Raw genomic sequence first — 144,179 nt, 5'->3', positions numbered from 1 at the left:
GGCCGAAGCCTCCCACCAGCCAGACCTGGACAAATTAAGAAAATCTCAATCTGCCCAGCCGGGGATCGAACCCAGGACCTCCGTCTTGTAAATCCACCGCGCATACCACTGCGCCACGGAGGCCGTCAAACATTAAAATATTTTTTGGTTTCATACTAATAGTTTAATTATTTGATTTGATGATTGAATTATTAATTATAGTAAATTGAGTATACCTATTCATGATTTGGTTTCAGAAGGTTTGACGGCCTCTGTGGCGCAGTGGTATGCGCGGTGGATTTACAAGACCTGGCCCAAACCAAGATCCTGGGTTCAATCCCCGACTGGGCCGATTGAGTTTTTCTTAATTGGACCAGGTCTGGCTGGTGGGAGGCTTCGGCCGTGACTAGTTACCACCCTACCGACAAAGACGTACCGCCAAGCGATTTAGCGTTCCGTTATGATGTCGTGTAGAAACCGAAAGGGGTGTGGATTTTCATCCTCCTCCTAACAAGTTAGCCCGCTTCCATCTTAGATTGCATCATCACTTACCATCAGGTGAGATTGTAGTCAAGGGCTAACTTGTAAAGAATAAAAAAAAAGATAAGCACTCAAGTTTGATTTAGTATTTATAGGATAACAGGCAAAAAGGTGAGTAAACAGTAACAAAACCCTTGTTTTGGAAAAGATAAAACCGGAGATACACCGAATCATAAATAACTAAAGACAACAAAAAGCTTTGATAGTATTAACAGATGAAGGTAAACACAATCGGACGTACGGATACGAAGCGAGAATGCTTACGATGCCAGGTTTTTGCGGAAACCAGTAATAAATCAGACAGACCGACATTGGTCAGCGTTTGTTGAAGTAGAAATTTATCGGATAAGACAGTTTTGTGTGGTCCGGCAATTTTAAAAATAATCTATGAAAGCTTATTTTAGCGGACTCAGAAGTAATTACAAAAATTAGAAAACTAATGTCGAACAAAGGTTATGATACTGTTACCAAAATAAGAATGGCAGAGAATGACCTTGTGTGAAGTCACGCACTTGTGAACGTTGTGTGTAGGGTTAAAAGATCATTTGACTGTTAACAACACTCCCCTTTTCTATCCAAGTCACTCTCCCCGCCTATCCCAAGTAACCCATAAATAATTACACAACAAGAGATGTGGACGGCTCGAACGCCACGAGCACACTGAAGCCGTCCGTAACGCAAGTCGTTGCAACGCGGCGATAACACTTATTAAAGTGATTTTTATTAGGTTTAATAAGTACATTAGAAACAACCCCAAGCGTAAATGGATATAAAGTAAGATTTTACCTATTTGGGAAAATCTAACAAAAATAATTCTGCCCATTTGGTGCAATGAATAGTATTTAGTGCAGTGACCCTATTTTTTTATTTTTTTATTCTTATATTTCTCTTCCTTATTTTATTTTTTTTATTTATATATTTCTCTACAAGTTGGCAACAATCTCATCTGATGGTAAGTGATGATGCAGTCTAAGATGGAAGCGGGCTATCTTGTCAGGAGGAGGATGAAAATCCACACCCCTCTTCGGTTTCTACACGACATCGTACCGGAACGCTAAATCGCTTGGCGGTACGTCTTTGTCGGTAGGGTGGTAATTAGCCACGGCCGAAGCCTCCCACCAGCCAGAACTGGACCAATTAAGAAAATCTCAATTGATCCAGCCGGGGATTGAACCCAGGACCTCCGTCTTGTAAATCCACCGTGCATACCACTGCGCCTCGGAGGCTGTCACAATAAATATTGCATCTAAGGACGTGGGTTTGGAAATAACTATAATAGTTCTGTGATAAACATGAATATTTCCCAATATCTGAGTAATTTTTATTTAACATTACCATATATTTTGTATATAAATGTAAAATCATTAATTATCGTAGTACCTACTCATAACACAAGCTATTGTCTTAATAATCACTACCTTTTGGTTGTATGTAATGAAAGTTTTCGCTATAATTATAATTAAAACTATTAGGTATATTACTTTATAATTAGATATTTTTTTATTTCTAAATCCTACAAATTCAGTATTCTTATTCGATATACCTAGATAAATAGCCCTTATGTTAATCCAGAGGAAAATCTATCTGCAAAGGAAAATCCATCCGGTCATTCTTTATTAATATACTAATCCGATAGATACATAAACCAAGATAGTAGATATATATGTAAGCAATTTCAGGAAGCCCCTTATGAAATATAAACCGGTCCTAAGCCTATTTATACATCCATGGCCTCATCACAGAAGGTGAAAGTTGCAGCTATCCCTCGGGATAAACAAAAAGGGTTGGGTTTTTGCGGCCCCGCGTTATTAATGTAATAAGTGACACTTTGTTTTATGCGAATACCCACTTTACTAGTTTGTTTTCGCCAACGCCTATCGGCCTCTGAAAGACGGGTCATGAATTTTGCAAAGCCTCTAACCTTCATGCAGATATAAAGCAATTTTAAAAGTAGTTACTCGTAGATAATACTGTCAACCCTTTTTACTAAAGTACCATATTGAGTCAGTGTTACCCTTCCTTAGATATAATATTATATTATGTTTATTTATCAAAAACCCTTAAAAACATCTATATTAATATCACTAAATAAAACTTGCAACTCTCACACTCTAGAAACCTTTAAATTAAAAGCTGTTCACCCTATTTCAATAGCTCTGGCCGTGTTTCTATGAAAATGAAATTCGACTTTGAATTTTCAAACACTAATATAATTATGGTGAACATTTAAGCCAAAAACATTAAGTTACGAGGATTCCAAACGCGCCTAGGTCCGAAGAGCCCACAACAAACTCTAGGGTATTTTGTTCATAACCGTTATCCTATAGTATCATTGATTAAGTATCGATGAAATAAAAATTGCAATTATAAATCACGGTGTAGTAACAAATGTAGAAATATAACATGCCAATCTTGAACCAAAAATGTTTACATTTGAAAAAATCGATGAAAATTGCCATTTTCTTTATAAAAACATCAAAAGTCATGTTATTAGGTAGCGGAAAGCACGCTTGGATATAATAAGAAATAGCTGCAATCGAACGCGACTAGTCGACGACATCCGATATCACAACTCTCCGGACATTCAGGAATTTCCAATAATACAACCTGCCAAAATACAATTCTATCTAACAGAACCGACAAACAAAGAAACGCAACTGTATATCATTGGAATAAGACACAAATTGCAATGGTTAAATGTCTTATGGGTGAAAAAGTTAAGTTTGTCAAGTTTGGTACGATATAAAGGTAAATTCGAAAGAGTTTTCTCGTACAGAACGCCTGTTTTGTTAAAAGGTTGAGTTGAGAGTGAAACGTTGTTGCTCCGATAAACGATACTATTCTGGGAATAGATGAGAGAATTTAGGAATCAATTTAAACGAAACGAACCGTTTTTTCTTTGGAAAAAGCTTAAATGGAATTTCTAATATACGATAGTTTTTGGTTAGTTACGTTAATACGACAGCATCGACGTCTATCAAATTGTTAAAGGTACGTACCAGCGGCGAAGAGTCCATACACGCCGATTCCCGCCGGGTTACTTTATAAATCCATATATACACATCTATTATCGTAATTAATAAATATATGTATGAGAAACCAGAGTTTGTATCAAGTGGTATGAATTTCTTTTTCTTTGGGACGGCTTGCCTTCGACAAAATTCCATCCTTCGCCACTGGTACGTACGTATATATACTAATATTATAAAGCTGAAGAGTTTGTTTATTTGGTTGAACGCGATAATCTCAGGAACTACTGGTCCGATTTGAAAAATTATTTCAGTGTTAGATAGCCCATTTATCGGGGAAGGCTAAAGGCTATATATATTATCCCCGTATTCCTACGGGAACGAGAACCACGCGGTTGAAACCGCGCGGCGTCAGCTAGTTGTATATACAATGCAATGTTATAATAGAATTTTAGAATGTACAGAGTACTATACAGTTTACCGTAGGTATACTATCCTACTAATATTATAAACGCGAAAGTTTGTATGAATGTTTGTTACTCTTTAACGCCGCAACTACTGAACCGATTTGGCTGAAATTTGGAATGGAAATAGATTTTACTCTGGATTAACACATAGGCTACTTTTAATCCCGGAAAATCCTTGGTTCCTGAGGGATTTGAGAAAAACTAAATTTCACGCGGACGAAGTTACGGGCGTCCGCTAGTACTCAATATACTGTCCTTTACTGTGAATGGTGAATATACTCGTATATTCGTTACCACCACCATGTATCACAGATACCAGTAGCCTCGCTCCTGTCATGGAAATATATAAGCAACGGCGATATTGTCATGCTGACGCGGAATTCCGCTCTCCGATAGTTGTATAAAACAAGCAGAAATTCCACCTATATTTTTGCATTTTTTGAGCTTTAAATTGATAAAACACGTAAAGAAAATTCACTATTTTCATGGATATTATAATTAACAACCTATTTTAACAGTGCCAAGCTTCTCTTCATATAGAAGAGGGGATATGGAGGTTAGCCCACCACGCTCCTTCATAACGGTTGGTGGATTTAGGGAGATTATGTTTTACTCTTTAAAGATCATAATCAATGTTAATGGTAATTATCGGGACCGTTGTTTATCGATGAGTATACTCTCCAAGTCCGAGGGTGCAAAAGCACCAACCAACTTACTTGACTTTGCTAAAACTTAGAAGAAAGAAAAGCGCAAAATATCATACATCGACTCGAACCCAGGACCACATGATTCGAAGGCCAATAAGCTAACCACTACACCAACGAGGCGGTTAGGAAGCATTAACGGAGATTAGGTAATAAATGCTTTTCCCTGTCATGTACAAAGTTTTAGTAGATCAAGCTACGAAGGGTTGATTGCAGAAAGAAGCGCCATTAACCTACTTTCTGTGTATTTTTAGCAACGTCAGCGCCACAGTTTGCGCTGCCAGTTCGTTGATCTTTAGCCAAACAACTATAGTCGCGAAATTGTATAATATCAGATTACATGAGCTTTTGTTGCCTTAATAATGTAGAGAACTTTCGTTGCCTAAATATATACCTAACAAAATGTAAGCACCTAAGTGCGTTTTACGAGTATGAATTGATTGTTTTCAAAATTAATTTATTTCAAATAGGCTTAGTTTACAAGCACTTTTGAAATGTAAAGTTTGACTAATTTGCCAAATAAGCTACAGTTTGACTAATTAAACTATATTATAAAGAGGTGATATTTGATTTTAGTTTGTTTATGTATTTGTTACGAAGCGCCGTAACTGCTAGCTACATTAATAGCTCTAGTACTAGTCTGCTAGTATCGCATGTACGAGCTGCATTGTTAGATCAGACTATAAGGTAATCCTGTCCTATCTATACTATCACACTTAGTAGGCTCAGAATACAGAAAAACACCAGAAGCCACGTTTAGATGTCATTATATAGCGCGCAGTGTGTCCAAAAATTGTAGCAATATCCCGCACTCTTCGCACTTCCCACCCGCGTAATGTTGCTAGTACATGCTGTTAGATTACACGCTGTTAGATTTTTCCCTATTTTGTGGTAAAAGTTTATAATGTTAGAAGGAAAACAATAAAAAAACCAGTGGGACCGGTTTTCTAGTGATTGCTAAGATTTATTTATTAATATAATTATTATTTATCTATACCTTATCTGCAAAATTTAATGACAACCGCTTATTAATGTTACTGCCCAAATTTAAAAAATGGGCGCAATTTTGATTTTATTTAGGTATTATAGGACCGATTTTTTTAAATAGATATTTTAGTATCGCTTATTAATCGTAAAATAAAATATGCAGTAGAAATTTAATAATTAAGTGTCATATTACTATTTCACATGTCGGTAATCTGGTCAAAGCTGAAAAAGAAAAAGTACCTATAAAAATACTTGGACCTCACGAGATTACAGCCAGATTGTAAAATGTTGACACTACTATTATTGTTTCAATAGTCCTTTCAGACAATGGTCTTATAGCGAAACGCTTTAACCAACATCTTAAGTAGTATTCGCTTAACAGCTGGTTATAGGGTCGGATACAGAAAGCAGTGACTCTTGAGACGGCGCGTATTGCGAGGAGGTTGGACACGATGGAATCCTGACCACTGGTTGCTTGGGCACTCTGATGTCCCGCAGCGGGAGATTTTTTTTTTATAAATTTTTAATAGTATTTTGTTGTTTTTTAACATTTAAAAAAAATTCAAGACAAGGACAAATAAATAATAGATATAATATGACATTAATTATAATACTTATCAACTAACAAACTAAAGAAATACATATTTACAATAATAATTTTGTATATTTCATATAATTATATAAAATTATTACTATAAATATGTATTTCAATCGCGTGCAATACATATTTATATTATTAAATTATTAAATCGCATCTCTTAAAATTCAAGTATAAATAAGGCCATATAATTGGTTTAATATCTTATAAGATTTAAACATATATAATAAATATATTTGTTTTAAACATAAAAATATTTTTTTTAATGCTCTTGCTCAAACAAACAAGTAGGTACACAAACAAACAAAAGACCAAACAAGCACTCGAAAACAAACAAATGTGCAAACAAACACACAAACAGATGAGAACGAACGTACTTATTATAATATAGCACGCCATTCTTATTTGTAAAATTTTTAAGCTTTAAGATTATTTTACACTTTCTTTATCTGCGCTGATTACCGCAATTTTATTTCAACTTACTTGTCGGAACCTATGCCTACCTATTTAGTTGATTAATATTTTACTTAAATAATAAATCCTTGAATAGAAATTAAAAGTAGGGAAAATCAAAACCCTTACATTGGCAACACTTACAAAATCATCGGCATCGGTTTCTATGACAACTAAATTTACGTAAAAATTATTCATTATTATATCATAAGAATATTTATTTGTGCTACTTAACCGTGAAATGTGATCCTATCCAGTTTCTTTTTTTTACCAACGGCATTTTTACACGAAGGAATAGCACAAGACCGCTTAATTTAATTAAATTTGTCACCTGTATAGCACGTCAAACAACACGACAAACACAGAGTGAGTAATCGCTTGGTTGTGTACTAACCCATAAAATGAGTAGTTTAAATGGCTTCACTTCTTTGCGCTATCACCCCTTCTGGTGTTTTTCTGTATTCTGAGTTAGTAGGCTTCTTGGGTATGTTATAATCATTATCAGTCGATTTTAATGACTAGACCTCCCGCCATAAATAGTTGTGAGCTTCTACCCACCATATGATTCTCCAAAGGTTGGCGGGCAATCAGGCATAAGATGAATGTTTGACTGATTTGACGATCACTATGTTAATGATTTTGAGCCGGTCCGAGACCTCAACATATGAGCACTACCAATCAACATACCGAGCACCACCACCAACCAATAATACCACCAACTTCCCAACTTCACACTGACATTTTAAGGAAGAAAGAAATATTCAATATTTCATATGCCGTTCCAGAATTAGAATCGGAGGGCCTTCGAATACACACAGGCAAACCGACGAGACAATTGACGAACTGCTTTCCCAATTATCATGGATTTTTCGTAGAAATTTGGTTCGACAGAGTCTGGGATCATATCATACAATACAAAAGTTACAAAAAATGTCTTACAAAATAAGAGAAATTCAAGCTTTATTTTTACTTTATTATCGTCGTCGTCGTTATCAACCCATATTCGGCTCACTGCTGAGCTCGAGTATCCTCTCATGAGATGAGAGGGGTTAGGCCAATAGTTCACCACGCTTGCCCAATGAGGATTGGCAGACTTTACACACGATGTTTTTCATTTGCCATTTGAGACACGTTATACTCACACAATAATTATGTTGTTTATTTTACTATCCGCTAATGATTGTTCTTTTGTTTATGTTTTTGTTTGTTATTTAGTTTTTGACGGCCTCCGTGGCGCAGTGGTATGAGCGGTGGATTTACAAGACGGAGGTCTGGGTTCGATCCCCGGCTGGGCATATTGAGATTATTTTAATTTGTCCAGGTCTGGCTGGTGGGAGGCTTCGGCCGTTGCTAGTTACCACCCTACCGGCAAAGACGTACCGCCAAGCGATTTAGCGTTCCGGTACGATGCCGTGTAGAAACCGAAAGGTGTGTGGATTTTCATCTTCCTCCTAACTATCTAAGATGGAAGCGGGCTAACTTGCCCGCTTCCATCTTAGATTGCATCATCACTTACCATCAGGTGAGATTGTGATCAAGGGCTAACTTGTAAAGAATAAAAAAAAATCAACATGCCGGGCAACACCACCAACCAATAATACCACCAACTTCCCTACTTCAGACTGAGATTTTATGGAAGAAAGAATATAATAATAATAACCAGTGCAAAGTAAAACCAAGTGCGGTTTGTGTTGCATCATGGTTAGGCTTAATTTAATTATGTATTTTGTAGAATAATAAATAAATAAAATAACAGTGAAGTTATTAAGACATAGCTCCTGCATAGGTATAGACATGCAAAGGTCTAGGGGTCGTTTTAATCAGCCAAAATTGTCGGCGGCGTGCGGAACCCGTCAGAAGTTAATTGCGTAAGACTGAACCCATCCATCAATCAGACTCCGTAAGCCGAGCAGAGACTAATTTGCTCGTTTGTTTTACCGCTAAACCCCGTGCGGCTTAGCCTGATAGATGTTTGATTAGACGTACCCTTTGTGTGCCACAATATTGGGATTTCGTTGTTCCTCTTTATATCAACCGTGGGGATTTAGGATGGCTTAGTAGTGACAGTATAAACTTATTATAAGTTAGTACTTATTAAGTATTATTTAAAGAAATTAAATATAATTTGTTTTAAGACAAATTATATTGCATGCGGTGCAGGAAAAACATCATGAGGAAACTTGCACACCAGAGAATTTTCTTAATTCGAAAAACTCAAAACTCTCTAAATAAACATAATTTAATGATTAAGTATTATTCTCTTTTTTTTTTAACTCTAAAATAACGAAATTATCTATACTAATATTATAAAGCTGAAGTTGCTGTTTGATTGAACGCGCTAATCTCAAGAACTACTGGTCTGATTTGAAAAATTCCTTCAGTGTTAGTTAGCCCATTTATCGAGGAAGGCTATAGGCTATGTATTATCCCCGTATTCCTACGGGAACGGAAACCACGCGGGTAAAATCGCACGGCGTCAGCTAGTCGTTAGCTAAAGTTATTTACTTTTAAACAGTATTTGAGGGTCACCCTATCGCCGTACTAGGTAATAGGTAACAACAAAATCAGCTGGTAGGTTAGCGAGCGCCCGCGCCGAGGGCCGTTGACCTTTGAACGTTTATTTTATTTTCATTTGATACCTATCTATAATAGGACTCAAAAGTGATTACAAATATAAGAAAAGTAATGTCGAACAAAGGTTATGATTCACAACACTTGTCAGGACAACTTAATTAACAAATCAAACTGTAACCAAAATAAGACCCTAGAATGGCAGAGAGAGTGAAGTCACGCACTTGTGAACGATGTGTGTAAGGTACCTTTGACTGTTAACAAACACTCCCCTTTTCCACTCAAGTCACTCTCCCCGCTTATCCCGAGTAACCCATAAAGAATTACACAACAAAAGATGTGGACGGCTCGAACGCCTCGAAGGCTCGAACACACTGAAGCCAACACGAGATCGAGCGACGTCATATCCGTCACAGACTACTATTTCCAACACTAAACGGCGATAACATATCTATCTATTATTTTTTTATTATTAAAGGACGTCACTTTTGAGCTGAATACAGATTTTTAATTCATACGTGAATTTAGGTGTATGTATAGGCTTATACGTGGCTCGATCAATATCATCCAGTTACACATTCTAAATAAAATATTGTTTGAACTTTAACAATTTACCGATGATTTTTTTACGTCCGGACATTAAAAAGTTTGGGAGTAAAAATAACTAATGCGTCATTACTTTTTCAGAATGAGATCGAACTCAGATATCGATAAAAATACCGTTAAAAATACTGCTTTCTAAAAAGTTGTCCCTTTAAAAAAGTCCAGAGAAAAAAGAAGTATAAAAAGTAATAAAAAGTTTTCGGCAAGCTTCCGTTGGGTGGAAAGTAATAAAACAGTTACAGCTGAATCTTGGGGGCGGTCTTATAACTTCTCGAGTATTTGTTGTTGGAAAGAAACTCTTTCCCTTTTACGGCGGATGAATGGCCGAGAAAACAGTGGACTGTAAATCTTTTGGGGATTAAGATGTTTACACTCCGCTACTAAATTGCTATGTGCACTTCCTGGTAAGTATTTTCAGTGCACGGTAAAAAGAAAACGCGTCTATTTTAATCATGTTAACGGTTAGTTTCCTTATATCTCTATCTAGTACGTGCGAATGATGGTTCGTAGCTTACAAGTAGGTACTGGGTGAATTGTTTTTTTTTCTCTCATTTATTTATTACTTCTTTTTTTTTAAATTTTTAACAATATAAGTATAAAATACAAAACATTATTAAAAATTTATAAAAAAAAATTCACCCTCCCGCTGCGGGACATTTGAGTGTCCAAGCAACCGGTGGTCAGGGCTCCAGAGTGAGGAACCTCCTCACAATACGCGCCGTCTCAAGAATCACCTTTTTCGCCTTTTGTATCGGACTCTTAATCCAACAGTTAAGCGAAAGCTTCTTAAGGTATTGGTCGAAGCTTTTCGATATAAGACCATTGACTGAAACAACTATCGGAACAATAATAGTTGACTCAACATTCCACATGGCGGTAATCTCGTGAGCAAGGTCCAAGTATTTTGATACTTTTTCCTTTTCGGCTTTAAGCAGATTATCGTCATGTGGAACAGTAATATCAACAATTATTGCACGACGCACTGACCGATCGACTAGCACTATATCAGGTCTATTGGCTACAATATACCTGTCAGTGATAATCGTTCGGTCCCAGTAGAGCAATGCACTGCTATTTTCAAGAACTGACGCTGGGTCGTACCTATAGTAAGGCATCTCAAAATCGATAAGGCCATATTGTAGAGCAAGCTGTTGGTGGATTATCTTGGCTACTTGATTATGTCTGTGCAAGTATTCGCCGTTAGCAAGGTGAGACACAATATGCCTGAGAGACTCCCCAGGACGATGACACGCTTGACAGATGTCTAGAGTGCCATCTTTCATAATGTGTTTCCGGTAGTTTCTCGTCTTTATAACTTCGTCCATAATTGCCTGGGTGAATTGTTATTTATAATATCCTAAAAATATATATTTTTTTTTCTTGTACAACTCTTGACTACAATCTCACCTGATGGTAAGTGATGATGCAATTTAAGATGGAAGCGGACTAACTTGTTAGGTGGAGGGTGAAAATCCACACCCCTTTTGGCTTCTACACGACATAGTACAAGAACGCTAAATCGCTTGGCGGTACGTCTTTGTCGGTAGGGTGGTAACTAGCTACGGCCAAAGCCTCCCACAAGCCAAAACTATAACTGTATATAACTGTTGAAGTTATTAATTACTTTAAAAAAATATTTTAAAAATGTAAAAGTAATAAATTACATTGAATCTAACAGGTCCTAGCATACAATTTTCAATGAAACTGTGCCCATACTAAGGACAAGGAAATCTCATGTTTTATGGGCATAAGGTCGTGGTAATATTCCAATAAATGCCTATAATTCAAATAAACGGGACAAGTCCGACTCGCCCACTATGTGTTCCGTACTAATTAGTGGGTTCTTATTAACAGGTCAAAGGAAAGTACCCTAATTTTGATTCCCTTGAGAGTCTCAACATGTAAGTTTTTTGTACTTAGACTAAAGTTAGTTTGATTTTCACTAACCTGCGTGACAATACGGATTTTTTTTAATTATTTATTATTTTACAAGTTATTCTCACCTGATGGTAAGTGATGATGCAATCTAAGATGGAAGCGGGCTAACTCGTTAGAAGGAAAATAACAGTTTACACCCCTTTCGGTTTCTATACACGACATCGTACCGGAACGCTAAATCGCTTGGCGGTACGTCATGGTGGCTGGGTGGTAACTAGCCACGGTCGAAGCCTTCTATCAGCCAGACCTGAACCAATTAAGGACCCAGGATCTCCGTCTTGTAAATCCACCGCGCATACCACTGCACCACGGAGACCGTCAAATAAAGTTTATGTTACTGCTTATGATGTAGCTTTCCACTAGGGATTTTTAAATGATTATGTGGTTTAGGCGTGAACGCGTAACAAACGAACAAACTCACACTCGCATTAATGATATTAGTTGGGATCAAAATTAATCAGAGTACGTTGCTATTATTTACGTTAGGGGCACAGAATAGTGAATGGTTAGGGGTAAGAATGGTATTGAGGAAAATAATATAAAGAATGTAGCCGTCTGTATTCACTCGTAATTATAATAATTTCCAAAAGTTTCCTTTTCCATTTGCAGTGCGCTCACGAACCACTCTATGAAACTTGACGAAGGCTTTTGGGGGAAACTTCCCTAGCAACGGGAATGTTCCGTACATACAAATGACCGTAAATTGCGGTGGTGTTATATGGAAAAATATTCAGAATCACTCACACGAGATTGTATATGAATGGGCCAAAGTATAAATACACATTTATGAATACTCATAGTATATATAACAACAAATAAATTAGAAAGCTCTGTTTATGTAGGTAATTTGTTACGGATATCAATCTTTAAATTTTAGGTAAAAATGTTTTGTAATGAAAATTCAAAGACCCTTATGAATATTGTAATAAGGCATAGTTTCGTGAGGATAAAGCAAAAAAAAAATAGTGACTGGACGTAAATACGAACTGCTATTTATATGACCCCATTTCCTTAGATCGGGTTACATCTATTTGAATAATATCATATTTCCGCATACCTACTAAACATATTAATATCTCACGAAATGTTAACACCAACGATAAAGCTAAAAAGTAGAGCGGCTATTAGTATAAAAAAAAATTAAAAAATAGATCATTACCAAAGAAGCTGACTGTTCTTGATTAATAGAAAACCGGTTACCAAATTTCTATTATAGACAGAGATTTAACGTAGTTCTGTAACACTGAACTAATTCTTTCTTTTTTTTTCTTTAATTAACAATAACAAGAACAGTGTTTGAGCTTAAATGACGTATAATAAAATAAATTTTGATTATTTCACTGTCCAGGTCACTTTCCTATTAGTTCTGCTTAGTATATTTTTTTTCCATTATATTCCTTTTATTCCGCTAAGAAATCTTCTCGTTGCCAATACGCAAAAGCGTAGTGACCTTACAATTAAAGTTAAAGTTAAATTGATGTCCGCTCCGTTATCCTTAAAATTTCCGTTTGCAGATTATCCACCAAAACAATTGTCAATTGGAAATTAAACGACCTAAAAACCATAACAATTCTTCAGGGGTTCTGCCAAACTACGATTATATCGTTGTCTTTTCTATTAACAACATAACGTTTCAATCTCTTTGGTCAAATACATTTCCCTGACCGTGCAGACTGGTTTTTCTCGGCCAATATAAATCATTGTAAGCGGTTTCTGTGCTCGAACATATTTACACCTTTTTGCCGTTCCTTGAGAAATGGGAGCGTGGATGTAACGCTTCGTCGGCCAAAAGAAATGGTGGAACTTATAATAAATATACGTCACATTTGTTATATTGATATAACAAAACTACGCACTTATTTATACTTAGTCGACTCGCCTTTTACAGAATCGAGTAGTGGTGTGTCAAAAGATTTTCCTAACGAGTATTCAAAGCTACTTACCTATGATAATGAGTTTTTTAGTAATATCCAAAAGTTAATTAAAATGTAAGTAGATAAGTAAAGATATCTATTGGTATAGGGATTGTAGGGGGTTCTGTGTGAATCTACTTAACCGTTTTTGAAAATTTTTTTACCACTAGAGAGCCACGTTATTTGTGATTGTCATAAGCTATATTTTATCTCAGTTTCCTCACGGGAACGGGAACTACGTGATTGAAACCGCAGGGCTTCGGCTAGTTGTAAATAAATCGATTCAAAACTAAAATAGAACAAAACATTTAGGAAGAAACGCACTGTAATTTTATTATTTCAGACATGCTTTGATGGACCGCGTGCGATGCGATTCTCTCTGAAATCATGTTTTAATAATTAATTGAACACCATTATAAAGTATTTTATTAAGTAAATTTTTTTTTTTTTTAGTTTAAAAAAGCCTGACTATTTCTTCAGTGTTGTTTTCAGAATCATCGATATATCGTTAGATGGGCCCCTCCATACTAAAGAACGCACAATTTTATGTCATTACCCAAAGACGTGCACGCACATCTAATCTTAGTGCGTAGCAAGCGCATGCTGTGTGCTGTGTGAGTAGACGTGGACTTGAAAAAATATTTACTGTTTTTTTTTTTAATTTTAATCCCTTAATTATGCCTTTGTGTTCGTTTTGGAAGTGCAAAAACACAAGCCACAACATGAATAAAGAGAAATGTGTTACGAGTGATGACGTACTCAATGTGTGAAACCAATGACAATTCTGCGACGCTTTGAGGCCCATCTAACGATCTACGATCGATGTTCAGAATAGTATTCAGAGTACAACCTAACAAAATAATTCCAAAATGTAACAAAAAATAACAAAGAAATATACGCAGTTGACAAAATGCGGAAAACACGGCCTTTATAATTCAATCCACGAAAAGAAAAATATTTTGCAGCATTCCATGAAACAATTTAATTTGCGGTGATGCACGCCGCATGCATAAATCACTCTGCGCCGTTGCGTTGTGGTATAAAAGTGTAGGGTATACTTTTTTATTAATGCTAGGTGATACCTACCCTCAGTTTTGGCATTGTGTTCATTATCAACCCATATTCGGATCACTGCTGAGCTCGAGTCTCTCAGAATGAGAGGGGTTAGGCCAATAGTCCACCACGCTGGCCCAATGCGGATTGGCAGACTTCACACACGCAGAGAATTAAGAAAATTCTCTGGTTTGCAGATATCCTCACGATGTTTATGATGTCCTTCACCGCATTTTCACGTGCCACTTATTAGAAAGTTCCTAATAATTATTTGGTTATGTACTTAAAATTAACTTATTTTTAATCAAGTATAGTAGGTAACGGTAACTCTAAATAAATGTTTACCTATCTTACAGCTTTTGTCAGCTGTTACAGGTTGTTTTAACTAAATATCTAGGTACATTGTACCTATTTATTTTTAGTGTTAAATACAAAACAGACTTACGAGAAGGTACATACCTTTATACAAATTGATATGTCTAAGTATCTGCGAACCATGAGAAAGACATCTTAGCAATTCATAGACTGTGTGGCAGAGAGAAACACTGGACTTGTGACCAACGGGTCACTGATTTCCATTTATTATCCCGAAGAAAATGCCTTGAAAAAATCGTCGTATATTTAGACTCAGTATACTTATACTGTGACTTAGACGACCGAGACTCTGGGCTGCTGTTGTTACAATGATATAAATTCTAGTTAAGAAATGACGAACTTTCAGCTTTTACAAAATGACGAACTAATTAATGAATTTGGCGAATGAACGAACGAATAAATGAATGAATATGACGAATGAATGAATGTTACGGTCATGACAAACTCTCGCTTAGTACAAATTAAATATTTTCGTTTATTAGACGTCTAGACAGGTGTACGTGCTCTTACATAAATCAAGGACACCCTTCAAGTTAAATAACGCAGAGGCAACTATGAGTAAACTTTGTCCATCGCTCGTCGATTTATCTCGACATTTTCCTTAGCTATGTTTCCTTAACATATTTTTACGACAAATAAACCTTGGCTGAGTTTGTTGTGGTCTCTTCTTGGACCAAGGCACGTTTGGAACCCTCGTAACTTTAATTTTAAGTTTATGACTATTATTACCACCATAAGATTCAATTATACCTATTATTATATAATCCTGACATTTCAAAAGTGCTTGTAAACTAAGCCTAATTGAAATAAATGATTTTGATTTGATTTGACACCCTACTACGTCCAGTGGTTACATGGATTCGCATTACGAAGTCCTAGATTCGAGTCCTGAGTTGGGGTTTAAATTACTTGAGCTTTTCTAACTTTTCAATTCACTGCCTGGAGTTGGGAAGTTGGTTGTGTAGCACCTGTAAGAAAACCAGTAGGTTCAAGTCTTTACCGATAACATCTGATAATAAACTCGCATTAGAGTAGCTTGGTGGGTGTAAACTCTATAGGGGATATAGAGTTTTTTACAAGAGATCTTTACAAGTTAGCCATTGACTACAATCTCACCTGAGTTTACACCCACCAAGCTGGAACCGAAAAGGGTGTGGGTTTTCATCCTCCTCTTAACAAGTTAGCCCGCTTCCATCTTAGATTTCATCATCACTTACCATCATGTGAGATTGTAATCAAGGGCTAACTTGTAAAGAATAGAAATTGACTTTTAGTCTTTCATCCGAATTTACAAACTAATTTAGAGCCTCAATAGCTCAACGGTAAGCGGTTGAACTCATCACCGAGGGGTGGTGGTTCGATCCCCGCCCCGTTGGTCTATTGTTGTACCCACTCCTAATACAGTCTTTCCCACTAGTTGGAGGGGAATGGGAATATTGGTCATATTTGGGCAAATATTCTTTTATTCTCTACAAGTTAGCCCTTGACTACAATCTCACCTGATGGTAAGTGATGATACAATCTAAGATGGAACCGGGCTGACTTGTTAGGAGTAGGATGAAATCTACACTCCTTTGGAAAAACCATCCATGGAAAACCTCAATTGGCCCAGCTGGGGATCGAACTCAGGACGTCCGTCTTGTAAATCCACCGCGCACACCACAGCGCCACGGAGGCCGTCAAAAAAAAATCAAACCTTACAATGCATGTGGCCGAAATAGAATAGCGTAAAATTGATAGTACGATATTAAAACTGTGTTTAAAAGGGCACTTTATTTTTATCGGCGTGGCACAAATTTTGAAATTACCCGTGGGCGTTTATTAATAGCATCAAAGTATTATGGTGTGAAAGAATCTACGAAATTTCCGTATACCTAACAGTCGCCATAAATTAAAGCTTTTCTGACGTTTGTAGCCATGATCCACGTTCGCGTTTACTTTGAATTTGTATACTTAACTACAAAGATTTTGTAATATAGACATGTTATTATCGCGTCAAAGCTGAGGCAAAAGCGGCTAATTGTCTTAATTTAATTGAGTCGCATAGTATTCAACGAAAGTTATTTATACAAATAATAAGTACCTAAATATTGCATACTATGTCGAGTTGTGTGTTCAGAACCTGTTAAAACTGTATACACATAAATATATAACGCAATTAAATATAGCTAAATTCGGATCACTTTATGCGGTGATTTTGTAGGCAAATAACACATCTATAGTATGATATATCGTTGCTTAACTAACGTAATCCATGTACGAGTAGTATGTCATCCCAGGAGAATATAATAAAAATTTTAATAAAAAAAATGCAACCACTAAGCCGGTGATGTATTAATTCAAGCCATGTGAGAATATCTTATAGATTTAGATTTTGCAGACAGTGTTGTTTCATGTGGTCCTGTCAGAAATGGCTTAAATTAAGACAACACCGGCTAAGCACCGCCTTCATACTGATCAGCAGGTAGAACATATTTTATTTTTCACTTTTTAGTTTAGTGGGTACGTTTTTAGGTTTTGAAGTCGGTTGTATTTTTTTTATTAAAATTTTTATTATTTTTCCATTTTTAGTGTAAAATTTCATCTCAAACGAATACATCAGACCCCTAATGACAGTCACAACCCATCTTGGTACAAAATTCTCAGCAATACAAATTAATCAAGCCCAAGCACAAGGTAGCTACCGTAAACCGTTAAGGGGTTCCCTTAATTGACCTTGGACTTCATCATCAGACCCCTAATAACAGACACAACTCATCTAGGTAGAAAGTTCTCAGCAATACGAATTAATCAAGGCCAAACACAAGGTAGTTACTGTAAACTGTTAAGGAGTTCCCTTAATTGTCCTTGGTCTTCATCACCAAACCCCTAAATGACAGTCACAACCTATCTATATGGAAAGTTCTCATTAATACAAATTAATCAAGCCCAAACACAAGGTAACTGCTGTAAATCGCTGAGGAGTTCCCTCGTCTGTTTTATGGCTCCATCATCAGATCAATTTTAAACCTTCATGAAATTGTAGTGCTTAAAAGTACTAAATGGAAAAGTATACGAACACACTAGACACCCATATAATTTTCGAAAGTTCCCCTCAATTTCTCCAGAATCCCATCATCAGATCTTGACATGATGGCAATGGGACCAAATGGGGACTATACCGTTTCAAACAAAAAAATAATTTTTGAAATCGGTTTAGGCGTCTTTGAGTAATCGGTGTACATACATAAAAAAAAAAAACCGACCGAATTGAGAACCTCCTCCTTTTTGAAGTCGGTTAAAAACTGTTACCTATTATGACATATTTTTATAAACAAACAAAAAAGTAAGGTTGACGAGTTGAAGAGCTTTAGGGTGATAATATATATTAATAATATTTGATTATGTAGGTCATAACCTTTAACGATCACCAACTTCGACGTAAGTACCTATATTAGCTGACACGTACGAAATTGAGATAGTGTAATATAACAAATGTCATCCGGTGCCTTTCGTGGATATCATACAGTAGGTAAATGACATTTCTCAGTTGATTTGATTGTTAATAAAGACCAAATTAGTGAATAAGCTAGCAGGTGTTCACGAGAATGACGGGAAAATGAAATGAAATGAAATGAACTTTATTTGCCATAATACACTTAAATATACAAGATGGTCAAACAAATATAAAGTCATAGTGTATTGCCATATAAATGGCGCGCAAATTTTACAATATATATAATTGTTTAAGTATATATTACTTACCCACAATTATACAATTGTTTTAATTACGAACTACAATTTAAATTTGAAATAAACATAAAATTATACATGTCAAAACGAAATTTAGTCTACGTTAGAGTACATAAAACATGATAAATAATAATTAAAAAAAAAAACATACATACAGCCGAACGTAGAACCTCCTCCTTTTTGGAAGTCGGTTAAAAAATTAGAATAATTATAGATTAAGGGGATAACAGATTAAAAGCACGAGTGTAACACCACTAAGTTCTTTTAGCTATTACTAACTTCTCGATAAAATGGCTTCCTAAATGCTATTGGTAGAGATACTACTTACTACTCAGTGGCAAATTTAATTGTGCAAAATTGTTTGTTTTTATTAGAGGGTCACGAAAGCTTGCTTCAAAGGTCACATCTTAGATGTTATCTATATTTACTAATATTATCATTATCATCATTAACAACCCATTTTAAGTTCATTGTTGAGCACGAGTCTCCTCTCAGAAAGAGAGGTTCTAGGTCCACACGCTGGCACAATTGGCAGATTTCACACGCGTAGAGAATTAAGAAATTTCTTAGGCATGCAGGTCTCAACCGATTTTGAAAATTCTTTTACCACTAGCACTAGAAAGCTGCGTTATTTCCATATTCTCACGAAAGACTACAAAAGACGCATACTACATTTACACGCAATAAAAGTAAGTTTTCCATTTATATAATTAAGCTGTAGATAACACTATTATTCTAAACTAAAGAGGTTTAGGAAAAATCATATTCTGTTTGTATAAGTAACTTGTTTTCAAGTATAGGTAGGTAGAGGTGGTATCCGTAATTATCTCAAAGCAAGTACCGATAGTCATATTTCAACGTCCACAACGATCGTTAGTAATTATTGCCCGTTAATTATAGCACAATTAAGCGACATCAACAATGATAAATGTGCAGGTACGTGCGATATTAGTGGCCTTTAGATATGGCTGTGTGTACTGTACTGATATAAAACGTATAATTTATATCGAGTGGTTACTTTGTCTCAATAAAAAGTTAAAAGCTCTTTATCGGTGGATAATTAAAAAAGTAATTGGAGATATGCGGTTCATATGGAATAACGAGAGGCAAGCTAATATATAGAAACCAAAAACCTCGGTTTAACCCGCGAAGTGTAAATGCAATAGTACCTATTTTAGAGAAAAGAGTGCAAAGTTATTTTTTTTGTTTTTTTTTTTTTTAATTATAATAATAATTAATCCCGATGCTGCATGAGTACTACCTATATGTCAGCAATTGTATCGTACAGTAAACTAAACTGACTGAACTGAAAACATATTCATCACACAAATATTTTCGTTGTAGGAATCGAACCCAGTACCGTGGATGCAGAAAGCAGGGTCACAACCCACTGCACAATGCGGCCGTCTAAAATAAAAAAAATAATAAATATGACTCCAAATGACGCTAGAGAAAAACTTTAAAATTATAGTTTATTTATGAATCGATTTAAAAAACTTTCTGTCATTCATAAAAGTAATCTCTTAAAGGTAAATCCCTAAAAATTAATTAATTAATAGTATTATAGTTAAAAATACTATAATTAGTTCATTCAGTTAGGGCGACGAGGCAAAATGCGAAAATTCCAGAGGTAATAAGTATGAAAAGCTTTATTCATGTAACTAACTAAAATCTCTTTTTCCTTCGTGAAAATGGAGTTTCCCGTGCTGAATGATGTGACGGCGGCCACTGGGGAAATTTTTCAAATTTTCATTGAAATTAAAGTAGGCGAACTGGGAAGGCGTTTATCACGTCGGAACATTAAATTAAATTTTATGTTAGTGCAATAAAATGAAATTGTTTAATTTAGTAGATTTTCACAATGATATATTACTAAGTCAGCATTAAAATTTAATATTTAGTATTAAACTGAAAGGTATTTAAACGGAAAATGTGTCTTTAAAACGATATTTTTAAAGTTCATCGAAATAGAAACTTAATTTATTTTTTGTAGGGACTTTCATTTAAGGACATTTAAGGACACAAATATATATTCATTATTAATATTGTTTACACGCAGGCGTTACCTACCTTGCGATTCTGAATATTTATAATTTTTTCTTTTTTTTTTTATTAAGAAAGAATACATTAAAGAGCTTAAGCTAACTTATCCTAATAACTATACAAATCATGCCTACGTGGAATGGTGGCAAGAATACTGGCTGCATTTCCGCGCTGGACAGCCAGGCTGATCCTTTGCGCAAAAAATGAGCCAGTCCTTCTGTCACCAGTCGAGGCAACTAGCCGCGGTGAAATGATTAATTAAACATTGACAGGTCAACACCTAAAAGCTCGTTTTCCTTAATTTTGATTAAGATTTTATTTAAACAGTTTTACAGTGTAGTGAGCGTGCTATGCTTGGAGTTTCTGTGCGTCATAGAATCAGAAATGACGATATCCGTAGACGAACCAAAGTCACCGACATAGTTCAGCGAGTCGTGAAGTTGAAGTGGCAATGGGCACATAGTACGAAGAGCCGATGGATGACGACTCCCAAGGTGATGGAATAGCGGCCCCGCACCGGAAAGCGCAGTGTTGGTCGACCCCCCACTAGATGGACCGAGGATATCAAGCGTGTTACAGGGGGCCGCTGAATGCTGGCGGCTCGAAACCGTGATGTTTGGAAGTCTATACAAGAGGCCTATGTCCGGCAGTGGACGTCCATCGGCGGATAATGATTATGTGATGTCTAAGCCTAAACCCGGCCGAGTCATAAGACCCGGAATCTGCTGTCTCCTGATGAATCCATCCATTTATCTCCTTATGGTTTTTATTTATTTTTAACCGACTTTAAAAAAAGGAGGAGGTTCTCAATTCAACGCGTACGTTTTTTTACCCGACTACGGCAAAGCCAAAAGGAAGGGTAATTTTGGCAGTCTATGTATGTATGTATGTTTGTTCCACCGTAGCGCCTAAATTACTGAACCGATTTTAATAAATGAGGGGTCAAAAGATTCGTATTTAGTCAACTTGAGACATAGGCTATATAAATTTTATAATAAAAATATTTATGTTTGTTACCGCATAACTTCGTCATTTCTTAACCAATTTTAAAAATTATTTTTTTGTTCGAAAATGTATACTTCCAGATAGATCCCATTTTTCTGATTTTTATGAAAATTAAATGCTAGGACACACTAAAAACAGAAAAATAAAATGTTTAAAAAAAAAATTATTCCGATCAATAAATAGTGATAAATCACAAAAATAAACTAAAAAGCGAAAATAACATCGTACGTGCTACCTTGATCACTTTGAAGGCGGTGATAGATTTTATTGCTATAAATATATATGTATAAAGATGTTATACCTAACACAATCTATTTTAACCATGAAACACTGGATTTTACACTATGTAAGTTTCCTCGAAAGCGTGGCAAACTTCAAAGGCTAGACAAAAAAGCCACGATCTCGGAGGCGCATTTAAAATCACTGACGCAATACAGTTTTCCTTTTGCTTTACTGCGCTCGCATTGAATTTGAGAATGTGTGTAAGAAAGTGAGTGTCGGCGCGCTATAAGTCCCACAAAGGGGGAGTAGTTTACGACCCCGCGCCCTCTACGTTGTTAGGCTAGTCCGGGTTGATTCCTTGTCAGTGCAGCATATGCTGATTCTTAGATAAAACTTTTTGACGACCTCTTTGACGCAATTGGTATTGCTGTGCCTCTCAACAGATAGGTCCTCGATTCAATTCACAGCAAATTAGGATTTTATAATTTCTTAACTAGCGGACGCCCGCGACTTCGTCCGCGTCGAAATCAATGTAAACTTTCAAGCCCTATTTCACCACGTTAAAGTTTAAATTAAAAAAAATTTGAATCCCATTATATTTCGTATTTTTTATGATTTATGAACATTTTTTTTTAAATTGTAACTATAAGAATGAAGGACTTTCCACACAAACTTTCAATCCCTATTTCACCCCCTTATTATTTTATTTTCGCAATAAAGAGTATCCTATAACCTTCTCCGTATTATATAGTCTTAAACTGTCCCAAATTTTATTTGAATTCATTCAGTAGTTTCAGCGTGAAAAAAAAATATTTTTAGCTTCAGTATCGATTATGTAATACAAACACCCCCCGACAAAAAATTTCAAAATATCCTAAATGTACAGAATGTACAAAATGTACAGAATTCGTATTACAAGTATAGATTCTAGATGGCGCTAGTACCTAGTACTCTATGCCACGGTAACGTTTGTTGTTACAAATGTTACAAATGGTATAAGTAAAATCTCAAATTGCGAATAAATGTATAGAAAACGAACAATTTTATTATAAGTAGTAATAGAATAGATAGATGTATTGATTTGATTTGATTGATAGGAGACCAGGGCTCCTTATAGGAGAGGGGATATGAACCTTGGACCCACCACGCTTTTCCAATGCGAATTGATGGGCTTAGAATGATAATGTTAATCTTTACGATCACTATCAGATAGCTATCGGTGTCGAATAATGACCGTGAATCGGGACCATTTTTTGAAAAAAAAATCATGAAAGAAAAAAAAAGTTTGTTTTATGAATTATGAAAAAAAGTTTGTATTATGTGACAAAAAGATTCCCATAAGAACAAAGGGCAAAGTTTACAAGACAGCTGTCAGACCAGCACTCCTATACGGCAGCGAAGTATGGGCTCTAAAAAAACCCATGAGCAGAAACTTCACACAACAGAAATGCGTATGTTGCGATGGTCGGGAGGAGTGACACTCAAGGACAAGGTGCGCAATGAACACATAAGAGGGAGCTTCAAGGTCGCAGATATAGCTGAAAAAGCAAAAGAGTCCAGGCTGAGATGGTACGGTCATGTGATGCGAAGACCAGATGACCATGTCGTAAAAAAGTACCTTTCCATGGATACTAAGAAGCGGGGAAAGGGAAGACCACCAACAACGTGGTTAACGAAGGTCCGTAAGGACCTGTAAGATAAGGGCATGACAGACGATGACGCAAAGGAGCGTACAAAATGGCGCCACATAATAGAATAAATTATCTGAATATGATTACTCATCATGGTCTGCTTCCTGGTCATTCGTTTCCAACCCGACAAGACAATTGTTTAGACCATATTCTCCTAAAATTGGAAAAATCTAAACATTCTGCGTTTATAGCCGTATTGAATACTACTATCACCGATCACCTCATGGTACTTTTATGCTTATCAAATATTGATGACAGACGGTGCCCAAAAATGAAAACTATTACAGACTATAATGAAGCACTACAAAATTTTACTAATAAAAATTTATATACTCTACTAAGTTACAATAACCCAGAACTATTAATTGAAAAGTTAACAAATGAAATTAAGGATTCATTAGATAAAAACACTAGAACTATACTACTACCTAAAAATAAACGCGTTATTAAACCATGGATAACTCCAGGAATTCTGCGCTGCATTCGACATAGAAATAAATTACAAAAAAGAGTGCGTCACAACCCATCCGACGAAAATTTAAAAAATGTATATAAAAGGTATCGTAATTTTTGTAATAACTTAATTAAAAAACTTAAACGGAACTATGAAAAAGAGCAGTTGGCTAATTCTAAAAATTATAAAGCTCTCTGGAAGAATATTAAAAATTTTACACACTTAAATAGCTCAAACAATAACGCTACAGAACTGTTGAGAATTAAGTCTTCTCCTTCTGAATCTGTTAACTGTGTTAATTCTTTTCTTGTCAGTATTGGGGAATCCTTGGCCAAAGATATTCTTCAAAATAACATGCAGCAACTGTCATCTACGCTAGTTACTACATCCTACACCCACTATTCTTCTTTTGGCTTGCTCGACACAGATGTCAAAGAAGTTAGTGCAGTACTTATGAGCCTGAAGACCAGTAGTGCGTCGGGATGGGATAACATTCCTACGGAATTCCTCAAACTTGCTAATAACGTAATAACTCCTATTATTGTGCACCTTGCAAATATATGTTTTAGTACAGATATTTTCCCCTCACTCTTAAAAAAATCAGTCATAACACCTGTGCATAAATGTGGTAACAGCGATGATGTGAGCAACTACAGACCGATTTCAGTACTCCCTGCTATCTCAAAAATAATAGAAAAATTAATTAATAACCGACTACTAAGCTACCTAGAACAACGCGCTATACTATCAGAATCCCAGTTTGGTTTTAGGCGAGGAAAATCCACTGAAGATGCTGTCACAAATCTTACTACACTAATAATAGAAAAGCTGGATACTAACAAAAAATGTCTTATTGTCTTCCTTGACCTAAAAAAGGCATTTGACACTGTCTCTGTTCCTATACTCTTACATAAACTAGAATCTATCGGAATGAGAGATACAACATTATCTTTGTTCCAGAGCTACTTAAGTGGTCGTACTCAAATGGTTAAGATTGATAAATACATCAGTAATGAATTAAATATCAATTCAATTACGGTGTCCCCCAGGGAAGCGTTCTTGGTCCTACTTTATTTTTGGTGTACATCAACGAACTTTGCAATCTCAAGATAAGAAATGGACATATTTTCTCGTACGCAGATGATACTGCAATTGTATTTACTGGTAACTCTTGGGAAGATGTCCGTTACCACGCTGAGAAAGGGCTCAGAAATATTGCTAGGTGGCTAAATTCAAACCTCCTAACGCTTAATACTGGAAAAACAAACTATATGTGCTTTTCAATCTATGAACGTTCCCAACCAGACCCAAATTATAAAATAAAAATACATACATGTATAGAAGACAATGCAAACTGTCATTGCGCGACCTTACAAAAGGTGTCCACCTTTAAATACCTTGGTGTAATATTAGATGATCGTATGTCTTGGTATTCTCATATTGACCTTGTATCAAACAGAATTCGGAAACTTGGGTGGATATTCAAAAACTTAAGGCACATTGCGTCTAAAAAAATTTTAATTACCGTATATTTAGCATTAGCTCAATCAGTTATGTCCTATTGCATTACTGCCTGGGGTGGCGCATCAAAAACGAGATTTCTTGAACTAGAGCGTGCCCAGCGTTCTCTCCTAAAAATCATGCTCTTCAAACCATATATGTTCCCTACTACACAATTATACTCTATTGCGGAATTACTCTCAGTCAGGAAGCTATATGTTTTAAATATGGTCCTTAGAAAGCACATATCCCTAACTTTTAAGCCTACTACTAAAAGAAATAGATATATTGTTGCAAAAACAGAACGCACCAGAACCGCTTTTGCTCGAAAGCAATATTTTTCACAATCTAGTTATTTGTATAACATACTTAACAGAAAATTGAATATGTATCCATTGAACTTATTTGCTTGCAAAAAAGTTTTAAAAGAATTCTTATTAACATTGAATTATGAAGAAGTGGAATCTCTACTGAAGCGTATTACATAATACGAGTACATTACCCAAGGCACACACATACTCTCTCTCTCACACACACAAACACACACACACACACACACACACACACACATACATGTTTTTTTTATGTCTTTAGTTTTAGTTATACCCACTATGATTAATTATAAATATCTTTAATTACGGCTTGTTATGGAAGAGCGGAGTCTTCTGTCACAGGAGTTTACAACTCTTAAAAGAAGACTCTAGCCTTTAATTATTTGTTACTGATTGATGTTAACGAAATAAACTATTTTTATTTTTTATATGATTGGGAAAGCCGACCCCGTATAAACGGGAAAAGGCGAGGCCGAAGAAGATGAAAGAAAATAAAAGTTAAGGATAAAAAAAATCATGTTGTATCTGTGTTTTCCCATACTCTGTTCAAATAAGAATGCACGGGCGTCTTGAGACGGTCCCCCCAAGGTTCAGTGCAATTTTACGAGCGACTGCCCCTAGCCATCTAGGACTCCCCTGCACGCACCGCCACGACAAAAACAATGCCGATGAATTTATACTTATTCCGACGCTTGCACGATAAAGCATTCACCTTGAGGGGTTAGGTGGACGACGAGGTGCATTATTAAACGGCATAGTGGGTAGAGACCTTTGTATAAATAAATAAATTAGATACCTGCACCGATCGAAAATCGATCGTCATACATTACGTTTTCATCCTTTGCATCAATTGAGGGACTAAAAGGCAGCGATAGCCAGGCATATCTTGGTCTGTAGCCATGTGACCTCAGACAAATTATTGTATAGGACCTGCCTCGCTTGACGACGACTTTTCTGTCAAAGTATATGATCAACGATCTAATGCGATTATAAAAACTGTCTCTATAGAATCGATGTTAAATAGTTGTAATCGTGTTCGTCGGTTAAAGAGCTCCGTAAAAATACCCTTTTGTGTGATTAAATTGTTTAAAAAACGGGCAAAAACTTCTAGTTTAGTATAAGATATATACCAAATCTAAGCTCGTTTTCTTCAGAAAATGACAGACAATTTTGTTCGTGACTATGAGTGTGATACAGGTCCTTCTATAATTGGTCTGAGCATGTGACACATCGATTCTTTTTTACGAACGCAAACGCTTGGAAAACTAAAAAAAAATATGGGAATGACTTCGAACGATAATTTAATCACATGACCTGTCGATACCGAATGTCATTCCCTTAGATTATTTAATTTTCAAAGCGATGTGATCGTTCGTTATCAACCCATATTCGGCTCACTGCTGAGCTCGAGTCTCCTCTCAGATTGTTTGTTGATGATGCGGATTGGCAGACTTCACACACGCAGAAAATTAAGTAAATTTTCTGGTATGCAAGTTTGAGACATGTGATATTTCATTTCTTAAACTGAATAGCTGCAGGTGCATGCCCCGGACCGGATTCCACACCTTCCGGAATCCGAGGTAGAGATTATTTCCACTGAGCTATCACGTATCTTTGCTATTGCGATCGCAGAAAGATAATCGTCGTGCCACGTGGCTACAGGCCCTTAATTAAGACTCATGTAAAAATCCTGTGCTCCTACCACAGGTAAGTACGTAAGGTAGCCAATTACGGAGTTCGGACCGTTGTGGCTTTGGAAGTTAGCAAGTTCAAGTTGGTTAACGCAACGATAAGTTAGCCTTTGACATACTTTCCTACAATTGCCTGAGCATTTCTTGAAGGCAACATTTAACTTGAACGCTGGACTTATTATGCTTTTGATCATGCTAACTACGGTCATAAAATATCTAATATCAAGGTAAGCCAATATAACACTCATGCAGCAAACTGTTCTACACAATGTATTCCATTATATACCTGAAATAATAGAGAAAACCACAATCTTAGACTGCATCGAATCGACACTTAACATCTTGGTATTTTTTTTTTTTTATTTTTTTTTTATTGTCTACAATTTAGCCCTTGACTACAATCTCACCTGATGGTAAGTGATGATGCAATCTAAGATGGAAGCGGGCTAACTTGTAGGTTGGAGTAGGATGAAATCCACACTCTTTTCGGTTTCTACACGACATCATACCGGAACGCTAAATCGCTTGGCGGTACGTCTTTGTCGGTAGGGTGGTAACTAGCCACGGCAAAGCCTCCCACCAGCTAGACCAGGACTAATTAAGAAAACCCAAAATATGTCCAGCCGGGGATCGAACCCAGTACCCGTAAATCAACCGCGCTTACCACTGCGCCACGGAGGCCATCGAAGTAAAATCAGCAGACTTCGAAGAATGTAAAGGTTTGTACCTAGTCTTACCCTACCCTACCTTTTATCGCTGTCGAGATTCTTTCAGCGTTAAGCTTAGGTTTTAAATCCTAATATGCATTGTAGGAATAACAGTTACCCATATCAACAAACAAAAATTCTGCCCAGAATTTAAAACCACACTCTTTACATGTCAGAGTCATAAAATTGATGTGGGCAACACTAACAATAAACGTTATTTTAAGACAGATTGCGAAAGAAAAACCATTAACTTAGGGTTATCTGCATAGTCTTCATAACCTTAAATACGGAATCCCATTCATCATTTAGGATTTTATCGTTCACGTGACGAAGATTTATGGCGGGTCGGCCAATAAACGATAAAAATAAAAACGTGGGCCCAATTATGCATCATTTATTGGAGCTCATGCATATAAATCAAAGTAATCATAGTGCATGCCTACCTACTTTGATAATAACAAGGTGGGATACCGACTATGCGTCTTGGCTGTGACACCTGACAGCCAATCAAGGAATAACCTACAGGCAAGTTTTTAATCGAACTAAGTGCTACCAACCTAGTTTGATTAAAAACTAGATGTAAATAGGTATGCTCTACTTATGGTCACGCATTTATCTGCTGACCGATTTTCAAACGACTAACAAACTAAGCAATAGATGTAGCTACTTTAAATAGACCTGCTCATTTAGAAATGCACAAGTAAAAGAGATAGGTTACTCGTCTTGTAGTGCATAAGTATTTGCTAGCATTTCTGTAGTTTCCATCATGCAGCAGCGTCACCGTTAGTTTTAGTGCTGCTAGGCTATTCTGTAACAATATTCTTATAACTCAACTGCGAGTTTCGAATTCACCTCTATCTCTCTCTGTTTAACACGATACTTTATAATGAGAAAGATAGTGGTGAATGCGAAACTCGCGAGAACACTTGCGAGTTACGAGTACCTACTTATACAAAACATGGTTAGAGAATAATAGCCGTGCAGAAGTCGAATCTTACGTCTTAAAGAAAGAAGACAAAACAAAAACGTATTGTAGGTTCTATCACAGAAAACATATGGTACTATTTGCACTTAAGTAGGTACCTAGCTAGTAGCTAAATCAATCTGCTTGCACCGTAATGTTTGAATTTGCTAAATTAAAATTGTTTCAGTGTAACATTTCAAACATTTTCAGGTTCCGTAAACTAAAATAAAATTGGAAAGCGTAGGGACGAGAAAGGGTGGACGTAAAATGGGATATAACTTACCTACGTGTAGGTGTAAGTATCTACAACAAACAGCCGTTCATTCCCTCGTGCCCTAGAGCGAGCGGGCAACGGTGAATTTAAAATTCCATTCAAAAGTTCAAAATGCAATTAAATTGCTAGTTATAGGTACCTACCTATGTATAAAGGTAGGATAGGTAGGTGCTATATGTCTGTGTGGTAGGTGCTTTATTTTTAACTGACATATAATACTGACATATAAATATCCTATGGCGAAAGATGGAGGAAGCAAAACTACCTCCAGAACTCACCAACATTTTTAAATATTGGTATAGAAACCAGGTCAACAATGTCCGGTGGGCAGGCGCATTGTCAGACTCGTATGGGTTGGAGTGCGGAGTGAGGCAGGGGGGGTTAAGCTCACCTACGCTATTCAACCTGTACGTGGATGACTTGCTAGGCGAGCTCAGCAGCACCAGAACCGGCTGCTACATAGATGGAGTGTCTTTAAATAACATAAGTTACGCCGATGATATGGTGCTGTTGAGTGCGTCAATCTGTGGTCTCAGGAAGCTCATAGCTGTATGTGAGGCTTATGTGGAGAAACATGGTCTTGCCTATAACACTAAAAAGAGTGTAGTGATGGTCTTTGAGGCAGAGGGTAAAACATCTAAAAATCTAACCCTTCCACCTATCTCGCTGAATCGCGTAGCATTAGAGAGAGTGAATAAAGTCAAGTACCTCGGACACATGTTGGCCCCTGACCTTAGAGACGACACTGACATCGAGAGAGAACGGAGGGCGTTATCAGTAAGAGCAAATATGCTGGCTCGCAGGTTTGCGCGGTGTTCATATGCCGTTAAAATTACGTTGTTCAGAGCATACTGCACTAGTTTCTACACGTGCAGCCTGTGGGCCAAATACTCTCAAAAATCTTATAACGCTCTCCGTGTACAATATAACAACGCATTCAGGGTGCTGATGGGGTTGCCCCGCTTTTGTAGCGCATCGGGGATGTTCGCGGATGCGCGTGTTGACTGTTTTTACGCCACAATGCGCAAACGTTGTGGATCCTTGGTGCGCAGGGTGCGGGGCGGCACCAACAGCATTCTAGCAATGATTGCGAGCAGGTTGGACTGTAAATATGTGAATTACTGCTGTTCCATGTCAAATGGATTGGAGCGGCAGTGACACACATATTACGAGTACTAGAAATAGAATACTTAAGTTATATTACTATACTTAAGTAGTTCATAAGTTACTAACACATTGTATTTTTACTAACATAACTATGAGCCTATTGAAGTTTGAAATAAAAGTATTATTATTATTATTATTTATTATAAATAACCGCAGCTTAGAGCTCTATGTTCTGCGATCTAAAAAGGTAGGTACATTTACGCATTGTGCTTGTGTATTGATTGTTATTGAGTAAAGCTCAACATCTCATTTTCAGATAGGTAGGTACTAGGTACATTACACAAGACGTCAAGTAACAAGCAGGTAAATATTTCGCTTCATAGATACTTTGGACACAGTAAAAAGTGGTTTGGACCAAGATCATGCGAATACTGCGAAAGTTTTCCAACCTATGCTCCTACTATACAACGGCATCTATAGGTAGTTCGTTTCGTATAGGATGGTGCGGGTGACAGGTATCACTTTTGAAATTTTGCCGCGATTCACGATAATAGTACCAATGAAGCGATACAGGTGACTGTCACCACTCACGCTATCTGAAAAACATTTTAATTATGCAGTTTGGACTGTGGTGGCTTTAGAAAGTAAGTTTCAAGGTTCACCCTCAACTCAACCGTTAAAGTGTACTTAACAGCGCATACCTACCTATTTTAACCTCGTTATTCGAATGTTAATAATGTATATTATTTACTAGCGGACCCGGTCATGCTTCGCTTTAACTTTTTACCCTTTAGGACTTTACTCCTAACCTACTCCTACCCTTACCATAAGCTACCCTAAATCCGTAAGAACCATCCTCGTACTTCAAGGAGTACTTAGGTACCTATTCTAAAAAAAAGTATTATAGAAATCGGGTTAGCCGTGTCGAGATTAGCGCTTAGGAAGATTCAAGAATCATTTTTATTTTATTTAGATTTAGATAGACCTAAGTACTTTATTATATTTATTACTACAGCGTCTATTTACTAAAACACAGAATACATGATATTATCACGAACGCCATCTACTGAAGGCAGTTAGAAGCTCGAACAAAAAGTGTCTACTCTCCGTGTACCTATCTACTACATAAATATTTTACTCTGTGTACCAAAAGCTCGCTCCATTTGGTAATGCAGTACACTGTTCTATCAATAGATGGCTCTACTAATTCCAAAATGTAGAATTTATTTATTAATGCTTCTTCCAAAGAATTATTTTATTATAGCTTATACTTTTCTTCTTCATTTATTTTCATTTAAGCCTCGTATTTTATAGTGTATCTTGTGCAGTGACTTACGAGTATGCCTAAAGAGGCGCGGTCGTACCCAATAAATTAATTTACTCTTAGGGATGGCAGATATATTTTTATGAATTCATTGAAAACAAGGAGAATAGATTTAATTAGAACCTAGGGTTGCCACATTTTTTCAGAAGAATAAAAGAATATAGTACGCATAAAAATCAACAGATTTGTTTATCTTAATTATGAGTGTCAATGGCTTTTTCACATCTGATTTTTACATTTTTGAAAACCAAATGCTATTAATTTGTTTGTTTAATGTTTGGAACTCAGTACGATAGACAAGTTTGGATAGACTAGACGCTATTGCATCTGTCGTAAACTAATGTTAATATCATCATTATAAAGATTTAAAATGAAAATTTTGTTTGTTAGATATCAGTGTTGATAATACATATATGTATGTATTTTTGCGTACTATATATTTGTTCAACAGTATAGTACGCAGACACAAAATATAGTACAATACTTTAAATTATAGTACAGTTGACAACCCTGTGACAGAGCCATCTGTGTATGAAAGTGAACGGCAAAATAATATGTTAAATTAGGATGGCGCCACAGAAGCGTCCTATCGTTGAAATAAAATGCAAATGATGACATATTTTAGGATTATGTACTTACATAATCCTAAAAAATCCAACAGTTGTGGATTAATATTGATAATTATTAAAAATATTATGTAGTATTAATTAAACTGCCGATTCTTACCGGCCCCTGGACGCTAGCGCCACCCTGGCGGGTTTTTGAACTGTTATTTCAACTGTATTAAAACTAAAGCAAGTAGCTTAAGCTTATCGGTTAGGTCAGTTTTGAAATGTAGTAACTAGTATAGCTAAATAAAAACTTTAAATTAATAAAATAAAAGACAGTCTTACATTTTCTAAATAATATATTTACTAATGCCAAATCAATCTTAAACACACATCAAAACAGACATAAGTAATATGCACAATCTCACTTAACTAAATCATTTAATTAAATATACTCTATTTTGTTTTTGGAAAACAATTGTAATAATTCATTCTCCTTTATTTATATAATACTTTGAAAAAAAAAATTATAATATCATATAAATATTTACAAAGTTAATTTTAAGGCACTTGTGTGATTTGCCACAATTTAAGTATAAGTACAAATAAAAATATAAAATGAAAGTCCGTTTGTTGATGGCACAAAAATGTTTCAAACATAAACAATATAGATGAACTGCATTTTTAATCTATGACTGAGAAACTACAGCAATTAGATCACAAATAACACGAATCGTAACAGATAGCTGCTGCTAGACAAGAAATTAATGCGTATCGTCTTTAACTAAATATATACTCGTAAACCAGAGTGGCATAGGAAATATTAAGAATTTTAGTATGGGCACAACCAAAGTGCCTACTTCAAATATACCAAAAATAAACTTGAATTTCCAAATGACGCCTAATTATATTTCTTCAGATTATCAAAATTTAACAAATCATTTAGAAAAAAATATTCACATGAACAAAACATTCTCGGAAATTGATGATATTTTGGAATTTAAAATTGGCAGCCATCTTGAATTTTAGCAGTTCACAAATTTGTCTATTGTTTCACGAATTCGTTTTGAAACAACGTAAAATAACTATTAACAGGCAACAGACCCTCATTATCTTTGTACGATATTAACTTTTTAATCACAATATACTATTGATACTTTGTGGTTTAATTCACAACGCACTTGCAATCAACGTTAACTAATTATAATTTTGTATATAAATATAAGTTCCCTATTACAATTACAGGAAATGAATGCAAGGACCGAAAATTTAATTTAATTTCGAATACGTTGCGCAATTAACCTCCTGGTTTGACCACGACATTGAATTTTCATTCAAAACTATGGCCTCAAAATATTTTGTAAATGCTTTTATCTTATTATTCAGTTTTGTACAATATACAGATAATAATAATTAGAAAACGGACTTATAAATTAATTTACATTTTTTTTTGGGTTTTATATTTTTTTTTTATTAAAAAAATAATAGCCACTTGGAACGGGTAGTTCATATTTTGCTCCTTTTTAATGATTTTTTATAGCTATTAAACAATCAATCTAGCACCATAAATATAGTATGGTGACTGTTTGAGAAAAAAATCAGATCATAAATAATAAATTACTTATTTGGGTGTAGTTCTAGCAATTTACATTGAGATTTTCCAAAAAAAAAAAGGATTGGTAAATTAGAATAATAATTTTTAAAAAATACAATTAACATTATTTTATAACAACAAGGTGTTCTAAATAAAACATTTAATTTTATTTCTGAAATAGTGAAAAAAGTAGAAAAGTTTAATCTTAGCCTAGTATAATATTTTCTTAATTTCATTTTAATGATTAAAAAAGCCAATCCATAATATGTATTTCTAAAGAAGATATTAAATATTAAGATTCAAATGTTAACACAAATGTTACATTGATATTTTACGGTCACATGAACAAGAGACCATCGTATTAAGTACTTAAATAATGAAGTAATCATGGACGGAGTGTGTTAACAACTTCAAGGTTTGTAAAATTTAAATAAAATTTGAATTTATGTTTAGTTTTTACAGTAATCGAATTCATATGATTTTTTTAAATATGTATTTAAGAAAAATCTAAAAATGTTCAATTTTTATAAAAGTTAGCTCATTCCGGAATTCATTGTTTTATGTTATACAATAAAAATATATCTTCTAAATTTAGCTTATATAAATCTTAATAAACTTTAATGTTAATAATACGGGCAAAGTAATTAATGACAGTAAAAAAATCGGTTGTCTGTAAAGTCGGTTTGCTGACGATAGTTGAACGTGACAACGTCATAAAAAGGTACTGATGGAATGGTTGCATTTTTCTAAGGAAAATGTTAGTTTTTTTAAAATACTGTTTAATAATCTTCATAGACCAGAATTTACTTTATTTCTTGTAAAAAAAGTTGGCAACCCTAGAAAAGTTGGCGAGGGAATGACGCATGACGCCATCTTTTTTGGAGTGTGCAGCCGCCTCCATCGAATTATAAGACGTTGTCACGTCAAAAAGCAGCCTGGCAAAATTAGGAAAACGAACAAATTGGGGTAAATAACAGAGGAAGATAATCAGTAACTCATATTAGACAGAGCTATTGAAATCGTCACTTAATAGAATAACAATTTAGCTACAATTTCAATTTGGCCCTAAAGTATATTTTTGTATTTAATTATGCCATAATAATTACTTCGGCCCGAAATACTTGTTAATATTTTTTGTTGTTAAAGTTATATTAGGTATATGATATTTCTAAAGGTTCCTTATAATCATTAATCTCAACATCAGATCTCGCTGAACTGTTATAATTATTATTATTTTCACTCAAACATTTATATATTGAGAATTTTCTATAAAATATCAATTTCAAATAACATCTATTGCACTAGCGTTAATTTATAGTATATTATTGACGTATTATTGCTTTTAACAGTACTATAATATTATATAAGCTATGTACATAACAATTATATAACTACATGATATAATATAAGAAAATAATTGCCCCAGAGGTCGATTGCAATATTGATTTCGAGTTCTAGTAATTTAATATGTATCAGTATATTTTTGCCAATCAAAAAGCATTTTCTCTTAATAACAGTGGTGAAGGTAGTGATAACGTGACAGGTCTGGTAAAATACCACGGACTCAGAAATATCTAAAATAAAAAGATGCTAATTTTAGGAGCACAATGAATGCTCATTGGGACTTTGATGGTATAGTTACACCACTGATTAAAAGGTTTCGACATAAAAAATTACAAAATAACTCAATTACGTAAAGGATTTTTTTATAAGATTGACAATCGCAGCTATTTTAAGCTTAAAGGACTGAATGATATAGAATTGTATTTTTATATTTTGTGTAGTAGGTATATGTAAAGTCCATTTTCTTTTGTAGCTATAGAAAAGCGAACTATTCGAGGATATTTCTCTTGATAATTATTTTTGTACAATACCAACTTATTCGTAGTGTATTAATTTTCCCGAATAGGACTTATTAAATCAATATACCTAATCTAAAATTTCATATTAAATAGGGACATCTTGTAAAAAACATCGGATTGGTGATTCGAAATATTCATGTAAAAATATATCTCATTAAAGGTATAAATTTCATAACGCTTATAAAAATCAAATTGATGAAATTGCAAGATTATTAAATATTCAGCTTGTCAGAGATTCTCTCGAGAGATTACAACGAAGGCTTATGAAAATATGCTCTTGAAAACTAAGCAATCTCGTATAAAATATAAGGTAATAGTTAATTTGCGTTACTTTTGTTCACTTCAATTAACAGTTTTAACAGGTTTTCATAGTTCAACAATGGTCAAGCGCTGAAAAATTAATTTATACTAACAATTGTAAAGATTGTGCTCAAAATTTTTTCAAAGTTATTTGCCAAAAAACCGGATCTTTGCAACATCTTAAAACGCGATAATGAGACTTGAGTCGAATTTTAAAGGTTTACATGAATTTGTAGCAGATTCTCTCATTATGATTACGACTCTTTGGCTAATTTTTCTGGACTATATTGGTCATATCTATAACGCAAATAAACTATAACGAGTTACTTCATTGACGATTGATGAATTAGATATCAATAATAACATAGCAAAGTTAACAAAAAGCTAATATCAACTATAAGCAATATTAACAGTTTCTATAGAACCAAAAAAGTAAAAACATTGTACATTATTTAAGGCACTTGGGATGTGCATAATTTGATTTGTTATGTAAATTAAGCACTATAAAGTATAAAATATAATGATTACTTTTAAATATTATAATATCAACTAAAAGTAAAAAAAAAACTATCGTTATTATCATTTACTCATCAATATGATATTGTGTGGATATTATTACACTATCCGAATCAAGAGCTAACTTTATTTTTTATAAATGATTTGTAATATGGATAGAATAACAATATAATATAGGGAAGACATTAAGTTTAAGTCATACATTACAAATAAGTTATGACTCTTTGGCATAAAGTTAAAGTGTAGCCAAAACTGAACAATTGTTGAGTAAATGAAAATAAATCATATAACTATCACTCGACCATATAAGTAGATTTATAGTTAAGCTAAAATCTTACAATCTGTTATTCATACTTACATTTAGTTACCGCTATTCTGCCATAAACTCATGATTATTATGGAGACGCCATGTTTCTTCTCATCTCCGTATCCGTCTACGTAGTTTGTACTATACTCATTATACAATTCGTGTAAAACTGTACGATTACTATTAATAAAGAACTTACCATCATCCTGAGCTACAAATAATAATCATGCACTCAGATAGCAGTCAGCTAAATATACGTCTTACCAAAGTGATTCAAGTCTACCAAATTGAGTCAATGTCAAGGATAATTTTAGACTTTTGATAATTCAAACAATATCTCTCAACGTTTGTAAATAACGGCGCCAAATTTGATTAACGATATAATAATAATAATAATTGATATTTTTAAATATTTCGAGAAACTATATAAACTAGATCTAATAAATAACTAAACTAGAGATATTTAAAATAAATTTAGCGCCGCGGTAGGTAGGGTAACCTAACAACACTCGTGCTCCAACAACAACGTCAAGCGACAACAGAAGTACATTACAATACAGTAAATATAGTCGATGGCGTGTGCCACTATAAAAAAAATAATATAAAATTGTTAATAAAGATCATCTTGTTATAAACATAACAGGCATATAAATGTTAATAGTTAGACTATTAAAATACATAGTACATGTTAAACGTGAAAGGCCCAACAGCTATAGCTACGAGTACATGGTGGTCGATGTTCCGATGATAATGTTACGCGGCGAGAAAGGTCCGGTGCGGGGGCGCCGTCTCCGGTTAGTGCCTCGGCGCCGTCACGCACCTAGCCGGGTTAACGAGAAGAGAGAAAACAGATGTTAGTATCGGTCCATGTATGCTACACGTAGCCGCGATCGCGAGGTTCACGCTTCAACGCTTTACGCTGCGCTATCGGATAGGTGTTAGGAGTTATCGTGCTTCCTTTAGCTCAGCTTTGAAGAAGTTCAGCAGGGTTGTTACGTATATCGGTGTACCATTCAAATGATGAGCCGCTAAGTCGTTTGTTATCGTATTTACGTTTTGCGATCATCTAACATTGTGTTTTCAAAGAAATGATATTATTACCGTCATTAGTACAGTAGTAGCAATTAGTAACGATATTTTACCAAAAACCGTTATTTACGTTGAAATAATCGAGTTAGATGATCGTAAAAACAAATCACCACTTGATGTAAAATGGCATAGTCATGATCATATCACTGGAATACTCGTAACTGTGAAAGATGATCACAAAAACGAAAATACGATGAAAACCGATGTACTGACTCATAATTTGAATGTGTACACAGAGATATATAATAATCTTGCTGATTAGAGGACAGTGGAGACGTTTCGTGACCGTAAGGGACCGGCACGACCATGCAGCTAAAAGCGATCAAACTGGATCTCGGATCGATGTACGGTGTACGGATATAAAAAAATAAAGAATTCGATAAAATAATCGGGGGAGGCTATCAGGCATTCGTGCCGCGACATTAGACTTGGCTATGGTCCTGTTAATAAATTATATAACGTATATTTATAATTAGTTTACTTAGTTAATGGTTGAAAATGTTAAAATAATTTAGTATGATAATGATAATCTACAGTATATTATTAAATGCCCAATAGTTCCCAGAGAGCCGTGCTCGATACGCGGTTGTAACACATATAGCGCCCGTATCGAGCACCGCCCGCAACAAACAAGCATAGGTAATAAATTTATCACTTATGTATAACCATAACACCCCGATGCAAGTATGTAAGTTATTTAATTAACACATTGCTGTAAATTTTATAATAATTGTATATGATAGCATTCATTTAAGTTGTTAATAAGTTTGTGATACAAATCCATAATGTCGTTACATATTTGCATGTTAGTGACTCATATAATATAAATACATAGCTACAAATAATGGCCCAAGAAGGCGTAAGCTATTTTGAGCGAGTGTCTGACTAAAGATCAAAATTAATTTTTCAAGCCTTTCTTTCCTACTATCCCTGATTTTGCTAAAATAAGATCTCGTTAAAATGTTGATAAATGAAAGTTTTAACTGAAATATTATATACACAATGAACTACTTGGTAGACATAATTTACCTTGCAGCACCCCAACAAAAAGTTTAGTTTTAATCAAACACGCTCTCAAAATTTTCGACGCCGACGCCCACTCGGAATATAAATCTGCAGTGACAATAGCAGTTATGACAGTGCAATTCGTAATTATTATTATTATGTCAATATACGGGAACTTGGCCTTGTGGAGTTGCATGTTAGTTGTGTGAGGCTACAAATCACCAAATCGACTGCACGTCATCAACTTTATTAACTCATTGTTTTCGGAAATATAAATTTGACATTAACAATCGCGATCCCGTCCCAGCTACAAATAAAGAAAACGCACGTTGAAAATTTCAGACAATTTATTGCATATGTATATCTTCGAAAATGCATTTAATATTTACAATTAACAATCGACAAAAAAATACTTTACACAAACATCATCATATAAATCTCTTTTTTAATATGGATAGCATTGTATCCAAAATTCATTGCATATAAAGCGTGAGAATACGTAATAGACATTCGAATGCCTTTCAAAAATCCACAAGGACACAAGTGCAAAAATCTTATATGTTAAAAGACTTTCAAATAAGAAAGTAAATAAAATAATACCTAAGGCAAATATAGAATCAACTAACTTAAATTTCATATAAAAATCTTATATTGACTATGAAAACTTGTGATGAATAAAAAAATGTCACATAAGAAGTCAAAGGATAGGGCATTTTGATTAATACTGGAGCGATGGCACAATTCGGAAAATGCACTTTCCTTTGACTAATACTGGGCGAATCTTAGGAAAGAAGGATTTCACAACCCGAATGTAGCACCGGTATATGATTTTGGTTAAGTTGAACACGATTGCTGGGTAAAACCATAATTGGATACTTGAACTAAGAACACTTTCATTATCACTGGAATTACAATCCTTCTTCCCTCGAATATATTTCTAAACAATACTAAAAAGAACGCTATTTGCATAGATAATGCATAAGTGACTCTCAGAAAGGCACATGTTGTGATATTAAATTACAACAGCAGCATTGAGAGAGTAATATTATAAAATTTGGTAACGCTGATGTTCAACTTCGAAACATTATAAAATCTCAAAAACAACACTGTTGTAACGCCTCGCATCACAACATGTAACAGTTTTAAAAATCTAAAAAAAAAAGAAATATAAAAATCACAGTTACAATTATGCAGTGTCACTTCAGATCCGGTATGAAGTAGTAATGGGCATAATATCGTTCCTCGTACAAACTATTCGGAAACTTAACTAATAAGTACACAATAAAAATAGAAAAAAAGGACACAGAGAGACGACGAAGCGAAGGCACTCACGCATTCTTACCGACGAATATGATTGCTAGCTACTTCTGCGTGTCACACTGGGAAATACAAGCTTCGAAACGGCCAAGTGACGTATCGTTTTATTAAAATTTAGCTGAGATTCAATGATTGATAAGTCACTTGTACGTTTCGTAAACACCGATATGTGTATGCAAGCGTATTCATGGTAAGGCATGCGTGCACGCGCGCATCTCACCTTGTAAACAAAATGGCGGCGTGAGAGTGTTTTCGCGCGAATTAAGGCGCCGGTAAGGCAGTGCGCTGGTAAGGGTGCTCCCTCACTTGCGCCAGCCGACCCGCTCTCCGCACGAGACCTAGCGGCATAGGACATTTATCATCTGTGTCTGAATAGAGCGTTGACAACTCAACCAATAGACATCGAATGGCATGCCCAGGGTTCATTGTTTCATCTAAACAAATCATTAAAAATTTTTGTTAGTAACGTGTTCAAGGAATGAAGAGATAGTTCAATTAAAAAAAAATCGAACAACCTGGGTAGCCCTTAAAAATAAATGCTGAAAAGAAATTTAATCTCATTAAATTTATTATAGATCTCTTGACATCTTTTAATTTGCATACAGTGTAATATATCTAAAATAAAATAAATACTGCCAACGTGGTTTCGTGTTATTTTAAATTAAACGACAATTACTTTTGGCAGTACGACTAATTTCTACTATAATGCTTATCTATGCCTAGAATTTACTCTATAATAAATTGTATTGCTTTGGAAAAAGTAAAACATTAATATGTCAGGTATCGATATACCCGTTCAAGGTACAATGCAAGTCTGTTTTATATAAACCTTGGAAAAAAATAAAATTTGTGAATATAAGAATACCTATAATAAACGGCTGTTTATTATTATTTTTTTCATAAAGCTCACTCTTTACTAAACTATCTAAAAATCTTTAAAAGATAAAAATAATACTTAATCCTATGGTATGTTCATAAATATAATAATAATATGGCTAATAAATTAATAAATTACGACATAATATTATAACAATAATATAACATTTTCGTTCGGGTGATTATATAAAATGTTACGTTATTATTATAAGGTAGAAAACTTGTAATATAGAATGTTGTTTTTCCATGTCTACCATTAAAATGTTTGTAATATTTTTAGTAGTCAGTGTTGTTAATCGTTAAAAATATTACGTTTGTGTTTTATGTTTGTAAAAATACGTTTTTTTATTTGGTCCCTTTTGCTTGTAATCACTGGATTGTTTGTCTGAATTATATTGTCATTCAGTAAATTTAAGTGTTAATTAAAAAATGAAAAACACTATGTTAATCACATACTGGGAAATCTAATAAGGTTCTGTCTAGCTGCTCTGTAAAAATTGTTAACTCGACAATGTCCTAAACTAATTTGCGTCTATTTTTATCTAACAGCGTACTAAAGAGACAGAGAGTCATATATTATTTAAAATCGTAGACAGTTAAAGCAATAGACGTAATAGAAGATTTCCTCAAAAAAAAGAGCAACTTATGCGTGGACTCTGTAAATTATCGAGACAAGGCGCTTCGATATTTTATACCATGATGCTGTATTTTCAGACCATATAATAAACAAATCAAACGAGTTTGAAAATAGTCATTCAGTAATAGATATTTATGCTTTTATTAAAAAACATAAGTAGTTGAGCACAAGGTTACAACCTAAAATCTTGCAATTATTATAAGTACAGTTAGGTTAAAATATAAAATAGTAAAAAAATAATTTAGTGCGTTGACAGCGTGAAAATCACGTCAAAATCAAATATCTTTTGGCTGATAGCGGCATGCCAATCAATCGTCTATTTCTTACTCTGTCTACGTTCGAAACATTCACTGTCGAAACACAACAATTTATTTACAGAACACCTCAACAGATCTTAAAACATGCATGTAGTTTGTGTAAATATTACAGGTATGTAGTTATTTTATGTGACGATCCTACATGTGAACACTTTTACATTGTTAATGGATTAGTGGTATTACAAGCGAGGGTTATCACAATAGAAAATGGTGTATTTGTTCAATGCCACTGCAACAGTGACGTGCACTTCACATATGCACAAATGCACTGCATACTTTCTACACTCATTACGAACTATTGACGAAAATATTTTTTTATTTTTTTCATCTGTTTAGTTCGTGCCTGCCCTAGTCCATCTCTAGTGCACGCCACTGCACAATAAAGTGTTGGTAGTGTAACATAATCATATAATAATAATTATAATTCGAAACCTAAATGTATACGAAAGATCGGTAACTAAAGCAATCTACTGGCAGTCGCAAATACGTTTAACTAGAATAACTTTTTCTATTCGAATCGTCAACTGCTTCTATAAAAACACTGTAACGCGTACAACGGTAAAATAAAATTCGCAATAAATATAATATCATAAATTAAAATAATTCATGTAAATAATGATAATAATTAATAAATAATAATAATCTTTGTTCGTTCGGAAACAAAATATACTTTGTGTTACTGTACAAAACGGTTTAAGAGAAAAAAAAAACAAATGTTTTTCTTTTACTAAAAACATAACGTAGGCACAATAATGTTCGAGTTACTAAACTAAATCGTTCTTAATTTAATACTTAAACTACGTTAATGGTTCTTATGACTTTAGAAGAGGCGTTTGAGAATCTGTCAGGGACGGTAGACCCAGCACGTGTGAAAATAACCTTGACAAAGAGAATTAATAATTATTATAAATGGCATGGTAACTTTCAGCATACCCACTGTCCGCCATATTGATTTCTTACCCTTGTAAATTTAAAAAAAAAAGTTTGTGTCAGCTCCGACGCACGGATGGAGTTTACTCTTTCAGATCGACTGTCTAAATAGGTGTATGTTACCCCGCAGCATACACTATAATACAACGCCTAAAAAGTGATAGGTGCGCAGAATAGGTTGCGCACAAAAAACGTAACGCTGTCATACGTTCATCGAATTTTACTGCCCATTTTTTTCATATTAGGGGCTGGCTATATAGGTACTAAAAATCGATTCTTAAGGAGTAAACTCCAAAAATCTATACGAACTTGTACTGAGTTAAAATATCATCTCTAGATTATTCCGAAATAAGGCTGTCAAAGTAAGTGGCACCATCTATGTATGAATTATAAAACAAATGTTTTCAATATTAACCCCTTCAATCATCAGCACTAGGGAAAAATATTACTAGGTACAGCTATGTAATACCTATCCACATATTACTTTATGCTACTCCAAAATCAGTATAACTGACAGTAGGTATGCCAAACGTTGCCTTGCTTCTCGGACAGTTCATATCTATAATTTAATTCGCTGCAGTTTGTGCAATACTTAATAGTTTGATCTGAGGAGAATGAAAGCATAAATGGTACACAATCGATTGCATAGTAAAGTTTATGGAGTTTCTGTGACAAGGTTATTTTTTTTTCCTACAAAATGCTGGGCCCTAATAATGATGCGATGGCCGAAACGATGAAGTTGGAAGCCTGCCGTATCTTATTGTGGTCTGCAATTGTGGCCAATGTCAAAAGCCAGCAAGTAGGTATCTCGACGCTGCAACCCCATTAAAACATATTTTTAATACAATTCAAGAAGCTCTAGAAATAGTGCAAAATAAGTTAGTAGGTTAATATCAATAGCCACGTCTGTTGATATTTTTGTTAATCTATGATCTAAGCTTCGCATACAGTGATGAGTGCACGCTTTCGTTCAAGGCAACGACTAACCAATCACAAGTGATCTTCAAAAAGTACGCACTGTGATTGGTCGGACGCAATCTTGAACGTAAACGTAACAAATCAGTGTGACAAAGCCTTGTGAGTTATTAATTTATATTTACGTAATCTTTAAGACTATAATTTGGAATATTCTGCGCTAGAAGTTATTTATTATTTAATTGAAATTATCATAACAATATTAAACGATAAATAGGTTCTAAAGTCGTACTTTAATGGGGTTTGTAGGCAGATGTTAGACGGACAAGACAAGCAAGCTTGAAAACATTTTTGAACACTGTTAAAATAATAAAGGCATGCACTCTTAATGACTGATCTACACAACGTGCTTTTAAATACTTAAATGTACTTTTATCCTATAAATATGAATTTATAATTAAATTTCAGTTTGTCATAACTCAATTTGCGTACCTATTTAATGACTAACTTTGGAGTCTACTGGAAGTTTATAGGCAACCCGATACCATTAGCGTTAGTATTTTAGTAACATTCGATAACATCATTATATAGTTTCGTTCGTAAGTTTGCTTCTTTCCTCAGTTTATTTATTTTGATACCAACAACTTAATGCGTTATTGCAATCGTTCATTGATTATCAGTAAGATAAATAGTGGAAGGGATGAAAACTTATTGAAGTACCATTTTGGCTCTTTTGTTAAAAAAAAAAACTTCTCTTTTACATATATCTTGTTATATTTGCTCTTTCGCTCGTTTATTTTTAGTAAAAAATTGAGATTATGATTTATTTATTTATTGACATCAAGATTTGTTCGGTAAAGAAGTTACCGCAATAATTTCGATTTACATTTTTGTGTGAAAAAGGTTCCCGTCTAAATGCTGTGTTAAGATTTGGCTAAAGAAGCTTAACTTTAAGATTAGCCAACTAATTTTGATTTACCGATTAAATAGCTATAGCTTGGCAAATTCGTTGATGATACTCCCATGATATGCGGGCGACGGGGAGGGAAGGACTGCGTAAACTGCGAAGTCGTGCGCGCGGGGTATTACTACCCCCCACCGTCACGTGTTACACCATCGGGAGTGTTACGAACGAATTTGCCAAGCTAAAAAATAAAAAGATGTTATCAAATGTTTCATATAAAAAAAAAGAAATTAGCGGGCGAACAACCCACCCGTATGGTCAGCAGCGGCGTACGCCTCGGTCAACAGCGGGTTGGCGGTCAGCGCTGCGTAGTTCGCGTACTCAGCGTACGGGGACGCGTAGATCAGCTGGTGACCTGGCTCCCCGGGGGACAGGAGCCCGGCTGCGGCGCCCCCTGTGCCGTTGAGGAGCCCGGCCTGGGTCCCCGGTGCCCCCGACATGCGCGGGGACAGTATCAGCGGCGCCCCCAATGGCGCAGAGGTGCGTAGAGCTACGCTCCCAACCCCAGCCACTCCACCCCCCGGTGCTAGAAGCCGTTGGGTCTCAGCGGCCACGCGTCTCCATTCTTCATCAGCTGTGAAGTCCCCTTCATTATCAATGGCTAGCAATAATAGTTGTATTAGTATAGTTGATCAATATTGACACTTTTACAATCGAGCGGGTTTATGGAGTTATTGCGCGTTGGACCGTGTTTTACTGTGATTAAACATATTTATTTGTTAAGTTGGAAACCTATACTAATATTATAAATGCGAAAGCAAGTCTGTCTGTCTGTCTGTTACCTTTTCACGGCTAAACGGCTGAACCGATCATGATGAATTTTGGTTAATGGTAATTTTGACTTTAGAGCAAAACATAGGGTTTTGACCCTAAAATAAAATTAGAAGGGGGTGTAAGTTTGTATGGAAAGTTCCTAATTTTAAGAGTTAGGTACAGTTTTAAAAATTTGTTCATAAATCATAAAAAATACGAAATATAATTAGATTCAAGAATTTTAAAATTCAACCCCAAAAGTGGTTGAAAGTTTACATTGATTTCCATGCGGACGAAGTCGCAGGCGTCCGCTAGTTATACAATAAAGCACATTTTTTTTAATATTGCATATTTATATAAATTTAATAAGTTTTAAGTGAAATAAACTAGCTTAGTCTCTCAAGAGATTCGCAAAAGTCTCTAGCGATAAATTATAACCGGTATACGAGTACATAACTTGTAGTTACTAGCTATTTTATTAAACTAACAATTCGTTGCAAGATTTAACGGCCTTCCTACAGCAAGAGATCGCTTTACGGTATACCTTAGTAGGGGCTTTAGTTTATTTTCATGGTCTTAGCGATTGTAAAAGTGTCCTCAAATAGCTTACAGAAATACAGTACCCAAAGTATATGGTAATGGTCGTAATGAAATCACCCATGTTAATGGTTAACAACCGTAACATGCCACAAATCAATTAAATTAGTCAGTCAGTTAGTCATCTTAGCGCGATGACTCATTCTTGCTGACAAAGGACAAAAATAGTCAATAAACATGAATTAATTACAAAGAAGAAATACATGGATATTTACATAATAGGAAAACAATAAAAATTTAAATAGCAAACAGTAAAATGTAAACAATATTATTATTAACAAATCCATTTGTTAGTTATTTTACAGACGAGTATGTTTATAAACATTGCGGGTCATACGTAGGGCTCCATCTTGGTAAACGACATTTTGCGGATACGTTTCAAAATGGCCGCGTCTATAAAAAACTCTTTTAATTTTTCAATTTATGAGGATATAAGGTAATCTCTGGATTTACTGAGTCGATTTTGAAAATTCTTTTAGCAATGGAATGCCATGTTATTTCTGGGTGGAATAAGCTTTAAGAAATTATGCTCTGGTAAATAGGGGGTGGTTTTCATTTTAACATCAGATGAGCTTTTTGCTAGTTCTATAAACTATGGCTATAAATGGTTTCTGATCTTTGACTCAGTAGCTTTCATCTTAAACTGCATTCGCTCTTATCTATACAGGTAATCTATACTATCAGGGAATATTTGTGAGGTTATAAGGGGATCTATGGATCTACTAAACCGATTTTGAAAATTCTTTCACCTATAGGAAGCCATATTATTTTTGAGAGGCATAGGTTATATTTTATCCCCGTATTCCCATAGGAACGGGAACTACACAGGTGAAACCGCGGGGCGTGAGCCTATAACCTAATCTATACTAAGAGGAAAAGTTCCTGATGTTGTAGGGGGTTGTATCTCAGGATCTAATGAAACGATTTTGAAAATTTTTATACCAGTACAAAGCCATGTGATATGTGATAGCCCAGTGGATATGACCTCTGCCTCCGATTCCGGAGGTTGTGGGTTCGAATCCGGTCCGGGGCATGCACCTCCAACTTTTCAGTTTTGTGCATTTTAAGAAATTAAATATCACGTGTCTCAAACGGTGAAGGAAAACATCGTGAGGAAACCTGCATACCAGAGAATTTTCTTAATTCTCTGCGTGTGTGAAGTCTGCCAATCCGCATTGGGCCAGCGTGGTAGACTATTGGCCTAACCTCTCTCATTCTGAGAGGACATTCGAGCTTAGCAGTGAGCCGAATATGGGTTGATAATGATGATTCCCACGGGTACGGGAACTACGCGGGTGAAACCGCGGAGTGTGATACTTGTACATATAAGCAGTCAAATTGTAACTTCCGATTGATTTAGTACTGTGGTAGGGGTATTTTTCCACTAATAGTTATTATGTAAGTTCTTAACATTAAGTTAGTGACAAAACATGAAAGCGACCATACTTATTAGGCACTGACCGTTGACGGGCACGACGGCTTTCGCGCTCGAGTCGCGGTACGTGCCATTTATGATGGCCAGCTCCATTAACTGGCGTTTCTTTAGCTCATCCTCGCCATCTGCTTGCTGAAAATATTTACTTAGAGTTAGAAAAAAAAACTAAAGTCTACAGCAGTGACTCTCATGACAAACTGCAAGGAGTCTATGTCAGCGAAAAAAAAATTGGGGGTTCTGGGTCACGATGTCTGTGACGCATCCTAAGTCTTACTGGAATGCAAAATACGTATACCACGACAATACTCTCACTAGTGCAACAATATCCAAGGGCTTGAAAATATTTTTTTAATATATTTAAAACGTGACGAAAATGTGACGTCATTAGGGCAAGAAACTTGCTAGATAATATTTTTAAATCTTGCATTAGTGAACTTAGAAATGGGAACGTTGGCACCGACAACAAAGTTTTTTAGATGTCTAGGAAAAAAGATTTGCTCGTAGACGTAATTTATTGGTTAGTACAAAAGTTTTCTATTATAACAATGTAATAAATAAAGTACTGTACACGAAATAGAATTTAGAGCAACAAAACTGCTTTACGTTACATAAATAAGTAAGAAAAATTATGTTGAATTAACTTTGAGTTGAACGCAGGTCTCCTATTTTCAAACTACATGACGATTTTAATAACTAATTAAATTACTATGATTAAATATGAATACTATGACACTAACTAAATTTCTAAATAATAAAATATAGGGCTAATTTTAGAGATTATATAAACTGACATATTTTTACAAGTATTGTTTTAATGTACCAATTGTTATGGAAACTTGTATATTGTGATGGTTATAATATTTGTAATGTTATTCTTCTACAATTTCCAAATATGCCAAACGATGTCTCTCCTTTCTAAAACTGATTTATGATTTTTGCGTAAACCTGCTAGGAATTTTATGCGGCAATTGAAATTCACCAAATCTAATATATGATACTTGAAGCGTTCGTAGAAGAAACATATTACACTGTTACAATAGATCAAGAATTATTTGAAAATTACCCACATATTCTATAAAAGTATGCTTAGATTGCATAGGTTATCTACAAGATTTTCAGGTTTAGAAACACTAAAAATAATACATATATAGTATATGTCAACAGCCTAGGCTGTCAATTGATTAGTCTATAAATACAAGCCTCGCACGAGAGTGGAGCAGTATCACAGTGGCTCAGCCACGCTCACCGGGGCCGGGCTTCCCACAAGCGGGATTAACCCAGCCCAGATGATTTCCTTGATCATCAACTTTAAGCCTATAATGGCTTCCCAATGACCCTGACCGTATTCACGGCAGGCGTCTGCAATCACAGTAAAGGGGTCCAATCCCGGAACTGTTTCCTCCACATCCTTGCGGGTGTGTGAGACGGATAGCTAGTAGTGGAGCAGTTGCACTTGGGTGTTACAGTAGTGCGTGTTACTAAGTAGATTCAGTGTTTAACCCAGAGGAAGTAATTAACCGAGAGATCTGATCATCAGAGAGTGCGCAAACATTACAGATATTTATAGGTTTGGGTGTACTCTTCTATAACAAGATCCCCAAGACTGTGATGGACTTGCCAATGCACAACTTTAAGCAATGTGTTAAAAAACATTTACTTAGTCGAGGTTACTACACTATTGATGAGTTCCTTAACGATAAAGGTGCTTGGAGGCCATTGGATCAGCTTCCACCTTCACACAGGAAGTAAAACTATAAGATATTGTAATTGTTATCAATTGTAAATTATAGCACTGTATGACTTTTTCATTTCAAAAGAGCAACTGTTGAGTATCTTGCCGGTATCTTCTCAGCAGAACCTGCCTTCCGAACCGGTGGTAGAATCTTTACAAATAGTCAACTGACGTGTCAAAAGTGCTTGTAAATTGAGCCTACTTGAAATAAATGAATTTTGATTATTTTTATTGATTTTTTTGATATGTTTTGCTTATAAAATTGATATACTCACTGGAATAAGAAGGCGTTTAACTTCTTCAACGGCTCTGGCCAACTTGATCTTCGCCCGATTCTCGGTGTCCTCAACTGTGAGCAGTACGTGTAAATCGTCGGCCAGATGCTCCCAATTTGGTTTCCCCCTGTTTGCATCCTCCTGGAATACGCCCAAATAATAAATCATTGGACACGTAATATATAGCAGACATTTTATCCCGATTTATATGAACGAAATTATTCCGTTAGAAAAAGGAACACCAGTGCCAAGAATGCTTAGTGCTTCAAAAACGCTCGTAAACATGAATTAAGACAAAATATTGTAGGATTTAGGATGACTAAAACAAATAGACATACAACTTTTAGTGCAAATAACGCGATAATAATATGAAATACGGATGCTATAAATCCTTTAAAAGGATCTTACTTCATGGAATTATCTTGACGCATGTTTCTAATAAACCTCTTAGTAAAAAGTATCGTATAAAATAAACCTGACTTGCATTCCATTAGAAGCTGCGTGAAATAAAAAAGAGATTAATAAAGATGGTTATTTTTTATCAAAAGTGTATATAAAATGAAGTATAAGTTTAATAAAAACATACCTTTTTCTTGTCCCTCATAGATCCTTTGCCCCTGACCATGATTTTGCATCCGGTTTCTTGTTCCAACTGTTTTGCAGTCATGCCTCTGGGTCCGAGAATCCTCCCCACAAAGTTGAACTGTAAGAAAAGAAAAGAAAAATACAATTACATACATTTTTGTAATGACTGCTACCAGAGGGTAGTCGAAGAAAAGCGTCAAAAGTCAGTTGTAGCCGTCCACCGTAATATTTATTAGATGCTTAATGTTTTCTTGTACGTAATATTTTGTGATTAGTTTGAAGATTGTGTGTTATTTTGATTGGTTATAAAACAACAATATGTACACTGCTAGTTCAACAAAAACAACAAATTCTAGAAGGAGTGCAATACTCGTATACCGGAAAATACCCACATTGATTACAAAACGGTGCCTTGTATTTGGACATTAAATGCGTAACAGTTGGTTTAACTGCCGGCGTTAATACAGTAATCTAGCTTGCAGCACGTATACTGGGGAGCATTACGAGCACAGAACATTAGACCACAACCTCATTCCCTAGCATCAAAGCCGTGGCCAGTTCGACGTATACGAACCGTGAACGACTATCATTCTCCCGTCCCGTGTAAGAAATGGAACAACTGGAATAGAGCCAATGGACGCACAATATCATAGTAGTTGTTTTCCCATACAGTCATTTCGTATTACTTTCGGGTAAACTCTAAAATGTTTAAGAGTAAATGGTGGATAAAATTAAGCCTAAATATTTGTCACGCGTGTCACATCGGATTGTCTCGCGTGACAGCGTGTAAATTGTTTGAATTTATTACTTTTGGTTGAAATATTTTACCATACAATGTTACTGTATTGAAAAAAAAAGAAAACTTTACGATCGACTTTAAATTGCTGAATACGAAGGACTAAATTGTATTATAGTAAATACCTAATTTCAAAGAAAAGTTAAGATTTTATTTATCATTAAACTTCCCGTTCCCGTAGGAATACGGGGATATTATATAGCCTGTAACCTTCCTCGATAAATGGGCTATCAAACACTGAAAGAATTTTTCAAATCGGAGCAGTAGTTCCTGAGATTAGCGCGTTCAATCAATCGATCAATCAAACAAACAAACAAACAAACAAACAAACAAACTATTCAGCTTTATAATATTAGTATAGATTCATTGAATCTACCATCCAGATAGAAAGAAATGGCACATCTACTAAATACGTATAACATGATTGATAAAAAAATTTTGCAAGACATATAAATTTGCAACGTGCGTTATTCTGTTTACGGGTTTTTATATTACCCATGCTAGTACAGAAATACCATGGAGTGTGTCTCTATTTAATGGTTACGAGGTTATGGCAAAACGTATGAGGAAACTTCTCTTTCATGTTAGATTTTACATATCCCATAAATGTTTGCAGAGAAATTTAATAATACTAGCTCCCACACGCGTCTTGGTCCGCAGCAATGTAGGATTTCTACTGTCTTTCACAATAATATATCTCTACCTACCAAATTCTATTGTGTTATTGAGTTACAAACATCCATTGATTTCATACTTCACGTCATAAATAATGTTATAAAGGCAAAAGTTTGTAAATAAGTTTGTTACTCCTCTATGTCGCAACTACTGAACCGATTTCACTAAATTTGATAGATAGATTACATAGGCTACTTTTAACCCGGAAACTGCCATACAAAATTTCACCCAAACGATGTTACGGACAATTTATATGTTCATGAAAATATAATGGGCATGTTCATTTTCATCACATTTTCTTTTACCACATCAATATATACTATGTATATAAAACAAAGTCGCTTTCTCTGTCCCTATGTATGCTTAAATCTTTAAAACTATGCAACGGATTTTGATGCGGTTTTTATTAATAGATAGAATGATTGAAGAGGAAGGTTTATATGTATAACTAGCCGACGCCGCGCGATTTCACTCGCGTGATTCCCGTTCTCGTAGGAATATGGGAATAATATATAGTCTATAGCCTTCCTCGATAAATAGGCTATCTAACACTGAAATAATTTTTCAAATCGGACCAGTAGTTCCTGAGATTAGCGCGTTCAATTAAACAAACTCTTCAGCTTTATAATATTAGTATAGATAACATCCAAGGTTTCCGCGGGATTTTTAAAAAGCTAAATTTCACGGACGAAATCGCGGGTGTCCGCTAGTTTCTTCTAAATTATGAAAACTTTGGAGTCTTAATACTAAGTTTACGTGATAGAAATACAATTTTTAATACGGTAAACGTTACGTGTTTTATTAAAATTGTATTCTGCCATATTTTTCATTTTATTTTTTTGTCATCTCCCGCAACAATATACTTTATCGACATTTTCAACGCAAATTAGGAATACACTGACGTAGGTACTGTTAGACTTCCAAACGTCTGTCGCTTGTCAATAACATTGCAGACTTTATTTTTCCCAAGTGCGAACAAAGCTGAGACGGACGCGGAGCCATGTTGAAATAGCGTCGCACCAGTTGGCTACGCGCCCACATATGTACTCACAACCAGTTGATATTTTCATGACAAAAGTAATTACTGTATTTTAGAAAACGCACACATAACGTACGACGCTATTTAGATACATCTGAACTATGTTATAAATAAAAATAAACACATATGTATGTATCAAATCACTACTTAATAATGAAATTTTGAAAATCCATACGAATATTATAAATGCGAAAGTAAGTCTGTCTGTTAATTTTTCACGGTCATACAGCTTAACCGATTTAGATGAAACTGGGTATAGAGATAAATTGGACATATGCTGCTTTTTATCCCGGAAAAATCCAAAGTACCTTCGGGATTTTTTAAAATATTACACAAACGGAGTTGCGTGCCTACACTAGTACATAATATATTTAATAAATAGCCGACGTCCCACAGTTTTACCGGCGTAGGGATAAAATATAGCCTATGATACTCACAAATAACGTGGCTTTCCAGTGGTGAAAGAATTTTTAAAACCATTTCATTAGATCTAGAGAATACCCTCTACAATACCACAAACTTTATCTCTATTATCTATATAGATAAGGAGAGCTAAAGTTTCTAAAGGCCCCTTGCGACTTCATCATCACCTATATTTAAAAATGAGTTGCTGTTCTATAAAACTCAAGAACTGCTCAACGGATTTATCTTGGTCTTGAAATGTTCGTGGAGGTAGGTATAGGGAAGGTTAAAATGGTGAGAAAAAATAGATTAATTGCCGGGAAAACCATAAAAACAACCCTTTTTTATTTCCCATACAATCTTTTAACAGTCAAGGGGTAGGGGTAGGGTAGGGGGGAGGGGGTAATGAAGGGGTAGGGTAGGGTAGGGTAGAGTGGAGTAGTGTACGTTAGTCAAAGAGAAGCTTGACTGGGTCCGCTAGTATTAGTAAAAAAGTATAGATAAACAATTTTTTTCTTTATAATAAACGATGTAATAAGTATAGCATAATTATATTTATTGATACCGCAGTTTGATTACGTAGACAATTAATAAGGCCAAACTCGATAGGTTGATCTTGTTAAGTTAAGGAGAGCTAAAGTTTCTAGAGGCCCCTTGCGACTTCATCATCAAACAAGCTTCGTGCAACAATGTATAATAAATAGATTATTTTACTATATTTCCCGCGAAAATAGACAATCTGTGTTGAGCTTTAGCTTTGCCTCCTATTATTTTAAGTATTTCTTTATTCACTTAGATATCGGGGCATTTTTTAGAGATGATGACTTGACAAAATATAGTTCCAAAAGGTTTTTAGAGCATTGCTTCACTTTGTCATCGCATTTTAGGAAGAAATATTAAAATGAACTTTATATCTAAGTGATTTTTTTAATAATCCCAGTTGAGTAAAGTAGGTTTTGTTTCGAAGCTTTTAAAATTTTTAATGGAATGACATTATGCAAATTAGTTTCTAAATAGATGACTGATAGTAAAATAAATCCTTGCAAAGGGGTCGTTACGGTCACGGCAGATTGCTCAGTACCAATTAACACGGTGGTCGCAACAGAATGTAGGTTAGGCATTCTAAATGCTTCCCAGTTGATCATAACTCAAATTGAGTTAGTACTGCAGCTGGTACAAGGAAATAACGATGCGGCTTAATAGTTAAGGTTAAGAAAACATTTCCTAAAAACCGGCCAAGTGTGAGTCGGACTCGCGCACGAATGGTTCCGTACCATTGTCTATAAAAATAGCAAAAAAATCACGTTTGTTGTACGGGGAACCCCCCCTTAAATATTTGTTGTTATAGCGGCAATTAATTGTGCCGTGACGGGTGGCAGCAACAGTGACTGTATCATTATTTTGTGGTAGAGGAAACACCTCGAGCAGTTCCCAGGACTTGTGACATTGGGAGTAGGTTTAAGGGATCCTTTAGAATGCATCATCACTCACCTTCCCTGCCCGACATGTTCTCCATGCCCACACTAAACAATTTATGAAATCACTAACGCGACTGGCAGCGTGACGGTGTCTACGCTGCCTAACAAACAACTGAGCTCAAGTTATCAAATAGCCTCTTATTTATACCAACATTGATACATCTCCTCCACAATAACATAAATAGAGAATGTTAATATCATCTGTAATCGAGGAACATAATATTATTATATTATCAATTATATATTATCAAGTAACTTTAACGTTTCATGAGACACAGCTTAGTGACAAACGAAAGGACAACGGAGTCTTAGTATTAGGGTCCTGTTTTAGCTTTTGCAAATGGAACCCTAAAAAGAAACCCTCAACATTTGCAACCGAGATCTGTACCTAAAATACATATGTGATTTTTATCCATATGTTTACAAAAGTAACGGACGTCTGTTGATTTTAAAATAACGTTTCGATAATTTATTTAGATTTGAAACGTTATCAGATGTGCGATGAAAGCACGAAAAATGGTATTAATCAAACATAACCTCAAATGTAAAATGCATTTTTTCATGATGTATAAATAACTCATTCAATTAGTCTAATACAGATGTAGGTAGGGACTGAAAAGTGTTTAATCATAGATTAATATTATACTTTATAGAAATTATTTTATTTATTAACAATGATGTAAAATTATGTATAAGTTAATTATTTGATTTATTTTTCATGATCAAAAATAACTCACTCAGTCAAATACAGACTTACTTAAAAGTATTTAATTACTAGAGGACGCCCGCGACTTAGTCCACGTGATACACGATGTAAACTTTCAACTACCCCTAGCCTACGCCTACCCTTTTTCTCGCCGTAAAAAACCATCTTAGAACTTCAACGAACATTTAAAAAAAAGAATTGGCCAAATTGTTCCAGGCGCTGTTGAGTTATGCGCTTACCAACGCATTTTGCGATTCATTTTTATATTATAGATTGATTAATATCGATTAATAAATAATTTGATTTATTAATATACATAGGTAATTATTTCTACAGTGGAAACGCCCTCGCTATCGGCGCATCTAATCGATAAACATCAATTGCATTTCAGCCCGAGCCAGTGTAACAAGCTCTATAAATAGTCAGTTTAACTCAACCATGGGAATTAGCACGCCTTTGAATCGGATTAAGTACTTTTTAACCGACTTCAAAAAGGAGGAGGTTCTCAATTCAGTCGGTATTTTTTTTTTTTTATTTTTTTTTTTTTTTTTATGTATGTACACCGATTACTCAAAGACGCCTGGACCGATTATAATCTGCATTATATTGATTACGCGAAACTAGAAATCTTGCAACCATTATGCAAAACGTTATTTAAATGGTCGACAACGTAAAATAACAGTTTTACGCACTAAAATAACAGGTTTCCACCGCAGTCACGTGCTTTCTAACCACAAAGAAATTGTTATATAAAATAAAAGCAGTGATTTGTTAAATTGGCATTATTATGCATTCTTAATTTCCATTTTGGTTTAATATTTCATGATATGACATTTTTGTTTTAGACAATCGAGGAAAGCTCGAAATGGTTAGTGAGTCTTTCAGAAATCGGACTTTTATAACATAGAACATTGAATCATTTTATATTGCAATTTTCACCTGCCCGGCGTAAACTTCTGTTTTACACCTTTCTAGTTAAAACCCTACCGACAAAGACGTACCGCCAAGCGATTTAGCGTTCCGATACGATGTCGTGTAGAAACCGAAAGGAGTATGGATTTTCATCCTCCTCCTAACAAGTTAGCCCGCTTCCATCTTAGACTATATCATCACTTACCATCAGGTGAGATTGTAGTCAAGGGCTAACTTGTACAGAATAAAAATAAAAAAAATCACAAATCCTGTAGTCACCATAGATTTTTCCGGGATTAAAAGTTGTCTGTGTCTGCCCTATATTCCAATTTATTACCAAAACTAGCTAACGCCGCGCAGTTTCACCCGCGTGGTTACCGTTCCCGTAGGTGGATAATATATAGCCTATAGCCTTCCTCGATAAATGGGCTGTCTTACACTGAAAGATTTTTTTCAAATCGGACTAGTAGTTCCTGAGATTAGCGCGTTCAATCAAACTCTTCAGCTTTATAATATATATTAGTATAGATTTATCGAAATCGGTTCAGCGGTTTAGCCGTAAAAAGGTGACATACGGACTGACTTTCGCGTTTAATATATTAGTATGGATTGATCGTTGGTTCATTGTATCATAAACGATGTGATTGTTTGAAGATGCCTACCCTTTAAAAGCGCTTGTTTTTTCAGCTATTCTCGACTTCATAAAAACATGTACGATGCACTTACTCAGACTGTTTTGATTTCTCATATTGGATCTTCTGCAAAGTTATACTCATGGATATATAAAACGTTTTGAAAAGAAAACATTCTCGGATTTATGGCCAGATTTATTGGGTGTTAGAATTTTACCTACCGCAGTTTCGTGCATTAAAACCGGGATCCAGGTTAGGTTGATCCATAAAATTAATCTACGAAATCTTAACATTAGATTGACCACTACTACTAATCATTAGTTAGGAGGTACTTATTAGTCGCAGGTGCATTATATCCTTATTGCAAAAGATTGATGGGTTAATTTCCTAGTAATTGCCCTACAATCTGTTACGCTAACATTTTGCGCCCAGTCTGCATTATAGTTACTATTGCACTGTAATAAGGTACATAATTCTTGAAGCTTATAAACGAGTATTTTTGCTGTGGAGGAATGTACGATGTGCCTTACCGATATATGCCTTGGGCGATAGTGCCATTGTAAAGTACGTAAGTAATATAAGTGTAAGGTATTGTGACATAATTAAATAAACTAAGCTGGTATATCAGTATTGCAAGTGGGAGGACTAAGGGGAGAAGTTGAAACAAGAGAGTTATAGTTAAAAGGTGTGTAAGAGGAAATTGATGATATATGAAATTCTACAAGAAAATTTCGCTTAGCTTGGACATATAAATGGACTGTACAATAATACCATTTAATACAATCACTATATTTTGAGTATACGTATGGTCGTTTTTATTATGCACTGATATTTGTATTTTATAAGCATAATATGCAACATTGCTAAATACTAATAATAAAAAATTTAGACGTTTTGAACCCATAATATAAGAATTTTGATGCTTTAGCTTTATTTTTCGTTTCGTTCGTAGTTTCTTGTCGTTATTGTGTTTATCACAAATAAAACGTAATACACAGTTTCAAAACACCTAAACCTAAAGAAAGACTACGACACACCGAATCCTAATTAAGAAAGTCACATTATATATTTGTATGTATATAGCAAAGAGCAGTGTGAGGAGCATAATGTGGCTGTAGCATTAGACAAGATGTCTCTAGACATTTCTCCTATTGGCACTACACAAGTAGTACAGAAAAAAACCACAATTTGTAACGCCTTTGGCTGTTTTTTTTTGATTTGGCACAAATATTGTCCATTCACTCGTTGCGGATGCTTGAGACGCAATGTGGTATGTCCGGCACCCGAATTTACTAACCTAATTAACGGTTTGGCTGAGAGACAAAATGTTAAGGAATGAAAAAAAGAATGTATTAATATTGACGCGTCATAAGCAATTTTATGTCTTTTCTATTTATGAAATGCGATAGTCTGTTTGGTCAGACGTTTGTCTAGATTATAATGTGTGGTAGTCAAGTATTCATTGTAACGATGGTAAGGACGACACTACTATCCATCTATTTAAAAATATATATTAGAAATTGTGCGTATAGTTTGGTATGAAAATGACGTTCGTTGAGATTGTATATACAGAGTGCTCGGGAGCATTATTTCCCATAACTCTGGGGTTCTTTACTGAAAATTAATTAAAAATGTTTAAGGAACATAATTATTGTGTTCTAAAATTAATATTTTCGGGGTATCTAAATAATATTTCCTTTGTAAATATATCTGTGTCCCTTATACGCATCCTTATAATTATGACGTAGCCAAGTTTTACGTATTTGAAAATGCAGGAATAAATAAAAGCGTGTATTACATAGATAGTCGGAAATATTTGAATTACTTTGCATGAAAACATAAAAAGTTTTTATTTTTTAGTTAAAAAATATTAGTTATGCAGCTTGGCTTCTATAAGTGGACTCGTCAACAATTTGAACTTATGGGAAATACTCCCTGTAGCACCCTGTATAATACCTAGGGACCAATTCTTATAGTAATCAGGTGAATCAGCTGACTAGCTAACTTTTTTATCACAGACTTTGCTGTTTTCTTCCGCTTTCTATAATTGGGGGAGAAAATATAACTCAGATTATTACTTTGTTTCAGTGTAACTAACTCAGACCTTAACTCGATCGAAATTAATCGAGTTAATCAGGTAACTAAAACATAGTATTTGAGACATACAGGAGAGAATCGGCGACTAATTTCATTTGCGTAGGTAAAGTCAATTACGCAGTGAGTTCTAGATTGCACTTACTTGTATATCGCATCGTTGTTTTTAGTATATTAGCTATTATTATTTATAAAGGTTAACATGTCCTACAAACTTAATAGTGTTTTTATATTCCAGAAGCGGTTTTATAGCTCCATTACTAATTACGACATATATAATACTTGTTCATAAATAATCAAGAGATGTTTTGCCAACGACTAATGGGTACGTTACATTTTCATATCCAACTGTTTAAGTCGTAAATTGCATCTCGTTTGTTTTGACAATTGCTTATTAAATAAATTTATTATATTATATAAAAATCAATGCGACTTTTCGTTGTAATTTTACAACTCAATGTTCACCTATTCAAACCAAATGTTTAGGATTTGTTCGGACTATTTAGTAGAAGGTTTATGTGAAGTTTGCACAAAATTGGTCGTGCAGTTCTTCATTTGTCCCATTTTTTGTAACAAATGAATTCAGGGGTAGAGTAGGGGTAAGGTAGGAGTAGGAGTAAGATAGTGTAGGGTAGGGATAGGGATAGAAGTGCACATAATTCAAAGCGAAGCATGACCGAGTCCGCTAGTTTAGGATAATAGTTGTTTAGTCACTCTACACTCAAAAGTTCGAACAAACAAACAAACTCAGATTTGTATTTATATGTATTTTTACCAGTCAGGATTATATCCAAAAACAGACAAAATCGTCAAATTAAAAATAATTTGACGATTTTGAAAGATAAATTCTGAAAGATAATTTGACGATTCTTTTCTCGTCAAATTATCTGAAAGATAATTTGACGAGAAAAGATTCTGAATGAAAATTTTCAAAACAAGTACTTTTTTTTACATTATACATATAGGCTAGCGCTTATGCAGCATGAGGTGGAACGCGCTTGCCTAGAAGATGCCTATTCACTCTTGACTTGAATATGTTATATGATCCATGTTGTAGGTGGTATGAAAAACGGAAGCTGTGAAGGGCATTCCATAATTTCGCAGTGCGGATCAGGAACGAAGAACCGAAACGCTTCGTACTTTTATTTACAGTAAAATACACAATACAATATATGTATCAAGAACTTGAGTTTTTATGTATATTTCACAGTGAATCCGTCATATGAATGTGCAATCATTACAATCAACGGTATCAGACAGTATAATAATGTGAGGTGCAGAATGATACATGGCCTTAGATGCACGGTCGGGCGCTCCGTCATGAATTTGATCTTTCGTCGTTGACCCGCCTGCTGACAGACATTAGGTAATGTACTAGAGAATAGGACATATCCTTTTAGACTATGGTTGTATGATGTATCACATATTTTACAAAGTCCTACCATACCCAATAAGTTTAGATTGAAAATCATAATTTGTTTATGTCAAGTAGGCTCCTCCGGTAATTCCTCAGTGCCTGAAGACAAAAGTCTTCGAACAGTGCGTGTTGCCAGTGATGACCTATGGATCCGAGACTTGATCGCTTACTATGGGCCTCATAAGAAGGCTCAGAGTCACACAGCGAGCGATGGAACGAGCTATGTGCGTGATCGAATCAGAAATGAGGAGATCCGCAGGAGAACCAAAGTCACCGAGATAGCTCAACAATGGCAATGGGCAGGGCACATAGTTCGAAGAGGCGATGGATGTTGGAGGGCCCAAAATGCTGGAATGGCGACCCCCCCCCCCATCAGGTGGACTGACGATATCAAGCGAGTCGCAGTGATTCGCTGGATGCAGGTGGCTCAGTATCGTGATGTTTGGAAGTCCCTACAAAAGGCTTATGTCTTGCAGTGAACGTCCATCGGCTGATATGATGATGATGATGATGATGAAGTAGGCTCAATTAGTTATAAACACGGTTGGGAAGTTAAGTTCTGCTGAGAAGAGTTGACTAAAAACTCAACAGTTTTTTCTTTTTAAATTTTATTATTCAATAGTAGAGGCTAATATGGACTTATTTGTTTTTTCGAGTGTCATAAAAGATAAACTACATACGGTTATTTAAAAAGTAATGGCAAATCTGCGAACTAATGTGCACCATATGAACCACAAAACCCAGACGTACATATCCAATGATAACTTATCTACACAAATATTATATTGTGTAAAGATTTGTTATTTGTTGTGGAACTCCAGTTTCTTGATGCGTCAAAAAACCCGCGAGAATTTTCTAGAATTAGAAACATAGGGATTTTTCCATTACTGGGGTCTGTTAAATCCCACAAATGTCACAAAGGGTTAACTGTAAGGAGGTAAAATTACCGGAGTTAACCGCCCAGTAGGGATATGATAAAATCCCTCAAACCACTTGTCGTATAAAAAATTTTTTTCCTCTCATTTATTAATCTTTTTATTTTTATTTTTAACAATGTTAATATAAAAATATAATACAAAACACTATTAAAAATTTATAAAAAAACAAACTCTCAGTGCGGGGCTTTTTGAGTGCCCAAGCAACTGGTGGTCAGGGCTCCAGAGTGAGAAACCTCCGCACAATGCGTGGCGTTTAAAGAATCAATGCCTTCTGTATCCGACCCTTGATCCAACAGTTAAGTGAAAGCTTCTTAAGATGTTGGTCGAAGCTTTTCGCTATAAGACTATTGACTGAAACAACCATCGGAGCAATAATTAAAAATCCATTCTTAATCGTTATTCATACTACATAAAGAACAGATAAAAGTACATAACAACATAAAGGGATTTCATTAGATAAAATTCCTAGCAATGCACGAGAATTACGAAGAAAAAGATGCCCCAAGATTGTTCATACATCATACGCTTGACCTTTCACCGCTGACACATGCCGCTGATACAAGATAATATTGACAGTTTTCCTGTGTGAGACTGTATACAAGGTGATTTTACATTGGTGTGTTTCATAGTCAATACAAAGAATAAATAGACTTAGAGCCCGCGAACTCCAGACCTTCGTCATTTTATAAAAGCTGAAAGTTTGTCAGCTCATGCTACTACCATAAGTAAGTACGGTAGCTAATTATGCAATTTAGACTAGACAGACAGTGTGTTGACTAGAATGCAGTTGATTAGCGAATTAAATTCTATACAAATCTCTAGATTAATACTCCTAATGATTAACGCAACTAGATTTTTTTAATAATCGATTTTTATATGCGAGATCAAGATGAAACGCAAAGTCCCTACTATGCTTTAACTACCTTTATTTAATATGCCTATGCTTCATTCAGATACCTGTCTAATATACAGTGATACGCAGAATAACGATCAGCCTTGGACAGGCTTTGCTATGAAAAGTAATACAAATAAAATAAGTAATTTATTAATAAAATAAAACATTAAATATATTTAGCTTAACCAGCACTAAAATCACGACCTACGTTACCGATAAAATGAAATAATGATTAATAATATATTTATTCACTAACCGCGCTCTGATAAGAGATCAAGGCAACAATATAACGAAGGTTATGGTCTACGACCCGACAAGTGCATAATACGCAATCTAATCATCAATTCTGTATGCACGCTTTATCTGAACAAATATGCAGGTATAGTTGATAAACAGAGTATGTTTAACCCGTGCGCAATAACTTGACACCAAACGATGGAGCAGCTCGACAAAATACGACAAGTCGAAAATGTTCGTGAAGTCATTTGACAAGAAGAAAACAAAACAACTACTGTTGCATACATAGGCGTATTTAACGGGTGGGACGTAATAAACATTTTGAAAAATATAATAAGACAATTTCTGATACCTACCATAGATACAAAGAAAAAAAAAATAAGTCGAGCCGTTTCAGAGGTCTGCGTCTACAAAAATTGCTAAAGAAATTTTTATATTGAGTGTTGACTCCGTTCAGTGATATGTAGGCCCACCCCAGGAAATAATCCTAGATACGCCAATGGTTACATAGCAGATCCAACACAGCACTGGTAGCAGGCTAACTTGAAGATAGTGAAAGTTCCATCATGTCCAGGTTGTGTTGAGGAGGAGAACAGCTATCACTTTATAGCTGACTGTCGCATGTACGCGCTGGTAGGATGGGAGTTAGTAGGTAATGATACATTAAATGATGTAGACATGACAGATCTCACTATAGGGCATATTCTTAGGTTCACGAAGGCTACAAGGAGAGGGGAACACTGTCGAGACACCAGTGAACCTGTGTCTTATACTACGGGAATTGGGTGGAATGGTCCCTAGTTAGGACTGATCACCCGTCTGGACTCGTCAGACGTCCCTATAACTTGACACCTGGCTACCAAACACATCCATACAAACAAAGTACAAACATCATTCGAGCTGGGTGTCAAGTTAATCCGCACGAGTTGTATGGAGTAACAAACACTAGGGCACTTTGACTCAGTAGCGCTTATCAACTTCTGGGCGGTTAAATATTTAATTAAAGGCGTCTACATGGTGTCACATAACTATCTACATTTGTACAGCAAACTGGCTTTGTTAGGATTATTTTTGAAGAACATCAACCATTTTTATTGGGTTTATTTCCCTTTGAGTTTGCATTACAATAGTACCAATTACAGGTTGGAATTGAACTTGGAACCTTGGACTGTTGAGTTATGAGGCGTAATTATTTCTCTTATATTACGTATCCATATAGATGGACGAAGTTAATATGTAATTTAAATTTTAAATAACTCATTATTTGCAACAAAATTTAAAACATCTTTTAAAGAGTCATAAAAACCGTTAAGTTGCACTGGAATAAGGGCGACTTCATACTGAGCGTATTGGCAACCACACATTGTAAAATACTTTCGGTCCCAAGTAACCTAAGTTAGACTAATTAAGTAGAGACAAACGTAACCTTACTTACAAAAAAATACGTTTTATACTGTCAGCGTGGGTAAATTAGGGATTGTATCGTGCAGGTTTTAGATTTACGTTCTAATGAACTAAAAAATATCGGATTTCGTATGAGTTCCTTAAAGATTTTAAAAAAGAGCAACGGTTGAGTTTCTTTCCGATTTCTTCTCAGCAGAACCAAAATAAATTAAACAAATAGCCAACTGACGTGTCAAAAGTGCTTGTAAACTGAGCCTCTAAATAAATGGTTTTTGATTTTGAATTAGCTGGCAAATGCAAAACGCTGGCTAAGTCTAGTGTGGCCACGCCCTAAATTTATACACGTGTCTTTTGCTATCTTCATTATTTTTATTTTAAAAACTATGTATTTTAATATGGTGTAATGTATTCGCGTAACAGAATCATGACAGCTGGACGCAATCGAAAATAATTTTCCGCACCGTACTACCGCTTGTATATGAGTAGAGTCTAGGATTTTAGCATGTTTACGTAAATGATGTAATAAAACGGGTATTTAAATCCAGAAATATAGCCGAGTGCTATGAAAATAGGTGTCTATGATTCATCATTTGCCATTTCGTGCACCAGTCCGCTATGTGTGATAAATGTAACGGAAATTAGCAGATCAGTTGCACGGCGAGTTGATGGCTTACTTTAATCCCCAAACATGATATCTATACTAATGTTATAAATGCGAAAGTAAGTCTGTCTGTCTGTCTGTAACCTTTTCACGGCTAAACGGCTGAACCGATCGTTAGAAGAACCCTAGAAGGGAGTGAAATAGGGGTTTGTATGGAAGAGTTTATAAAATTTCATTCATAAATCATATTCAACCCCTAAAGTGGTGAAATAGGGGTTGAAAGTTTACCGTCGAAATGATAAAAAAAACGGTTGTCTGTAAAGTCGGTTTACTGAGGATAGTTGAACGTGAAAACGTCATAAGAAAATACTGATGTAATGGTTGTATTTTTCAATAGAAAATGTTCGTTTTTCTAAAATACTGTTTAATAATCTTCATAGACCAGAATATACTTTACTTCTTGAAAAAAAAGTTGGCAACCCTAGAGCTAGGGAACGACGCGTGACGTCATCTTTTTCGGATCGGCCGGCTCCATCGAATTATGAATGAAAGGATACTGTTTCATACAAAGAATGTGGTTCAGAATTTTTTACACGGACAAAGTTGCGAGCATTTGCTGGTTAACGCAGAATGACTGCCAACCCTAATGCAATAGTTTGTTTTATTTGATGACTCGCGACGCCCGCCTCTACAATTTTAGCGGAAAGCTATAACTCGAAAACTACAGCTCTTACAAAACAGTCTGTTTAGACAGGCTTACGTTATGATTTAGAGAAGATGGCTCTCAGTTTTATAGCTTGGTTTCTATTTTAAATACTGGGCAAAAATTTTGTGTTGGCTCATTTTTCATTCTATATTTTATAATCATCAACTACTACTACCTGTAACAGTACTTTACAAGTTATTTAGTAAAGTTCGTCTTTAAAATCATAACGATTTTACACTTCAAGGAATGAAAGGAAGGAATTTCATTCCTTATACGTAAAAGTGGTTGTTAAAGTTTTTGTTTAATCAAAAAAAAATTAAAACAAAAACTTCAACAACTACTGTTACGTATGTTGAGTTAGTAGATTAACTGGTACAAAGCTAATTAGAATCTCACTAAAACACACACACACACACAAAACACACACGCACACATACACACACACACAATTATTTTGAATGTTAGTTTTAATTTCTATTAATCCAGATCCTTCATGATTGTTAAAATTATTTTTAATATAAGCAGAAAAAGCGAGGATTCGAGATACAGGTTTATCAAACTAAACAGGTCCTCAGCACCATGGTAAAAGGACTTATTTTAACAATAAATTTCATTTTATTCAAAGGACGTACAATGCAATATTCTACCGTGATAATTTTGTTTTCAGTGTACAAATAATACAAGAAATTAAGCTTGCTTCTCAATAGTAATTTACTATCAATACCTACCTAACTGTTGACCTAATTAGTAGGTACCTAAGGCATGAACATGAGTTAAATCTAATTTCAGAACAACATAAATCTAGCTCATCCCAACACACCAAAACCCGATATACCTACAGCAAAAAGGAACTGAGTTTCAGCAATACGTTCCGTATGTTTATTTATACCCATTTGTTTACAGTGAAATATTATTGCTTGTTTCTAGATCTCCCTCATAGCCTAAAACTGTTTTATCTTCGTTCGATTTGGCTTTTACCGACGCACTGTAGTGAATGATAAAGCACACACCGCAAGGCGAATACCTACTTTGTATTTCATTGTTGGTGTATGAGAATACTAGTAGACGTCGCGCGGTTTCACCCGAGTGATTCACGTTCCTGTAGGAATACGGGGATAAAATATAGCCTATAGCCTTCCTCGATAATTGTAGCCCATTAACTAACTAACACTGAAAGTAGTTCCTGAGAATAACGCGTTCAAGCAAATAAACAAACAAACAAACTCTTCAAGTAAGTTAAAATAAAAAAAACAAGCAAGAAGAGTTAAACACATAAAGAAGAAAGATTTAAAAGAAGAATTCGTAAAGGCGATTCTCCTATGAGATCTCAATTATACTCGTAATACTCGCTTACGGTTGTTTACATTGAGACACAAACTCGTATGAGTTAAGTGATGCTCGAATACAAGCCTTATCTCTCTGAAAACTATTTGTAAAAATATATTGATAAAGTATGAAGCTTTTTGAGTTATTTTGAGTTAGGGCAAATTACACAAGGAGAGTTTCGCCAAGGCGAGCGAGAACACGTATGAGAAAATTCTATTAGTAGGAAATCCGGCATAAGAAAATATACCCTATATATAATAAGTTATTTTAGTCGTCTAATATGTCAAAAAAAAAGCTTATTTTGTGCCTAATTTAATTTGTATTCAGTTGCCTTTTATCGAGTTCATGTTTTCATAGATTTTGTATGTAAAATGTCCGCAATTTAACTAGGCAACTTATTACAATGTGTCTCTGTGAATATTATCTAGCATTTATTTCCTATCACTAATAAATAACAAATGAGGGTATATATATAATTCTAATGCCCGATCTTACGAGTAGACCATATGCGATATCTTCTAGCCGGCGGTAATTACTTTATGACATAAACTCGTACCATTTAGTGTTTGAATACGGGACTCACTCTATTTTAAACCATTTAAAATACAGGGAAGACCTGTCTAAATTGACAATGTAGTCGTGTAAAGTATTTTGAATTAGGTATATTAAGTTACACAAGGGAATGGCTCGAACGCAAGCGTCAAAATTCGTACGCGAGCTACTCATATTCTAGGTATGCGATAACTCTTCTTACATGTCTTGCTCGCGGTTATATTTTACTTTATCACAAAAACTTATACCAGTCAAGCGATGCTCGAATACGAGATTCGCTCTCTTTAACTGTTTACACTACGGCAGAACTACGTAAGTCGATTTACGCATTCGCGTCTCGCCTCATGTAAACAATTCTCGAGGGAGAATCGCAAGCTTCGATGAGAAAATCGAACATATCACTCGTTATTTATCACTGTGTTTGACAATGAATGTCCAAACTTGGACAGTAAAAAAACCTTTAAAATTGTTCTATGTTTCTCTATTTAATGCGAAACTCCGAAGTTGCTAGATTGGAGGTTTCAGGTTGAGATTGTTTACACACTAACACGCTATCTACCAACTACATTCTGTAAAACGCTTGTCTGTATACCTTAACATTACATCTAAAGCCAAACAGACTTCCAGTAGTACACAAACTATACTTAGTTATAGTTAGTTTCATTAAATCATAGTATACACAGTATGGTCTATATGTGCACATTTCTATGCATGTCATGTTAAAAGATGACGATCGAAAGTCTCTTTAGTATTAACTCGATCTAAAAAGGATCGATTGAATGATGCAAACTTCAAATGTAGTAATAATAATTCGCCAAATACGGTGGTATTTCTTTGAACTAGACAGAATGAGTCGATATCGAATTACAGAGTGGATGTATTTGAAGTATAATACGAAAGTAGAGACAGTTAATTTCAATGGATTAATTTCAATCCCGTGGGATATAATTACTGTTTAATATCCAATATTCTCTCGAATATTTAGATTAGTGTTGTCTCTCTACGAGATGGCGTTTCATAATCATCCATACTTAAAATTCTAAAGTGAGTTTCTTTGTTTCATTTTACTAAAAATATTGCACTGATGAAAGAAATACAATAGGCGAGTGAAATAGGCTATATGTTATCCCCGTGTAGGAAAACGGTAACCACGCAAAACAAAAACCATATCCAAATAGCAGCATATACTCTTAAGTTGCAAATGTGATTTTATGTATCATGGCTGTACTTAGATAGGTACATAATATTTTATAGTCACTTAGTACGCGCAACAGCAACCAGTGAAACCAGTGAGACGAGTTCACAGCTTGCATCAATCTCTCATCTAGTTGATACTGTTATGATCGAACCCGATTTCTATGCGCATGCAACGTTATAATATATCAAGCTATGTATCTCACACAATGTACAGACTGATTCAGTAAATACGATGTTTTGATAACAATAACAAATAACGGTCAGTGATAAAATTAAGAATAATATACTCAATAATGTAACAAATACATTACTAAAATACAAACATTATGTGGATGATCTTGATCAATATAGAAGTTATAATTCATAAGCAAATAATATTTTTACAATATTCATAAAAAGCTCTCAATTAAAAAAAAAAGAAACAAAGCAAATGCTTCAAAAACATTATCTTTTGATCATTTTAAATCAATGGAATTCTAATTTGACTAAGAAGAAAAAACCTTTTTTTCTGTTTAGATAACAGCAATCGTACCAATATAACACGCCAGTATACTAGGACTGTACATCAGGCGCTAACTTGTTGATAAATTAATGATAAAAATGTATTTAAAAAGAATAACTAAGAAAACACCCTGTAAATATAATGCGTTGCAACTACACGACATTGTGCACTACATTTGGCCCACGTTCGCGTCTATTAAGGGAAATATATCACGGTCTTTAATCTAAATAGCACCATTTTTACCGTCAAGATGATGAATTGCACTTGAATGAAGCTCTTGCATTAAAATTTGAGATAGACAATGAATGAGATGCCGAGTTTCATTCATAATATTATGATGCAAAGGTGAATGGCTATTTAAGTTTATCGATGCCAAACAAACACTTTGAAGAATTCAAAATTACGTGCCAGCTTAAACTGATTATAATCATATTAGTTAATAGTACAAAATTTTGCGTTTATCGTATTGCTGAGTAATAATTCAACTTTTGTGTTAAGAAAATCACAGTTAAAATGTTAAACGCAAAATTTAATTGATTCTTGTACAACTAAATTACAAAATTTGTTATAAATGTGTGAAATATCAACACTTTCTAATTTAATATCGTGGGAGTGCTGGCAAATAGTTCAGGTTCTTGTTGCAACTCTAATGGTTGTGCCGTCGTTGTGCTAAATTGATTTTGGTTCTATTTCAACACTGCGCGGTCATAAATAAAATATATTGGGCGGAAGAACGAGCATTAGAAGTTAGAACATACGCGAAACGAGAAGCTGCTAGTACAAACAAGTCATTAAGACAAAATTAGGATGGCCTACATGTGAACGAACGCTATAAAAGCGTTCAACATAAAATGATATTCAGAGCTGCATCTAATGTCCCGATAGATGAAGGTTCGTAAGACAAGCACTCAAGTGGTTTACATCTAGAAATACCCGTTACAATTAAATATACATAAGATGAATCATCGTTCCGCATTCCATAGGAGTGGACAGAAAAATGCATTTAAATATTACTTATACCAGTGTTTGATGTGTGCGAGTAAAATGCAAAGGATTATAACTGTATAATCGTGTGCAAAATCAAAATTAAATTAGTGTATTTACTTTAACAAGAAAAGTTAAGAAACGACAATAGAAGTTTGATAGAAATCAAATTTTAAAGTGCAATGCACAACTAAATATATTAATGAAATAAAACCTCAACACCTTAATTATATAACTAGACCCAAAAGGAAGGAAATGTCAATTAATATTATTTTAAGCTCAAAGTAAAGATAAAATCATCGCAGCAACTTGATTTACTACACTAATAAAAGAAAAAAATCGCCGTACAACCAACATTTCAAGAACCATGTAAATAAAACGTAAACATACAACAGTAGTACAAAAAGTACAGTATAGTTCTAGCGATACATATTTCGGTTGAATTAGTCACGGCCTCCAGTGTGCGAGGCCTTACCATTGTTACCACAATGTGTTCGACATACGAATATCACTCGCTGTTAGTTCTATTTCTATTTGAGTTACCGTTTGTTTATAACGTCTCGTTTTTGCGATTTGTAGAATTACAATTTTCTGACTCGTAGTTTTTTGTACTCATACAAATATAATGAACCATTTGTAATTATCTGGGACAACCTGTTTTATATCAAAACTGTCATCTCAATAATTACTGCTATTAAGAGTGTTAGTGCAGTAATTGTAATTTTCAATGCGCATAGAAAATTGTTCGCACATATAAATTCCTTTATTTACTTCCATTTAATAGCATGATTGTTCTTGGCTTTGATACTTACGGTATATTTACACAATTTTCATACTCGTAATTTTATTTCAAGAATCCAATATTATTTTATCCAATATAAATATTATTTAAATCTTTAATGAACAACAATTTATTTATGGATTTAAATGTTTCTAAATGTATTTATTAAAGGACTAGCAGACGCCGAATGGTTTCACCTGCGTGGTTCCCGTTACTGTAGGAATACGGGGACAAAATATAGCATATAACACTCAAAGATAGTGTAGCTTCCCAAGAATGAAAGATTTTTTTAAATCGGTTCGGTATTTTCAGAGCCTATTCAGAGCAAACAAACAATCAAATCTATCCTCTTTATAATATCAGTATAGATTACTGACTATCTAAAATTAAAACACGAACAAAGGTAACACAAAGTACATATAGAAATACATTTATTATTTCCTTTTCAATGAGTATTCATTCCTATTTCCTATTCAATTTATCTTGAGATTCATAAAGTATTTTTGAATTCTGACAATTATCATGACGATAGGTAATATATTATTATATAAACGACATGACATATTTGTCTATTTATTTAATCACAGTTTACCTTGCAGAAGTTAAATAAATGTTTAATCGTTTGTAAGAGACATTGAAATGATTATTATTAAATTGATTAATTTCATTTATTAAATTAACAATCATCTTAATGGTACACAATTTAATACATGTTTTATTGATTTCTCACGATTCATTACTGCGATCTGTCATCACATAATTTAGATAAATTAGGAGTTTATATTCCACTATAAAGCCATATTGGTAAAATTTCAAACGTATATGGCCTTATATGGAAACAAACCTGAGTCAGGTGGCGCCAACCGCCCGCTAACAAGTATGCCGACGACACGATGCTGAATAGCTACTAGGAAACCTTTATTCTATTCATTCAAAGTATCAATCTCTTGTCATTTAAAGTGAATTACATACAACAGACCAAATAAAACACAGATTAAATTAAAATAGATAGTAATATCTATGATGAGATAATATAAAGATGCGATAGGACTCATATTCACTAAGTACAACAAATTCAAACGATAGAGAACATAGTGTCAATTTAAAACAAACTCAATTGATTAATGTAGTCTTATGGGGCCTTACGAGTTATGGGTGGCTCTATGGTGTAACCAATCTCTAGGTCGGTGACTTCATATCCAAATAGAGCACTTCAAGAACAGCTTGCTTTTAGACGATATACAGTTACTAAACGATTTCAAGATGATTGATTCACATCCAAATGTTACATTCGTATATACGAAGGTATATGAGTAGTTTGAATGTTACAGAAAGATTTAAATAGTCCCAGCAATATTCGAGTCTACTGAAGATTTTATTATAATTTAAATAAACTCAACCACACTTACACATGTGTAGTATCATTATAATCGATCAGAATTAACAATCGTCGTTGTCATAAGCGTTTTTCGTATAATATAATGACAATTTAACGTTAAAAATGTTGCAGCCCAAAAAAGTTATTCCTAAAGGAACTAATTAACAAATACAATTTCAAAATTATAGCATCTTTGAAAAATAAGAGCAGAAAAGAGTGTTAGAGTTATTTCATTAATAAAAAGATTATTTTATGAAATGTTTTAAAGTTCAACGACCCAAATATAGTAGTTGTAAAAGACGTATCACTTGCAATTGACACATTTGATTACAATGAATGAGCCAGATCATTAAAGTTGCAAGCTTCACCCGAGATCATGTACCCGTCGTAACACGAGATCGCCCTGACATAATAAGTCACCAAATGCAGCAAGCTGCCAACCTTGTCTTTCTATTTATATGACTAACACCAGTACATTCTGTCCCCTAATGCAATAAAACTTACAACCTGTGTCACTTATCTGAATCTGAGGCGTAATGAACCAAAAACCCTTATAAAAATAACAGTTGTGGAACGCCGTAGCAACTGAGATAGCTTTACTTGGGACTGGGTGTGACAAGACAAGATATATTTGACAACATTTAAATACCTTTTTGTCGCATATATGTAAGCTGTAACATGCTTCACAGAGTAATCCATTCATTAAAATCCATTTATTACGTATAATCATTATTTTAAACATTCCATTTACAGAATCATACTAGATTTATTATCTAAATACTTGATGTTATGATGTTATATATTATAGGTTAAACATCATATATTTATTTATAGACAATTTATACGTAAAGATGTTTTTAAACTTAGTGGCCAATCTATTAACTGAAGCTATTAAAGAAGTTAACTCAAATTTCTTACGAAATTTACCGGAACGCGAGTCTAATTTCCACTTTGCAAGTACATATTGGACAAAGAAACGCTTTCTCAATTGAGTTGGAATGTTACTTTGTACTGAGAAAACTAAACCGTGTAGTGGATATTCTATTGTTAAAACAAGATTGTAAGAACACTTACATCTGGATGTTCCTTGACTGGTACATATACTTTTTCTGTGAGTGTGGTGACCATGCCATCTGCTTCAGGTAGCACTAAAGGTTCTTTCTTGACTCCATTTATCTGGAATAAGCTTGCTCGCACTTTTGCTATTTCTGTGAACAAAAGAGAAAATTCTATCAGTTAAAGTAGTGTATGCCTCTATAAATGTCACCATGTCATATTACTGAAGATATTTTAGATGCCTGCTCTAAATGTTTACTAGGAAAATGTAAAAGTTAACGAGCCGTCGAGATTTAACATTTATGAGAAGTTTGTTATGTAATTTCGGGAAAACTACCAAAACTTCGTAGGAACATTAAAGATTTACACTACAGGCTATTAATGGAGTTTTAGTTGTTTGCCAATACTACACGTAATCAATTCTATACAATGCAGATAGGAATTTGGTAAAAGCCAAAGTTTAGATTATTATTTTTGTCTTGACAATTTTTAATGAGAATACAAATAACCGTAATATTATATTAAACGGACCCTTATGCTTGGCCTGCGGACTTAAACAATCTGGTTGTAGTTTCCTTTGTGTTAAGGAACAGATAAGATTTCGTTTTTGAAATTTGCTTACGGTACCAACAAGCTTTCTCTCTATATGTAACATCGTTATTTGAATACAGGATTTTATTTTATCTTCCTCATCCAGATAAGGAGTTGGTGAGTCATTGGGTAATATCCGGAGTACGTAAACGATTGTACGACCATATGTTTTTGTAACATCACTTGCATAAAAAGTGTGTCGGGTCCTTATGTGCTTACGAGTATGTAATACCTATTCAACTGGTGATTCGTCATGTTAGTTTATTCACGTTGAAAAAACTAACATGGAATTATAAGTTATTTCTGAACATATTTTTCTATGCTGTCTTGGATTGTGCTGTTCAAAAGTGAAAATTGCGCGAAAAACTTTTAATCAAAATTAAATAAATTAAGTAAACTCTGTACAATTAAAACAATCTCAATATGAATCATAAAAGAACCAAGTATTAATTTTCTTTATTATAATCACCCGTGTGGATGTAAAAGTTTCGATGTGGTAAATTGCACAGAGTTGGAAGAAGAACTAATAAATGTCAGAGTACCAAGTGGTTGACTTGGAATACAACACCAAAAACGTTTAGATTGACACTATTTGCGGTCATTATACTTAGGAATTTCACACTTAAATATGTGATATCATATCTAAATTGAACCAATAACATCAGCTCACAATGACAAGCTTTACTTGTAATGTGTGTGTGTTGAGATGGGGAATTATTCTTCTCGATCACGAATAATCAAACCAAAAATAAATTGTAATTTTCCTGGTTGAGTGATGACAACCTTTACTTGAAATGACTTGGCCAATGGCGACATTGCATTAAAATGCAGCGAGTAAATGGGAATACAACACCAAAAACGTTCAGAGACACTATTTGCGGCCATTACACTGAGGAATTTCACACATAAATATTGAAAGTAATCAGAAACCTAAATGAAACGAATAAAATCAGCTGACGATGACAACCTTTACTTGTAATTGGCTTTTATTTGGAAATGTGGTTTATTCTTGATAAATATAACGTAACGAAAACATTTTTTATTCCTCGTCAAACACGACAGACGCGTCCGTCCGTCCATATTGAGTCCAACGAGAACTGGCGACAATGTAGTGGAGCTTTCACGCCATATAAGGTCAGCAAAGCGAGTAAACAAGCCATTAACCCGCGCCGGAGTTCTGTGATCTACAGTGGATTATGTATTTAATTGCTACCTTCAGTGTATCGGAACCTTTTGCCAGAACAAAATGGAAATATTTCCTCTCACGTGTCCCAATTTTATAAATATTGATTTCACTTAAAGGCTTTTCAATTACCTAGTCCATCAAATAACCGGGTTTGTTTAATAAAATTATATTTGCCTCATGTACTAAGATAAATTATTATTATTCAATAGTTTAGTCTTATTCATGCAGGCTATTAAGATATATTCTCAGGTGACCACCAACCAGAACTTGCAAAATCCTCTACCATATGGTGCAGATTCATTACATCAAGTGTAAGAGGAATATCAATTCAAAAGTTTTAGGGTCAAATTGCAATTATCTATAAATAAGGTTTCTCACATATCCAGGGACCTTTTAAGCAATTTACATGGTATTTCTACAGGCGAATTTCTAAAGGAATCTCAAGTCTCATATCTCAAGATGACGTGGCTTATGTGAGTTGTCAAACGCCATTACGGAGTCCAAAAAAACTGGCTCGTTTAAAAAATCTTTCGGTAATGGTAACATGTCAAAGCGAACGCACAGTTGACGGGTGTCGAAACACTTGTAGCTTGTACCAGTCTAAACAATAGGAGCGCCTTTTGTTACAAAATGGGACTTAAAAACAAAAACAAAAGGCTATATAATAGAGGCTGTATTGACGCAGGTGATCTTGAGGCTGTCCGTCTGTCACTCTTTATAAACTGTGTTATGTTTGAGTGGGTACATAGTATGATTAATGTTTACGAATGATCTTTGGGCTGAAATTGATTTTGTTTTTCTAACATTAGTATGTACATGTCCTTGTATCTACTATCGTTAGTAGAACAATATTATCACACTAATCTTTTATATTTCTATAGCGACAGTGACTGTCGAATAAACGCGCAATATTCTCTCATTTTGAAACTCACTACAAGGCCAGGCTTCCCAGCTTATAGGAGAGAAGATATTGAGCTTAGACTCACCGCACTGCTCCGTTTAAATTGGTGATCGAGTAAATTTTTTTGTTGAATCTCTTCTTGACAGCTACACTGTCCAACTATAAATTATGAGTTGGGCTTAAGTTATCGGTCAAGTAGATCGGGTTTGCTTCGAGGCCCGTATTCCCAATACGAGCCTGACAGAGACTGAGAGAGAGCAAACCCTCTTGCTCGGGTAGGACGCAGGGAAACTTGATTCTCCGGTAATCAATTGCACTCTCCATAATTTAGCCCCTTTCGGTGGTAAGTTATAGGAAGGTTTTCAAATTCGTTCAACCATTTGCACATGTCGTTACTTAAGTAGCATATCGAGATAATAACATAATTACTATACAGAATAGATGGAAATTATATCGTCTGTACCCCACAAACGAGTAGAAAACCACAATCAGCTTAGTTTAATTTTCTGATTACTTCTATTACAATAACCGCAGCTGCGTTCACTATAATATAAATATCTGCTTGCTTTTATAACCTTGGAGAAATAGTTTCTCTTACTCATTGTATTAAAGTTTATAATCCTAATGATATTAATCAGTAAGTCTTATTCTATTTTGAACCAGTAAAGCGATAATATAATTGTAATAATATTATCGCTGCAGGTAGATATTAAACGGAGTGTGTTAATTAAATTTTGTTATAATGATTATTAAAATTAAAACTACAGACCTTTAGATATATCTTTAGATTTATTTCATTGGATAGTAATAATTAAAAAAAAATTGTAATAACATTTATCTTTTTAATAAATAAACGGGAATTTGCTGATATTTTTCTTCTGTGCGTTACGAAACCTATAGATATGAAACTTTGACGTATTTCTGTAACCCCAATTAGATGCCCCTCGGTTTTTTTTCACTTTCTTTATGCAGCATTGCAAAGCATGACGGGTTCATCATAATAAGTAGGTACGTTTGTCTATTAAACTCATTTCAGCTCATACATTATAGATCATATAGATATGCATGCAAACTCAGTCTCAAAATCACTTTTAGTTTCAACGTACAACAGCATAAAATGTAATTACATAAATTACAAGCGCTGCTCGTGTTTTGTAATTCATTAGCTCATACAAACGTAATACTAATAACGAACAGTGCAAACTAGGTACAGTCTAGACAGAGAAATTATACTATGGTACGTTAATTAAACTTGACGGTGACAATTGGAGCAGAAATGAGCAAAATATATTAGTACACAACATACCAGAAAATATATATGTGTCACCAAAATGATGGATAGTGCACGGAATTACGTAACATTTAGTGCACTCCACCAAAGAAGTGAATACTACAAGTTGTAAAATGAATTATTATTTAAAAATATATTTTGTGCAAGCTTTGGCTAGCACCAGAGTTTGTGTGTGTTTACCTAGACATATGAGACTAAACTTGATGTGTTTATTTTGTTTACTTTAGGATTTCCTATGACAACCTTCCGACCGTATCATCTCCGTGGTGCGAAATTTAGAGTTGTAGATTTAGACTTGTAGCTTGCACTCAAAGAACTAGCTTGTAGCTGCTCAAAAAATCTCACAGTACTGACCAGCGACCGTAGACGATAGAGTTGCATTGTACACCAAAAGATGACTCGCCAAGGGAGTGGTGACTATCCTTAGTCATGAGAAAGTCCTATTAGTATAAACAATAAGAACGCCTTTTACAAAAATGGGTCTTAAAACAAAACAAAAGGATCTAATTTAACTTGCAAGTTTTGATTCACTAGTACTAACAGGGCAAGTTAAATTCAAAGTAATTAGGAGGATTACACAATGCTACTAACATAACTAAGTGAAAAAGAAGTTAAAAGATCCGATGGACACATAATACTTAAAACATCCGACAACCTAAATGTTAGAGATACAGTAATGTTTAATTTGGTTCCTGACAATACAAAGTGGTGTACACGTAGGAACAATAAGATACAGCGGGAGTTTTCTCACGTAGGGCAGCGATGCGTGAACTCGCCGCTACGGAGTACGGTCAGCTCGTGTTGAGTTGCAACCACCGTGACTTAGATCACGCGAACGTCGATACATTATAGAATGTAACTCGTCGCGTAATAAAAATCATAGAATCCAGAGAAAAATTACAGATATTGTTATAATAACTGAGAACATTAAGACTGACAACGTAATGATCATGAAACTAAGGACTAAGATGTCATTTCGGTAAAATAACCATGCTAGATGTTCGCAAATTCACTGTCACTTGACGTAGTGACTTGTTTTGAATCATACACTACGATACATAATAGACCTGCTTAAGTAGGATCAGTGTCTTATATGTTATGGTGTCGTCGCACGACGTCTTCAGAGCTACGTCGGAAAAAAAGCCTGAGCACAGCTGTCCCAGGAGCTAAACCCCGAGGCTGCCTAAAAGTTCTGGCTTGACATTATAAACACGGACATGAGAGCTAACAAAATCAAGAAATCGAATGCCCAAAATCAAGCAAAATGGGCTAGTTTATGCCAGAAATCGGACTCCACCTAGTGGGACCACGTTAAGAAGAAGAACTGAGAAGATTTTGCGATTCCATTAATCATAGTTGTGTTCTGGTCTAAAGGGCATGGTTACCAGTATACATAGGCTTTGAAAGACGAAGTATGATGCACTGTAGGACGTGTTATTTGCCTGTTTTTTCTATTAAAGGCTTTGGATAGATCTAACATAAGATAGACCATAAAAACCTGAATAACTAAGTATCGAAATGTTGACTTAACGAAAATTATTCAGCGTTAAGAAATTGTTACAATGTTGGTGGTAAAATTATATGACATCGAATAACTCCAGAATAAACACCAAAGCATTGAAATGTCTTCAAGAGCTTCTAAAAGCTTTTAAACGAACGAAACCATTCAAATGCCTGTTAATAGACGTTCGCCATATTTAGGTTAGTGCTAATAACAACATCATAATGGGCAATGTTATCTAAACTTAACATAATACGCGTCTTCGATCAAACACAAATATTGAATTTACATTTCAAAACTGGACACGGCTATAACTGGATAGATAATGCGTGGGCAAATAAAAAAATACTCATTTTATTACTAAGCAAATATGAAACATGTAATTTGCTATAAACATTACAAATTGATCACAGGACGACATAAATCTTGAAGCAAAAATAATGTACGCATATGAAAAAACTAAGCGTTAGGTACCTCATACAGATGATTAATGTGTAACGTGGACATTTTAATCAATACAAACAAAAAATTAGCATTTACAAACATGCCAGATTTCAAGTAGCGAAAAAAAACCGACAATTTAATCTATGAACCGAATTACAAACGACCTTCTTTTGAAGTAAAACTTCTTTAGGCGCGCTTGAAGTTGTAGAGTTAGGTGGATGCGTTACGAAAATTGTAATCGGGCGAGGCGAACAGGCATTGAGAAGGAGAGCTAAAGACATCAGTCGTGTGGTCTTATTTATGATTGATGATTGGTTTTAGATCCTCGGCTTCCCAAAGCCAACACCGTCCATATTTACTTTTTTACCTATGGTAAAAGCGTGAGCTGATAAACTTTTAGCTTTTATATAATAACAAAGGTCTGGCAATTACAGGCTCTTAATCCACTAGTTAATAATAATTAATGCTTGTCACTCAAGCCTTATGTAAAATTCAAGAGCCTATTAAAGTCAATTTAATCCATGTTGAGTTTTATTCATATTAAATGATTATAAAACACGGATAAAACTTAGGCACGTGACACAACGTTATGGTAAGCCCGACTAGTTTAGAAACCATATGGGGCCCTTAGTCATAAGCTGGTTAATTCAATGCGGCCAAACTCAGTTTGGCTAACGTTAACGTTGTGTCCAGTAAGTTTTAGCCGTGTTTTATAATGATTTGACATTTGTCATTAAACTGAAAAGCGAAAAATGATACTATGTTTTATATATCACATTACGTTCTTACTGTTGATCACTTTGAAGGCGGTGCTAACCCGATGATGTATTAATACAGAATACATGTTAGAATACAGAATTATTTTTTCCAGACAGTGTTTTTTCATTTAGTCCTTTCAGAAATGGCTTTAGGTTTAGCGCCGCCTTCAAAGTGATCAGCAGTTTGAACTATAGATTTTTGAAAGTTCCTCGATTTCTCCAGGATACCATCATCTTTATTTCATCAGATCCTGCTATGATGACAATGGGACCACCTCGGAGTATACCCAATCAAACGAAAAAAGAATTATTGAAATCAGTCCAGGCGTCTTCGAGTAACCAGGTAACATACATATAGAAAAATTAAACATAGGCTCGAAAAGAAGCCCCTTTTTTTGAAGTCGGTTAAAAAAACAAAATTATTTTACACTAGTTACAATTTTTTGTTTGTTTACCGCGCTTGTTACATCATCGTCAAAAATAGTCAGCCAACTATTTTAGACAAACGTTTGTCACAAGTGTATTTGAACGTGTTATTTCAACAGAATGGTCACTTTCAGTCAATACTGAGACTTCCTGCTACCGATGTCAAGCACTGATGTGTATGAATTATGCATAACATTTAAATGCTTGCAGCTAACAATGACTATACTAATAGCATTAACAACTGAGTCTTAGGGCCATAAATCATTTCTCTATATCTATCTCGCTTGCACTTATGGGTCTTATGGAGCCGTCTAGTGAAGGGTGTAACAATGAAAGACATATTATCGATAAGTAAAGTTTATTATCGTATCTTGTTCACAAAATTAAAAAAATTAACAATATTTGATTTAATATAATACATATTTCATATTATATAATTATTAACTAAATAAAATTAATCTTCATCTGAGTCTTCATCATCAGAATCTTCGTCTTCTGCCAAATTTATTATATATTAGTATCCATAGTGCGCAACGAGTAACACATGAATGTATTTATTTAATTGCAGTAAACACATTTATAGCAAAAAAAATACGCAATGCAATTACATTAGAAACCGACCAATCAGAATCGTCCAAATCATTATTGACTCATCATTAGCACGTGCGCAGGTAGCCGTTTATCGATAATTAGGGTGCGCAGGTAGGCGCGCTGCACATTCCTATCTTTTTTGACTTTTATGACCGGACGACTCAGATGATAATGCGCATACTATAGCAAGCTTTGAGATGAATAGAACGTCTTGGAAACGGTTTTACACAATTTAAGTATTATTTTACTGTTTAATTACATCATTGATTATCCAATTTTATGCTATTGCCACTATTTATGCTTGTTATTGTAAACTTAGAAAGGTTTTTGAAAAAAACATTATTCTGTACTGACCCGCAGGTACAATATTCTTTTAACACGTTCGTTGCGGAACGAGGTCAATTGACCTCGTATTGGTTCTTTATTTAGCAATGTCAAAAACAAATTCCTTTAACTATATTATATTGAAGCCAAAAAAAGGGACTTTAGTGTCTTCAAAAGTTACGAGGTCGATTGACCTCGTTATGCATTACAAAAAGTTTTAGCACGAGGTCAAAAAACCTCGTTTCGCACCAAGGGAAAGTAGAGAAAAATCAGTTTTTTTGAGATAATTATTATTATCAATTTTAGTGAAATAATACTGTAGGTCCTTACTACTAACTACGAAACTGATAAACTAACAGCGCTATCGGCTTGACGTCCGACAAAACTGATCGTGTGTTGGTTGCGATCGGCATGATGTCATGTACGAGTACATCGCGATCAATACACGATCGGTTTTATCGGCCGTCAAGCCGTTAGCGCTGCAAGCATGTGAGATAACTTGATCGTCAGTGGCTGACATTATCAAAATTGGGTGCCTTGTATCCCGCTACGTAAATACTATTCCCGATGGATAGACAGAGGAAAAAACTTTGAGACAGACCGCGATATTTAATTCCGCGAGCCATAGTTTAAATCTTGTAGTAAGTAATTAAATAAATTAATAAACACCTAATCTACTTTTTCTTATTTTACTAAACATCAAAGGATGCAGAAAAAATCTATACGTAGTTGCGTAATTAGAACATGAATGAAGCATCAAGCCTATCACTATTTCGAAACGTTATTCATTACCACAACGTGTGGGTCGACAAGGATTTTTCTTAGAACAGCGACAAATAACCGCTAATATTAAACTTTGAATCACTTTTCATTAAGAAAACGTGCAAAATATAATTTACGATCTTATTAAATACAGCATGTTACATGCAAAATATGATTTTAAAAAAATCTTCAAAGAAGTTTAAGCTAGTCAACAACTTATCTTAATTACTCAACAAATTAGTTGTTGAATAGTTTATGAAGTCATATATTAGGTATATGTTATTTTATAACTTCTACATACAACTCGCAGATACTCGTAGAGTCAACTGAAGAATTTATATTTTTTGATAGTATAGTCTAGTGGATACATCCTCTGCCTTCCTCTAACTTTTCACCTATGTGCATTTTAAGAAATCAAATAGGATCACGTGTCTTAAACGGTGAAGGAAAAACATTTTGAGGAAACCTGAGAATTTTCTTAGTTCTCTAGGTGTGTGAAGTCTGCCAATCCACAATATGTCAGCAACCTAACCCCTCTCATTCTTAGAGGAGACTCGTCCTTAACAGTGAGCCAAAAATGGGTTGTTAATGATGATGTATTGCATCAGTTCCAGTATGGTTGTAAGATTCGGTTGATGTCAATAACTACTACATAAAGACGTCATATAAATTTTCTATGGACGCCATCTTAATAATCCACGTATCAATAAATAAAGGTGAATTATTGTCGTTGAACAATTTTAATGAATAAAAAAGTTGATTTTTCCAACAAATCTTATACACAGGACAGTATACGTGGAACTCACAATCAAGTAAATACAAAAAACGTAGCAGTAGTTGTAATTAATAGCCTGCTAGAACCGGTGGCAGTGGGATTTTTATGTAATATACACGCGACAGCAGTTTTTGTGATGTTTAACGGAATGCAATTCATTTAGCAAATTGATGTTTAATACACATAATGTTATTCTTACTATGTGCAATCAGGATATATTAACACAAATCTATGTTGTTTTTAACATAAATTACAATTTATTAAAATACCTATATTTAGTTTGCGTACCTAAGATCTTGGTGCTAAAGAAACTTCTGTATGCCTAACATAACTCTCAGTAAGAGAAATAGACAAAATAACTATATTTCCGGTTGTATTCTTCTTTCGATATTTCCGGTTGCGCCCTATTGTAAGTGGCGAGCACGTTAGGCCTACTATAACTCGTGTGCATTAACTTGATACCTGACCTGACCTGTTAACAAACAAACACAATACAAACATCATTCGAGACAAGTGTCAAGTTAATCCGCACGAGCTGTACGCAATATTTCTTGCGCCTAGGCCGATTAAGCGAAAGATGTTTAGGCTGTAGTCTAAACATCGCAATGAAAGAGCAATCCTATAAACATAAAGTTCGGATTTAGAACCGTTGTAGGCGAAAAGTTCGTCGACGAGTGTAAAATAGCGGAATCGCACCCCAGAACAAAGCGATGCTTGGGAGGCGGCGTAGCATTCGTACTACTTCCCCGGAGAAGATCAAGCATCACAGAATAATAATAATTATTGTCTGTATTATGTATTCTACTTTACAATAGTTTCAACCCAGAAGTGTGGCTTACTTTATTTCCACGCATTTACAATTATATTAATAAACAACGTCTTAGAATAACTAGTTTTAATACTTATGTAACCATGAGTTTGTTCTTAGTCTCTACTTACGCATTTTTAAAAGAAGGCATCTTTTTTATTTACAAGTAGAACAATATTTCTGACAAACGAAAAACAACTTTAATAGTTAACATGCCCAATAATATCATTCACCCACAAATTAGTTCAAAAGACTACTAAGGAGAATTAGTCGTAAAGACTGCGGTAGTCCAAAGGGAGGGACGGTAGTCCAAAGGGAAGTTCCGAGGGAATTTAATGCAAAAACTCCAAGATACCAAAACTTTGGTTTAAGTCCAGCCCTACAATAATAGAGCTATTGAAGCTTTAAATTATGATAGAACATGACATTGAATAGTATTAAATATGATTTTTCTAGGTCTATGGTAGATACGCAATGGGACTGAAAAAGTTTAATTTTAAAGACGTACCTACCTACCAACTAACTTTACGATACGGGTGGCATTTTGAAAATACAGGCCACGTTCTGTTCTATTTATTCTGCGTACACTGTCCGCGGTTGACGGTTCTTTTATTATAGCTATAAAATCAGTGGAGTAAACCGGCGATTTTCGTTGATTTACGGCCCGATATTTATTTTTCACGCTTTACTTGCAAAACTATGTAAATAGAGAGTTTATCTATCCGCAGTTCCGTATCCATTGTTATGGGTGTATAACTATATGAATGATATGGCGTAATCAATATGTAATAATGATTTTAAAATCATTTGTATGAACAATTTCCTGATTTAGGGTTTTTTAATTTTGAACACTTTTAATCAACGCAAAAGAAAATCATTGCAGTTGTATGATTAAGTTTCGTACAATGAATATCACCTATTCCTACCTATCAAGTATTCAGCATTTTCCCCTTAATTTCTTGTTGAAGATGTGAAGGTCTCCGTTCCCTTTAGATTAGCATATTACACGTAAAAGTATGTAACAAGTAAAAGTTTGTACCAAATTTCTAACGACCGACACTCACATTTTAATATATCTAATAATACTAAACGATGTTACGTAGTTCTTGTATTTGTCGTTTGTGATTTTAGTGCGTCATTATTCTAGTTTAGTATAGAAATATAAGAATTTATGACCTCCGGCGTAAAAAATTGATTATCCGCTGCCCAGTAATGTGCGATTATAGAACACGAGCCTGTCATAGTCAGACATGCCTATTTTTACGGACGGACATTTTAATCAGCCAGCCTATGCTCCTACCATAGATAAGTACGGTAGCCAATTATAGAGTTAGGACCGAGGTTGCTATGGAATGATGCTTATGGTGTTGCTTAGCTATGGAAGGTAGGAGGTCATGAGAGACCAGACCCTCAACTGTCCAAGTATAAAGCGTATTTTTTATATTTTTACTCTTAAATGATGGGATAAATCATGTCTTCGGTCGAGATAATATCGAAAAACAGCGTTAAAGATCAAACTTTAAGCCCTATACTAGTATACAGGGATTAAAATTTAAACCTCACTTTTATTAAAAGTAGTACCACTAGTTTTTAAAGTTTTTTTTTTTTTTTTTTAATTCTTTACAAGTTAGCCCTTGACTACAATCTCACCTGATGGTAAGTGATGATGCAGTCTAAGATAGAGGCGGGCTAACTTGTTAGGAAGAGGATGAAAATCCACACCCCTTTTCGGTTTCTACACGACATCATACCGGAACGCTAAATCGCTTGGCGGTACGTCTTTGTCGGTAGGGTGGTAACTAGCCACGGCCGAAGCGTCCCACCAGCTTTACCTGGACCAATTAAGAAAATCTCAATCGGCCCAGCCGGGGATCGAACCCAGGACCTCCGTTTTGTAAATCCAACGCGCATACCACTGCGCCACGGAGGCCGTCAAAACTTCACTTTGCTTTGAAGAATCCATCTTAATAATAAGGTTGTAAGGGTATCTTGCGAAGGATTGCCACGAAAATAGCGGTCTGGCGTTTGGAGATATGACATCAAAACATATTCACCACGGTTCACGAGCATGCACTGAAAACGTTTCTCAATTAAAATATTTGCATCAGCTTTCAGCTTTCATAAAATCAGAGAGGCAAGTAAGAGGCAAGTCTGGCTATTACAGACTCTCGTTTAAAAATGTTAATTGGTAATTCACAGTAACGCAGAAAATACCTACGGATTTTAAGAATGTATAGAGTAGTTCCGATATAATTTAGAGTACTCGTAGCTCGGCCTTTACAATCCATAGACAATAGGAGCTACACACTTTAAAAACATCCTTCTTCTCTAATTCATGGTTTACTTTACTAATGGAACGTTAAAATGTCTTAATGCACGACATCTTTAACATAACAAAGTGTACAAAGTGTACATAACGGTGTTCTTATCAATACTTTACAGAATTTAAACAACTGAAATATTAGAACATGGTTACAGAACACTTTTTATCAAAAGGTTGATAAATAATAATCGCTGACAATGCCAAGTCGTTTCCTAAAATGTAGACAAGTCAATGGGGCGTTATAAGTTCAATATGTTGTAGTAAAAGCCCTTATTTATCCAGTAGATACCCCTTGAAGTAAGATTTTTAAAGGTATTAAGAGGGTTAGCCACGAAGTTAAAAGACTGGCGTCTGTGGACATGATTTGTCATATTATGCCGAGGACACTATAAAGTTACGCTTTTAATACTACTTTTATACGGACTCCGGACCTTTGAAATTTGCTACATCCCTAAGCCACTAAGCTCCAAATCCATAGTTACCTACCGTAGTTACTTATCTACATATAGTAAGAGCATGAGCTAACAAACATTCAGCAAAGGCAAAGAGTTGAAGATAGCAAAGACTATCTGGTTCTCAACTTAACTATTAAACAGCAAACTTAAAAGAATAGATATTGCTGGGGAATCTTTCTGAAACGAGTTAAATTATAGAAGAGTCTTGGGGGCTTTTTTTTATTCTTTACAAGTTAGCCCTTGACTACCATTTCACCTGGTGGTAGGTGATGATGCAGTCTAAGACGGAAGTGGGCTAACTTGTTAATTTTTTGTTTGAAAATCCTCACACCTTTCGGTTTCTACACGACATCGTACCGGAAAGCTAAATCGCTTGGCGGTATGTCTTTGTCGGTCGTCGTCGTTATCAACCCATATACGGCTCACTGCTGAGCTTGAGTCTCCTCTCAGAATGAGAGGGGTTAGGCCAATAGCCCACCACGCTGGCCAATATTATAGTTATTAGTTAACTAATAAAGTTGTAGTAGGTAGTAGTCCGCGTAATTACCTTCCCCTTCCCGTGAGAATACGGGGATAGATAGAATATAATTATGACACTCACAAATAACGTGGTTTATATTCGTCGTCATCAACCCATATTCGGCTCACTGCTGAGCTCGAGTCTCCTCTCAGAATGAGAGGGGTTAGGCCAATAGTCCACCACGCTGGCCCAATGCGGATTGGCAGACTTCACACACGCAGAGAATTAAGAAATTCTCTGGTGTGCAGGTTTCCTCACGATGTTTTCCTTCACCGTTTGAGACACGTGATATTTAATTTCTTAAAATGCACACAACTGAAAAGTTGGAGGTGCATGCCCCGGACCGCACACCCCTACGGAATCGGAGGCAGAGGTCATATCCTCTGGGCTATCACGGCTCTCTATCTCTTTGTCGGTAGGGCTTCCAAAAGATCAAGAAATCGTATCTTAAACATGTACAAGTAGATTGTTTTGGCACATCCAAACGATCAAACGCTTGTCATCCCAAGCATTAATAACCCCTCATCGGCAGTAACGCCTATCTACGACACGTCAGTTTCGCTTTTGATGGATGCATAATAATGAGTCTGTCTCACTTAATGTATGCTAAGGAAGTCCAGATGTTTATCTCGAGTTCCACCTACACAAACGTGACAATGCAAGTACTTGGTGTGTCATTTATGGCGGACAAGTGGTACCTAGGTATGTCTTTTTAGTGCCGCCTCACTGGCTCATCACGATTGATACCTAACTTAATTATCATATTGTAAATAAGTTACTGTAAACTACTTCTTTGGTTCAGTGGTTAACTTATGTTGTTGCAGATTATGAGTTCTTGGACTGATAGGAAAATAAAGCTCAGTATGAAATGATTTTATATCTTCTAAGATATTAATAGTAGGAGCCTGACGTTAGCATGTCAGCATTGTCTATCGAAAGAGAACTCGCCAAGGTGGTCACGATCCTCAGTCATGAGGGACCCACTTGAGAGAGATCCCCTCTAAAGGTGCGAGGCTTGACCACATGGTGGGCCTTTTAAAATACGCTCAAAAAGATGACATATTACTATAAGCAGCACTTGGTTTTATTTCCAAATTTTAATTGGTGTAAAAATTAACCTATATGCTCGTACTATGTTATCTTTGTGCGCGGTAAATAATCCCTATTAACTTCATAGAAAGCCGAGATGTTTTAAGACCAATGAAACTATTGATTGATCTTTTGGCTTCCTGGACATACAAAGCGTAGGACGTGATAAATCTTACTTGTACCTTAACTCTTACATAAAAACGGTACTTTTCTTTCCGATGTAAAGGATCAGCAATATTAAAGACTCATTAAGTTGTACTTACAATTTGATTTGAAATTCAGTCTAATTTTGATTAAGGCTAAGCATCCGTTTAGCACCGTCATTCATCTATACATATTATCTGAACTAGCAGACGCCGCGCGGTGTCACTCGCGTGGATCAAAAAAATTTAAAAAAAAATCTCTCTTCAGCTTTATAATATTAGTATAGATAATATTTTTTTATTGTAAAGTTTTACATTAAAGTACCGCACAAAATTCTGCTACTATTTACTAACTACGAGTAACACAAATATTTTTAATGTTAATTTTTAAACTCTAAATTCATTAAATAGACCATCGAATAAAAAAGAAAGTATTTAAAGATACTTCGATCAACCCTTCCGCATATCGGATGCATGCCAGGCTATTAACTCTTAATATATCGCTAACTTCTTCTAATGAGCTAGCAGAATAATTAATTGTCTGCCATCACTTCAGTTTGGCAATCTACTCTGATAGTTTTATAGTTATGTGATGTGCATCACATCATCATGTTTAAATATTAACATTGAAATGGAATTTATTTAAATAGTTCATTTATTTTTTTCTGTTTTTTTTTATTTATATTGCAAGGACTATTTTGTTTACGTGTGAAGTATAGATGACTCTTTTTATTGATTAATCTGATAGTGTGTGATAGGTCTTCAAAATATAGTGGTTGTGTTAACATAAATTTCCACTTTGTACAATGTTAATTTTTATAGTGCTATTTATTTTTTTGAGTGAGTGAGTCCCTCCCCATCCGCCAACTAAACGGTTATTTATACGGTAATAAGAATGATGAAGAAATTCACAGAACTGGAATTGAAATTGAAATAGCAAAAACCATCTGCGGAACCCTACACAGCACGTGGCTCGAAACGCACTTGGCCGGTTGTATGTTGTTTTAACTTTCCCATTAGTATTTCCCCGACAATTTATAGCATTGCCGCCTACAGTAAAAAGAACAAACAATACGCATTTTACGTTCAGAAAACGTTGGTTAAGAAGCCGGAACGCATCAAAGATATCTTTGGATGAATCTGTGCGCAAGTAAGAGAGAGGGAACTTTGTGTCTAAAAATAAATGCTAAGCTAAATTGATCCCGCATACTTTTCATATACTCGTAGAGTTTATAATAAAATTATTGTCATAATTGAGGTATTTTTAATTCATATTTAATTACTAGTAATAGGCTCGCGCTGAACATGAGATGTGATTCCACTATTTTACACTCGTCGATGTAATATTCGCCTATAATAATTTGACAATATTCAACATTAGTATTTGAACTTTATATCAAAAATAAATCGTCATTAACAACTATACTATAAAAATGAGTGATGTCTCATCGATGTAACTTTATGGTAATAAGCCTTGTTTGCTTTTTTTTAACGAAAAGTGGCTTTTCGATCTGCGATCAGGCCGATATGGAGAAATATGCACCTAACCTCAGCTTCTAATTTGCATACAAAAGCTTCCTCCTCAATCCTCAATTATTATCTGTCAGATGTTTTTATGGATCTATTTTATGTCACGTAGTCAATAGCTCAACAATTATCAGCTAATTTCCCTCGCGTAATAGCAGTGCTGCAAACAGATTTATTAGCTTACACTATATTTCTTTACAAATATAAAACTAGGTATTAGTGTTGGCATTAACACCCATGTACCAACACATGCGAAGCTAGCCAACGCGTCGGTCGGTTATTATAATTCAACGAGACACATCTTGGAACCCATTTAGCTTTACCTATTTATTTAATAGTTGAATTCATTTACAGGCGCTAACTTATGAGCGCAAAATAATTATTATGTTAATATAAACATTATCCTTGACAGAAATATTTCTGTAAGTAAACCAGATTTATGGGGACATTTTTTATATAAATGTATTCTAGGTTATGTATCTTATACGTACCTACTTTTCTGTTTTTATGCAACTGAGGCATTCATTGATTTTAGTTTCCGACAATAACAAATAACTATATAGGACCAAAAATCATATTATATCATAATATCATAATCATAATTAATGTAATTAGCGAATGCACGAACTGTCCGCGTAAAATTCAGTATTTCAAGAAAACACGGAAATTTCTGTTTTCAAGTTTTTCAAGTTAAAATTTATCTCTTCACCAAAATTCATCAGAGTCGGTCTAGCATTTTAGCTGTGAGAATGTAACCATGACAGACAGACTTACTTTCGCATTTACGAGTGTAATAATAGTATGGATAATAAAAATGAAGAGTTTGTTCGAACACAAAAATCTCTGCAACCACCAGATTTGAGATATAATTTTTCATTTGACAGATCTATCTATACTAAAGCCGTTCTTAATGAGTACTGTTCACCAACAAAGAAGTTCAAAATGAGGGTATAACTCAGTAGTCATTTCACACCTAATATTAATTGTAATTAACTTGTTCTTAAAATAATGAAAATAAATTTGATTAATAAGCTTAGAACAATTAGATATGGTTTATAAATTTTATATAACATTTTATAAACAAACCATACATAATTTAAAATAAATACCTAAGTTATGAAATGACATGCGTTTTCTACCTTCATTTCTAATTTATTGGTTGGTAAACAGTATTCCTCAAGAAAGGCTGTAGTATAGATTTATTTGGTTTTATAGGGACACCGCTACTTACAAAAATATATACCTAATACTGATTTAAGTAATATATAAATGAATCGTCAACTCAGGCCTTTTGGCTCACATAACAAAAGCAGGAAGGAAACTTAACTCCCTTTTTGTGCCAGAGCATGTTTGTAATTTCGTCTGCTGCGATTGTACTATTCAAGCGATGATACAGTCTAGTGAGCTCTAGGTCACCTAGGTCAGGTCGAGTTCACTAAACTGTATGTACTTGTACCACGCTTTCTTAAATCTTAATGTATCTTAATATATAAATGCGAAAGGTCATCACGAAATCTCGAAAACCGCTTGTCTTACCTACTCGGATGAAATTTGGCAGGGAGGTAGTCTATGAATGAATGAATGAATGAATGAATGAATGAATGAATGATATTTTATTCATGAAAATGTAGGTTTAACATGATGGTACATATTATACAATTGAGCCTTTATACATTTTACCATAACTGGTGTATGAATTATCTTAAATAATTAAATACATTTGAATGAAGAAAAAAAAAGAATCTAAATTAATACAATGTCACAATTAGAAAATAATAAGTTAGAAAATGTCCATGTCCATAAAATAATCTTGAATGTCATAATAACTTTTTTTTAATAATAATTTATAAATTTTACATTTAAATATTGACCAGGGCATCTCTTTTAGACTATGAGGAAGTTTATTATATATTTTTATTGCCATACAAAAAGAACTCTTGGAATATATTGTCAATCTTGTGGGAGGTCTAACCAATTTATTTTTGCGGCATGTTCTCAGATTTGCGTTGTTGGTGTGAATAGAGAATAGACTAGGGTTTCTTTTTACAAAAAGAAGCATTTGATATATGTACTGACTAGGTAATGGAAGAATTTCAAGTTTTTTAAATAAGGGTTTGCAGCTATCCAAAAAGTGCGCTCCGTACATAGACCGAATACATGCTTTCTGACGTATAAATGCTCGATTAGCATCTACTGAATTGCCCCACAAGATTAATCCATATTGCAGTATGGACGATACATAACCATGATACGCTAGTAAGGCAGTCTTTAAATTTGAGGTTCGACTAAGCCGTCTCAGGACATAGGTGAATCGGTCTAATTTTATACATAGTTTGTCCACATGGTCCTTCCAATTACAGTGTTTGTCTAATAAGAGGCCGAGGAATGATACAGTATCTACTTTAATGGTACAGTATCTATAGTTAATAGATATCCGCTTCTGCGTGCGATTCGATTTTGCGATGGGCCCAGACTAAGGAGGTCAAAGGGCGAACGAAGTCGCGGGCGTCCGCTAGTAATAAATAAAGAATATTGAGTTTATTTGAAAATCTTTACAAGAGTATCATCTACTAGCAGACTCCCGCGGTTTTGTCCGCGTATTTATCATTCCCATATTCTCTATTCGACCTGGGAAAAATATTATACGGGAATAAAATATAGCGTAGGTATATCACTCACAAATAACGTGGCTTTTTGTTGATATCAGAATGTTTAAAATCGGTTTAGTGGATCTATAAATCCCTGCAATATCAGAAATTCTAAAATTTTACACACACTTAAATAATGAAAGCCTTGGATGCTCAGTTTGAACGTAGCCTTATTTGTCAAGTGAGTGGTAGGGAGACCGATTTTAAATAAAAAAAATAAATTAATAAAAAAAAACTCATGGCACAAACATCCTTTCTCCTATAGATGAAGGAATTTTGCAGCAGCCACGCTATTCCAATGCGTGCTCAAAGTTAATAACAATCCAAGAAAACCTCAATACGTCACAGCCCTACGCAGGAGTCGAACTTAGAACCTCATGATATGTAGCTGAACGTATTTACTACTGGATGAAAGAGCCAGTAAAGAATACTTTACATGTATAGACTACACAAATATGTCATAATTTACTTTAACTCATAGGTACTTCTATGAGAAGTTCTATAGCTCAGCCAAATCTGATCATAAGATTGGTTGAAGAGCAAACTATGGTAACATAAAAGCAAGATAAAATTCTAACTGCTACGAGTATCGACTTGTTAAGACCATACTAAGAAAATCAAGGACTGTTCAACCAAGTCACTGCATCGCAATATTTTTTCCTCACATTAAATAGTTGTTTGACTATATTTAACGATTACACCTTACCGGCCAATCGGTAATCACATGAAATAAGCTTCAAAAGATTACATCATTGACGAAGATGACAAGGTGACTAGTAACTTGATGAATTTACTTGCTTTATTATAGTATTGTTGTACCGCTAGCTTGGGTATAGAACGGCAGCCTGAAACAGCCAGACATCCCCATTTCATTAAAGCGGAAAGTTCAATTAAAAAAAAATCAAAAATTCATTTTTTTTTTTTTAAATTCATTCATTTATTCACTTTTGAAATGTCAAGTTATGTCAAAATTTAATTTAATCTAATGGTGGGTATAATAGTCGAAAAATTAAAGTTACTTACAAGAAACTCAGTCAAGGTTTATTTTTTTTTGTTTACTACCATTTTACAAACTAATCTAGAACTAAGCAAAGTAGATAAGTAAATAGATTTGAATCATGGTGTCTTTGGAAGTAGAGCGTTTCAAGGGTCCATACTTAATTATCCAAATATAAATATAATATAATTACAGGATATACTGAGAAATCGTGTCCACAGTGTAGCCAGGCAACCTTTTGGGAGATAATCTTATACTTACTATAAGATTATCTCCCAAAAGGTTATCTTTAGTAGTATTTTTGAAAGGTTGCTACTAAACTAAGTGATCCGATACCGATCACATTTTTCGTATCGTTTCCCTAGCTTACTACCCAAGTCTAGAGTTCGGAAAAGAAGTTTTACTTCAAAAATATGCTACATACTAATTGTTCAAACTCCATACTTGTCTGAGATACTTAGGTACCTTTCGTAGATGCGTAGGCTGACAAACTAACACCTTGTATAAAATGAAGTAGGTCTGGCAACTACAGGCTTTAGTTCTGTTAAGTATATACTGGGCACAAATGTGAATGACGCATTAGGAGTATGTTAAATAACTGTTATGGGTGCAGCAGTATGTTTAAGTGATGCATAAAACGTCGCACCAAACATTAAAAGCCTTCATTAAAGTGGTACCACTAGACGGTAATAATAAATGCTAACATATGTACATACCTAAACAAGAAACCTCGCGGTTTCATCCGCGTACTTCCCATTCCTGTGGGAATCATCACCATCATCATATCAGCTGATGGACGTCCACTGCAGGACATAGGCCTTTTGTAGGGACTTTGAAATATCACGATCCAGAGTCGCCTGCATCCAGCAAATCTCTGCGATTTGCTTGATGTAGTCAGTCCACCTGCTGGGGGTCGCAACACTGCGCCTTCTAGTGCAGGGTCGCCATTCAAGCACCCGTGGAAATCCGGGGATAAAATATAGCCTATGGTACTCCCTGATAATGTTCTATTGGTGTAAGATTTTGTGGAATCGTTCTAGTGGTCGTGAGTTTATTCGTTACATACAAAAATACAAATATTAATGTAGACAAGGATAAATGGAAGGAATTGGACCTATAAATTGAAAATATAATTAATTAATATTTTAGTTTGTTTTAACTAGCTTTCGAGTTTCTTTGCTGTCTTCTCAGCAAAAACCGTTAGTAGACTCATTTGTCACTTGAAATGCTTGGAACAGGGAAACGGGAAACGACTGAAACCGCGGCGATCTATTAGTATTTAATAATCTGTAATGTAAGTCTGAGGAAACCGACCTCCCGTGGACTCTGCCATAAATCGATTACTAACATAGATGAAAAAGGTCAAAGCCGTCAATCAACTTTTTGTCAAATTCGTCATGTGTACAGGTTTGTGAATACAGTTGATTCATGATCACACAATTTAACAATGTTTTAGGAAACTATAGAAATAGTACGCTATGATGTAGCGATATGCTGTTTGTACGTACCTTATATAATTTTCTAATAAACATTTCTATTGATTTTATATACATTTTTAAACCTTTCCGGGGCAACTGGACTTCACGTGGTTTTCAACGTGGAAGAAATTAAAAAAAAATCTATGTTGATTTTAATCGAAACTTTATAATTAATAACTATGAATTACGGTAGTTTAAACTCTAAAAAGACTTTAGCTATAGTTAGTTGCTAGATATTTAGCAGGTCAAATATCCAGAACTGTTTTATAAATAGCATGTCAACAAAAAAGCATCTTAACTTTTCATTAGATGAGATAACAGTGAAACGCTAATCTATTTCGATTAAGTGTAGTAATATAGGTTATAGCATAATGTTTACTTACTTAAGAAATAGTTAATAATAGTAACAAAAAAATGCAATCTTTATTATTAGGAAGGTATATCAATTTATTACAAAATTACCTACCTACCCACACAGCCTAGAATTACGAAACCGAAGCATAACACATATTCTTTCAACCTCAAGTTCCACTTAAGAATAAGTGGTATCACCACCTACGTATCACAACTTAATATTGAAGGTGAATCAATCGCCCACGTGGCGGTAACAACTAGTCACCGGTACCTACTTGGTACAAAGGTAGCCGATTCGTCGTTCCGATTCCGTAACGCCCATAACATCATATATGGACTTTTAAACGCTGCAAGTGTAGGAGGCAAAGACGGCCCATACCTTTATAAAGACAAAGGCAATTTAGATCTTTGTTATAAAACTTTATCGGGTTGGGTCCGTAGGTCTTTTCTACTCAAATGTACACTTATATTAAGAGGAATTTACGAATAGGCGTCTAAACTACCTACTAAATTCTTTCTCCAATGGAAAACTACATTAAACTAAAAAAGGATAAACCTGGCTGAGTTTGTTGTGGGCTCTTCTCGGACCAAGGCGCGTTTGGAACCCTCGTAACTTTAATTTTAAGTTTTCGAATAATTATTATCACCATTATCTTAAGTTTAATATTATTACCTGACGTTTCGAAAGAGCTTGTAAACTAAGCCTATTCGAAATAAATGAATTTTGACTTTGACTTTGATTATCAGCGAGTAACATAGGCTATATATTTTATCCCCGTATTCCCACGGGGACGGGAATTAAGTGGGTGAAACCTCGTAAGGTCCGCAGTATAAAATAAATTGGTCAGTAAAATACAATTGTAACTTGGAAATACCTTTTTAATGTAAAATAGTATGTATTCTTGATACCTTTAAGTAAGAAAAAAAAGAAAAAAAAAAGTTCTTTGTGACAGATATTGTACAAAGAAGCACTTTCAGTCTAGTTCCCTAAGTCTAAGTAAATGGTAACGTCGTAACTTGTTATAAGAATACCTACCAAATTTTAAAACATGTGATTATTAATAATCAGCTTCACAACGGAAACGAGGCGAAATTTTTACCGGCGTTCAAAGCTCCGTTCGAAACACTAGGCCAGTATGAGTCATGGCTAATATTTACACGCCACAATCAAGATAACAATTTATGTAAGAGGAAGTGAAGTCGAAAAGCTAAAGAACTTCAGATCCTTATAAATACCGCCTCTAATTATGAAAAGCAGAGCTCTTACTCAAGATAAGGGCTGTTATCCTCAAGGGCTTTTAAGCTAAAATTATGAACAACTTGTTCTTAAGTATCGAAAGTATCATGTTCTTAACTTAGAAACAAATTGAGGTTATAGAGTTGAGCTATTTTCATTCTTAAACGAAAAACCGAATTAAAATAAAACAATACAATAATGGAATTAAACGAAAAAACAAAATAAAATAGATTAATACAATAATGGTAATTAGAAGAATTACGAGTAATTATAAAATACTACGAGCAATAAGTATACGTACACAAGTAGTAATCAAATTACAATTTCGTACATCAATTAAGAGTTAATTTAAAGGAAGTCTAGTCTAGAGTAATAGAAGTACATATATATATATATAGTAAGAGGGTGATATTACTCGTACGTACGAATATAAAGCTGTAAGTCATATTAGTCATATGAAAAGATGAAAAAAAGAAAGAAGATTACTAGAAGAATATTGAAATTGCAAGTTGAAAGACACAAGAGGAGAGGAAGACCGAAGAAGAGATGGTCGGAGTGTGTGAAACAGGATATTTATGTAAAGGGAGTGGATGATGAGTTGACGAGTAATAGAGACAAATGGAGGAGATTGGCATATTTTGCCGACCTCACTGAGACAAGATAAAGAAGATGATGACACGGATGTAAAGTTGAAGTGCTTTATGTTCTATGCTTGTACAGCATCTTTACATTTGTTTATTTTTATTACTCGCTCGCGGACGCTGGCTACTTCGTCACACATGGGAAACAATGTTAAACTATACGTACTGCCTTTTGAATTATTCTATCTAATGATGAAAACAATTGGGATTCATTACAAAGTTTAAAAGATATAAACCTACAAACGGCGGAAGCTACTCTGTGTTAATGTTAAGATTGTGGAATCCACACTTAGAGCACTTAAAAGCTTGATGGAATCTTTGTGATCATTCTATTCTTAAATCTTAAAATACTAGGAGGGTAGCTGAAAATATATAATTACATTCGACAAAACAGAATTGACATATAAGTCGTCGGTCTATAACATAAGCCAAGATTGGATTTCCTGTAATACAATGAAAACAATCCGCAATCAAATGAAATACCGATACCTCTAAAGCAACGGTTCGCTGCCGCAAAAGGCTATATTTCACACAACGAATGACCTATTGTATGTTACACTAGGACAAACTGTATACTATAATTTATATGCAAATCAAAATGAGATACATTATACATATTTTCTAGCAGAACATATTTTACATACAGAAAATATTAAAAAGAAAAGATATGATGCTACACCAAATTGACCAACATAATGCCAGCAATTTAAGTATGAGAGCTGTGATAGTCCCGTGAATATGACCTCTGCATTCGATGCGAAAGGCATACAACTTTTCAGATATGTGCAATTTAGGAGTTAAATATCACGTGTCTCAAACAGTGACGGGAAAACATCGTGAGGAAACCTGCATACCTACCTGATAATTTTCTTAATTCTCAACGTTTATGAAGTCTGTCAATCCGCATTGGGCCGGCGTGGTGAACTATAAACTTGTCTCATTCTGAGATGAGACTTGTGCTCAACAGTAAGCCAAATATGGGTTGTTAATAATGATGATGAAGCGTATTCACATCTTCATTTAATATTACATATCAGATTTAGACTTTTAGATATAATTCCTTATCTACTCCACGATGTAAGCCTTTGTCGCTCCTTATGAGTCTGGCTATCATAAATACAGAATGAAAGATTATAATCCAACTGGCAGTTCCAAGTTTTCATCTAACGTTTCTTTAAATATCTCCGTAGAGTATAATACCAATTGAGTAAATGCTTGTCTACGAATCAAATATACTCGTAAAAGTGAATAAGCGACAATCGTAGGAGTAACTAGTAACGTAATGATAATGCATACAATCTCATAAAGTAGCTTGATTCTTGTCTTAAGTGCCCGGTTCGCCTCCAGACCCTCTATTATAATAAGCTTCGCATTGTTTTCAGAGCAAAATGCCTTTTAGATTATGTCACTCGTTGGTATCTCAATGAGGATAAAGGGGATCAACGCGAGGCAAGGTTTTGTTTAGTGTGTTAAAATTTAATAGTATGCAACTATGTCAGCAAGAATATTTTAATTTTGATTGTTATTATATACGTCGTATAAATGTTTTTATAATATTGGTTGAGATATCTTATTTCTCTGACATTGTAAATATCGAATGTAATATGATAGCTAATTGAAATGATGACATTATTATTTCGTGTCATCATATTATTGATTTAACATAGTCAGCCAAATTAATACTTATTATATATTGAAAATGCTATTTATACTTTAAAATTTGTGACTCGGCAAATTTAACTTAGATTACGTAGATTACTATAAATGCGATATAATAATAATTATAAGCCCTTTATATTTAGGCAAAAAACAACCGAGGAGGGTAGCACAAGATCGAACAGAGTGGAAAAGACTAGAGGAAGTCTATGCCAACAGGCATTCTAACTACTAGACATAAGATAAGAAACCCAATTACGATGGTTAATACAATATAAGTACCTACCTAATAAGCAAAATAATATAAAAAGTTAATTTGTATATTTTTTATACTTATTTCACAAATGCAGTGTCCAACCGAAAAGGGCAGGCCTATAAGCTACTCGTAGATCAAAGAGCTCCATAATAAACTATAATTAAACGTGATCATATTAAAACACAAATCAAAACCATACCGTACTGGCTTTACAATTAGAATCGGCTGTAATAAAATGAAATAAATTGCAGCATTGTTCCAGCTTTGCCTGCACAAAGGGCGGTTGATCCTTGATGCGAACACTCGAGTATGCTTCTGTAATTTGAGATGTCTACTCCAACTACTTTCAAGAATAGCTCTAAAAATGAAAACCTTGAAAATAGATCCTATTACGAAAGCAGTTGAGCTCAATGTCGAAGTGAAGCCTCGACAAAGCTCTTTACAGAAGTGTGTTTTAGATTTTGAGATATTATAAGATTACAAATACATTATACTGCTATTGTAATGGCAACAATGATGACCTATTCTTATACGGCACAGCTTATTACAAATAAATAGACATTGAAATAAATGGTAACGATAACAAAGGTGAAAATGAAATTATGAATTTGGAACAAGGAGATATAACTGATACTTTTTTGAAACTAGCGGACTTACGTAACTTCGTCGTCCTGAAATTGTTTTTTACAAATCCCGTGGACCATGGATTTTTCCGGGATGAAAAGTAGCCTATGTGTTAAACCTGAGTATAATCTATTACCATTCCAAATTTCAGCCAAATCGCTTCAGTAGCCGCAGCGTACAGAAGGAAGAACCATACACACACTGTTACAAACTTTCGCCTTTATATTGTGATAGTGTGATGTGAAGTGTGATAATTTGAAGTGTGATGTTAAACTAAATTCGTTTAGGTACATTCGTATAACGTTCGTAAATATACTCGGAAAACAAAACAGAATACTCTGAAATCGAAGTTGTAAATAAGAATATGTCATTATTCGTTGTACTCATAATTGTCTTAGATGGGAACCACTAAAAGAAACGTCATTAGTCAATTTAAAGTAAAGATATTTGTAATAGAAGAACAAAGACCTATATTAAATTTAACACAGCATAGTAAAAGTTTTTTAAGCTTTATAACTGGGTTTAGGTTTATAATTATATTCAACTGCAAGCTTAGGTCAACTTTGGAGTTTAATATTTCTATAAAGGTTAAATTTTTAGTATAAATTGATTTGATTCCTGCAATTTTGACTGGTGTCACTTATCATTACATGAACATTAAAATTCCAATTACGTACATTAAACAATCGTTTAATGGCTTTGTAGGTCTGTAAATTCATCGTCGAACATGCTTTTATTTTATTTAAATTTGGCCTTAAATTCTTGCAGTCTTGTAGAAATATTTTAGGTCACTTGATTAACGACCGTTTTCCTGGTGTTGCTTCATTTAATGTTAAGCATTTCCCGGGAATATTTATAGATGACGTGTTGCCCTACTTTTATATCATTTTAATAACGCGCATTCTATAGCGAAACCAACTCGTATTCTTGGAATGACTATTATTATTCTTATGGCAAAGCTATATTATTTCTTACCTATACGACTTAGACTATTAATCTATAGACACGCAACACCTAACAATTTTTCACTCCAAACGTAAGCCACTTCTGTGACTATGTGAGAGTAAGACCTAACCTAATTACACTCGCCGACACGCACAAGCGTACTTTATCTTACCGTGGCGATTCATCAAGGGCTCCGATATCGGGGCACATAAAACGGCTTACGAATCCTGCGACTACACACTATCTTTGTGTTATAAAAATCTATGCTATACCTACTTATTATTTTTTTAGATTGATATATGTAGTTATATTGTACAATGAATATTTAAAGATAAAATTAGCATAACACCCTTAACACTTGAAACACTTTTCGAAAAAAGATGTAAAAACAATGAATAGGGACCTATTGTAATTCAATAGTGGAGTGACGCAGGGGGATTATGTTACACCTGTTGATGGCATTTTATAATTGTGGTTTTGGGGCAAATTTATTTAAATATAAAAATAGTAATAAAACCTGTTGCAGTACTTTTGCGTACTTCCGTTGCAAGAGAAAGAGTTGATTAATATTACTAAACGTCTAAAGGAATAATTGTATGCAGTTATGCACACAAAACTTTTTTCATTATTTTAAGTAAATCAGTTATGTAGTTTCGGAAATTATCGTGCACAAACTGTGTCATTATTTTTAATAACCGTTCCCGGGATAAAATATAGCTTGTAACTCCTTGATAGAGTAGTGTTTAAATCGATCTTGTTATTTCAAAGCTATTCAATGCAAACAAACAAACAAATAATCACATTTTTCCTCTATTTAATATTAGTATAAATAATTAAGATTTCCGGCTTAGAACTCTTGACGTGAATAAAACAATTTGAAACGGAATAACCCGTGGTTTTAACGACAATTTGTCCATAATTAACTTCTTACAAAGATTAATGATTTACTAAGAAAGTAAATTGCCAATAGCTTGACCCCGTTATTACACGACGATTTCGCTTGAATAGATTCCAGAATTTTGCATGACTAACTATTTCGCATTTAATATTATTACGCATTTCATAATTCGCCTTCAATAATATTGAGTCGTGATAGGCCCAGTGGATATGACCTCAACCTTCGATTCGGCAGGTGTTTGTTCGTATCCAGTCCGGGGCATGCACTTCAAACTTTTCTGATAAGTGCATTTTAAGAAATTAAAAAAAGGAAAAACATCGTAAGAAAACTTGCATACCTACTTGAAAATGTTCCTTAATTTTGTAAAGTCTGTCAATGCGCATTGGGCTAGCGTGGTGGACTAAGGCCTAAACCCCTCTCATCCTGAGAGGAGACTCGTACTTAACAATGAGCGGAATATGGGTTATTAATGATGATAATGATGATTTCATAATCCTATCCTACTAATATTATAAATGCGAAAGTTTGTATGGAAGTTTGTTTAGATGTTTGTTACTCTTTAACATCGCAACTACTAAACAGAATTGCCTGAAATTTGGAATTGAAATAGATTTTACTCTGGATTAATACATAGGCTTTTTTTCATCCAGGAAAAATCCATGGTTCCCGCGGGATTTGTGAAAGAAGTAAATTTCACTCGGACGAAGTCGCAGGCGTCCATTAGTAAAATAATAAAGCGTAAAATATCTGGAAGCTATGAGATGCGAGAATTGTATATAGATACGAGTACGTGCGATATTTACTTAATAATCTTATATTAAATGTGATGTCATTGTATAGTAAAACAAGTTTTCAATTGAGGTGTCCATTGTATGAAATCTCTCTCTAGATAAGTTACTAGCCGACGCCCGCGACTTCGTCCGCGTTAAACTCGATGTAAGCTTTCAACTACCCCTATCTTTAGAAAATAAATGCGTTTAAAAGTAGTACAAAAAAATTCAAGATTTTTAAAAAAGAAAATGATTGTTGTGCCTCTCTCGACATAGATTGGTATAGTGTGTCGCGGACTTTTTTGTAGATATTTATAAGATCTACAATTAATTATAACATTTTATGGTTCTATCGTTTATAGTTTTGACAGCGTTAGCACAATAAGTAACTTTTCTGGTTGATTTTTTACATTTTGTGTCATAAAACCCCAAATATCTTAAGGAACCCTGTTTTTTTTTCAAAATAAAATTTAGCCTATGTTACTTGTGTACGAATGTTGAAAGAATTTTAAAATCGGTCCAGTAGTTTTTGAGCCTATTCATTACAATCAAACAAACAAACAAACATACAAACAAAGTTTTCCTCTTTATAATAATAGTATAGATTATTTATTCGCACGTAATCAATGTCTGGTTCTTATCCACGGCACACCACGGCCACAGTAGACACTCGCAAACATAATGGACGCGATTCGTGAATTCAAAGACAGTCGTAATATTAAACAGAAGCTACTATGTATCTAGTAGCTCTGTTTACAATGGTAATACGTATGATATATTATCTATATTAATATAATAAAGAGGTAAAGTTTGTGGCGCTGTATATCTGCTAAACCGATTTTGGAAATTCTTTTACCACTAGAAAGCCACGTTATTTGCGAGTGTCATAGGCATTTATAGCCGTGATAGCCCAGTGGATATTACCTCTGCCTCTGAACTTAACTGAATATACTCTTTCGTTCGATTTTGTTCGTTTGTCCGTTACACAATTAACCTAATCACTTAACCGAGTTTAAACTAGTATTTCACAAATAGAAAGCTACATTATTAGCGAGTAACATGGGCTTTATTTTATCCCCGTATAACAAGAACTACAAAAGTGAAACTGAGTCGTCTGCTAGAAAAATCATAATTAAACTTAAATCATGTAAAAATTGGCAAAACCAAAAACAGTTACAATAGCGTACAACGTCGTGAAACCGATTCACATAATACGGTGGAAACTATAAGATTTTGATGATTATAACACGATACAAACATGCCAACTTGTCACAACCGCAAGTTCAAGGCAAAATCTGAGGAGGCTGCGATTCTGCTATCAACATTTTGAATCTAAACTCGAAGTATTAAAGATCAAATTCATTCGCGCGAACAGTTTCCGTATCGCTACAATAAACGTTTCAAAACTGCAATCACAAATTGTTACGTGGCAACAACCTGATTGTACCGTTAAGTGAGACGCGCAGAACTGACCTAGTGCCGGGAAAGTTATCAGGGACGACCGAGTTCCGCTTAAGGCACTACACACCGTACCAACGCTTAAATCTGATTTATATGACCCTAATAACATTGGACACCCTACGATACCTACGCAGAAAAGCATACCTTTATCCAACACAGACCGACGCGCTTTCACCCGTGTAGTTTTCCATTGGAATATGGTGATGACATGAAGCCTATCACCATATTCCAATAGGAATTTATTCGCTGATAATACAGATTTCCATTGCTAGGAAAGTTATAAGGGACGACCGAGTTCCGCTTAAGGCACTACACACCATACAACCGCTTAAATCTGATTTATATGACCCTAATAACACCCATTGGACACCCTACGATACCTACGCAGAAAAGCATACCTTTATCCAACACAGACCGACGCGCTTTCACCCGTGTTTTTTCCATTGGAATATGGTGATGACATGAAGCCTAATATTCCAATGGGAATTTATTCGCTGATAATACAGATTTCCATTGCCGAGAAAGTTATCAGGGACGACCGAGTTCCGCTTAAGGCACTACCCACCGTACCAACGCTTAAATCTGATTTATATGACCCTAATAACACCCGTTGGACACCTTACGATACCTACGCAGAAAAGCATGGCTTTAACCAACACAGGCAGACGCGCTTTCACCAACGTAGTTCCCAACTTAGGGGTTTTCCCCCAGATTTAGGGGGCAAATAAGTGAAATGGGATTTTTTTAGGGGTCTGAAATTTTTAGGGGTATTTTCAGGGATTTTTTGACTCTTTAATATTTTTAAATTGATGATAATTTCAATATTTCTTTCTTGACATATAACGATACTTGTTGTATACTTGACTTGTTATTCTACAACCACTCTGAGGCAACTGGCGGTAATTTTCATCGAATAAATTGTTAATATTCATTGTCAACATGCATGATTTCAAAAAATCTGAATCTTCAGATAAAGACGTAATATTTTGTCTGTATTAAATATAGACTTTTGAAACATATTACAGCATATTATTTCTAATTTATATTTTTAGGGGGACAACTCAATAATTAAGGCGATTTTAGGGGTTTTTGACACAAACTTTAGGGATATTTTGGAGAGTTGGTAACACCCATTGGACACCCTACGATACCTACGCAGAAAAGCATGCCTATCTTTATCTAAATGATGACGGTTTTTTAAGTTGTGTATAAATTAAGAGTATACTAATAACAAAGCAATTTTGAAAAATTCTGCGATCATTACTTTCGGAGCTACAGGGATTTAAAGGGTCAGATTTGCGGCGCTGTCGCGGATCCCTGAAAAATGCTCCATACAAAATGGCACGATTTAGTGACGTCGTTGGCTCGCTGACCGTTAGGTTTGTATGGGCGTTCAAAACAAAATTACTAATATTTTTGTTATTTGTGCGTTTATGTTTATAGTTCATTTATTGAAAAATTTAATGTAAGGAAGCTAAAACTGTATGAATTTTCATCTAATTACGATAAAAAAAATTAATAGATTTTGAAATTTTGAAAATGAGTGTCATACAGGCGACTGTCACCGTACCCATGCTACCTGAAAAACACTCTAATGATCGATATCTGGTGATTTAGTTTTCAATACATTGTTTACCGGATGTATGAGTATAGGGAGAACTAGACTACCACTTCCGAATAAAATTTCCTGTCCATCTTGCATTTATTTTTAGAATAAACCTCTTTTTTATTTTTTTTACAGATTTTTCCTTATTTCTTAATGATAGTGAAAGCCATTGAATAAGGAAAAAATGCTAAACTAAACTGACTGTGGCATTATAAACATGACATTCTTACTAGGTTGTTGACCTTGCATTTTAGAACAAATCTATTTCTTAATATTTTTATCCTCATTTTTTGATTGCAACAATCATTATATGAGGATAAACATGCTCAAACTAACAGTACGTGCTTAATAACATCAAATAGAACAGACAGACTATTTTTGATTGTCTATTTTTTTTTTTATTCTTTACAAGTTAGATCTTGACTACAATCTCACCTAATGGTAAGTGATGATGTAATCTAAGATGGAAGCGGGCTAACTTGTTAGGAGGAGGATGAAAATCCACACTCCTTTAGGTTTCTACAGTAGGGTAGGGTGGCAACTAACCACAGCCGAAGCCTCCCACCAGCTAGACCTGGACCAAATAAGAAAACCTCAGTCCAGCCGGGGATCGAACCCAGGACCTTCGTCATTAAATCCACCGCGCATACCACTGCGCCACGGAGGCCGTCAATTGTCTATCTTGCATTTGAAGACAAATATCTCTCATATTCGTTATGTTTCATAAATCGCAAACCTTAAATGAGAATAAAAATTCTAAAATCTGATATTATAACACTAATACACATCTGCTTTATAATCTAGAGTGGCGTACACAAGGTTTTACAAAATGGATATTTCCTTATCTCTACTTAGGGTAGGCAATGATTTTCTGCATCTATAAAGCGCACCTTTTATTTTATTCTTTTACAAGTTACCCTTTGACTACCTACCATCTCACCTGATGGTAAGTGATGATGCAGTCTAAGATGGAAGCGGGCTAACTTGTTAGGAGGAGGACGAAAATATACACCCCTTTCGGTTTCTACACGACATCGTACCGGAACGCTAAATCGCTTGGCGGTACGTTTTTGCCGATAGGGTGGTAACTAGCCACGGCCGAAGCCTCCCACCAGCCACTCACCTAAAATTTAGAAATTTTACCTATATTTAAGAGATATTTTGTAGAACGGTCAAGCGTGTCATATCTCTCTTAATGAACACTAATTTGTTGCAAGTGGAACAGATTCAATTGCTATCACCATTTAGAGGTGGCATTGACCTTTATCACAACAATTTGTATCAGTTAGCTAGAGACATCAGCGTTCAGACAGTGACCTCATTACTGTTTAAAATCGCAAAACCCAAAAGTGATAAAGACTTTAATGGAAGTCTAATATTCACCTTGGAAATGGAATTGATATCTTTTTTAACCGACTTCAAAAAAGGAGGAGGTTCTCAATTCGTTTGTATGTTTTTTTTTTGTACGTTACCTGATTACTCGGAGACGCCTGTTTTATTGTTGGAAAGGGTATACACCTGAGATGGTCCCATTGTCACCATTTTTTTATGTTTTATAGGCTCGCACTTGACTCATTATTGCTTTTCATCAGGCATGTGTGGTATATGTAATTTTCCTACAATTAATATAGAAGAATTGTCTCTTGTGCCTACAGCTGTAACATTCACATAGTAATTAATTTCAAATATATATGTGCATAAAACTTTATACACGCATTTTTGACTTTTTAAAAGCATTTTTAAAAAGTTATGCACTAATCCGTTTGTAGTGATTAGACTATCCTTTTTGTTGGCAGAATCTAAATAACATCGTAGGGAAAGAAGTCAAGTCGTTATCTTAAAAAATAATTACTTCAAATCATATTATCTTTTTCTTCACATTTTCGTCTTCTTCGTGTGATAGTGAAAGCCGATCCTATTGCCTTCAAGCATTATCCTTATCGTCATTTACATAAATATTATGTCTAGTAGTAAATGCGTCTTTGATACGACTGATGCAAAGCAATGATCTTAAGATGTAGCGTTTGCCTAGAATATGCCTACTCACTCTTGCCTTGAAGGTGCTTAAATTGTACGTGTCAAGAAACACAGACACAGTGAAGGAATGCAAAAAATGATAAACCGAATGGAATTGTTGAAAGTGCGACTGAATTTAGGCCTTTCAAAAGCCAGGAATAGCAGGGCCAAGGAGTTCCCAATGTGCGTAGATTAAGTATATTTATAGTTGCGTGCGGGGTCGATGTTCCGTGTTCGTCTCCCACGCCGCACCACGCGAGACTTCCAGAAGTTAGATTATTGATTTCGCTAGCCATTTCTTTCTATCTATTTTATGCTTCCTCTATTTAGTTTAGTCAGTTATTTAGATATTTTGTAGACAACTATGATATGTGACAACTATGAACTAACTAGATAATGCTAAAGCATTTGATCATTTCAATACATCAATATTTTTATAGTAACTATACTATTAATTATACTAAGATTTAGGTAATTTAGATTATTGATTTCGCTAGCCATTTCTTTTTATCTATTTTATGCTTCCTCTGTTTAGTTTAGTCTGTTAATAGATATTTTGTAGACAACTATGATATGTGACAACTATGAACTAAATAGATAATGCTAAAGCGTTTGATCATTTCAATACAACGAACAACTATGAACTAACTAGATAATGCTAAAGCGTTTGATCATTTCAATACAACGAACAACTATGAACTAACTAGATAATGCTAAAGCATTTGATCTTTTCAATACATCAATATTTTTATATGTATTATTATAGTAACTATACTATTAATTATACTAAGATTTAGGTAATTTAGATTATTATTGATTTCGCTAGCCATTTCTATCTATCTATTTAATGCTTCCTCTATTTAATTTAGTCGGTTAATAGATATATTGTAGACTGTGATATGTGACAACTATGAACTAACTAGATAATGCTAAAGCATTTGATCGTTTCAATACATTAATATTTTTTAAATATGTATTATTGTAGCAACTATACTATTAATTATACTATGATTTAGGTAATTTAGATTATTGATTTCGCTAGCCATCTCATTCATATTCTATGCTGCTTCTAATACATTGATGTTAATAAGTTGTGTAGCATTTGATCATTTCAATACTACGAATTGTCATAATTTTTCAGCCTTTAAAATAGGCTGCTGCTGATGATGATGATGATGATGATGATGATGATGATGATGATGATGATGATGATGATGATGATGATGATGATGATGATGATGATGATGATGATGATTATGATGTTGTTGATGATGATGATGATGATGATGATTATGATTATGACGAAGATGATGAAAAGTTAATTGTGGTACTACAGTATTTATTGTATGTATAAACTAATTATATGCATAATATTATAGACGATTGACAACGATATCCTTTTTGTAAATATTACGATAGTCCATACAATATAGACGCAATAAATGCGAATAAGTCAAACTATTAATAATAACACCTTTGATTAATATTAAGTTAAAGATCAATTCCGTTTGTTTGAATTATTACTAATTTCCGGCAAATAATTAAAAAGGTATAACGTTTTGAAATTGATGTTCAAATTAGTCAATAATCTAAAATATACAGTCATAAGCGATTTGGTCCAAGGTTAACATGAATTAACTTATTCCATTCAAATATTTTAAATTTTATGGTGCAAACAGCTCTATTTTTATGTCAAATAAACTAGTAGGGACATTAATAAGATAACTTTTAAGAATTTTTATTTCTGGCACTAATTAATTTTAATTTTTTCACAAAGAAGCAATACTGGATACAATATTTATATAAATGCCGATAAGGATAATGACAATCTTGTCGGCTTTCGCTATCACGCGAGAAATTAGAAGAAAAAGGTGATAATAATAAGTAATGATTTTTTAAGATAACAACTTGACTTTCTTTCCTACGATTTTCTGTAGATTCTGCCTACCGAAACGATAAATCACAACATAAAGAAATATGTGCATAATTTTAAAATTTATTAAAATGTGAATAAATAAAAAAATAAAATAAAATAAATATACTTAAACAATACACATCACTATCTAGCCCCAAAGTAAGCATACAGAGTAGCTTGTGTTATGGCTAAGATAATTGATATTATAATATTAATATACAATTATATACTACATATAAATACTTATATAATGTATAAATACACACAGACAATGAATGAAACAGTTGTAGGTACATGAGACAATTCTTCCACATTATTTGTTGGGAAATTACTTACACCACAACTAGATATATCAAAGCTGGTAGAACATCAAACATTGTGTTTGAAGTAGACAAGGAGGTCACTCGCGTGCTAAAATTAACGAACGACACATGTAAATAAAAAAGTTCAAACATGAACAACAAATTATACATTGCAATGAATTAGAAGTGATACGACGAGAAATCAACTAACTATAAGTGGATTTGTTATTCTAACAGTTCGTGCCTTGCCTATTACGGAGATGGCGCGGCTTACGACCCTTGTCCCAAAGTAGGTTACATCACTTACGAGGAATGTATCGGCATGTAAACCTACACCCGCTGTGACAAAACATATATCATTCCAAGTAAGACGTAGGTACTTTAAATAGAAACTTACAACAGCAACTACATCAATAGAACGTGAGAATATATTAATTTTGCACACAGATTTTTTGCATAACGAATGCCTAAAAGTTTGTTATAATTAAAGTATTTTTTTTCCTCTAAGGTATGTTGTCATCATTATCAACCCATATTCGGCTCACTGCAGAGCACGAGTTTCCTCTCAGAATGAGAAAGAAGAGTTAGGCGAATAGTATACCACGCTGGCACAACGCGGATTGGCAGACTTCACACACGCAGAGAATTAAGAAAATTCTCTGGAATACAGGTTTCCTCACGATGTTTTTCCTTCACCGTTTGGGACACTTGATATTTAATTTCTTATTTCTTAAAATGCACAAAACTGAAAAGTTAGAGAGGTGCGTGTTCCGGCCCGGATCCGAACCCACACCCTCCGGAATCGGAGGCAGAGGTCATATCCAATGGGCTTTCACGGCTCTTGTACCTTAATAATATGTGACAAAAGTGCGAATACCTATTAAGTATCTATACTTAAATTAAAATTCTAACTAACAATTCATTTCGATCGATGCCATTCATAACATTTCAACAAGTTGTCATAACTGCCAACTCAGTGTAAATGGCACACTTCTAGCTAACTATTCTGAAGAAAAACAACAAGACAAGATCCTGTTGTTTTGAAACAATATACCTACGTAAGTAATACGAGTTTTTCAAGAAACCATTCATTCTTTGGACGAAAATAAATTTAAACTTACTAATTACTCTTTGGACCAAGTCCCACCAAGATAAACAGCTAACTCCAGCCAAAAATATACAAGATGGCGGCGTTCATAATAAAACAATTTAATGGGCCAGCGCGTTTTCCGCGGTGACGAAATCTCCTGCGTCGCATCTTGAATTGTATAACTAACGAAAAATATTACATCAAGAGAAAATCGTTTAGCGGTAAGTGATGGAGCTCTCAACACCTAGATAACGGATGAGGAAAAAAACGTAAAATAAACAATTTAAATATATTACATTAACTGCCTCTTACGTTTCTATTTATGATTGTTCAGAGATACCTAGTCGTGTTTTAGAAAAGGAGCTACATCTTCAAAATATAGCAATGCTAACCAGCAGAAAGTTCACAAGGTTTCTAATTCTTACGATAATTCTTACGCAACTGTTTTTATTTTTTCATCTTTACAAGTTAACCCTTGACGACAATAATTTACTTGTTAGAAGGAGGATGAAAATCCACAAACATTGTACCGGAACGCTAAATCGCTTGGCGGTACGTCTTTGCCGGTAGGGTGGTAACTAGTCACGGTCGAAGCCTCCCACCAGCCAGACCTGGACCAATTAAGAAAACCTCAATCGGCCCAACCGGGGATCGAACCCTTGCCTCTGCCTTGAAAATCCACGACGACGAAATATCCCTCGTCAACAATTGTAATTAACTAGCATTACATTCCAAATTTAAATCACTTGCTTAGCATTCAGTTATATCTAAAACAGAGTGGGTACGACAATAGACCGGGCGGGGGTCGAACCACCACCCCTCGGAGATGAGTCCAAGACCTTTAACGATTAAGCTATTGAGGCTTCATATCTAAGTTTTAAAACCAAATCTGAGTTAAATTGGTTTCGAAACCGTGGGGTATTGTCCCATCTACTCTCATGTCGAGTAGGTAATAAAACATCCATAAGGATAGTTAAACGTAGATTTAACTAAACGAAATTCTTGTGATGCAACTGAACTAGCAATTAATATAATTGTTACTAATAAAATATATCAATTGACTACTTTTACTTTCATCAGTACTCGTAAAATCTGCCATTAATACATATTGATTGTAGTTTATTTTCATGTGCATAAAACTTTCTTTTTTATAGACTTACGTAGGGTTAGGGTTGCCAACCGTACTATAATATATAGTATTGTACTATATTTTGGTTCTGCGTACTATATACTGTTGAAAAAATATATTCTAGTAGTACGCCAAAATACTATTTTTTCATCGCTGATATCTAACAAACAACATTTTCATTTTAAATCTATAAGAATATTAGTTTTCGACAGATGCAATAGCGCCTAGTCTATCTAAACTTGTCTATCGTACTGAGTTCCAAACATTAAACAAATAAATAAAAAAGAATAGCATTCGGTTTTCAAAAATATAAAAATCATATGTGAAAAAGCAATTGACACGCTTATTCAAGACTAAATCTAAAAATTACTATATTTTACTGAAAAAGTGTTAGCAACCCTACGTATGGTACGTATATATCGTTTAGTAAATCATGTTTGCCGCATAAGAACTTCCTATATCTACGATCTCAGAAGTGAAGGAAGCTTAAGACAAGATTTATACTCGCCTTTCGCTACCATTCAAGGATTAGATTTCTTGTAATCGTTGGTACGGAACTGTTGTGCAACATAAAACTTATGAGCTTTTTAGCAAAAAGCGTAACATTAACATTAGATTTATCATTATGACATCTACAAACCTATTATACGAGTAAATGTAAGTTAATCATCATTAGCAAACCATATTTGGCTTACTTTTGAGCACCTCATAGAATAAGAGAGGTTAGGCCAATAATTCACCACGCTGACCCAATGCGGATTGGAACACACACACACGTAGAGAATTAAGAAAATTTTAAGTTATGCAGGTTTCCTCACGATGTTTTTCCTTCACCGTTTGAGACACGTGATATTTTATTTCTTAAAATGCGCCTAACTCAAAGTTGGAGGTGCATTCCCTATTCGAACTTACCACGTGTTCACGACTTTAAAAAATAATACTTCAAAAAATTAATAAAAAATATAATTGATAACCTTTTTTAAACTCGGTTACTTAATAAGTAACCTGAAGAAAAATTTAATAACATAAACGATATTAATCTATATTAATATTATAAAGCTGAAGAGTTTTTTTGTTTGATTAAACGCGCTCATCTCAGGAACTACTGGTCCGATTTGAAAATTCTTTCCGTGTTAGATAGCCCATTTATCGAGGAAGGTTATATATAGGCTATATATTATTCCCGTATTCCAACGGTAACGGGAACCACACGGGTAAAACCGCGCAGCGTCCGCTAGTATAACATAAACGATATAAAGTTGGCGGCTCGAAACCGTGGTGTTTGCCCACACAATGAACGTCTATCGGCTGATAATGCTAATGATGAATAATGAAACGATATAATTTAAAAGTGACCTTAATTCTACAAAAGTTCTATAAAAGTTCAAGTAAAATTCTACAAAATTACACCAATACAAGGAAGTACACCCGACAATAGCACCGCCGATAATAAACACGAACAAACCAATACAGCCGGAACGTTATCAGAGTTTGTAGCAATAACCGCGTGTTTCCTCTTACCCAGCAGAGCACGGACCTGGATTGTTTACGCGACGGCACAGGCGCGCCGGAAGCGGCGGAACCTCGCGTCATTGGCTCGAATGCGAGCAGGGATGTCACCATCAGTGGCGTGCACAACGTTTTAAACTAGGGTAGTCAATATATTACTACTATGAACAAATTGGAAAATTCCTTGAAGACATGTTCGCAATAGGTCCTCAAGGGTCCATCTATGTAGTACATGCAATGGTGACCATTGAGTTATATGTAACTACTACGCGCTAGAGAAGCTGTTCCAAACAAAAATCTCACCACTGAATTATATGTAGGTGCTAGAGAAGTTGTTCCAAACAAAACTCTCACCATTGAGTTTTGTATATACTACGCGCTAGAGAAGCTGTTCCAAACAAAAATCTCACCACTGAATTATATGTAGGCGCTAGAGAAGTTGTTCCAAACAAAAATCTCACCATTGAGTTATATATACTACGTGCTAGAGAAGCTGTTCCAAACAAAAATCTCACCACTGAATTATATGTAGGTGCTAGAGAAGTTGTTCCAAACAAAACTCTCACCATTGAGTTTTGTATGTACTACGCGCTAGAGAAGCTGTTCCAAACAAAAATCTCACCACTGAATTATATGTAGGCGCTAGAGAAGTTGTTCCAAACAAAAATCTCACCATTGAGTTATATATACTACGTGCTAGAGAAACTGTTCCAAACAAAAATCTCACCACTGAATTATATGTAGGTGCTAGAGAAGCTGTTCCAAACAAAAATCTCACCATTGAGTTATATGTACTACGTGCTAGAGAAGCTGTTCCAAACAAAAATCTCACAATTGAGTTATATGTATTACGTGCTAAAGAAGCTGTTCCAAACAAAAATCAAGCAAAAATAATTAGCGCTTACTCTAGTTATACTATTAAAATATGCAATGATAGAACGCTTTTCTATAGGTCCAACTACTGGAAAAATTCTTTCGCCTTTAGAATCTTACATTACGAGTATCTCCGATGAGCATGGGCTTTTTATTCCAGTATTCCAGCGGGGACTATACGAGTGAAAACGCATGCTAGTTGTTATAATAACAATAATTACTAATATATTAATACATAAAAAATATACATTAAATCAGCGCTATACGAAACCTGTTAACGTTGGTAATAATTGACATAATTAAATATTTTAATTGATTTTCTATAATTTTATCAACAAGACAGCCCTGTATTTAGATCTCAAAACGTTGGCCAGCATTGCGACGCCTCAGACTGTGGTACCATCCGTCTCATGTTTGTCATTCTAAGATAAGAATCGCTACAAAAATAGTCGTTAAAGCAATCTTAGACATTACGGATTGCAGTCAAGATAATTATGCATCAAAATAATAAACATAAATATTCAAGGAGTTTAAGAAAGACAAAGTTATAAACAATACAACGAGAGCTTGTGATAGCCAGATGTACCTTTTATGAAGTAAATAGTCATTTTATGAAGACTGTAAGTTTGTCAGTCCATGCCTACTATACGGTACGGTAGCTAGTAGAATTTAGAACACGGATATTAATGCGCAGCATAAGTGCATTCTTTTATGACGGCCTTGTGGCGCAGTGGTATGCGTAGCGGATTTATTAGACGCAGGTCCTGGGTTCGATCCCCGGCTGGGCCGATTGAGGTTTTCTTATTTGGTCCAGGTCTAGCTGGTGGGAGGCTTCGGCCGTGGTTAGTTACCACCCTACCTCTCAGCGATTAGTTCTGGTACAATGTCGTGTAGAAAAGGGTGTGGATTTTCATCCTCCTCCTAACAAGTTAGCCCGCTTCTATCTTAGATTGCATCATCACTTACAATCAGGTGAAATTGTAGTCAAGGGCTAACATGTAAACAATAAAGAAAAGAAAAAAATGTTCTGTGGTTTAGCCTGTGGTTGCTTTGGAAACTTTCAAGGGTCCAGATCCTCAATTCTGAAGGTACTGGAATGGCGCATTGTTGGTCGACTACCCACTACATCGAGGACATCAAGCGGGTTACCGCTAGATGTTTTGTTTAGAAGTCCAAGCAAGTGGATGTCCATCGGATGTTAATGATGATGATGAGATCCTCAATTGGTGAAGTATTTCGTAGTAAATCGCTTTAGAAAGTAGCAGGTCTAGATCATCAATAGTATATCGCAGTTCGTCCACAAGCAAAAAAAAATTGACGTTAAACATAGTAAACTACTAGGTAGGTATTTAAAATCTATTCACAAACTACTTCGGTTCATTGATTTGGGACAAGCACCGAGTGCCATTAGGCACTCCCATCCTGGGTATCTTGGTTTTTATTACGACAACCCCGCCTTGCATTGTTTTGGGTTTTAATGACGTCTAAGCAATGCTATTACTAGTAGAGGAAGCATCAATCTATGAGGCGAGCGTATAAATCGTCGCTTCGAGGACAATTATTATTACACAATGACTATTCAGCTAACCTGCGACGGCCAGACGTACCTCATTTTATTACGCCAGTCACACACGCGGTCAAGTACTATTACCCAAGTATACTCGCTTACGGATGTAGTTAGTGAAAAAAATATCGAAACCATAACCATAATGATATTTCAATAAGTATTTAAAAAGCGGGCTGCAGACGCCACTCACCCTATTGAAGATATTTAGTCCTAAAAGGTTCGGTAGTCAATTATGGAGTATAGACCGTAGATGTTTTGAAAGGTAACAGATTTCCAGGGTCCAAACCCTCACTTGTCTACGTATAAAACGTATTATTTGTTATTTTCTACGGGATAACAAAAGGAATAATTTCTCCATGTAGCGACCCTAAAAGATTGATCTATAACGGTGTTTTTCGAAGATAAGTAACAGACGACTGTGGACACGATTTCTTATATTATACGTAGAAAAACATTTTAAAAAATACGCTTTTACCTGGACGGTTGAGAGTCTGAACCTGAGCTTTTAAGACCAACACAGTCCTAACTCCCTAATTGACTACCGTACTTACCTATGGATAGGAGCATAAGATGGTCTGGCTATCGCAGGCTTTTAGTCCATAAGATAGAACTTGTTCAAGAAAATGTTTTTTAATTACAATCGTAATAATTCTAATGACATTTTAATTACTCACGACACTGATTGTCTACATGGTCAATGGTGACGTACCTGCAACATGAAAAAGATATTATTATTCTCTGAAGTTTAAATTGCATTGTCGCTATCATGTGGGAGTAAATGTCAGCTACTGACGACCAAGTAATTTCACATGCCTGCAGCGCTAACAGCTTCACAGCCGGTAAAAATGATCGTGTGTTGGTTGTAATATGCATGACATCATACCAATCGCGACCAACACACAATCAGTTTTATCGGACGACAAGCTGTTACCACTGCAGGCATGTGAAATTACTTGACTGTTGGTGGAAATTTACAAAACAAGTTCAGTTGATCCAGATAATAACACTACAAACACAAACTTTACCTCTTTATCGTCTAAATGAGAAAGTAAGTTTCTTATTGCGCTTATACGTCTAAACCACAAAACCGATTTTGAAAATTCTTTCACCGATGGAAAGCTACATTATTAGCGAATAACATGGACTATATTTTATTCCCGCATCACACGAGAACAGGAACCACGCGGGTGAAATCGCGGGGCGTCCGCTAAAAATATATGGTGATAATATGTTGAGAGTTCCGCTATAAGCGTGTCGAAATTATGTCTGAAAGAATGAAAGTCTCTATTTTTGTATCATCCGCCAAGCTCTCTTCCAGTTGTTTTATAAATATCTATCACTAGTATTAAAAATGTGAGATTAGTATAAAAACATAAGTAAAAGCTAAATGCAGTCTTAATATAATTAATATTAAGGTTGAAATTAAGTTGAAACTTGAAGCTACTTTATCTTTGGATAATAAAACCGATGCCTGTATGCAATTAGTAACGGAATTCGGTGATATTTTTAAACGAAAGAGAGTATGCATTTTGTTTTCAAAATAAGTATACACCTACCACAAAGAAAAACATGCGACGGTACTAATTCTAAGAAGGCTTACAATCGACAATATAATATTGTACCTATTGTACAAGGTCCAATTATTAATCATCATTGCCATGCCATTGCTTAGAATAGAGTAATTAAAAAAAAAACAATTTTTCTCCTAATTCATCTCCTAAATTAAAATTCTAACTAGATTATTTGGGATAAATTCACTCTTCAGTACTTTGCCTGACTAATTAATCCTTTGACACCTATATATAATGGACCTGTGGCATTTTACGTCAAATTTGGTCAAGGATTTAATTTTTTAAAGAATAAACAAAATTTTTTCGTAACCTCTCTAACTTAAAGAAAGCTACCTTAATGGAGCGAGACAGATATTTTTTTAGCCAGTGTGTAAAGAGGTTAGACATATTTTACATGACAACATCAATTATGTCAGTTGTGACCAAATTATCTTTTGTTTTTGGTGACCAAATATGGTTACCGGAAGCCTTAACGAAAATTACTTGTCACATATCCTCTATTATCTATGTATCTAAGAATTAATCCATCAAAATCAAAATTAGTAATAAGTTTGAACACATACATCGCAAAACAAAACAAAAATATACTGTTTTCGTTTAGAAATACTAAGCCAAGCTAATTATATAAAAAAGAACATTAACAATAGCAAAGATTTAGAAAGCAAGAACGATAGACGATAGTATTATAAGAAAAAAAAAAGCAATAAATACTCAAGTTGAGCGTAAAGCAATCATTAAAAAATAGGGGAACTATCGTTCTCACAGTGTTCAATGGAACGCACCGTTAAATATGAAATGAAATGCAGGAGAGGTCGATATAGCTAATAGCTATGCGGGTTTTTATTTAGTTTGAGCTCGATCAGTGAAAGATAAAATTCTCACTATGTTCATATCTTTTAATCATTTTGTACTAATTAATATTAATTAGTTCATTAAGTTTACTACTTATTTAGAATAAATGACAAAGATTCTTTGAAGGTTTTGGATCGGCTTTCATCTTCACACAAAAAATAGTATTGATTATTTTAGTTTTTCACAAATCCCACGGGAACCATGGATTTTTCCGGGATAAAAAGTACCCTATGTGTTAATCCAGGCTATAATACACTACTAAATTTCAGCTAATTCGGTTCAGTAGTCGAGACGTGAAAGAGTAACAAACATTCATATCATCAAAATCATCACTTTTCGCAAATCTCGGGAAACCATGGATTTTTTCGGGATAAAAAGTAGCCTATGTCCATGTTAATCCAGAGTAAAATCTATTTCCATTCCAAATTTCAGCCAAATCGCTTAAGTACTAGTTTTTACAGCGACAATACTGTAAGGGCTGGGATAAAGAAGTCTAAGGGCGGACGAAATCGCGGACGTCCGCTAGTTATTAATAAAGAAATCACCAAAATGAGCACAGAAATAATCAAGTAAGTATCAAAAGAAAAGAGTTACTCTGGAGCTATTTAAAAAATTTGCTATAAAAATTTCCAATTACAAGTTTCTGGCTCCAGTCCAGAAATAAATAATCTAATTATCAATCTAATTTATGACAAAAATAATCTAATAAAAATTATTTTTAGTCTTTTTATTTGTTTTTTTTTATTTGTATAATCGTATATTTATGCGTAACTTAAACTGTAAATATTCGAAAAACGAGTATTCAGAGGTGTAACGTAACGTTATCAACCCATATTCGGCTCACTGCTGAGCTCGAGTCTCCTCTCAGAATGAGAGGGGTTAGGCCAATAGTCCACCACGCTGACCCAATGCGGATTGGCAGACTTCACACACGCAGATAATTAAGAAAATTCTCTGGTATGCAGGTTTCCTCACGATGTTTTCCTTCATCATTTGAGACACGTGACATTTAATTTCTTAAAATGCACACAACTGAAAAGTTGGAGGTGCATGCCCCGGACCGGATTGGAACCCACAACCCCCAGGAATCGGAGGCAGAGGTCATATCCACTGAGCTATCACGGTGAGTTTAGAGGTGTAATGTCAACAAATCTGTATTTTTTAAATAATTTATACACATTTTAAAACATTCAATCTCAATACGTAGTAAAGGTCGACAAAAAATATCGAGGGTAGATATTATGTCACAAGATTCACAAAAAAAGACTTTTGTAAATTAATAGTCAAGGCGAGTCAACGCGGGGGACTATTTAACCCGAATCTCAAAAAAAAAAACTAAACACAAATACAAAAAAAAGTGTGCCAGCTCCGACGCACGAATGGGGTTTACTCTTTCAGATCGACTGTAGCGCGCACGCATGTGCACGCTGCACGCTGTTTAGTTGGCGGCAGCGCACAGTGAAAGGTGCGCAGAATAGGTTGCGCACAAAAAATGTAACGCTGTAATTAGTTCATCGTATTTTACTGCCCACATTTTTTTATACCGGGGCTGTTTGTGAAAAATCAATTCAATTCTTAAGGAGTACTCCTAAAACTGGGCACCCCTGTTTGTTTGAAATCGTAATTCTTCCAAGTATTGTTGACGTAATACCGTCCTACTGTTTTATAGTTAAATATTTCATCGTCTCAGAAGTAGAGTAATGTATTTACAAACGCAGCAAAGTACGTAGAAATATAATTAAATTAACACATGTCGTCGCGTCGTGGGCGAGCGAACACAAGTTTGATATTAGAAGACTAATGTTAGAATGTGATAGCAGCATCTTAAATAGACAAGTAAGAGGGAGATGATAACAATCCCTCAGCTCCATACAGAAGAGACAACAACCACTGCTAACTTCTCTCCGATGAGTCACATCTCGCATGGCATTTTAGTCACGGTCTAAAAAAGACGTATTTTAGCAACGATTGAATAACATTAGTTAATTCTATAATTAGTAATGGATTATATGGAAATTATCAAACATGTTTTGAGTTGTAAACAATAAAGCAGATTCACAGGTTAAACAATAATCGGCAGATAGAGCGCACGGAACATGACGGTGTTGTAGCCGCTCCAAATACGAAATTCAAATACATTCTCAAGTCAATTTTCAATATTATTCAAGAAAAAAATAGCGTCAATTATGTTTTTAAATATTAAAAAACTGTACACAATAACTTAAGAAATAAGATGAAGTATTTTTTATGGGACATTATTGATAAATATATTAATTTACGTAACTGTTGCTAATGTTAAATTTTGAAATACAAATTATGAAAACAGTTTGTACATGCGGATGTCAAGGAAACGCGTTGTTTTTTTTTTATGAATTTCACCGGTTCCACTAAGCTGGTTGTAAGGACTCATTCTGGATCATCTTTACTCTGTGATTGTAATGTAGGCAAACCGTAAATTTCCGTTAAGGAAATACTTAAATAAATATTAACTTGCAATTGACTAATTTACGACGCCCAGTTAAATCGGGCACCGGTTTGCACAATCCTCAGACCAATTATTGTATAGGACCTGCCTCGCTAGACCTTACTTTTCTGTCAAAATATATGATCAACGATCTAATGCGATTATAAAAACTGTCTCTATAGAATCGATGTTAAATAGTTGTAATCGTGTTCGTCGGTTAAAGAGCTCCGTAAAAATACCTTTTTGTGTAATTAGATGTAAAAAACGGGCAAAAACTTCTAGTTTAGTAAAAGATATATACAAAATCTAAGCTCGTTTTCCTCAGAAAATGACAGAAAAATTTTGTTCGTGACTGTGAGTTCGATACAGGTCCTTCTATAATAATTGGTCTGAGGCACAATCGCATGAATGGATCTGTAAACATTGTGCGTACACCAAATTGCTTAACGCGAAATGAATGGGGACCCTTAAGCTCATACAGCCGGCCGAGCGGCGCCGGCACATCCCACACGTGTGGCGCAACAGAGGCACTTTCAACATTCACTGTTTGCGGTGCTACTTACTAGACCAAGAGCTTGGTACGGCTAGACCATCCACATTTTACAAGCTTGTCAACTCTTATCATAAAGGTTAGGTACGGTAGACAATTTTAAAGATTAGATGGAATTTGAACCGTGGTTACTTTGTAGGTACTGGATCCAGACCGTCTTAGTATAAAATGTTATCCTACTAATATTATAAACGGGAAAGTTTTTATGGATGTCTGGATGTATGTTTGGATGTTTGGATGTTTGTTACTCTTTAAAGCTACTGAAGCGATTTAGCTAAAATTTGAAATGGAAATGCATTTTACTCTGGATTAGCACATAGGCTTTAAAATTTATGGTTTCCAAGGGATTTGTGAAAAACTAAATTCCACGCGGACGAAGTCGCGGGCGTCCGCTAGTTTGTTTATATTATCTTCCTCGGCATAATATGAGAAGTTATATCCTCTGTCGCCAGACACTTGGCTTGGCTTGACCCTGTTTTTTAAAGGGTTGCCGTGAAACGAAATGACTGTTTATTAAGGACATAATTTCTCATGATAAGCTGAGGAAAATATAAAAAAAATATACACTTTACACTTGGACGGCATCCTTGGAACATGGTACCTCCCAAAGTAATCACGGTGCAAATTCCATAATTGGCTTACTTAACTTAAGCTGACAAACTTCCAGATTTTATGAGGGAGGTCTGGTTGTCACTGGCTTTCGTTCTATACAGCCGATACATCGATTTATAGAAAACTGACATTTCGCTTCTGTAAGATAAATATCCATATCTCTGAATTGATATCATAGCCTCTTTTAGACGTATGCTATATCGTCATCGCTGTAATGAATCATCCCACGTTGAATTTTGCAATACTTCATACCGAATTTGGTTTTATGAATCGACTACTTATTTGAAGTACTATTTTGAGCTACGTAGCTTGGGTTTCGTCTTTTGCGAGGGAAAATAATTGTGCGGCGATACCGGTACACTCTCGACATATTGGTCCTCCTCCTCCTTGCGTCGTATTCCTCGTTACTGAGAGTCGTGACCCCTGAATCAAGCTTGCTTCCTGACGATGTCGCGCCATGTGGCTCGGCATTTCGCGACTTACAGAACCTCGTGTACATTGGTTACATAGAAACTCACTAAGTACCTAAGAATTTTCGGAAAGTTCAAGTTAAAAGGGGGTGATGGAAAAAGGGAACTTTGTGTGTCCTTTGGTACAAGATTTTCAACGGAGTTGCGAACGTTAGTAAAGTTATGTTTATAAAGACAAATCCTTTGAAATTCCTTTTCTAAGGTCCACGTTTTCATTCCCCTGAGCTATCGTTGGTATCCAAGTCCTCGAGTACTTGAAGCGTTAAGATATACTGTTTAGTCGTTCTCAACGGTGGAAAAGACATGTGAACACAGCAGGTTACGATGTCGTCAGCTATAAGCATTTGTAGAAAGTTGAAGAACTAGACCGGCCCCGATTAGGCGGATAGCGACACCGTTCGAAATCACTCTTGTTTTGATTTTCACTCGATAGCAGCTTATGTGAAGGCAACGCGGTCGTTGACCAATTTATTTTATCGAGATGCGTTTTATGCACACATAACTTTTTAAATGCTAACATTAAATATAAAAGATATCGTACTTCTAGAACGTTTTTCGTATGAACTAGGGCACAAAGAGACAACATAATAAGAGAAATAGCATGTAGCAGCTATATATAGATAGTTATAGAAGAGTAAAGATTGATATTCTCACACATAATGTAGCTACGACCAAAGCATTATACTAAAGTTAAGGCTGCTTTGGTTTAGCCTTAACTTAAGAGTATAACTTTACTGCTATAATACTAGAGAATACAAATCATAATCGTCGATGAAGCGCTTTCAAGCCAATGCTTCTTCATATTATCTATTCTAGATAAAGATTATTTAGTAGGAACGTTTTCAAGAATTTAATCACAAATCAATATTATAATAACAGAGTATGTGTGACTGGTGACAGAAATGCTGGTTCATTTTTTGGGCAAAGGATCAGCCTAGCTGTCCAGCGCGGAAATGCAGCCAGTATTCATGCCACCATTCCACGTGGGCATAGGATAAGTTAGCTTGTGATCCTTATTGTATTCTTTCTCGAAAAGAATAAACGATTATCGAATATGAATATGAATGAACAGTGTGTCCAAATTTCAAAATAAACATTCAATCAAATAACAAGTTGGTAGAATGCAACCACATAAAGTACGGATTGCGATTAGTTTGAAGCGTGAAGGTCGGGTGGCGATATCGCGGGAACAATAGGTAAACAATATAAATAAACTAATTTCCACTACATTATATCACAAACGCAATAGCTACTACATTAATGACGTATTGCGTGGTGGTGATAACGCGCATGCGTGAGAATACTGTATATACGCTTACTCCAGCAGATTAGTTAAAAACTAAAACTGCGACCTCCTTTGTGAAACAGAGGCCATGTGTAGCATTAATTAAGCTGACTACGATAATAATAAGACACGCACTTGATGACCAGTGTGTATGTGTAAGATAGGACACGCTTGCCAATAAGATATTTGCACTCTTTTTTAACATTAAAAACAGTGAATTAGAAGAAGAAGAAGAGATACTTTATTGCACACAAAAATACAAGAATAAAAATAAAAATAATTGATAATTAATTATTTAAACTTCAATCTCTAACAAGCAACTCCTGACTAGAGGACTTGCAAAGAAAGAGTGGGTAGGTGCAATATATTAGTAGCTAGAGACTTTGTTTCTTAGAGTTGTCATGAAGCGATTGGGGCTAATAAGGCATTTTAAATATGCTGAGGAAAATATAAATATTTTTTTATACATTATACATAGACGGTTGAGAGTCTGGGCCTATATATCTTCTACCTCCCAATGGTCCAACACTCCGTAGTTGGCATACTAAGGAGTGAAGAACGACTAGACTCAATCTATAAAAAGCTGATATTGACAAATTGTAAGAATCAGAAGACACTTGCTTCAAAGACATTTCAGATTCTAGCAACGCGTTTGATAATATGCAAAAGACCGATAGATATTGTAGACGACATGAAGAAAAAATCCTAGCCATTTACTTTCAATTCGAATTACGAGCAGTCACTGTTTTATGTTTTACTTACCAATAAAATGTTGAGCCAAAATTTACAATGAGCGCTGGGCATTCCATGCCCATTGTCTCATAAAACATGAATTGTGAATGAGTTTGCGGCAATTTGTACATTTCAATGATGTTCCCATTCTGCATAGCTTTTGTTGCGAATACTAGGAATGTACAGATACGTAACAAATATTGGATAGAAACCAAAAGCAATTTGCAATCAGCTATATTATTTTTAGCATTGATTTTGACAATGGTAGGCGAATGTAATTTCTTTAATATTAAAAGATTTACTATTCCATCGGTCAATAAAATTTACTTTTTTGATTTTTTATTTCACACAGATGATGAAGACAAATTAAGAACATTTCAAAGCGTGACTCATGTATTACAAATGAAGCATTGAGCAATAATGTTAAAAGAAAATGCATCGTCGCAGATTTTTTAATTCACAATTTTAATTAGCTAATTAAAACGAAGAGTAATTTATTGTAATATAATGCTTTCAACGTATTCATTAGTCGTAAAGATAAGCTGATCAGGACGACAGGTAGGACCTCGATAGAGAACCATGAACATAACGAGTGACGAGAATAATTAATTTAAGTATGTGTTCTATTTACTCTAAGCACTTTTCTTTGTCAATTCGATTTTAATACGCAATAGTCATCTCTAAACCTTCTGGGATACTGTGAAAAGCTCTTTTAGTAAACTAATTGGTATTTAATAAGTCGGATTCATAGTAAAGTAGCATTCAGTTATTTGTGGGTTCTTCAACCAAAGCGTATTTTTATTGAATACTAGCATTATCTGTTACTCGTAGCCACTGAGCTGATCTACGATTGAATCAAAACAAATTTGTGGATTTATCATGAAAATTTTAGCTCATTTGCCTTGGCAAAAACTCTGGTGTTACGAGTTACAGCATTCACTTATTTAAAAAAAGATCGGTTATTTTAATACACTAAATAATAATAAATATGAATTTATTACAAGATACTAATTTCCATTTTTTACGGTAAGAATAAACCTAGATCAGAGTTACAGACATTGCCATGTTTATTATAATTTTATTTATATCGTGGCGCCGCATTAGATTCATTAAAATTTATCACCAAAGATTGTGTAACGGTTTAGTCGGTATTAATATGTATGTTTCTAGCTCTAAATCAACTAAAGTTTGCATTTCAATAAAATTTTGGGTTCGTTCTGCTTGACGTGATTTATAAATTAAAATGGTGGTACGGCATGTGTGACGAAGGAACCAAATCAGATCGGCAGTAATTCATGATGTAAGTCACATTTGAACAATGAAACTTAAGCCTATGTCAGATCAAGGTTGAACACATAAATCTATCAAGTGGATATCAGTGTCCGATATCAATGGTCGTAATTAATGAAATAATACCTTTTTTGTCTCAAGCGAGATTTATTCTGCTTTTGTGTTATGTAGGTCAATGGTTTTACATCGTTAGTTTCGGTGCGTTTGGTGTAAGGTTCAATTTGTCACTTACAATGTCCTCGAGTCTTAGCGTTCATGCATCAAGTACGTGTCAATGCCTTCATTGCCAATGTATTTTGAAAACCTAAGTTTTAAAACTTAAGGACATATATTTTAAATTTTAGTGAAAGAATTACGATCAAAAGTAATAACCTCTCTGTCACTGAAACATTAGGATCGAGAAGTAGAAATCGATATTCATGCGGTAATTTCCTATCTAATAAAATGATTTAAATTGAATCATAAATCTAGAAGACATTTCTTTACACACAAAAACAACAAAAACATACGCACTAAACTGTGACTCGAGCTGATGCTTGGATGAAATGAATTTATAAGCTGGATTAATACATAGAATTCTTTTATAAATACCTGGCTTAACACACACATTTTTATACTGCTCTGCCTGTCTTTCTGATTACTCATCTCCGAAACATTGGAATTTTCAGTTTCATTTGTAAAGCAATTATATCTTTGTTCTATAGATAGAAAGGAATCTATAAAGGAAAATCGTGAGTATCTGATAGTAAAAGTAACAAGTACGAATCTCTCGATTTCAACTATGGGTTATTTATAGCAACAATAGTAATAACTTATACGTAGACGTTGTCCTCCGTGATTATGAGTAACTTAATTACCGTCTTCCTTTGCCCGTCTTGTGCCTATATCTTCGAGCAGTCCCAATTTCCGTTTCTCATCACGCCTATGATTGCTTTACTAATCGAGATAAACATATCCGTGTTTTATCTACTATGGTATTACTGTTTATCTATAACTAATTTCGCACACTATGCTTTCAGAATAATAGTAACTAAAAATTCATAATGGCATTTAATTTGTAAATCTTTTATGCTATATTAATTGTTAAATCTTTTATTGGATCTTTTGAGATATTTCCAGTCGATAGAAGTCACTTTACTTTCTAAATCAAAAAAGTTGCATAGTTTTTTGATCTTATTTATGCCTGAATAGTATATAACCAATACGGGGCTCTTAATTATAAGCATGTTCAGTTGTTCACGGAACGCGGCGTACCTCAGGGTAACTAATAGTATTCGGGCTTATTCCGACAAATATCACGAGAGTTTATGTCGATTTTAATGCGATGCAGTATTATGGAAATGGTAGTTTAAATTCTGGACTACTCGTAATTTGGCAAATTTTTGCAGATAGAAGAATCTTCTGTCTAATATACACAGTATACCCAAGTAAACTAGTCGGTTTAGATTATTGAGAAGTACTACAATAATCTTCTCAATGTTCTCAAAGTTTATTGCACACTTTTTTGAAGTACCTTAGCTTCAGTGGTACCTCCCACCCAACAAATGTTAATAATTCAAGACAACTAACAACAATACAAAGATTGCGTGGAATGATAAACGTGGTTAAGAGTCATTAGTTAAACATTTGCAGTCTTGTCATAATTTGTGGTTAACCGTACTGTTAACTTTTCACTACGATGCTTAGTTTTGTCATTCGGTAACTTAATGTGTCAATAGTTACTTACAAAGTTTTCAAGGTATATTACTTTTTTTACAAGATTTGGTATTTAAGTATATTGCTAGCTTTTCATCCCTGAAAAATCCATGGTTCCCGCGGGATTTGTGAAAAACTGAATTCCATGCGGACGAAGTCGCGGGCGTCCGCTAGTAGATAATATAATGAATACAAACTGGTAATGCAATGTTATTCAACTAACGAATGCCCGCGACTTCGTCCAGGTTGAATTGACGTACCTTTTACTTACCTACCTGTTCTTTCAAAACAAAAAATCAAAATCAAAAACGAAATTCATTTATTTCAAGCAGTTACTTTAAAAACATCAATTTTAATTATTTGTGAAAGAAGGTTTTGCTGGAGCCGCCGGCAATAAAGACGACATTTGCTCTTTCCGATTGCTTAATATCACGTCGACGAAGAATTATTATAGATATATAGATATTACATTATATATCCCTGAGGCATAATAATATTAATCTTGATATAAACAATTAATTACAAGTTTAACATGCGACCTGCAATTAATTTAGTCGAGTCCACCCAGTGTCACCTTAGGTCGTGGGCGCTCCCACGTTTTGACATGACCTTTTAACCAATAACGCAGCCAATAACTTTTACATCTTGTTAACTGTTAACTATACTAATATTACTTTGAATTTAATATTCTGAAACTACTGGACCGATTTGTAAACGTTCACCATTAGAATCCTACATTATCTCTGATGAACATGGGCTATATTTTATCTCCGTATTCCCATGGTAACGGAAACTACGCGAGTGGAACCGCGTGGCGTCTACTAGTATATTATAGGACGAAAGCCTAGCTGTGACAGCCAGACATACCTCAATTTATGAAAGCTTAGTTTGTTAGTACATGCTCCTACCAAAGGTTAGTATTACCTACGGTAGTTATGGAGTTGGGACCGTGGTTACTTTGGAAGGTAGTATATTTCAAGGGTCTAGATTCTCAGTAACGAGAGATCATGTTCATGGGTTATAGCTTAGTCCGTGGGACTATTGTCGTACCCACTCCTAATACAGTCTTTTGACTTAAGTATTTGAAAGCAAATATTGGTCGTATTAAAAAAAATCTGCTTACATTGATTCAAAGTAGGTCCAAGCCTAGCGCTTCAAGAAATCGTACTAAGCTAATGTAGTGTATAAATATATATTCATTCATTCATTTAATAACTGCTATTTGTAAACAATAAATTAATATTTATTATTATTACTTCTTATATCAACTTGCAAAGGAGCCCGACTTCATTCACTTAGAATAAAAATAATCTTACAGAGTCTCTAAGACACAACAGGAAACTACCGTCTTTTCAGCTTGCATACTTCAGTCATTTCTGCTGGGCATCGATATGTAAGTCAGCCAACCTTAATATTACAAGCTATAACTACTTGCAAATTATTGACAGATACTTTTCTATGCCCTGTTAGTATTATACTAACGAATAAAGCAGGCATTTTATTTTCTTCTCACATATGAAATGTTTGAAGCGGCATGTCATCAATTTAAATTCATAGGACGGAGCAAGGTACTCGGGCACGCACTCACATTAGCACGTCTTGGGTTATGACAAACAAGTGATGGCATTACGTCTTATACGTGTTACTTTCTCCCTGTCCTAATATGAATATTTTTGAGCAAAAAAGTACTCATCAAAATAATAACATTACTTTTTTAACAAAAAAAAAAAGTAACTAGAATCTCTGTAAAGTAAAACCTGTGTCTACTCTTTGTGTCTATTTTGTTTTAGTGGGTTACTTTAATGATTTAAGCACTTAAAAGGGATGAGAGAAAAGAGACTAACGAAAGGGTAAGGCAAGAATGAAAGGAAATATTAGCAGTGGGAAACCAAGGCGAACATTCCTGAACCAAATCCAGGACATTCTCAATAAAAGTAGGGACAAGAGGACCCTAAACCAAGGAACTTTTATAGAAGGATTGACGAGAATGGAAGAAGTAAAGAACATATGCAAGGATCGTAGCAAGTGGAAGGAGAAAGGCATTCTATCTCATACTTTACCTACGAACATAGAGATAACGTTTGCAATTTTCGTGATTGTGAGGTTAGTTAAAATAGTATCCAATACTCAATGCTTGGCCTCTTAGTTATGCAATGATATATTAACAATATCCAAATTCTTAATAAATAAAATGTCTTGTTTATGTGTAGGCCTTCATAAATTGTAAAACATGCGTAGGTGACCAAATATTGAAAGGTTTTAGGCGTGTTAGCTGGAGGTGTAGGCCTTTACACCCACAAGACAGGTTCACTTTGCGGACTGAAGATATCGATTTTCATTGCAAATTACAGTTCAACCCACGCGTCCTTCTCGTGCGCGTTTTTAAGCGTTCAAAACAAGTACAAGTGATGGTCACACTTTCACTACTGTTCAGTAATATTACTCTTCTTTAAGGCGATGGAAGAAGTTCTGTTGGGCGAAAAAAGGGACGGATAGTAAAAGAATGCATGTGAACGAAATGCGTATGTTGAGATGGACGTGTGGTGTGACAAGAATAGATAAAACAAGGAATGAATTTATAAGAGGAAGTCTGAAAGTGGCGCCAGTGACAGAAAAATTTAGGAGTAGAAGCTTAGCTTGGTATGGACTTTGAAGGGAGGAAAGTCATATTACTAGAAAAATGTTGAATGTGCAAGTGGAAGGACATAAGACATAAGGTCATAAGGTCAAAGAAGAGATGGCTGGAGTGTGTGAAAGAGGACATGTGTGTAAAGGGAGTGCATGATAAGTGGTCTAGTAATAGAGACAAATGAAAAATATTGATATATTTTTCTAATCCCCTTCAAACAGGATGGGAGGAAAAGGAGATGATGACTCTTTAAGGCTAAACTGATGTATGTGGGCGAGGCATATAGTTCGAAGAGCAGATGGGTGTTGGGGTTCCAAGGAATATTGACCACACACCGGAACGCAGTGTTGGTCGACCAATCACTGCGCGGACCGCTAGACCGCTTCGTCAAGAGGGTAATGGGGAACCACTTTGCAGTAAGCAGTTGTTTTTGTTACAAACAATCTTACTCATATGATTTTTGTGTACAGGATATCAGCAAAACAGGTTACTTCTATCTTTAAGAAAGTTATAAACTTAATACTAATAGTTAGTATAAAGTTTATAACTTTCTTCTTCTGCTAACTGGTACTGGTTTGTTATGGGCTCTTCTCGGACAAAGGCGCTCTGGAACCCTCGTAACTTTAATTTTAAGTTTTCGACTAATTATTATCACCTTTGTCTTATAATATTAATACCTGATGTTTTGAAACTAAGCCCATCGATCGATTTTCCACAATTGACACTTCCATACTTGTCATAATGGCACAATTTCGTACTAATACATTAACTATAAGGACTTCTGTAACATATTTTTCTCATTGGAGAGGAGATTTAAATAACATAACTCCATCATTAACTACATTGTTTATATCAGTGAAATCGTGATATAAATAATTAAAATCTAGTTACCTGCGTAGCATTTAGTAGGCATTGTCGTTAACTTAATAACAATTGCATTACAGACGAGAATTTCCTTGCGGTAGAAATCTCTCATTAGGTGAACGATCACGTCGCCTAAGATCAAGAGTAGATACATAAAGCAGTGGTGTCGTGGGAACGCCTGAAGAATAGGTGCCTACATGAACCAGTTTGCCAAGAGATGTAGTGCAGCCTTATCGAGGTCGGTACGATAATATGATGGAACGCGAGTCTGCGAGCGCCAGATAGACTTCATTAAGGCTGAAAGTGTCAACCTAATATCCATATAATAGGGTAGTTGATTCATATAAAATGTAATATAAACAATATTAATTTCGTATAGTAAAGGATCTGAAATATATCGATATACTTAAATTAACATAAATTAAGGATTTCTTATACAACTTAATCTAAAAATCATGTAGGTATGTTTAAATTTTTGGAAACTTCATAAACGTTGTTTTTCATTTTGTGACGTCACGATGATACACGATGTCACTAGAGGAATAAAGGTCAAACTAAGGCATGTCCAATTTGTTGCATTTTTCAGTCTTCTATACCGTTTAATATTAACGGGTTTACATGACGTCATGACACAGAAAATATATACCACCATGGCTGATAGCGTTTTGGCTCGTATTGTCAAAATAATATTTAAAACTTTATGTATTCATGTCTCAAAAAACTATAATATTTTTTTTTCAATCTAGTACACCGATAATTAACAATTTAAGACACCTTTTAAAAAAGCGTCAACTAGCCTATTCGCGACCATACTTACCGACCATACTTAGAACGATCATAGGCTGCCAAAGTTTCAGCCTTCATTAAATGATGTATATCTGGATACTGCAGGCTCTTTTTCCATGAGTCGCGTGTCAATATTTGCTATTTGACGCACCGTCTGTAACAAAGGCTGTAGGAAAAGGAATCTTGACTCCATCTGTTATCTGTTTTGTGAACCATATTAGGCAACTGCCGCAATCACAAATGGACACTTTTAAAAACCGATGACTGTTTTGAATGAGACGTATTAATTAAGCAACCCACTGCGTATTATGTATCGGAGAGACTGGAACAGCCTTGGGTTACACCTCCACGCTGCCCACGGGTTACCCTCATTTGGTCATCGTGGGCGCAAACGCCTAATCACAAACTGAGCAACCTTATAATGACCCTCCTAAGAGTCACTTTAGGTAGGGTTGCGGAATAAAACTTAGACGCCTACGTTGTGAACACATCATAATTGCAATAACATTACGTTCCATTAACAGATGTTTGATTCGATTTAAATAGTAGCATTAGTACTTACATGAATCAATACATCAACACTTACATCACACTAATATTATAAAGGCGAAAGTTGTGTGTGTGTGTATGTGTATGTTTAAGTGTGTAAGTATGTTTGTTACTCTTTTACGCTGCGGCTACTGAAGCCATTTGGCTGAAATTTGGAATGGAAATAGATTTTACTCTGGATTAACACATAGACTACTTCCCATCACGCGGGATTTGTGAAAAATTGAATTACACGCGGACGAAGTCCCGAGCGTTCGCTAGTAATAAATAAAATTTAAGTGTCTGTTTATGATTTAAATTGTTATATTTAAATACGATATATACTTATACTTATTTCCACGATACACAAACAAGCTTTTTTTTAAATTTATGTATGTCTGTCTGTATGTATTACTGTCTGAAATTTTTAAACTAAAATTTTGCAATTTTTCCTCAGTTATTATTTGCATCACCATCCATTTACATTCATCCTAAAATATGCTAATTTGTTGTAGATTTTATCAGCATTAGGTTCAATGACACAATATTTAAAACAGCCTCAATTTTGTAAGATGTAAGAAAACACTATCTATCTAGAGCAGGGATTCCCAAAGTATGGGTTGCAACCCAGCGGTGGGAATATTGAGTTGGCCCTTAAACATAAGATAACCCGACCGATCGGGCTAACAGCCAGACGACACAATACAAGTTACTAATTTACAATAAGTATTGTAAATTAGTAACTTTATTGCTGACTGTGATGATAACACACCCTGACCACAAAGACTAGGTAATCTGAGCGTTACCAATATTTTATGCCCCCTTTTTAAGACGGCCAAGAGGTGGGTCCCAGCTTAGTCCGTTTTTTTAGGTGAGTCGGTGCCCAATCAAGTTTGGGAACCATTGATCTAAAGGCTACTTAACTCTTTAGCTGTTATCAACGCTTAATCATACAAAGCCGTGTAAAACATTTTAGATAAAAGGTATCAGTAAATCTGGTATATTTATTATCGTTTATAAAATTTAAAGCTATATTTATATACTATTCTTTGATATAATGTACGTGTTATCTTTCGATTACCCAATTTGTGTCAGTTTTCATGACAGATGATTATTTATGCACTTCAAATTATTTACTACTAGCTCGTGCCTATACCGTCGTCACTGTTAAATTTTTTTTCAAGATAACAGAAATATATTCGTAGATGTGATATTATTAATTTCAAAAAACGTTATTTCTTGCAGTAAGTTAGTTAGCAAAACGTTAGTTGTTGCATTCTTTGCTTGAGTTTTAAATTTACGAAAAAACGCAGAGTATGTTTTTCTGCAACATCGTATCCATTTTTGGTATCTATATTCAATAAAATTTGTTTAGCACTTTAGAAGTAAAACCGTAATAAAAACCAAGTAATTTAGCATTTTTAATTACAAAGTAATATCACAGTTTACACTGTATTTAATGTGTTTTTACTGCATAAACTGAGTAATTATAAATTCTAAGATTAAATGAGAATGTTGTAAGTTTACCATTGTTTCTATCTAGAAGAAATAGTGATTGAGTATTGCGTCGTAACTCGATATGCTTCACCGCTCGCCCGTCAGAGGGCCGTCGTTATTTTCGTCAAGTCCTCACAGATTTCACTGGAGCGTCAACGAGCCAAATAAACCATAAAATAATCTAATCTTTTTTAGATTTAACTCTCATGGGTATTTTTTATGTTGAAATTGAAAAACGGGTAAACTCGCGTGATAATTATCGGACTATGCGTATGCCTTTTTAACTGTCTCGTTAGTTGCCTGTGTCTTCGGTTCAGGAAGTCCTGGGTTCGAGTTCTGGGTCGGCTTGTGAAGCACGGCTAGTCCGGAGTTGGGATGCGGTGGTGTTAAACCCCCGTGGCTCAGAAAGCAGATTGAGCAGTCCTTTTCGGTCATCATCATTGACATCTGGTCATGATCGTTAAATTCAAAGCATTATCACACTAAGCCCACCAACGTGCAATTAGTAAGCTCCAAATCCCTTCTGCTTTAAGGAGGGAGGCTTGACTCGGTACTAAACCGTTTTAGGCTGGTAATAATGATGACCGAATACTTTCGCATCTATACGGGATTTATACACAAGAGCATGTTCGAGCGACGTCATCAAAACTGATACAAAATGTATTAACAAGCTTATGACTGAAACCGTAAGTTGTACGAATTCAAAACTGATCAGACATACTCCGATAGTAAAGTCCTTTTTCTATTTAAATATTAATCTAACATCGATGGCGTAACTCCCCAAAGCAACCGACAAAACCAACACAATCATTGTTGATTTGAATTTAAACCTTTGGATCTCGTCATTCCATCAAATGTATATTATAAAGGAATAAACTGTTCTTAATGATTGCTTGTACAAATGTACGGTCTGTTTATGGCAAATGTTAAGTCAACAAGTTTACGGATGATGTAAGTTTAATATTGATATTAACTTACGTCCACGCAATTCAGATGTGTAATAAAATCTTGGAAACAAGTACCTACGGCTGACTAACCAATGGCATTACACAAAAACAAGAATGAAATTTCACAAGAGATTTTTTTATGAATTAAAATATCTGCATCAGTTTATTTAATCTTCATCCTCATTTCAGTCTATGGATTTCGACTGCTGGAGATTTAGGGATTTCTAAATACTAGGATTTTGTATTATAACCAGTTTCCTGTAACCTTCTAGTACAGGGTTCAACACTGTGGTTCTCGATGTATATTTGCTATTCTTAATTCCTGGGAGTCGAACTTTCATCTTCGATCTGGTGTAAAGCTTACTGTGGCATTATTTGTTGTGTTGCTGATTTGAGGGCCTATAATTTGCTCAATTTGTGTTTCATTTCATTAACTAATTACTTATTATTATTGTTTAATGTTTTCGTAATGACGACTACTTAGTCCAAGGTGGATGGCGTCTCCATACTATGTGGATTGGTGACAACAAATTTCAAAATACGTTTACACTTTAAAAACATTATCAGAAACACTTAAAACGTTAAGTTTGACTATTTGTAGTGACTACCACCAGTTAGAAGGGATTTTAGGGAGGCGCTCGAGCGCTGGATGCAAGCCGCTCAAGGACCTGGTGTTTGTCAGTCCTTACGAGACCCATACATAAAATACGTAGCAAAACAGACACTATAACGCTAGTAGCCGGCACCATGTTGTATACACGCTTAAGTAACATGACTTTTTTGGTGTTGTTTCTAAACGGCACAGTATACAGGACCTATTTTAAGTATGCTACTAGTAATTTGAAAGCTCCATCAACCATCAGCATCCAAGTAATATTTTACATAGTTATTTAAAATTCGGCTAACATCCCGTCAAAGTTGAACGTAAATTGTTACGGTATTATGACACCATGCGTTGAGGTGTCAGACCAACAGTCCTTGCCTCGCTGAGACGTGACCAGACTTAATGATTTCTAGTCACATTTTATTGCTTTTGGTGTGTTATAACTTATAATATACCTAACACTTCACCGCAGAAGTATTAGAAGAGATGCATAGCCAGATACCTAATTTTGTAAAGGCTGAAAGTTTGTCAGCAGTGGCGTACACAAGGTTTTAAACTAGGGTAGGTACTAAACTAAAAACTAAAAAAATCCTTCTTCATTACAGATTTGCATTTTTATGAAGTGCATGCCACTATTTGTTAAACGATGCTCCTACGAGTACTATAGGTAAGTGCGACAGCCAATTATGAAGTTTTGACTTTAGTGGCTTTGAAAGGTAGTAGGAATCAAAGGGCCAGATGGAATGATGGATGGAATGGATGGATGGATGGGAATGACAGATTTTGATCACGTGACCTGTCGATAGCAAATATAATTCCTATAAATTTTTTTAGTTGTCGAAGCGTTTGCGACCGTAGAAAGAGAATCGACGTGCCACTTGGCTACAGGGCCATATCCTAAATTATGGTCCAAATTATATTTCTCTGTTTTCGATTTTTTTCTTTTTTTAATTAAATTGTCTTAACTTTTAAATTGCAAATATTCTCATTTCTCTAATTCCTCAGAAAGACTATCAGAAGTGGGACAATACTCATAATAAGTGGGATAACAAAGTTATTAAATTGCTATATAGGTATTTAAAATCTTATAAACATAATGCCTATGCATTACAGAGATTATTATTCAAATAGTGTGATCAGGTGTGTCTAGAATATAATCGGGTTTACTGTTATTGAAGAACCGGACCTATTTCACTAAACAAGTCTTAACGTATTATAAGGCAAGTACCTAATTAAAACGTAAATATTGTTTAGTTCATAGGTTCTCAACCTTACTGATGTAGAAAATTTCTCAAAATGTTGCCCACTTTCAGAAATATGTACATCTTTAAAAAAATTATGTGTAATTTTTTTTTAAACTAAGTCAAAATTTTAAAATTACTTGAGTAAATAAAATTTATTTTTTCGTAGTACAAGTTAAATTAAAAAAAATACTTAATCCAATTTATTGTCAATCTTTATTTTCACAATATTAAGGTAAATAATCCAATAGAATGAGAATCAATTAAAATTTTTCAGTTCAATATTTATTGCTAGTAGGTATGTGAATTTTCACACATATAATTACACTATTTTGAGAGAGTTTTAGAATATTTTTTTTTAATCTTCCTTGTACCGATTTCCCTTCAATGACATCTTAATGCCCTCTAATCATCTCTGGGTTTACACACCCATAAAACTCTAAAATCCCCACAGCATCGTCTATTTTGAGAACCTATGTTTTAATTGAATATTCATTCTGTGTTCATGAGTCATTAAATTGATAAATATGTGATTGTTTTGATTGTAATATTGTACCTAACTAACTAATAAGTAGGTCGGTTTTTAAACAGTTTAGTAAAGGAAAATCAATCTATCTGGGTTGAAATTTTGGATTACCTATGAGTAGTTAGGATAGGAACATGTTTAGTATGTATTTTAGGGCTTAATTGACTGTGACGTCATTCTATATCCAATATGGCCGACATTCAAAGATGGTAATTGTTTTTATGCACTCCCTAATAGGGGTATAAATTGAAAGTGTTTGCTAAGTTGTCATTCTTGTGATGGTGTTAAGTTTGTCTTTTTTAAGCATAAAAAATATTTAGGTAGGTATTTAGATAATTGTCTTTTTTTGTAAGGAATAATAAACAGTTGATCAAAGAGTAATAAAATAGCAATTACAGTCTAAGTAAAGTAGGTAGGTACCAATCGTATCTGTACACTTATCTATGCCATCCAAGTTTAATTCAAATAAATAATCTAATTGCAAATTAAACGTGGTGGCAGTAAATATGCAGTAGTTCAAGATAAGGCGCAAAGCAACTAGTATGTACACGCTACCAGTTAGGTGTGGTAATATCGAGGCTACAGACGACGCTGGGTGCCGGTACTTGCGTACAAATCTCGTATGCCGTTTGACTGAAAACGATCGCCTACGGTACCGACGGTGTGGCGACACGACATTCCACTACTCGCGCGGTATGTGACACGGCCCTACAATAAACAGGTTCAGGACCCGCCATCCTTCTCTTTAAGCGCCCCCATTTACTCACAAACTCAATCGCAACACTCCAATCTATTGGAATATCAACGAATAGAAACACTCGCATAACCAGCGAACGTTTAGTACCTAATTAGATACCCACGTCTGTGACAATCTAACAGATGCTGACCGCAAATCGCGACCGCACAGACGTTCTGCTTTACTTCACTTTTCGAAATGCAGGATCGCGTTACAGATATCACTGGACCATAACTCGGCGGGACGAAGACAAAAATAAACTTTAAATAGTGTGCGTTTGACGACGCATCCAATTTATAGCAGGCCGGTGACAAGAAACAGTAATAGATATGATTAGCACTTGTATACGCTAATGTTTTGCGATAATCTATAGCGAAAAAGACATACCTTCGTCCAGAAGTCTCTCCATGTGCATGAAAACATTCGGGAAGGCAGCCAGTTGCTTCCTGTCTTTGAGCAACTGAGCTAAGTAGTCCGCTATACTTTGTGTCGAAGGATTGGTATTATCACACATTTTGATTACAATTTATACAACTTATGACACGTTAAAATGTTTGTAAAGAACACGTTCAAATGGTAATTGTACTTTAGTAATTGGTTATTGTTATTTTGTGAGAATACTATGTTAGAAAAGTTAACTTCACTACCACACACATCGAAGTTTCGGTCACCACTAAATGACGAAGTTGACCGAACTGAAGTTGTGGGCGAATATAGCGTTGCGCCTGCGCTCTCGTCAAATGAGTTTTTTGTGCGCGCGTGCGGCTTCTGTCCTCAGTGTAGGCGTAATAATAACTTATAGTGTTCTCGCTCGCACCAACGCTTGCGGAGCGTTGCTGTCTCTCTCACGACGACGGCAAAGAAGGAGGCGCCATCTAGTTAACCTACTTACAACTACCACAGCAAACTGTATGACTGCTTATTATATCAATGACGTACATTCTGAATCACAACCGCAATGGCAAAACTAAATAATGTTATCAGTTCATCCATAAAAAGTAATTGTACTTCTGTAATATATCGAAAGCAATTGTTTAATTCAGTAAAAAAATATTTCATGAAATATTAAAAAAGTACAGCCACAAAAAACAAGTGTATACCTACAGCCTAGGTGCCTATTATGCTAGGTAAATAAGTATGATTTTATTGAAAAGATAAAGAAAAAAAAGATTTTATTAAAACCCTTAAATAATTTAATAAGAATATCTAGATTCATCTACTTATCTTAAAATCGTGAAAATCTAGATAGGTACAATAAAGTATCTTCCCAGTGTCGCAGATTATAAGCAGCCAGAGCCCCCACTCTGGCTACTTCGTTCATTCGTCATCAACCCATATTCGGCTCACTGCTGAGCTCGAGCCTCCTCTCAGAATAAGAGGGGTTAGACCAGTAGTCAACCACACTGGCCCAATGCGGATTGGCGACTTTCACACGCAGAGAATTAAGAAAATTCTCTGGTATGCAGGTTTCCTCACGATGTTTTTCCTTAACCGTTTGAGTCACGTGATATTTAATTTCTTGAAATGCACTTAACTGAAAAGTTGGAGATGCATGCCCCGGAACGGATTCGAACCCACATCCTCCGGAATTGGAGGCAGAGGTCATATCCACTGGGCTATCACGACTTCACTCTTCACTCTGGCCGCTTGCTTCTTCCAAATCCCTACTCAAGGAACTAAGTTTTACTGGATCTCTCCGACCTGGGTTACATCTAAGACCTAGACTGCACAGTATGTAATCTACCAACCTAACCATAAAATGACATTTGGTTTGGCGTTTTGCCAAGTTTCAATTCTGTGAGTCAGTATAAACGCATTTATAATGGAATGAAGAAAAAAACCATAACGCGGTAAATTCAAAAAAGCGAAATATAGTTGTTCAAAATTACACACTCAGTCATGCCACATGCTTTAAAATTTTCGGTATGAAGTAAACAAGAACACCGAATTAGCCTATTAAGTGAAAAATCGGTCCTTTAAATATCGTGAATTACTTTTTCGTCACTATCAAGGTAAAACTTCATCGAGAAGTTACGAGAAAATATTTGATAGATGTAAATAGACCTCACTGGTTTATTCGCGGTATCGTACCGGTACGTTAAACCACATGGGTGTCCTTGCCGGTAAGCTTGGCAACTTGAATAAATGTAACCTCTAAGAACTGCTTAAAACGATGCTAGGAGCTTAGGACGTAAAGATTGGATAAAAGCAATACACTACGATGCCTGCCTGACAAGCCGTCAAACCATGAAGTGGCATTTTCCTGATTGTGTACGTTTAACATCATCATCATCATCATATCAGCCGATGGACGTCACGTCCACTACAAGGCCTTTTGTAGGGACTTTCAAACGTCATGATCCAGGATCTGCAGCCAGTTGGATTGCCGATTCTCTTTCTACAAACGCTAACGATTCGAAAATTAAAAAATGTATGGGAATGACATTCACATCGACAGGTCACGTGATCAAGTTGTCGATCGGATGTGTCATTCCCATACAATCATTTTGAAGGCCTCCGTGGCGCAGTGGTATGCGCGGTGGATTTACAAGATGGAGGTCCTGGGTACCATCCCCGGCTGGGCCGATTGAGATTTTCTTAATTGGTCTAGGTCTGGCTGGTGGGAGGCTTCCGCCGAGGCTAGTTACCACCCTACCGGCAAAGACGTACCGCCAAGCGATTTAGCGTTCCGGTACGATGCCGTGTAGAAACCGAAAGGGGTGTGGATTTTCATCCTCCTCCTAACAAGTTAGCCCGCTTCCATCTTAGACTGCATCATCACTTACCATCAGGTGAGATTGTAGTCAAGGGCTAACTTGTAAAGAATAAAAAAAAAAATTTCGTTAGTTTTCAAAACGTTAGCGATTGTCGAAAGAGAATCGACGTGCCACATGGCTAAGGCCCCTGAGCCGTTACTACCATTTATCCTACTTATTTTGCTCTTATATCAATCCACTTACTAAAACAAAGTCGCAAGACCTGCAGAGTTTTCAGCGGCAGCTAAACCCAGCCAGATACTAGCCCTAGCGTTTTTAGTCTAGAACTATAAGAAGAAAGGAGGAACTAATGATTAAATATCACTTAAGTTTCTGAAACTCTAACCTCTGTCCAACGGAAAGAGCCAATGGAAAAGTAAACAAACAGCCGACGGTTTTATCAAATCAAATCAAATAAAAAATCATTTATTTCAAGTAGGCTCAGTTTACAAGCACTTTTGACACGTCAGTTGACTATTTGTAAAGATTCTACCACCGGTGCGGAAGGCAGGTTCTGCTGAGAAGATACCGGCAAGAAACTCAACAGTTGCTCTTTTGAAAAAGTCATACAGTATTATAATTTACAATTGATAACAATTACTGTTTACATTTCTTATAGTTTTACTTCCTGTGTGAAGGTGGAAGCTGATCCAACGGCCTCCAAGCATCTTTATCATTAAGGAACTCATCAATGTTGTAGTACCCTCGACTAAGTAAATGTTTTTTAACACATTGCTTAAAGCTATGCATTGGCAGGTCCATCACAGCCTTGGGGATCTTATTATAGAAGAAAATTTAAAAGAACAGTCTATGGTTTTATAGCTCAACGAAAGTCACTCGCTCGGCACTTTTATATGGATCGTAGATGCAATTAATGTAATAAACTCCGTGAGGGTTACTAACCGTCGGGTACTAATGTGAGTACCCCTATAGCTCTAAATAATGTTATGGCGATCTGATAATGCGTTGGTTATATAACTAAGTGTCGATTTAAAGATATGTTTAAAACGATGGCTTTTAAAATATGTGCTACTGCGAAATGCTAAAGAAAGTAAGTCTAAAAACAATAGATATAAAAAAGTAACGGACTCCATAAAACCAAACAAAGAAAAATAATGCAACTTGTGCTATTTAACGCAGTGTCAAGTCAAATATTTTCAAGTTAACTTGAATTGTTAAAGTTAGCACCACCTTTAATTAAACTGATTAGATATCGGTAGCTCTCATCCAAAGAAGTGCATATAATATTATAACAAAATTCCCTCTTTTATTTTCCAGGTTAGTGATCAGATGATGATCGATGAAAACGAAAGTTTCATTTTTTGTTCTATTCATTGCTACTTTTGTAATGATCATAAGCATCGATCGTAGATCGTTAGATGGACCTCAAATCGTCATGTCCACTCACAGCATCCGCTTGTTACCTACGTACTAAAATAAGATGTGCGTGCACGTCTTTGGGTAATGACATAAAATTGTGCGTTCCTTGGTATGGAGGGGCCCATCTAACGATTTATATCGATAACCGTAAGCACCGTTGGAAAAGCCACAGATAAGCTAATAAACGGCTTGATCTAAAGCTACTGAAGAGATTTTGTGATGTTTTTTTGGGAACAAGTAAGAAATATAACACTTTTTAATAAAAAAAAACCAAATAATTGACAACGTCCTCCTTTTTTGACGTCACTTAAAAATGGTAAGTATCATTATGTATGTCGAGAACATCGATCTATTAAGTTCCTCTGTGGTCGAGAAGAATGTTTATTTGATTCTTTTGAGGATCATTAAGTGTAGTAATAAAGGGGAGAAAATTGCGATCTGCATCGCAACACCACAGCGTAACGAGTTGATGACTTTATAGCCCCTCATAATATACTGGAAAGTTGAAATGACACGTAGATCTAATAACTGATGTAAATCCGACTAGTTTCCTGAAGAAGTACCTACCTACATATAGCTTTTGACGGCCTCCGTGGATTTACAAGACGGTCCTGGTTTCGATCTCCGACTGAGCCGATTGAGGTTCATCTATTGTTCAATTTCGTATTCAATGTATAATATTATTAACTAGCTGGCTTATTCACTATTAAAATAAACATCAAATCAATTGACAAAATGTCATTTACCTTCTGTGTGATATCCACCAGTAAGCACCGTATTACATTTTTACATAGAATCTAAATTTCGTATATATCTACTAGCTTAAGTACGTCAAAGATAGTAAATAAATCTGCTGTTTGATTGATATTGCGAATTTCATTAACAATAGACCTATTATTAGTTTGATGTAGCTAATAGAGCAAAGTTAGATACAGATTTTGTAATGACACTGGTGTAAGTACCAGTGTCATTACAAATCTGTATCTGTAGAGGACCGTTAAAATAGACTGATAATGATTCATCATCATCATTATCATCGTCAGCCGATGGACTGCTGGACAAAGGCCTCTTGCATGGACCTCCAAGCACAACGATCTCGAGCCGCCAGCATCCAGTGACTCCCTGCAACCCGCTTGATATCCTCGGTTCATTCATGAATGGAGGCCGAACCCCCTAGGTTCAGCCTCCATTCATGAATGATGATTAGGTATAGAAAACTAATAAAATTAAAATCAGATATTACCTTTCACTACCTACACAATAAAACAATGGATGACGGATAAGTCATACATAAAATATACTTTTAAAATTAATCGGAGGTCGCAGATAGGCGTCAGCAAGCTTTGTAACGCATAGAAAGAAAATAATTTATTTTTCCCTCCAAAAGGAAGTAGTGGGCGATGTTGAATTGGTTTCCATATTGTTATGGTCTGACAATTTACGAAAGGCGTAGCTTCAAATGATTACGCAACTGCGTCATGTGGCTTTGTCTGCATGTTTATTTATGCATCTGTGACCTAATAGGGATTAGAATACCTGTATGTATATATCTAGCCCTACATTTTGTCTTCTTCAATGAGAAAAAAGTAATAAATAAGTTTCCTTGTAGCTTTTCCAAAACATTTAGTTGGATATCCTACTCGAACGGCGAACCGTTCTATAATTGGGTATTCTGTGCTCCTACAACAATGAAGCCAGAATTAAGAGTAGGTTCTTAGGTCTGTCTATATCAAGTTTTAACAAATCATGCAACTTTATCTAAATCATCATCATCATCAGCATTAACAACTTACTCAACAACAACAGTAATTCGGCTTACTGTTCAGCACGAGTCTCCTCTCAGAATAAGTGGGGTTGGTCCAATAGTCCGAGTCGCTGGTCCAATGCGGTTTTGCACACTTCACACACCTAAAGAATTAAAAAAAATCTCAGGTATGCACGACATGTGATACCTATTTAATTTCTTATAATGCACATAATTGAAAAGTTGGAGGAGCATGGCCTGGACCTAATTCCAACTTACGCTCTCAAAATTGAAGGCAGAGGTCACATTCACTGGGCTATCATGGGTTATCTGTATATGATGAGTAAATTGGTTGGTTAGTTAGCCTTTGTGGCATCGGATCACGAGTCGAGTCCTTGGTTCAGCTTAGCTAAGTAGGTACAAAGTTTTTCCTTCTGCAAAGAAATTTTCAATAAAAACTCTCAGAGTCCGAAATGTTACACCCTCGGAGAATGCGTTAAACCATCGGTTGATCGGTCCCAATAATAATTTGCTAACGATGACAAATCACATTTTGTCCCAAAAGTCCGTCAATC

At 35.0% G+C, this 144,179-nt stretch overlaps 2 protein-coding genes across 8 annotated transcripts; one reads left to right on the top strand and one right to left on the bottom strand.

Moving 5' to 3' along the window:
- Nucleotides 1–30,011: 30,011 nt before the first annotated feature.
- LOC112042975 (uncharacterized) lies at nt 30,012–30,923 on the top strand. The gene has a single exon (XM_024078207.1). It carries the CDS (start codon nt 30,012–30,014, stop codon nt 30,921–30,923), a length of 912 nt encoding a protein of 303 aa, XP_023933975.1.
- Nucleotides 30,924–33,085: 2,162 nt separating this feature from the next.
- Nucleotides 33,086–138,447, bottom strand: LOC112042985 (protein held out wings). 7 transcript variants are annotated; one of them, XR_008251192.1, is made up of 8 exons: nt 138,112–138,446; nt 73,477–73,610; nt 50,752–50,868; nt 50,166–50,306; nt 48,170–48,290; nt 45,624–45,974; nt 40,955–44,308; nt 33,086–38,143 (listed from the first exon to the last, which is right to left on the bottom strand). XR_008251192.1 is itself a non-coding variant. In XM_024078220.2 (8 exons), exons 1-7 carry the CDS (start codon nt 138,236–138,238, stop codon nt 40,996–40,998), a joined length of 1,068 nt encoding a protein of 355 aa, XP_023933988.1. In that variant the 5' UTR covers nt 138,239–138,447; the 3' UTR covers nt 33,086–38,143; nt 40,955–40,995. The 7 variants fall into 7 exon arrangements, 6 of the variants coding, with proteins under 6 accessions (XP_023933988.1, XP_023933987.1, XP_023933989.1 ...); XM_024078220.2 differs by having other exon boundaries at nt 40,955–41,072; nt 138,112–138,447; XM_024078219.2 differs by lacking the exon at nt 33,086–38,143 and having other exon boundaries at nt 39,747–41,072; nt 138,112–138,447.
- Nucleotides 138,448–144,179: the final 5,732 nt, after the last annotated feature.

This window comes from Bicyclus anynana, chromosome 10 (genome assembly GCF_947172395.1).
Source record: "Bicyclus anynana chromosome 10, ilBicAnyn1.1, whole genome shotgun sequence".
NCBI lineage: Eukaryota > Metazoa > Arthropoda > Insecta > Lepidoptera > Nymphalidae > Bicyclus > Bicyclus anynana.
The sequence above is the reverse complement of the archived record's forward strand: the minus strand, read 5'-3'. Positions and strand labels throughout refer to the sequence as shown.

Coding starts and splice junctions, on each gene's coding strand:
- LOC112042975 (XM_024078207.1), top strand. CDS start 30,012: ATGGAGGAAGCAAAACTACCTCCAGAACTCACCAACATTTTTAAATAT.
- LOC112042985 (XM_024078220.2), bottom strand. CDS start 138,238: ATGTGTGATAATACCAATCCTTCGACACAAAGTATAGCGGACTACTTA. Junction 48,291..50,165: donor TTAAACGCCTTCTTATTCCA/GTGAGTATATCA, acceptor AAATATTTTCAG/CAAGCAGATGGCGAGGATGA. Junction 41,073..45,623: donor CGCCGCTGCTGACCATACGG/GTGGGTTGTTCG, acceptor CTATGCCGCTAG/GTCTCGTGCGGAGAGCGGGT.